Here is a 144,179-nt window from a genome sequence, read left to right as displayed (position 1 = left end):
ATCTGGCGAATATGCTGTTTTATTTAACATACAATTCTTTTAGAAAATCCTACTAGCATTCTAGCAATATGGAATAAAACATTAGGTTGCCAGAATATCAAAGTACGCACTGCAAGTGTGTCACTGACAATTTTAATGAAAAGGCTTATAATTTTTTATGTAAATGATTCAACGAGTAAATTATAATCAATCATGAAATGGAAAAGATATAAACTTCCATTCTGCAGATTTTCATATATACCACTGCCCTTTCACCTCTTGATACATATTCAATATGAACAATTAACTGATTAAAATTAGATTTAAGACACTTGGTCCGAGAACACAATTATTTCGTAGTGCATTTCTTTTAGAACATAAATGAAAATAAAAAAAAATCTGTCCTGCGCTTTCTCAAAGAAACTTTTACAGTGTGTTGTACTACTTTTGGGACAAATTATATCAAAATTATAGAAAACTTCATCGCCTCTAACTCAAAATATGGACAATTTTATGTTTAGGGCGTCTTGAAATCTTTTGACAGCTTCCGAAGTGCTAATTTTCAACCTTTTTCAGCTGGACCAAATCACTACTTTCCTTTAAAATTCTGGACCCAAATTTTTTTACAGTGTAATTTCACCCCCATACTTGCAATTTGAGGCAATAAACATGGAGAAATAAATTTGGAAGGGGTAAAAAAATTAATGGCAAGTAACCCACTGTCAACACTAGGGACTATATTCGTGAACAACGAAAAACAAGGGACGACAATTGTGGTCTCGGACCACTTGCGGCTTTTTATTTAAAAACTGAACCGAAACACATTAAGTTTGAAAATAGCAAACTAAATAGATAGTTTGGATGTTCTATTTTTTCTGAAATAAGAACGTCTGCATATAATAATTATTATCTATCCTATTCACGTGCACATTTTGTCTTTTAATATGTGTATATAAGATATCCAGACATAAGATATTAAAACTGTTAGACAACTTTAACCTGAACCCAAATTACTGTCCATTAAATATAGCATTCGGAGATTGAAAATTCCTTTGGTATATATATATTGTCTTTCTATTAAGTATACAGATGTTTTTTTCTACTTACTAATGAGTAAAATGAACAATAAATATGTAAATATGTTTTTTTTAATGGTTTTTTTTTTTGGTGTTAAAGGGCCGATAAGAGCCCCATATGTGGAAATCTAAAAATATGTACACAAACACATATCGTCATCTAAGTTGAGATTTGTTTCTTTCTTCTTTTTCTCTCTGTCTCTTATATTTTTTCCCCGTTCAATGTACAAAGATATAGAAAAAATATACTAAGCGTATGTTTGGTTTTATTTATTGGATTGTAACATAGTTTAATGGAGACGATTAAATAAGTCTGTTTAACTGGTGTTCTATAGCCTATTTGTATTTGAAAAAAAATGTGTTTGAATTTAATTCAGAGCAAGTTGGTCATACCCCTCTTGTACAATTACACACTTAAGCTTATTATTGATAACTTACTTTGTACAAAATAAAGAAGATACTTAGCGATAAGAATTGCATTCCTTCTTTGATACTATTACGGGTAAATTTACACAAAAGTATAAACTATAGTTTAAGTTACATTAAATTTGGTACATTTACCAAAAGTTCATGACAATATATGCAATTTTTTAAAAAGGTTTCTGGATTTAACCTGAACAGTTGATATAGTTATACATTTTACCAGTGTTTTGCATTTGTAATTTTTCATATAAACACTTATGAACATTTACTGTGTTAATCGCTTTGGAATGATCTATAAATAAATACATTTTTACAGTTATAGGGGTTAAACCTTAAGCAGTTGAACATCGAAAATAATAATAAAAAGAAAGAGAATTAAAATGCAGCTTTAAAATAAAATTAAACGTCTTCTATTTTTTTTTATATATCTTAGTATATGGTTTACTTAATGCATACACCCGTTGAGTATGTCTTATAATAGTATTATGTATGTCTATGTGTTTCTGTATACCATTGTATCAACATAGGTTCTTCAGAATAATATATATATATATATATATATATATATATAGTATATAACAATCATCGGTTTTGTTTCAAATTTTTAAATCTAAATATTTACTTAAAGAACTTGTTTATATTCTGTCATATTTTGTTATCGATACTGTCAGATTAGCATTACCTTCATTTTATTTTATTTATGCATATTTTATTCAAATTTATATATCAAATACAAAAATTACTTAAAACAAATTTAAAATGTCTTCTTGAAGTATTGAACCATGAAAGTGTCAGCTCATACCTCCCACCTGCCTTTGTGAATTAATAAACACCTTTATCGATTGACACTGACAATACACGTGTACTATGTATGAATTTACCGTTATGTTTATAAATTGTTAAAGATATCCCAGAGGGCACTTGTACTTCACATTATTTTATAACACCATTGGGAAAAAATAGTACTTATATGCTGTGATACTGTTTGTTAAAAAAAAAGGCAATTGTATTGTGTATAGAGAAAATTAGCTGTATATATGATTTTTTTTATTAGAAACTGTTACTGATATTTGATAATAAACGGATACTTGTACTCCACATTATTAAAACACAATTGTGTATAAATGGTACTTATACTTTGATAATCCATTTGTATTTGTAAACAAAGTCATTTGTTTTGTGTATTAAAAAAAATTGGCTGTATATGGTATATATTGTGTACTATGTATGAATTTACCGTTATGCTCATAAATTGTTATAGATCTCCCCGAGGGCACTTGTACTCCACATTATTATAACACCATTGAGAATAAATGGTACTTATACTTTGATAATACATTTGTATTTGTAAACAAATTCATTTGTATTGTGTTTAAGGAAAATTGGTTGCATATGGTATCTCGTGTACTAGGTATGAATTTACCGTTATATTTATAAATTGTTAAAGATATGTTAGAGGGCACTTGTACTCAAGATTATTATAACACTATTGGGAATAGATAGTACTTATGATGTGATACTCTGAGGTGATACTTTTTGTAAACAAAGTGATTTGTATTGTGTATAAAGAAAATTGTCTGTACATGGTATATTTTGAGATATTGTTATTAATATCTGATAATCAACTAGTTATAGATACCAGGATTGAAATTTTGTATTTGATTTTGCCCGAAATCATAGCAACCATTTATCTTTTGTTAAGAAATTGATCGTAGATCATCTCTTTAAACTTTAAACATATCTAAATTGGCCATTAAAATGCGTACCAAAGCCGAATTTTAATATTATATGTTCAGATATTTTTATGTAACTATGTTTATTTTGAAATGAAATAATATATTTTTTTTCACGAGAATATTAATTTTCATCACAACAATGTTAATGTAGATAAATAGTCAGACGCAAGGAGAAAAAAATGTTTGATATATTACATGCAAGATATATAATCTTTAATGTTTATATATATATTTGTTAGTCGTCTTTTTTAACTAAAAAGTTCTTATTTCAAATCATAGTAGTCAGACTAAAGGGATTTTCATATAACAAAGTTGCAAGTTGTTGAAGCACCTAAACTACACAAGGAGTACAGCTTGAGAGGAATACAACTAAACAGATATGTTTTGTTTACGCAGTGTGTAGATATAATTAAAAGAGAGGTGTTGCATTCCGATTTACACATTGGTTAACAATAACATTAGTAATCTCTATAAAACGACGAAACCTTGTGGAATGTTGGGCCTAGAATGCACTTTAAATCTAACTTTAGTAAACCGTTTTTTTTTATTTTTGGATTCACTGATTACACAGTCTTTTGTAGACGAAACGCGCGTCTGGCGTACACAATTTAAATCTTTCTGGTATATATATGATAAGCTTATTTACATTTCATCACCACCTATGATTTAAAAAGAAAAAAAATCCAATGGATGCAATTGTTATGTGTCGTTTCATTTAGGTTTGTGTGTTTATTTGTTTGTCTGTTTATTTGGATGTGAATATACTAAGTACTTTCCTAATCTGTTTTTGGTCAGAATTTTACCATACAAATCAAATTAAAAGGCACCAGAATGATATGAAATTTTCTTTATCAGATACAAACTTATTTTAAATATCAAATGTATACGGACTGACAATATTTTAAATATTAAATGTATACGGACTGACAATTTTGTCAAATGTGGCATCAACATAAAATCACCGTCTTTTTTAATTGAGAAAGCATCGGAATAAATGTTTTAAAAAGTAAAACCCTATATTATAGGAGATGAGCTACAGGAGGTTGTTCTTTATGTAAATATGATCTTACGGTAGCTTTTCGTCTTTTTTCTCCTGTCTTAGCACCTGTCTGATGAAGCAACCCCTCTTCCACTTTCTGCGAATTGTACATTTTAAACTTGAAAAACGTTTGACTGGAAACATTTATGATGAAATGCTGATGGTGTATCGTTTGACCCTTTGGTATCATTCGCACAGTGATGCATTTGTTTAAACTTTTAATCCTTCAAACAGAGTTAGTTGTGAATGCTCGTCAAAATCTTTTCACTTGTTACTCTCTATTTGTGTAATCTTATCTATTTGATTTCCCAAACATATCGTTTCCAGCCTTTTCTGTGATGCTTTAATAGAAAACGGAGATTGGAAACCTTATAAAAACTAGACATTTGTTTATACAGGTAAACAGTGGAATTAATTTGTTTTTAAACTTAAACAAGTATTTCCTTGATCTTAGTATCATATCACGCGCGTCATTGTAAATATAACGGATTTGATGACACTGTCGTACAAAATGAGAGGTTTAGCGCTATAAAACCAGGTTTAATCAACCATTTTCTTCCTTTGAAAATGCCCGTACCAAGTCAGGAATATGTCAGTTGTTGTCCATTCGTTTTGTCATTTGCTTTTGCCATGATTAGAGACTTTCTGACTTGATGTTCCTCTCAGTTCCGTATTTTTGGGATTTTACTTTTTCCAACTGTTTTCTTATAACGTTTTTGATGACTCTTATGTTGACGAAACGTGTCTTTTCTTCTTAATTGTAAGCGGGAAATCTTTCTGAATTTTTAGTTGAGCGTAGACAATTGTTGATTGTATATAATTATTTAAACTTTTAGCTTTTTTTGCACTTTTGAAACCTTTACATTTTCGTCTTGAATGAACGAAGCTGTGTGCGTCGAAAAGGCAATGTTATCCTTGAAACTTTTATATCTTTAATACGACTATTGTTTTAATAAAGATAAGACTTATATTTCATTGAATTGGTAATGATGAAATAGATAACACTATAATTACCATTAAGCGATTGAAACTATGGATACATTTAATTGCATTTAATGATATCTTACTCTTAATTTTTATTTTTGTTTATTAAGAGTATAATTTGATAGTATTTCAAAGCTTTTATGCTTATTCCAATTTAATAGTTTCCTTGGGTATTTATTGGTTTGATAAGCTTTTCAGAGTTTGTATAAAGTTGTGATTTTCAAATATTACACAATACTGTCTGTGACATCGCTGAATAGACGTTCATTGTCAAATTATGCTACAATAAAATTGGTACCGTTTACTTTAATATCAATCGGAGTTAGGAGACAACAAACTGATAAAAAAAGTACAAACACCAAGAAGACTTATTTTTGTCATCTTCATAAATATGACGATTCCCTCACACTCTTTGTGGACAATACAAAAACAAGATTGATAGCTAACACTTTGTATACCTTCTTGAAAAAGGATTATATAATCTTGTCTTATATTGATCATTTACAGATTAAACAAAATTTGTCATGTTCATTTACCTTAACCAAAAACGTGCGAACAAAAAATATATTTCACACTGAACTCTTTATTTTTTGGTGCAGCTATATACTATTTTCTCTAAAAGGTATGCTCAGTAAAATGAGAAATAAAAAGAATACATGTGGCAACATAAAGTCAAAATTGAATTTCCGTTCTTAAGATTTATGTTTACATTATTATCTGATTGTCTGCAATGTAAATTGTTTTCATAAGAACAAACGACTTTTTGAAATAAAAAAAAATAAAAATGTAATAATAGTGAATGTCATTTCACAAACTTATTAGAAATGTGGTTCCAATTGTTTTCCTCTAAGATGGTAAATTTATTTTAGTTCCTCAGATCAATATAGGAACAAAGTATCACCCACAAATTTTAAAGCAAAGGAAATGTATTCAATTTGAGAAAGATCATTTAAGAAAGGAGATGGTACATTAGTAGGCGTATTTAACCTGTAAATACATCAAAATATATTTTTTTAAATGATACTATTTCGTATAATAAGTTTTCCCATTTTATTTAGATAGGGCTTATTCTGTAACAGTATTGGTTACCATACAAGTATACAGTAGCACATGCAATTCTCAAAAAACTTTTTTCCAGTGATCAGACAAACATGAAACACACTTCCGTATGTGTCTTTGCATGACCGTTTACATTGTGCTGTCCATAAAGAATATCCAATAACGTTTTTTTTCAATAACGTAATCGACACTTTAATTTGATAATGTCTTAATCGTAATATAGTTTATTGTAATAAAAGATATTTTTTATTGGTGAAACTTTTTTTCACCTATTGTTTATTATGCATATTGTTTATATTGTTTGTAATATGCCATATGTATACACTGTACATGTACTTGATTTTACTGATGAGCCGTATGCCTCAAAGTTAATAAAGAATTTAAATTTGAATTTATCAACATGAGATTAATATACCAATACAAGTATTTATGGTATTTTTTGTCACAAAATTCACTAAAATTAGTTCCTTAAAGTCTGTTCAAGAGGGCCACAACACGATGCGTATAATATCGACCGAAATGAAGGAAATGTATTGTATATAGATGTAACTCCTGTAATATACGTTTGAATTTGATTATTTATTTGCTGTTCTATGATGAAAACGAAGGAATTGTTCATTTTGGTAGTAAGTGAATATGTGCATAAACCAAATATCATGCCAATTAGAACATTGTTTGGTTGGGTATACAAGCAAATTGTGTTCATTCATTCAAGGAATTAATACAATGTTTACTTAGTCCCTCCATATAAATTTGCATTGTAAATCTTTCAAAGGTTTTTAGCTACATGTAATTGTGTATTGTCATACTCAATCTGTTTTTCTCAAGTTTGTTATAAATGTATAAAGTAAAATAGCAAAAATTCCGAACACCAATGAAAATTCAAAAACGGAAAGTCCTTCATCAAGTCCTCAAGAGGAAAATGTTGGATTTAACCTAATGTAATGTCACAATAATATAATACTATCGAAATTATCACACACATTTGTACCTTTATTGACATTGTGTGTTACTCTGTAAACGTGTCAACTTATTTTTATTTTTTCAAATGTATATAACTATGATGTTTTTTGTTTTGTTTTTTTAATTGATATGTTACCATGCTCGGTATGTATTTGAAACCTAAACTGCATTTTTTAAAGTACACAAATTTAAAAGAGGGACGAAAGATACCAAAGGGACAGTCAAACTCATAAATCTAAAACAAACTGACAACGACATGGCTAAAAAGGAAAAAGACAAACAAACAACAGCACACACGACACAATATAGAAAACTAAAGAATAAACAATACGAACCCCATGAAAAAACTAGGGGTGATATATGAACGTGTTAATTGTAGTAGGAATAGTTTAAAACATACACTTACATACATGTATAGGTCTATGTTGTTGGTTTGCTTTAATATAATGCATGCATGTCATTGATATTAAATGATTAAAGATCGTGTGTTGCTCTATCTTTTGTTGCATGTAATTATTTTTAGGATTGTTGTTTATCTTTTCATCGGTTTCCTTTTGGGATTGCTGATGTATGTTTTTTGATATTTTGTTTTTGATTGACCTTGTATATCTTTTGTCTATCCTTTTTAAAACAAATTCTGAAATTCAGATAATTCAATGTTGTTTTTGTTTTAATATATATGTTTTAAGGTAATATATTACGTTGTTATTAGTATTCATAAAAGTACTAGTTGGTTACAACTGGTTTGAATTTTTATTAAAAAAAAAGGCCATTACCTATATTATATGATATCCCTGATAATAAACTAGATAATATAAATTTGTAAAGACATACGTATCTTTTATATGTATGATGGTCCTTTGAAAAAAAGATAAAGTACTTAAATTAAATTTTGAAACACCTTTCGGGATTTTTGGTTCTCATCGCTCTTCAGTGCTGTTCTTTATTTTACATTTCAACGTTTTGTTTGTAAACGTGCGTCAGTGATGAATCATTTGCTCACGAATTTATATAATTATGAGCATTGCTTAATATCACTGGTATCGCTAATTTGTTTCCTTTCCTTTAGGGAGAGGAGGGGTTCTTGAAAACAAAATTTCACAATTTCGATAAACATTTTAAATCTTAACCGGAACCTTTCGTGTGTGGTAGATTGATCCAAGGAAAAAAACAGAGATTCTCGACAACTACAATAACTGAAATAAATATTTTCATTGTAATGAAATTATCGAAGAGATATTTTTATTTTTATCATTTCTTTAAAACCGTAAATCTACTAAATGAATCTATGTGTTACAAATTCCCTGCATATTATGTGGAAGCAAAAATAACACTTTATACATTTAGCACTTTTCTGGATTAACCATCATCATGAGGGCGCTATAAATGAAACATTTTGAAAGCTTTGGGTATATACTAGTCAATACCAAAAAATAAACATTAAGAGTTGTGTTATCTAAAATGACGTTAAAATATTGTCAATTTAATCTTAGTTAATCTTTGTCTGAGGCAATTTAAACGGAAGTTTATAAGTAATTTCTAACAATTTCTAAACCATTGGAATACATAGATGCCTTATATGGATATGTGTATTTACATTTGATATTCAAACGTCATGTTTTATACATGTATACTGACCAAAATTAAGGGTACTTGTCATTTAGTTTTAAGATCATTTTAAATCTCAAACAACTCTTATCTCGATAATAATAATGTATATTATTTCTTTTTTGTTTAGCAGGACTTGCAATTTTGCATTATCAATTTCATCATGTTAAGATGCATATTTATCCTATAAGGGTTAAGTTGTGGATTTTATCAAGACGTGTTGTTGTCATATTGATTTAACCCTCGTCTTGGTTTATTCATTAGTACATTCGGCTGGCGCCTTGCATAATATATTTATCAAAACTCCATGATTATCAATAATACAACTTAAATCTCAATTTTTAACAAGTTGGATATTTAGTTATGGTCCCGTGGACTAATATGACTTTAATGTGATTCAAAATCGATTGCTGTTTATTCTTTTAATTTACATAATCGTATAATGATATGAACACTTTGCTGATTTTCTTGCTAATACTTGCAATCGATATAAGTAGTTATTCTGAAATAAAATAAATTAGTAATCAATTAATTAAAAAATAAGTACTGAGAATTTTTAAAAATTTTAAACAAGTAAATTGAAAAATTGTTAATATCTCATATTTGAACACAAAAAAAAGATTATATTTACATTTACATGTATGAGAGTTTTATTCGTCTTGAAAATTTTTAAACTTTTAAACTGTAACTTCCGAATTCTTAAATGTTTAACTTAAAAACGAAGGTAAAATTTTTATATTTGTAAATATCAAAATTAATAAAAATGAATTATGCAAAGCCTGTTTTTACCAGTAAAACCTTTAAAGAGTGCAGCTGAAATTAAGTAAAGGATATTTTTAATAATTTTTATGTTGGCACTAGTCTTAGTATAATTAATATGTTATATTTAATTAACCATAAAAGTGTCAGATTTTAAATCCACCTGCATTTCACTAATTGAAGAATACCCTTATTGATTGACACGAGTAAATAATGTGTATCGGGTGTGTGCTTTACCGTTATATTACACACCAGTGACAATAGTTAACGGTCAATTTACTGTCGTATAAACATCTGGCCGATTCATGTCAGCGAGATGTCAATTTCATTTGATATGTAAATTTGCCCTGGTGACACGATATAATGTGGCACGCGACAAGTTACCTATAACCTTTTAAGGAGAGGTTTATCGATCGATAAACACTTCAATACATTGGCACGCTTACAAATACAACGCCTCGATGATTCTCCATTCATGGATATTATTGAAATATAAAACGCACCTGCCTTTATGTGACGTCACCTGTACAAAAATATAGCATGTCACAAAATGTCAGTACACAAACGCGAAGTGTCACAGGTAATGGGAGGATGGATTCAAGTCAGTGTCTTAAGATATGAATGGCGGATTTTGATAAATTTTTAATATTTTTCTTGTTTTGGCAAGTGACATTTTATGGTGTTTCAATCAGTCTTCAACACAAAAGATCATAAAAGGAAAAGAGCATCTGCTATTTAATTATGTATTGTTGACTTGTACGCGAAATATGTGAAGCGATTTATATTTATATTTAGAGACATTGCAATATGGCGATAGCAATAATTTTAAAATTAACAATTAAATTTTATTAAAATAATAAAACAAAAATTGGACCAGTCTCAAAAAGCTGTCTTCGGACTAAGACATGTCTAACGCAGATCAAGTTATGATAGCTTCGTTAAACCGGCTCCTGTTCCGTTAAACTTAAACTTAAATGTTTTGATGGTACATGGAGTTTAATGGTATATAATTAGATTTTGACTTTTAATACAGACTAGTTTTATAAACAGATTCTCATTCGAAATTTTGCATGTATTTCGCTCTACAAAACTAAAAAAACAAATTTATTGGGATCTATTTTTTATTCGTTTTTTTTAAATTATATTCATGATTCAGACACATATTGGTCCGTCTGTTTACATTTTAAATGGTGTTAATACTGTGGTGCTCGACGCAGGAGACTACATGCATGAACTTGCTTCACAACTATCATAATAACACATTTATTATTGAGGATAGAATTTGATAATTTTATTATAATATTTATTGTATTTATAATATTATTCAACACTAATTTATATATCTACATAGGTTTTTTTTTATGAAGTTTTATGTGTGATAAGTACGTGTATATGTTTTGAATATCAACTTTATTTATCTATTCAATGGGTCATTCGTCGCAAAATGAAAATGGCCAAACTATTTGAAAATAAAATAATTATACATTAAGACTTTTTAAAATAAATCGTATAACTTGATACCACGTATGCATACGCCTAATTGCTTTCATTCACTCTTTTCAATGACTATTCATTCATTGTTGTATAATACTCACATAAAGAACTCACATAAAGTACTCACATAAAGTTTAATGTATTTATCGTAAATTGATTATCATCCAATTGCTGTTTAAAGTGACATTAGCTTCGATTTTGACAGAATACAGTGCACTTTTTGCAACAACAAAACCCCGACATATTTAACAATTAATTGCTGTTATATTGTCTACTTTGCATAGTAGGTAAGTCATTTAATACAGCGACATGTCTAGATATGTACAAATTGTCATGATATTATATAAAGAGGTAAGAATACATCTTCCCATATGGACACTTGTGTAAATATGTCTTTTGATTGAGTTAAGCCATTTCAATTGATATTTTATAGTGTTTCTTTCTATGTTGTGATGTAACACTATAGGATGAAGGTTTGGTATCTTTAAAACATTTAAACCCGCTGCAATTGTTTGCACCTGTACATGTCCTAAGTCAGGAATATTATGTTCAGTAGTTGTCGTTGGGTTAGCGCTATAAAACCAGGTTTAATCCACCATTTTCTATATTTAAAAATGCCTGTACCAAGTCAGGAATATGACAGTTCTTGTCCATTCGTTTTTGATGCGTTTTGTTATTTGATTTTGCCATGTGATTATGGACTTTCCGAATTGATTTTCCTCTAAGTTCAGTATTTTTGTGATTTTACTTTTTGTTGATGTGGTTCATATGTGTTTCTCGTTTCTCGTTTTTTTATATAGATTTGACCGTTTATTTTCCCGTTTGAATGGTTTTACATGAACACTAGTAATTGTGTGGGCCCTTTATAGCTTGCTGTTCAGTGTGAGTCAAGACTCCATGATATAGACCGTACTTAGACCTATAATTGTTTACTTTTATAAATTATAACTTGGATGGAGAGTTGTCGCGTTGGCACTCATACCACTTCTTCTTAAATATATAAGTCACTTAAAATCTAAACATATTCACTCTTTTGCCAATAACAAATTATGATTGATGAACGTATGTTCAATACTGTTAAATAAAATTAATTCCAGTTGTGTATTTAGATATACACCTGGCAAAAAGTATTGCAACACTTCCATTGAAAATAATGTAAAATGGCATGATTGTAGAATGTGTATAATTCGTTTATGGTTTAAATTGAATTTGTATTATTAACTTACATTCAAAAAGTTCTGAATGAGTTTAATGCATAAAAGTCTGTATTTGTTGCAGCACCAATGTTTTGGAAAAAATGAGTTCTGCAAAATTTACATTTTTTGTGAAAAGCGCGAAAACTATTTCAGTGCAGCTGTTATGTCATAACCATGTAGCATTAGTATTAGATGAAAATTCAATATTAAACCATAAACAAATCAAAAGTATTTAGCAGAACCCAAATTATACTCATACTACAATCATGTCATTTTACATTTTTTCAATGGAAGTGATGCAATACTTTTTTTTTAGGTATATATATATTTGTAATAAAATGACGTCTTTTGGAGTATGAATGGACAATGCATTCGGCCAACTTTTGGGTTTGATTTGCCATTACAGTCGATTGCATGCATTGAGTGTGTAGATACAGGTAATATCTTTGGTTAGTTTACTTGTTAGCTGAACCGTGAAGTCATTATTAGGTTAAGCAAACTACCCTCTTTAAAGAGTAAACTCATCCGAAAACTAACCAATCTATCTGTCTGTAGAACAAGGCTACTTCGAAAGAAGGGTAGTATACATGACCTAATAATGATTTAACGGTTCAGCTAGCAAGCAAGCTAACCAAAGATATTACATTAAGCTACATGTCAATTCCACTGTACATAATTGCTTTGCAAAACAATACAGTTTTACTTTATTTTGGATATATATGAAATCCGGGCCACATACCCATCGGCAACCTTCGGAGTTCATGTCGATGGTCGAGTTCCTGCGTCCAGTCCATAAAACTGATCATAGTTTATACACGATTCTATACATAGTTTGTTGTTCCGTTCGCCGGAACTTTTGTTATTATGAAGTTACGTTTAAGTATCAAGTTTATTTGATCACTTGGGTCAATTATCGGTGAACATCTACGTAGGGTCATTTGATAGCTGAGTATGATATACGGTATTTTTTGCATTATATATGCATAATATATCAGTGACCGCCGTGGATAGTAAACTTGGAACTGATAGTAAATAGAAATACGCTTAAGGTGGTATGGGTGTCTTCCTCCATCTTGGATTGTTAAAAAAAAGAGAATCAAAGGTCCAGATTTTCCATCAAGTTAGCAAAATTTGATGCAGGAATGCAGACGTTTAATGTACATTTTCATTTAAAAGTACCAATTTATAAGAATTTAACTTCTAAATATTGATTTTTTTGCGATTGTTAATTATTTTTGGTCGTTTTTATTTTTTTTTTTAAATTGGCATTTTAAGGGGAGGTAACTCTAAAAAAGTGCATTTTCTGAAGGATTCTGTATGGAATTTTCCTATTTTATATTTTAGCCGAAAAAAACGTACGGTGACCCTATCTTTTCTTTTGATATTCTCAAAGCAGTGTCTGAAAGCTATCTTTTCCTGAAGTATTTAACAATTCTATCATTTTGTTTAGTTTCTAATCACAAAATGGTGTTTTTTCCTGTATAATCCATACAAAATGTGTCATTTTGTCCCGTCCTGTAGCTTGAGAAAATGCGCGGTGACCTATCATTTTTATTATATTTTTCAACATGTATCAATAGATACAACGTTTTGGCAAAGTATGAACAAATTCTATCATTTTTATTTTAGACTCCCATACCACCTTAATGTTTAGTAAATGCATGTTCATTGTGTACAGAAAAGGGCGAAAATAATTGAAATTATATAGTAGAAAACAAAAAAACGAACGTTTTGGAAAAAGGTTTTAAGAGGGTTAAAAATAATTGATGTCAGATGTCCCCAAATCTTTTTTTTTTTTAATGATTTTGGCTGCTAATGCTGTCTTCACACAACTACAAATTTTGAAATAAAATGCAAAGAAAATTTATGTTCTTTCTTTTTTGATAGGTTTTTATCATATGCATGACTGAACTTTATCATATGCATGACTAAACATTCAATTTGATATCCACTTTCTTTTTTATAGTCTTACTGAAATGAAATTATTTTAACAGGTGTATGTATTAAAATAGTTTTATATAGAATTTATTTTACAGTCTGTCATAATTCTTAATAGAATGGTACTTGTTTATTCTGGAAAGCCAACGGGGTCAAAAATTTTAATTCGTAACTTGTAATTGTGTAATTTCAAAATTCTTAATGCGTCAATTGCCAGTTTGTAACTTGTATATTTGTAATTTCAAAATTGTTAATTCGTAAATTGTCAATTTGTAACTTGTAACTGTGTAATTTCAAAATTCTTTAGTATTTGTAAATTATCTGTTTTATATTGTGTTAATACTCTGTACGTACTGTATATTTATTTATTGCAAGTAGTGAGACTATAATAAAATATTGAATCTGAATCTCTTATAAAAAACAAATTGATAATGAGCAATTAAAAACATTGAAACCGTCTATTGATTGATTGATCGATCGATTGAGTGTTAAGATGATTACTTAATTGATTGATTGTTTTAATTAACTAATTAATTAATTTATCTATTTATCTATTTGTACTAATGTATTTATTTTTCTACTTTTATTTATTTATTTTTCTACTTTTATTTATTTATTTTTCTACTTTTATTTATTTATTTCTATTTATTTATTTCTATTTATTTATTTCTATTTATCTTTATCTATTTATTTATTTATTTATTTCAACGTGTTTTATCTTCTATTTCAATGGCAGTGATTTTGTTCGTTGTTCCCACAAAAAAGATTGATATTTATTTAAGATTTAACATTTCTCGATTGACGAGTCAATAAAGCTATAAATAATTAAAATGCATTAGTAAGATGTTGCAATTTCACATTGTTCGCACGTTTAATATTCATAATACCAGTTTATCATGTTCTTACAATTTCCTTAAATTGTAAAGGTCAGCTTCTGATATGTGTCAAAGAAATTGATAAAATGACCTTAAAGATCAATCCGCACAGCTAGGATTGTATGGGAAACCTTGTACTACCAACTTTCACATAATTAACTTCAAGCCGATTGTCAATAAAATAGATTAAGTCAATTCAATTGCCCAAAATTTATATAACAAATGGATGCCGTCCATGATATCTAATTTCTTAATGATTTCTTGACATGCTTAAACTTTGCATTGACAACATAATTTGTTTAATAAAAAAACGATACTGTTTTTTTTTTTATATATATATATCACATGTTTTAACCATGTATTATACTTAAAGTAAAGTACTTATTACAATTATGATTTAAATATGACAATTTTTTAACAACTATGGTTAATATTTATGAGGGACTCGACGGGTGATCCTTCATTTCTGTAATCTTTTAAGGTTATTTTCTCAATTCTTTATATATTTTGCCCATTGTTCTCTATTCTTTATATTTTATCATTCTAGTACTTGTTTTGGTCTATCTTTATCTATTCTGTATGCATTGTTATCCACTATTCTCAGTAACCTCAACCAGACCCTCGTGACTGGTATCATTTATAAGTTGTTGTTTTATATTAAATAAAATAAATAAAAATAAATAATTATTTTATTATAGTGTCACATATTTGATCAGACAATATATATATACAACAATTCATAATACAAATAGAGATCAAATATCCAGCCTTAGAATAGACTTATGAGACACTTTAAAACACATATATTTTATATTTCATCTACTTCTGAATTCGATAATCAGATCAATTATGTTCTTTAATATGACACACTTGGTGGTTTTGAGGTAGAATGCTTACCTGAATTGCCAGAGGTCGAACATGGATTTGATCTCCGGTCGTGTAGAATCAAAGACTTGAAAATTAATATTTCGTCGTTTGAGTATTGTACATTTTTGCAGTAGGGGTAGTTTGGAATTTGAACACAAAGTAAGATCATAAATATTTGACAGAGGTATAAAAAGTAATGTAGGAATTGAACCTGCACAAAAAGTTACTCTGGGCTCAAATGTCTTTTGAATAGACCAACACCTTAAATATATAAAGCACATCCTTTTTCTAGAGATAGAACACTTTACGACAAACGCTGTTTTTTTTAGAAATTAATCCTTTAAGTTATATATTTATTTGCCATTGTTCATGGATTTTTCAGTTGTGTAATATCCACTCATTCATCAATTCTCTTGGAGCTATTTCATTGGGACTTATCGAGGAACTATCAAAATCAGGACTTTAAAAATAAAGAGATAATTGTATAGTCCATGCGTTGCAATAATAAGAGACAATAACTAATAAAAAAGAAACAGATATAAAAGAATAAAACGTATGTCTATGGCTTCAGTGCTTATCACATGAGATAGATTATAACAATATACTGGTTAAAATCTTCAAAATGTAGTGTAAACCTATAAAATATTAATTTGCCTCTCAACTGCGCGTTTTTCTGAACGAGTCGGTAAGCCTTGTCGCACCAAGTGGGGTTTAGACTCTCCCAAAATATCATCATTTGACTACAACAGTTGTGCCTTTAAAAATAATAATGTTTCCCCTGAAGTATCCTTTTAATACTTCCAGGGACTTTTATATTATCGCATTTGATCTAGAAATACAGGTATCGTTCCTCGATAGTCCCTAGTGTGGGTAGTGTGTTACTTGTCCCTTTTTATACCATTTCAACATTTTAATTTTATTTTTTCATGTTTTATGCCTCAAAGAGCAAGTTGGGAGATGAAACTACACTATAAAAAAAATCTAAAAGAAATGAACTACGAAAATTAAATAACTACATGTACTCGGGCCATTTGACCAATTATCGGTTTCTACCACATGCACATGTTAATGCGACGGGTGCATGCCGTTTGGAAAATCATATCAAGCTCATCCCGATGAAGCCTCTGATATATTTGCGGTTTCCATAAATTAAGGTTAGTATAGCCATGCATTCGATCGCTTTGAAACTATTTTCTGTTGGTACGCTTTCTTCTTGTTTGTCTATTAGCCTCTGATCTTCTGTAACAGAAGTCAATAAACGAAATTTTACAAAAAAATAGGGAATGCATTTCTGTATTCATTTAAGGAGGCTTGAGGCTACAAAAATTTCAATTGAAACATTATTTTTTTCATTACAAATTTTATTTATTACACTTATTAGTTGTTACTTTATGATATGGTACAAACATCTATCAAAAGAACCAATTTGTTTGGCCCTAGATGTCTTATAAAATGTTTATATCATTGAAAAAGCCCAAAAGTATCTCCCTTTGATGAGAAAAATGCTATATTTTTGCATTAAATTGAAATAATTTTTTTAACTCATATGTGACCTATATTTTTTTATTATATTTTTCAATTAAACTGTACTTAAACTAAACTTTTGTAAAATTTAAGCGATTTCTGTTATTTAGTTCTTTTTTTATTTCCATATTACCTTTTTTCTCCTATTATTTTAACAGGAAAAAAAAAACTTATACCGGCTTCATACCTCAGTGTATAGATCTGACGTACGCTGGGCGTGTTGAAAAATCATGTACGCTGCCAGTACGCTAGTAATTTTGGATGCATTCAACCTGTCAATCATATCTGTAACCTGTGCACAACGAGTTTTAAACATGTATTGGGCGTACGAGAAGCGCACCTAAGCGTTTATCGGGCGTTCAAGAAACGTACAGTTGCGTATGCCTGGCGTTTGTCTAACGTAGATAAAATGCACGCTACGAAGGAAAAAAGTTTCTTGAACGTATTTGAGACGCGTCCTGGTCGTATTTTGGACGTTCTATAATGGTGTGTGTGTATCGGCATACGTTTTAGTTAAAGTCGAACGATCTCGAAGCGTATACAACGTGCACTAAACGTGTCTCAAGCTTATCTGTAGCGAGTTAAACGCGCTTGTAGCGTATGTATAACGTGCGTGTAGCGTACAGGTATACGCTAGACACACGCTTGAGCTGGATGAAAATGTTTATGCTGCATAAAAATTTCCTCGAGTTGTAGCGTTCACCAAGCGTATATCTTTGTATTTCGACGTACTTCAAACTTATGCGCGCGTTTAACGATTGCTTAGCGTTCCTCTGGCGTGCAACTAACGTATACCGACTTTGTCAATTTTCTCTGTACGTTTGGTGCACGCCGGTCTATGCGTCAATGTGTGACGCCGGCATTAACAAAAATGCATGCTTCCTGCGAAGGCAGATTAAATTGACAGCTTAAATGTACGGTGACCCCATATTTTCATTTAATTTTTCCATTTAGTATAGGATAAAGTTTATTTATAGAATTTTTTTTTAGCGAAATCCTATATCTAAAAAAAAAAGATTTATACCCTTAAACTTGATACGCCGGGCCGTAGTGATAGTCCGACGCTTCGATAGTCCGACAGTTCGATGGTCCGACGGTTCGATGGTCCGACGGTTCGATGATCCGACAGTTCAATAGTCCGACAGTTCGATAGTCCGACAGTATAGTGGTATTTCTACTTCATATGTATGTGAGTCAAAAGTCATGTACCTGATTTGAGTAATGCGTATATATTAGAACGAAAAATCTGTCGTCACAAAAGCACCAACCAAAAAATAAAAGTTCAGTTTAGACGAGATTATTCGGTCTACGTATATATATATATGATGAAAGTACCATGAACTGATTTAAAAGTAAAAAGATCCTGCCTACCAACTGGAGGAAAAGATAAACATGACTTTTGGTCACTTGTGTAGTTTTTTTAGGCCTCCATAAGTCAGTTCTGGTCACACATGACTGTTTTAACGTATTCACAGTACTCATTTGACTGACTAGTGCTCCCCCTGGCTTAAAAATGCTGCACTATTTCATTTTTAAGATGGTTGTTTCTTAGATGTTCAAGACATCATTTGTAAGCCAGAGTTAAAATTGGCTCTTTGGTTTCAGACGACAAAATGTCTAAGTTAATTCCTAAAGGGTCCAATATGACTAAGTTCACTGTGGCAGCCATCATGCATGATCGGCGGTCCGGATCATTGGACTAATTACTGAAACAGGACCACCCAAGGACCATTGCTGCCAAGTATGGTTCCATTTTGCTAAAATGTTTCAGACAATAAAATAAGTAAGTGAATTTCTCATAGGATCCTATGTTAAACTATGTTTGATTGTGGTGGCTATCTTGTTCGCAGATTGAGGATGTTGGTAATATATTTGGAAGGGGACCATCTAATGACCATTCGACCAAAGTTTCGTCCCAAATGGCCCACTGGTTCCAGACAAGAAGATCTTTATGTGAATTTTCCATAGGGTCCTATGTTTAGCTAAGTTCAGCTGTGGTGGACATCTTGGTCGGTTATGTCGGACATAGTTTTCGGAAGGGGACCGCCCAAGGACCAGTCTACTTAAGTTTGGTTCCAATTAACTCAGTGGTTTCAGACAAAAAGATCTTTAATTGACGTTCCCATGTGGTCCTATGTTTAACTAAGTTTGGCTGTGGCGGCCATCTTGGTTGGAGTTTGGAGACGCTGAACATAACTTCTGAAGGGGATCACCCAAAGACCATTGCTGCAAAGTTTGGTTCAAATTGGTTTAATGGTTTCAGACTAGATGATTTTGAAGTAAACTTTCCATAGGACCCTTATCATGCTTATGTTTTAACTATGTTCAGGTATGGCAGCTATCTTGTACTACGGATCCGGGCATAGGACAGAATTCTGAAAGAGGACCACATAAGGACCATTGCTGCCAATTTTGATTCAAATTGGACCAGGGGGGGGGGGGGGTTAATGTATTTAGTTCTTTTATTCAGTGGTATACGTACATTGTGTGACAATGGATAATCCGTTTGTATTTTTTCTTAGTTTGTTTTTGGCAATGCATTAATTTGTCATACAAAACATTATGATCAAATTTAGAATTATTTATCTATGAAAAATATCGCAGATTGACATGCAGCCAAAATTCAAACTCACCAGTATTGGTCGAAATTTCTTGTTCCATTATTATATTCCGCTTTCAATCTCAGCAACCGTGATTCCAAATTTCGCCATTTTCTTTTTCTTTTCGGCACTGAATCGCCCCTATCGAGTCGACTGCCTGTAGAGAGTTTTACAATGATGCTTGTTGGTCTTTATGAAAGATATCGAACGCATTTTGGTGCAAGCATGCAGTTTAAAACCGATCGAAAGCCAGGTAGAACGTCTTGTGTCTGTGATTAGTCTAGATCATATCTGGTTGTACATGTCGGACTATCGGACCGTCGGACTATAGAACTGTCGGAATATTAAACCGTCGGACCATTGAACCGTCGGACTATAGAACTGTCGGCGTCGGACTATAGAACTGTCGGACTGTCGAGCGGACCCCGATACGCCACACCAAGCAACAACAGTTACTGCAAAATAAGTTTTAAATTTAATGAAGTGAAAGTTTAAATCACAAGTAGCTGATTTAAAAAATCTGATTGTTTATGTTCTTCAAATTTTAAGACTGGTATTGCAACTTAATATTTCAAACAAGTTGTCTGACATGGTCTCATTACAATATCTAATTTGTTTGCAGACGTTTGAATATACTATTTACCTCGTCAAAATTGGGAGCCGAATTTTGTTATCATTTTCCGCAAAATGAATTCGATCACTTTGTCACAAAAACACCATATCTTTTTATTACCGATTTGGTCAGATTTTAAGGATCAAGATTTAGTACTCGTTTTGCAAATTAACATTTTTTATTGGTTTGCTTAACAATTTTCCCTACTTATCTTATTTAATGAAAACTTCCAGTTCAAACTTCAGTATTGTTTCTCTTGTGAACAATAATGAGTAAACATGTTTTTCTTATAAGAACAAATCCAAATCGGTCGTTTTAACGTTAAATATAATATTGTCTAATGTCTTCCGAATTTTCACATCCCGTTCTAAATAATTGAGTTTATTCGGTATTTTTCTACGTCCAGCGGCAAATGGGCCATTCCAATTAATGTCTGCTAAAGGGGGATGGATGGTCCTTTCTGAGGGGTGTAAAATGTATACATCTTAGGGGTGTAATTTTTTTTTTCATCTGACACGTACAATTATATATACGCAAAAAACTTCAAAAGGTCTTGCAGCAGTAAAGTTTTCAAGGTCAACGTAATTACATTTTGGGAAACTATATATATATATGTCGTGTACAAGTTGCGATTTTGTACAGGTTATAACATGTACAATATTTTTGTACATGTTATAATTTGTACAATGCAAAAATACAAGTTATAACATGTACGAAAGTACGTCATACATGTTATAACATGTACAAAATATTGCTTAAAAATGGTTTTAACTTGTACAAAATTTTAAAATAAAAGTATGTTTCTATCATTAAAACACATGCCATTAACCTCATTTATATTTTCTTCATTTGTTTTGTTATTGTCCATTCATGTTAGTGTGATACCTTTTTGATACAGTTAATGAACATATAAATAGTTTTTATAATTACTTAATATCTTAAAGACTTTTAAAATACACATGTTGTCAATAAACATTATTTGGTATTCTTACCTGGTATTCAAACAGAAGACTTAGAAGCAATACTTGAAGCAAGTTCTGAATCCAATAATACTGACAGTGAATAGATATAGAAAGATGTGATATGAGTGCCAATGAGACAACTCTCCATCAAAGTCAAAATTATAAAAGTAAACCATTAAAGGTCAAGGTACGGTCTTCAACACGGAGAATACCCTTTTACTGACAAAAGAATGTCAGAGATGGACATTATTACTGACACAAACACTAAAACTGATGGTAAATTGAATGGTCATGATTCAGCAGAAAACAATGAACAAACTATTGAGTTAGAAACAGAAACAATGATAATTGAATGAAGTAATGCTAACACTTGTTGTTTATGAATTATTAGCATGCATGACATCTACTGGTATACTTCCCCGAAAGAGGGCGCTTTCTGGTGCTGATATTCCTGCTGTCAATACCACTGAGATTTTGTCTGAAATTACAAATACTGGCATCAAGCGTGCACGAAAGAGGGCCATTTCTGACCAGCAGGTACAAGCTGATGCTTTGACAAAAACTAAAAAACTAGAATAACTGTTCTCTCCCAAGGTGATAAAGTTATCATTCCTATTCCGTCCATTGATATGGGCCCTGCCGATGAGAAAAACACAACAGGCGTGGTGATGAATGTGAATGAACATGCCGGCTATAAAATTGGAACTAAAGACTGAATTGGACAAATAAAGGGATACCTGATTAGAAACCAGGTTCAATTTCTTGCAAATGCAACTTCGAATGAGTCTGTAGTCTCAATGAGTGACATGAATGTGAGAGAGATGGTGCGTTATAAGATGTCATAAAGTGGAGGGCAAAGTATTGTGCATTGCCAGTGTTTGAAAGGCAGTTGCAAGTAAACAAAAATGTTTCTAAAATGTAGGAAAATGTATTATTTAATGCATGCTGTAATTAATTCCCCTTCTTTTGCATTTAACTTATTGTTTTTTTTTATTATTTGATAAATTTGTATCGTGAATGTATATTCTGCTTTATTATTATTTTTTAAATTTGTACAGGTTAAAACCATTTTTAAGCAATATTTTGTACATGTTATAACATGTACGAGGTACTTTTGTACATGTTATAACTTGTATTTTGGCATTGTACAAATTATAACGTGTACAATATTTTTGTACATGTTATAACCTGTACAAAATTGCAACTTGTACACGACATATATATATATATATATATATATAAGAAAATTATTAAAAGATAATAACGGTTTCAATGCATCACTTTTTTACTAGTACTTTCACTGCTTCCGCAGATCTTCAGGTAATGTGACTTGTATATAAATAAAACAATTGATTGACGTTTTATTTATATACAAGTCACATTACCTGAAGATCTGCGGAAGCAGTGAAAGTACTAGTAAAAAAGTGATGCATTGAAACCGTTATTATCTTTTAATAATTTTCTTATATGTTACCAGCATACGGACTTTACTTAACTTTTTCTTATATATGTAGGACTCAAATCTATGGCGGGTTCCAAATCTATGGCAGATTTCTAATCTATGGTAAACGTGACGTTACAAACGCCAAACAACTCAAATCTATGGCAGGTTTTTGTTTTCTCCAAATCTATGGCAGATCTGCAGAGAGTAACATATAACGTCACAATAGAATAACGCCATATTACATCTTCGCCGCCGCTAACGATGGTGGAACCCATAGATTTGAACACCATTCAAGATGAAGTTATTTTCTTGACAAAAATTTGCTGGTGGTTTAAAGGAAGATGTGACCTACTATTCCGAAGAGGGACAAGATGTGCTGTACCGGTCAATGCCCGTGATTAGGTCACCGCTATTTTCAGTATCGCATATTTTTGAAAATGATTTTGGTAGTAGTCGTCTACGGTTTACGACTGGAAAAGTTTTTAAATTGAAAGATCAAATTACCGGATACAAATTTGATTTAAATCCACATCAAATAAAAAAGATGAATTAACGATATCGCTGAAATAAATCTTATTTTCCTGACAAAAATTTGCTGGTGGTTTAAAGTGGTTTAAAGGAAAATATGACCTACTTTTCCGAAGAGGGACAAGATGTGCTGTACCGGTCAATGCCTGCGTTGTGGACAGTTGTCTCATTGGCAATCATACCCCATCTTCTTTTTTATATGAATAAGTGCACCGCTATTTTTAGTATCGCATATTTTTAAAAGGAGTTCTGGTAGCATTCTACGGTCTACGGCTGGCAAAGTTTATTATGTGAAAGATCAAATTACCGGATACAAATTTGATTTAAATCCACATCAAATAAAAAAGATGAATTAACGATATCGCTGAAATAAATATTATTTCAAAATTCAAACTGTACTTTATTTTTATTTGTTAATTTTTTATTATTTGTTTTATACAAAAAGCGGTCTTCTTGTTTGTTAAACGACTTATTAGTTGGTTTAATGAATGGATTAAACAGATATCATTCACAGATTAAAAAAATTGTTTATTTTTTACAGAGCACATCATTTCATCTTGAAGTCTGTATTAAGGTTTATGACTTTTTTTTTGGTTGACCATTACGGAATGTTTATTTCACAAATGTTTATAGACATGTTCCCGTTGTCGTATATTTCCTCTTTCTTAAGACAATGCATTGGTCGACAATGTACTGCATTAATTGTTTTCCATTTGCAAAAAAATGCCATAGATTTTGAAACAATAAAAATCTGCCATAAATTAGGAAACTACAAAACTTGCCATAGATTATGATTGTAAAAAATCTGCCATAGATTTGGGATGGCATGACGTCACATTTACCATAGATTAGGAATCTGCCATAGATTTGGAACCCACCATAGATTTGAGTCCTACATATATACATATACATCTGATAGGTCTTAATTAAAAGATGTGATAGGTAGTTTTTTCACAAAAAAATTCTGTTACGCATACAAAAAATTCTTCCCATCCACCCCCACCTATCAGAAATTAACTGGAATGGCCCAATGTTTTATGCACGTTTAAGTAATCATAAATAATAAACACAATGAAAGTAATCTAAGATGGACATAGTCTGATGCTTAACGTGCTGTTACCTATAATTGATGAAAAATTTATTGACCGATACCACTTTCAATCTCTGCTCCGAAATAAGCTTCTCTAATTCCAGAGTCTCGGGAGCGCCCCATGCCAAGATCAACTCCTCGATACGCGACTGGATAATGAGACAAAACTCTCTTCAATATAGTTAACAGTTAAAAATTGAAATTTAGTACTGGTTTTAAAAATAAAATGATATATCTACATGTTATTTCTCATTCCTAACAATATTATAGAAAAAGGTTAAACATATTCTTCGTCCGTAAGAAACTGACATCTAACAAAAGAGTTTGAACACGTGGGCTCGTATATTAAACGCTCGTTAGTTCTGAGGACAGGCGAGTCGTAATTTAAATCTTGTCAATAAACTATTTTGTAGTCTTTTGTGTGATGTTGTTATCGCTTGTGTTCATATCTGGTTTTCTGTTTGCCACAAACTCTCAAGTATTATTTGACAAAACGTATTTGATTTGATATAAATAAATACACAAACACAAAAAGAACAACAATAGGGCACCACCGCAATATTATATTCATATAGATTTAAAGACAAAAGCAACTGTATGTATTTTACAAGGATTGTTATTTCAGAGAAATTTCATGCAAACTACAAAAATCCATTAAACAATACAAATAAAAAATATAAAAATGTTAGTTTATATAATTAATAAAAACCCAACTAATTAAGCACACAAAAAAGACCAAAAGATAGGCTCACTTAAAACAGACTGTGCACCAGGTTACATACAGCAATTTCTGGACAGTAAAAATTAACAATTTTTCTAATTAGATGAACTGGAAATAAAGAGACAAAAAATATTATACGGCTTTTCAATATCACACCGGTAGCAATTGCAATCCAAGGAATGTTATATTTTGAGGTTATCAGGTTCATCTATCAGATATAGGGTTAACAAAGCCTTTTAGACCGGTACCATGACTGATATCAATGTCAAAATGGATGACTAATACAGAACGATTTCCTTAGACTAATTTTGTATGTTATATTAGTCTTTCATACAATCTACTCTTACATAATACATCTTATTCTATTAAATGATTTTATAAATACACATTTGCATCCACTAAATTGTTCGATCCCCCGTTTTATACAACATGTTGCAGACACAACAAATCACAGTGTTTCGTTAGAATTGAAATTCAAACGTCAACGAAAGAGCAAGCACACGAATAAAAATAAACAAAAAGAGGGCAAAATGAGATCAGAGTGTACCTGGCTTGTGTACTATAATTATTTTTCGGAATTGGATACAAAAATAAATAAAGCAAGGTAGTAGTTTTAATATGATGCATTAAATGTATTAAGAGAGAAAAAAAATCGCATTTCAATGAATTAAACATATTTAAGCAATAGATCTATGTAAAAATCTTAATCTTATAAGTTTTTGGCTATCAAATAACGGTAATGAAAGACATCAAGGGATAGAATGCCGATGTCAGTGCGCATGACACATATTTGTTGAATAACTTGCAGATGGTTGGCTAGCGTAAAAGTTAGACCACCACACTTCAGCGTAACCACAAACGCACGTCAGGCTATCAACAATTTTGCGTCTCATTGTTTCCAACGCATTTCAGCGCGGACCCATCACACTTCAGCGTGACGCTCGTTGTTAATCGGAGTACCATCGCGGTTCAGAGCCCAACATGTATGCAACGAATAATAATAACTCAGGAAGCACCGACACCAAAAAAGTGTGACCTAATAAAAAACAGGCTGTCTGAAACTAAAATGATAGTCTATTAGGGATTAACAGAAAAGAGAATAATCCATTTCGAACATAACAAGAGATTAATTGGCAAAAATAGGAAAAAAAGAAAGTTAGAACTGAAAATATAAATGATGTGCTCAAATATATTCAAAACGGCTTACAATTAAGATGGTACCAAACACCATGACTAAAAATAATTTGGCTCGTTTCATTTTCATAACATTTGTCAGAATATTTAGTTTGACACTTTGAAAAACTTGACCCACACACTTTATCGGAAAAATGTCTATGGATGTATACCAGTTTGACAAACACTAATTATGATCATTAAGACGCTTAATATTTCCCTAACAATAAAACGTGATTAAAACTTTCAGCTGATGTTTATAGAGCTACCTCCCTGTTTTATACACCACCTTATTACGAAACTGGCCAAACAAATCAAAGAATACTGAAAATCAGGACAATCTAACCCATATCGGAATCATATGAATAATCCAATAAATCACCAACGGATGATTGGAGAATATTCATGTGGTCATCTGCAAGGGTTTATCCCGATCGGCGGTCAAATCTTGCAAAATTGGAACATATGCTGCCACATCCAGTTAGAATGGGAACGTTCGATGTTTAATGTACAGGCGGTGCCACGCTCTGTTCGCGCAATATAAGTTTCAACCCTTGCAACAACATCTAAAGGGGTAACTAAATGATTTATTGCATGGCTACATTTTTTACCCCTATTCAACTTATTTAAAACATTGTGGACTTGGTGTGTCTCCTATTCTAATGTTTTCATCATTCTCCATAGTATCTTTGTGGAATGAAATTGCGTTGCCGTACTTGCACTTGTTTCCACAAGACAATGCCCCTATTTCCATCGATTCATTTTACAAATATTAGCATGACTTTGAATACAGGATAATCCTTAGGTTTTAAAAAGAATTGAATGTTTAATTACTGCGTATTGTGTTGTTTACAACTGTATGATAAATTTTCCTTTGTTTGTGAAGTTTTTATGCCTTATTTGATAATAAAAATGACAGTCAAAAATATTTGAACTGAACCTTCAGATCGATCTCTTTAGACGAACTTCGAATTTGTTTCTAGAAACATAAAAATGAACTCATTGTGATGATTAAATCCTAATTACGACTGTCCTCTTGTTTATATTGACTAGTATCCATTTCAACTGTTTAACATGTTTAAAACCATTAGCTATAACGGGTGATGTAACTTTCTCAGTTTTGAAGGGCAGCTGCCGAGTAATATTCTATCATCTTTACAAACGTTTAAAAGATGAAGAATTCTAAGACTAAAATTATTGTCATTAAAAACACATCATTACGAAATTAAAAATTTAAATGTTTTTACATTGAGACTTATAATTCTGATTAAAGACAGAATGGGTACTTTGAAAAAAGATGTGGCCCAAGTAACTGATTCGAAAGTAATTATACCTCAATGTCGCCTAGATACTTCAATAATATGGTTCACCTATTAAAGAAAACACCCTAAAAGTGTCATTTGCGACTTTCGTGCATACTATCTCCTTAAACTTGCAACACTTAATTACTATTATTTGTTACGAGCTATTATGCACAGTTGTTGGCAATTTAAAAAAAATAAGGCCTCAAGTCAAAGGTTAAAAATTCTATTGTAAAGAAAACAACCAGGAATTATATTTTTCTTTCATAAAAGAAAATATATTGAAGTTATAATTTATCTTGAACAAAAGTGTTTAATTTGCTGTTTTAAACTGCTAGTTATGTGAGTTATTGCAACACTTTGTCTGCTATGAATTTCAGGTGTTTTTTATGTTTTAGTTTTAACCTTTATTTCATAAGACGCAGAATTTAATCATTAGGTACTGCAAATGTACACAAAAGCAGAAAAAAATTGTAACAAATTGCATAGACCTTACACCAAAAGTTAATTACAGCTATAGAGAAGAATCGTTTAAAAAGTATTCAATGATTTTTTTTCTTTATTGAAAGCGTCTTAACAAATACCAGAGTCCAAATAAACGTAATACTGCAGTCAATTATAATTAGTTTTTCCCCCTCTGATATTTGATGCTAATATTGTATTATGAAGAATTAACAATCTTGTTTAATTAAGAAAGGAATTAAGACCACCAGCTAAACCAAATTCACGTAACGTTTACTAGCATACAACATTGTTTTGTTTTGAACATTAGTACCGGTATCAGTTATCGCGGTAACGTGATAAAAATGTATGATTTTATTACTTTACACAATTAAAACGATTATCGGGTAAGTGAAATAACTTTGATCTTGGCATATATTATTATAAAAAGATACGTCTCATTTTTCTGCTGTACGTATATACGTACCATCGCAAATTTTATCAAGAAAACCAAGAAAGGAACAGTTAAAAGTTTCCCTTATCAAAAAAATGCAATAGGTTTTCGACGGAAGCGTTTTAGCGCCACACATTTTTTTAAATTGTTCTTCCTATGTTTGCGTTACAACGCAAACCTTTGCGTTATAACGCAAACCTTTGCGATATAACGCAAACATTTGCGTTAAACGCAAATATCTTGATTTCAATTATTCATTAAGTTTTATATATATGTCCGTCTGTCATTCATTTCGGATGTGATTTACTAGTAGATAAAAAAAGAAACATACATACAAGGCCAAATCATTATAATAAATATGCATAGGAATAATGGAATAATTGAAGTGCAATTATACATAAATTAAGACTGATTTGTGCATCAGAAAAGTATATAATTTAACAAGAAAATAGATATAGTTTAGTATATAGTCATATTAAAATTGAAAGATAAAAAATAATGTCATACAATTGTGAAACCAACCTCCAAGTCAAATAGACAAAATGATCTTTCTGCTATTTAAAATGAATTATTAATAAGAAAACATTTTTTTTAAATCTCAGAATATCAGTGTATATAAAGTGCGAATCCAGCTTGTTCATTTTTACTGTTATATGCGGGTATGTCTATTGTAGAATAAAGGATCATGGGAAAACTGTATTTGTTTACGTTTTGAAAATATCAAGTTAAGTGATTTGAACATAAGTTTTAACATATTTTCATTGTGATATGTCTTTATAATATACAAACATATTAGCATTAAAGTTCAAATAAGTGTTATAAAAGCATCATAATATAGCATATCGATTATTGAAAGCGATCCATTTTAACTATAGATGCCATGAATTATCACTATTAGTGCAGTCATTATTAATGTAGAATTTCCAAAGATGCGAGGAATTTTTATTGTAGAATTATGTGATAAATGCGCTTGCAACAAATGAAAAAACTTAGTTGATGACTTTAGGATTCATGATACATGTATTTTCAAATTGAAATACAAACTCCTCATTCATTCTACGGTTTCTACGGAAGCGTTTTAGCGCCACACATTTTTTTTTAATTTTTCTTCCTATGTTTGCGTTACAACGCAAACCTTTGCGTTGTAACGCAAACCTTTGCGATATAACGCAATATATAGCTTTTCAAACTTGTAACAAAAGCTATTCTCAAAATGTCATATTGTATTCTTCAGATTACGTTTCTCCTTGATTTTAACCAAAATTTAGAAAATATTTTTATATTTTTTTGCAGTTAAAGATTGATATGGCGGAGTTTAAGTGCAGTCTGTGTAAAATTGAGACGAGTACATTTGGGGACGTTATCTTCCACGCAATGCAAAAAATCGGCAATCCGGCGTCACGCTTATACCCAAATGCGATCCACTATTTTACTCTATTCTGACTCATATTAGGCCTATTATGAATATATTAAAAAAGTAGCGTGGATTTTTTTTATCCCTTTTTATCCCTTCTCGTTTCGTTTTTGAGCCATATATAGATGTCGTATGTGACAATGAGACAACTCTCCATCCGAGTCACAATTTTCAAAAGTAGACCATTATACGTCAAAATACGGTCTTCAACATGGAGTCTTGGCTCACACCGAACAGCAAGTTACAAAGGGCTCCAGTGTAAAACCTTTTAAACGGGAAAACAAAGGTTCAATCTATAGTAAGATGTACGTAATTAGTGGTGAAGTGTCATGGAAATGGATTGAAAAAAATAAGGATAAAGATCCCTATACGCTTTATAAGAAACTAAATGGAATACATTTGAAATAAATGTTATTTCTATTTAACTTATCAGAGTGTTTTAAAACCAAACTTTCCTCCGTAAGTTAAATTTTATCAAATCTTTCTCTTACTTTATCTATTGTTTGAGCAAGTCGGCTAAATTAAGGCGTTACAGCTAATTTCCTAATGCATGTAAAGCAAAACTTTGGTTGGCTTGCTTGCTTTGTTTGCATTATTGTTTATACAAACTTTGTAAATAAGATTGACATTTTTAAACAAAATGAATAGGCATAGTTTAACCTGTATTTTTAATATTTGAATTAAATTGGGTGTTATCATAACGATTATCCAATAAAAAAAAGCAAGCAAGTCAACTAAAGTCTTGCTCTACATGCTTAAAGAAATGAGCTGTAATAGATAAAAAAAAATATACAGTGAAAATGTACCGCATATATATACAATACTAATGATTCGCTCCTCAGTGAAAATGAAAGAATAGTATCATTATTCGACAGTAAACATGACTAGCATTACGAAATCATCATAGTGGAATTTAGTTAAATATGAAGAAACTGAATGACAAAACATATTCTACGTTATACAACTTTAATAATTGTATTAAAATGAATATTTTTTACTGCAACAACATCTTACCTGTTAGTTATAAAGCACCTGCACGATCTGTTCGTGAAATGTCCTAAATATTCACCTATTTTGGTATATATTTCACAGCTGGAGGGCTTTAGGCGCGATAAAACCCCGCTCGCATCTCTTACTTTGTTTTATTAGTATACTGTATTTCTGAACATATACATTTTAACTAATTTTCTTCATTTTCTTAAAAAATTCAAAAAAAGTTCGTCTGTTTATTTATCATTCTACATTAGACATTTATGGCATATACAGTAAAAATGATATTTTAGGATCCGCACTTTACATACATGATCTAATTATTCAAGCATTTTACTTTGCAATTACTACAAAGGTGATAAATTCAATATATACAGCCTCCTCCATTAATAACTACGGTTTCCTTTGGATCTTAAATAAGAAATAAGATAAAACAAATGTTTGCGTTACAACGCAAATGTTTGCGTTACAACGGAAATTTTTGCGTTAAACGCAAAAGGTTTGCGTTAAACGCAAAGGTTTGCGTTAATTATATCGTAAAGGTTTGCGTTATATCGCAAAGGTTTGCGTAATAACGCAAAGGTTTGCGTTAAACGCAAAAGTTTGCGTTATAACGCAAAGGTTTGCGTTATATCGCAAAGGTTTGCGTTATGTAACGCAACTTGAAGATTTGCCTTACAACGCAAACATAGGAAGAAAAATAAAAAAAAAATGTGTGGCGCTAATACGCTTCCGTAGTGTACAGTGGTCGTTTTAAAATAAATATAATTGCGTCGTCAAGGGCCATCAAGGGACTATATCCAAGACGTAGATAACAACCTGTCAAGACCTGTATAAATGACCGAAAACTTTCGAGACGTTCCGAGAATTTTATTCTGACTTCCGGCCGAGAGATATCGAGTGGCCCATAGCTACATCCAAAACTCGCCAATATATAAGCATGAACCCCTCAGGAGGTTCATGCAAAAACTGTCCTCAACGCCATTTAGTATTATGATCATATGAAAAATTATAGCAGAATATTAAAAATCCACGAGGTTGCGCGAACATTTTGCTACCCTGTGAGTGATCGAAACTATAAGATTAGAGAATTGACCAGAGCTCCGGAGATAATACAATATACTCCCCTTTTTATTAAAATTATATATCTAAAATACATGCACCGACAATATGGATAGTTGGAAAGGTGTGTGTTAACCTTGAAATAATGCGAAGCATGTATTTTTCTATACTATTTATCTTTAAACCTGAGTTTTTGTTGAAGTTCATATAGCTAAAACAAAATATAGAAATTCGGTACATTACTGACAACAAAAATAATTTGTATACGAACTTTAGAAACAAGGCGAAAAGCGAGGGGTGATTCTCTGATAATTTTTACCTATATTTTTAACGCTGTCCGCGAAGACTTAGGTCCCGAAATGAACGTTTACGCAAAAATAAATATTCACATAATCACTTGCTCAACACGGAGTCAGTGTAATAAGAGACTCTATTTGTTCAAGTACATGTTACATAAAAATGTTTTCATATAAAATAATTGAACAGATAAATATTTCTGTGTGTGGTATTTTCTATACTGTTTTGTGTCTGTTCGTCATTTTTTCTGTTGATCATTGTTTAGGGAGCTACCATTAATTTTTATCGGGGGTTAAACATTTTAAATTTAAAAGTTAAAATAAAAGTCAGGATAAACTAAAAAAAAAATGCAAGACAGAGATTACAAAAAAAAAAATGCAGGACAGAATTTTTCATCCTAGCCCCCCCCCCCTTTTTCTCCATAAAAATCAAACGGTAGCTCCCTTAGCCTGTCTTTCCTCTCCATAGTCTTTTATTGCATATGTCCCCTTGGTAAATATACTGTTTTCCATTTTTAATCAGTCACAAGTTTCTTGGCAAACTATAAACTAAGTCATATCCTATACTTGTATTCAGTAATAATTACCTTAGATGTATGTTTCATTATAATACGTTATTCTGATTGGCTACACGGCTACATGTATCTCGCGTTATTTCTTAATCAACTTCATTACACAATAAAATTTATCATTCATGATGAAACGAGGTCCCTAAATAAAGTGCACAAGTAACTTGATAAAAATCGTGTTTTCATGATCTTAGCTAAGAAATGTAATTATATAATTATATAAGTATCGAATGCTTCTTTTTGTAACTTCATAGGGTTGTAAAAGCTTCCGCGTTTCATATACAAAATGTACTTCGGTCAACGCGTTTACACCCCAAGGAAGTTACAAAAAGAAGCATTCAATTCTGAAATACAGGTTTAAACTTCCAATTATGAACGATTCCATAGTATACACCTAAAAAAATATACAGAAAACAATGGACGTATATTAGTAAACTGTTGTTAGTTTTACGGCCTTGCAGAAAATATAGTTAACGCCCGACCATATTAAAATTATCCGTTAAACTCGGGAAATAATTTTAAAATAACTATAAACTATAGTTGTTATTTCAGAAAACCCTGTACATGCCTTCCCCTCCAATATACTCCCTTTAAACATATCGCAGTGCTAAAACAATCTGTGCAAACAAGTTTTATCAGGAATCAGCTGGAACAACTATATTTAATAAAAATTTCGCAGCGCATTTATTTCACTCAGAATAATGAGCAAACTTGAATTAGTTTATGATTTTATTATAATATTAATACATCTAATAACATATCAGTGGACACGTGTCACATGATCGAGTTCAATATTGCACATTATCAGATCATTAACACGTGCTATCGTCTGCAATTATACCTCATCGTCCGCGAATTATTTCCTCGGTGTATATTAACGGAATGGCTATCGCGATCAAGTTAAATATTTAAAGATTATAATCAATTATTAATATAGCAAAAAAAGTGTTGTCTTCGAGGAATTTGTTTACATTATAGATGTGTGTATCTACCACCGCAAAGCTATATATGTTTTTCTTTCTGAAAATCCATTAATTATTGAGTCTTTAAGGATCATTAGAAAATGATTGCCCGTTCATTTGTCCAATAATTAAATACAAGTGCATCGAGTTTACACCATGGGTCAGCTAAAGGAGAAAATTGCACATAACTAATTCAATTATATTTTTATTAAGACCTGTTCATTAGGATAGGACTAGTTTTCCCACAAGTTCCGCTGTGAAATATTGTCATAATTGACTTATTATTTACAATTATTATTCATATAATGCTATCAGAGACATGAACTTCATTTGATTTGGTGCAACCCTTATTTCATAGCAAGTAATAAGACCAGAAAGGTCATCTCGGAACTTGCAAATTAGCAGAAATCAATATTTTAATAAGACTGGTCTGTTGCGGTGTTACCAATTATCAGGACAAACTACACTAAGAGTAGCATATAGAAGCAGGTTGACAAATACATTGAATGCTAAAAAAAAAAGGAACCCTTAGATAGGTTATCAAGGTACTATAAGTGATAATTGGGAATAAATATATAATATCTGTACACGAAAACAACATATTGACATCTTAATTTACCGAAGTGGGGCATTTAAGTCTCAATCCAAGTATTTTTTTTCGTCTGTTTTTTTTTTTGCTATGTAGATTACTGCAAGGCAACTTGTTATCTGTCTTATTGTATTAATTGAAAATCTAGTCTCGTCCTGAATATGCATTAAATACTCGCCACTGGACGATGAACACGCACCATCAAGCAATCATTATTTCAGTACTCATTGTTTATGTCGCACACATACCTAGAGCTAAACGGTACTACATGTACATCATGTCACAAAATCCCAACAAGAACTTGATTAAAACCAAAGCAAGGAGCAATCGGGTTTATTACTGTGCTAGCTCAAATTCACTGTGATACAATCATTAAACACATCCGTTAGATGATTTTTTTTTTAAATCTAAATTCCGAGACGTTGCACACAAGTGTTCAAGTTATTCATGAACTAGTAGATAAACTCACCATAGATACCAGGACTAAATTTAGTAGATACGCCAGACGCGCGTTTCGTCTACAAAAGACTCATCAGTGACGCTCGAATCCAAAAAAGTTAAAAAGGCCAAATAAAGTACGAAGTTGAAGAGCATTGAGGACCAAAATTGTAGGACATTTGACGTATTCAGTGATACAGATTATGTGACGTCTGTTCTTCTCAGTTTTGTTCAGATATGAAATGACAAATATGTCTTAAAACACTTGTTTTTGTAAAATTTATTATACACAATTTAATAAAATGCAAATAACTTTAATAAATGTTATATACTATAATTGTATGTATTGTTTGTCTCCAAGCTGTAAAATACATATATATTGTAACACATGTACACCTACAATACCATTTCGACTTTTCGAGGGTGAGAAAATCTTCATATCTCCCGAGGCCAAGGGAAATGAATGTTTTATTCCACTGCCTATACTTTTTTTATTTCTAAACTTTTTATATAAAATTACATAATTGTTTCCTTATCCATTTTTTTTATTATAACTTAACACAACATACACAATGGTAATAAAAACAGATTAAAAGTTAATTATTCATTTATTTCTGTTTTTAGATTTGAAATATTTTTTTAAAAACGAAATTACTTTACTATCTTTATAAAAAAAGTGATCAAAAGTTTTAAAACATCAACTGTAAGTGTCGTCACTCAGGGCAATCCCGACGTTCAGAGGGGAATATGATACTCAGAAGGTAATATGAAGTTTTGTCCACGTCACGTGAAATAGTTTCAACCATTGTACAATCAGATGTTGATTTCGCTATCAGTGGAATAATACCGTTTAGACCATTCGTGCGTACATCGCACAATTTTTCTAAAAGATGGAGGCCAACAATTTTGTCCCCCAGAATTTAGCAAATTTTTAAGGGCCGATACCATTTTGGTGTTTTTCAGTAGGACCAACAGAGAAAAAAAGACATTTTTTGAGAACTAAAGTATGATTCAGGAACACGTGTGCTATCATTAATGAAGGCAGCAGTAGTATACCCCTGTTTAAAAGTCATAAGTCGACCGAGAAAACAAATCCGGGCTACAAACAAAAAGAAATGTTGCGATTCAAGCGTTTAGACCGCATGTAATGTAAAAAGTTTGGTGTCTATAGATATGTACATGTATGTACACAAACGATTATCTTGTCTATAGTCTGATACATTAACAGGTATCACATGAGTTGTAGTCCAGCTGATTCGTGCATATTTTCAGACGAAATGTGGGTATGATGATAAAAGCATGAAACTTTGCACAATGATAGATCTATATATGGTAGTCAATTTAAGCTATGGACCCATCCTGAAAATTCCAATATATTGGTACTTTTTGTCTTTTGCATTTTAGTTATATAATGAGTCGAGTCATTTTCAATTCTTTTTTACAATGTGTTCTTCTATTGTAATGTTAAAGTCAAGTGGTTGAGCGCTGAGGCAGCAACCATTTGATTTTCTGGAAAAAAAAGTTTGTTTCCATTTTTTGGAGAAAAAAGTTTGTTTCCATTTTTTGGAGAAAAAAATAATTTGTTTTTGATTCTGAAAAAAAATTTGTTTGTTTCACCCTCAGCTGCCACTATATGTAATGCTAAAATTGAAAGAAAAAACAATTGTTTTCAACTTGTCGCGAAAAAAAAATTTGTCCAGAAAAAAAACCCATAGCCACCACCCCCCCCCCCCCGAAAATCAAATGGTTGCTGCCTTACAATGATAAATTCTCTTTTTCCTAGTCCGAAGTCATGAGCCTGTGATTAAGTAGAAATTGAGTCGCAGGTTGCTGTCTCACATATTTGTTTTTCGTTTTGAAAACTGTTTTGTCATAAATAAGGCACTTATTTTTCTCGAACTCGGTTATTGCTGTGGTCTTCCTAATTTGCACTTTTCGGCTGGTATTCACTTTTGTCACTGTTCACAGCGGATCCAAATTTTTTTTTTTTGGGGGGGGGGGGGGGGGCGCTGACTGACTTCAAACGGGGCGTTCCGGTCACGCTTCAGTGATTCCTTATATAATCAACAATTTTTTCCCATGTAAAATTTACGGGGAGGCTGGACCTCATGGACCATGGATCCGCCTATGATACATGATAAGGACAAACATAACCCATCCCCGTCCAGCGTTACATTAAAGGCTGCATGAAAAACGGACAGACAGAAGGGAGAATCACTTTTCATAATTGTTTGAAATTTAACAAAATCCTTTTTTTTTTTTTTTATTCGAATGCTCTTTTATATTTAAACTTAGTTTGTTTATATCTTCGATTTTTTTTTCTATATTTAGATTATTTCATTCGAACTTGATTTAGGTATGATGATAGAAAGAGAATTTATTTTAAAAAGATCACTGTCAATAAGATCCATATTTGTCCTTATCTGATGTTTTTACTATGCACGTGCATACTCTATCAAACAAACCACGCGGTGTCAAATATCTTACAGAGACCAATCACTGTTTATGGTACGTTTATTCTCCAGCAGAAATCTACAATCTTATGCACGTGTATTGCACGCGCCATACACCTGGACAAATATTTTTGAAATTTTCACAACGATCATTGTTTGAACATTACTGTTACATTGAATACAAGCCTTTGTTTGGTATTGTAGATTTATAGAAACTATCAAATTCAAATTTTTTATTCTTAATTTTCAAAATTGATGTTAATTTTTTAATCTTCTAAATGCCAAAGTTTTGTGATTCATCAGTTTATTTAATATATATCGAGTTTTGGGACAAATTATAATCTATTGATAAATTATACAACATAGATGTGCTTTTATTTTGTGACAACATGTTGCCTGCTTTGCCAAGCTTCCTTAAAACACTGCATTACTGCTTTTTTTTAAACCATGAGTGTGTAGTATCTCACATACTGTTATGTAAGGTGTATTGTTTTGTCTTCAATTACAAAAAAAAAACCGTGAATAATAGCCGTCTTTAACTAAATAGAAATGCGATTTTTGTTGGCTCTGTGTTGTAGGCGTTACTGTGACTTTGAGAGGAAAACAAAAATAGAAGCGCTGTTCCCTTGACTTTGTTTGCTGTGCATTCACTAATTTCGTGTTATGGATGGATACCATGGATTTTGTTTCTTTTTTTTTTGGTGGTATTTTGTTCTTTTTTTTAAATGGAAATTTTAGTGACATTTTGTCATTTGTGATTCATGATAATCTTTTCCAGCTCACTCGATAATGCATATACTGGTTTAGCTGAAATTGAGAAGTCCCTTTTCAATAATATTTTGAATGTGCAATTGTGTGATACTTGTGTGCAATACCTTTATCTTAATTTGAAATTTCTTTTCATAATACTACAATAACTACGCATTTGAAGCAAACCATATATATATTGATCACTTAATAGCAATTATATTTTATAAATACGAAAACAATGTTATTTTTAAAATCTTGAATTCTCAATTTGTTCATCGGTCGGTATCATTTTAACAAAAAAATATTGAAGATTATTTTGATGATATTCTAAATGAAGGTTAAGGGAATCGAAGTTTGATAAAACTGATTAAAGATTTTTATTTAGAATATATATACTAAAATTTGACAATAAATTGTGGCTTAAAAATACATGTTTTATTTTGGTGCAAACCGGGATATATCTTCCTGCTAAATATATTTGATCTATTTGAAAAGAGACACAGAAAAAAAATCTAATTGTAAAAAATAAACCATTTAAACGAATGAATCTACAACTTGAAAAAATGTATGTACTATCTAACCATATTTGAAGATAATATATAAATATTGCATTCCATATTCAAGTCAAGCCATCGGATACTGAATTTCTGTAACAATCGAATTCTTAAAAATCCACCCGGCAAGTTGTCCTTTTCTTTTTCGCCATTTCTATCATTCAAATATAGACACTATTCAAGTTGCACTCTTTGTTTTTATTTTTTAATATTCACTTGTTATTTGCCGTTTTGAATGTCAGTGAAAATAAACAAACCAGTCTAACCCAATACTGATAAAAATAATTTAAAATCCCAGGTGTCCCCATCAACAATGAAACAGCAAAATAACGTTTTATGAAATAGGTTGATGAACAGCACAAAGAAAGAACTAATTGTCCCGTTAGAAGGCAATTGTCGGACGACGTGACGTCAGTCGCGTGCAAGTCGCGTGGCAAAAGAAACGTCCGCATTAACAGTATTACTAATTATAATTTTCTGTGAATTTAACGTTATTAATTGTTTCTGATTCCTAGATTTCGAAAGAAAATTTAAATGTCTTTTTTTAGAATGATTGTCTGTGCCTTCTTAATGTAGAACGCGGGGTATGATGACGAAAAGGCGCGTGCATGTCATGAAGGTGCACGTGCGTCGTCTGATCTTTCTCTCTGCGACTCGGAAACTAAATAATGGACAAATATTAGTTAACATAATTGATATCTACCAAGATTGAAAGCATAGAAGTTAAAGAGCTGTCTATGATTTTTATAACAAACGGACAATACGAAATTAGAAATTGGAACTTCTAACGCGCGCGTGCATGGACGTCGTCTGCACATCTGCTTTCTAGTTCAAGCACAATAAACGGAAATAAAAAAGAGCTATATTAATATTGAAGCATACATATGATACCTGGATTATTAATACGGGTATGTATTTATTATTTAGTGAAATTTATGTAAATTTTCTTGGAAAATGATTAATAGACCACCGAAGAACATTCGCGTTGCTCAGGATATACACATCGATTTTTTTGTAGTTGAAAACAGATCTATAAATTATGGAATAATTAATTTTTAAAAGGACAACGATAATAAAAATTGAAATGATCTATAATATCTTACAGAATTTATGTTTATTGCAATTTTAGTCTGATTTTGTTTGCTATTTCATTTAAAATCATAAATTTCCATAAATAACATATTAAACCGTCAATTAGTATTAATTAAGATTATTATAATAGTAATCTAATTTTTAATGAAATATCAAAATCTTAAGAAGACAAATTCGAAATGATATTTTTCGTATGTTATTAATACAGATGTAAACAATCAAAATATTAATAATAAGAGATACTAATAGATTAGAGTGAGAACGCGATATCTTTTATCGTTAAAAGAAGACAATTTTATACATTTCCAACATACCAAGCATTGTCCCAAAGCGATCATAAATGTGTTTATCGTATTTGTGTATCTTTGATTTTGATAAATAAGAGACGAAGAGTTATACGAAATCGTAAAATTAAACTCTTATCTTTTTTACATTGTTGACATACACCACAAGGCGATTCAGTCAAAGGGAAACAACCGTGTTTTTTTCATGTAAGATCAGTTAAAGTGAACAGAGTTATGCCGCTTTGCATTTCATTATAGATCAAATCAAATCTTGAGTATTTTTTTCTTTTGTTTCCCTCAAGAACGAATATTTAGATATAGGAAGATGTGATGTGAGTGCCAATGAGACAACTCTCCATCCAAATAACAATTTTAAAAAAAGTAGAAATTTGCATGTTTACCTCTTTTAAAATATTATTAAGATATGCAAACCAGGGATATCAACCTGATTCATTCCATCTTTTGAAAAGTAAAAAGGACTCATATAATAATGGATTAGGCCAAAATTAAAAATATTTTGGTTTGCCCAAACCCTACCCAAGGTTGAGACAGTCGGTAGGTAGGTAGGCATTTTCTTTCTTTTTAAAGAAATTAACGTATCGAATGTTTATTAGTCTTCATGCATATCTGATAAAAAATCTTCTTCAAATCAGGACAATAAAAGAATTTGAGTAGGCAGCTTTTTTCTGGATAGGTAGGGTTTGGGCAAACAAACCTATTCTTTTTTATGGGCTTATTTCAGAATTGAGTAATCTTGTTAATATAAGCATACTCTTTGAGTTTTGATATGCATGTCTAGTGGATACATCCCTAGCTCTGTTCAGTCACAACTATATGTTTGATGAAGATTTTCCTGTTCCGACGATATACTTGGGGAAAGACAAATGAAACTTTTCTAATTATGATTTATCGGCAGTAAAAGTAGGGAGGTCTATTAGGTTTGGGGATATTTACACTTTTTTCTGCTCTAAATTATGAAACAAAAGTATCGAAGTCCCTATAGTAATTTCTGAATTGTTCGTGGCTATCAGTTTAGGTTTCAAAACTGGTAGATTATTTTAGAACCAGTAAACGTTTTAATGGCAAAACCACTTTCCTTGCTTTATTTACAAACTTGAAACTAAGTACACATGTTCTGTATGATATGATATTTCTAATTTTTATGCCAAATTATAATAGTTTTTACCCTGAATTTCATCTGTACATAGAAAATGATAGTGCCCGCTTCGGGTTAAAGTTTTTGGTCAAGAGAGATTTTGTTAAACGATTGAAGCCAAAATTACTGTCCAATCGGCTTAAAACTTAGTACACATGTTTCTTGATATATTATCTTCTTAATTCTAATGCCTTATTCGAGTTTTGACCCCCAATTTCAAAGCCCACTTACCATAGAAAATGATGATGCCCGCAACAAGGTTAAATTTTTTGGTCAAGGTAGTTTTTGATGAAAATGAAGTCCATTCATTTTAAATTAAGTACACATGTTCCTTGTGATCTTTTTAATTTGAAAGCCAAGATTGAGTTTTTACCCCATTTTCACGGTCCATTGAACATACTAGAAATGAGAGTGCGAGTTGGGTATCCGTGTATAATGGTCGCATTCTTGTTTTGTGTTTGTTTACTATCTGTTATTTGTCGTTTGGTCTTTTTCTTTTTATTTCTGGGTGCTGTCAGTTTGTTTACGACTAATTTAATTGAATATCAATTTGGCATCTTTCGCCTCTCTTTAAGTTCGTTTTGCATCGACCTACCATTTAAAAAGTCAGAACCAAAATCTAAAATTATACCATAAATATATATTTTAACGAATTTCATTTTTTACAAAGACCTCCAAAAAAAGAAGAACAAATAAAGGAAAAAAAAAGATTTAGCATGCATCAAACTAAAAATCATCATCTTCATTGCTATGCCCTTTATTCGGTCCATTATACTCCGCATTCTGCAGAACAGACCTTGAACTTCTTCCATCCTTTAAAGAACTAGATCTTATAGTGTAAAGATGACAGAAAACTGTTGATTCATTGCTGATTGCCTAGTATCCAGTTGAAAATATTAATTTCATGCACGCTCATGACGACAGGACGAGAACAAATTAACAAAAATTTCAACAAGAATTTGTCAGGACATATATAATGACAATGTAAGCACCGACTTATAACTTGTCCTAGCTAACACATCGAAGCTACGTTTAGTATTCTCATGATTATCGTAGAGGCTCCTCATGGGGGTACCCAAGTAATCGCATAATAACAAGTTTTTTGGCAAAAATAATCACATAATCATTAATTATTTTTTTAACACGATAATCAAATAATAAAAAATACAGTTCTAGATTATTATATAATCAAAGGGGCCTCGGTGGCCGAGTGGTTTAAGTAGTTACTACTATAATCACCAGCCAGTCAACACTGAGGTTGTGAGTTCGAACCCCGCTCGTGCGGGTGCACTCGACTCCAATCTTAATTGACTAAGATTGTCAGTTTTCTATCGTAGGTCGGTGGTTTTCTCCGGGCACTCCAGCTTCCTCTACCAATAAAAACTGACCGTCTCGAAATGGCATAAATTTCTGGTATCAAATAGTCATAATAAACTATAATAACCAAAACCACATGAGAAGGCTCATCTTACAGCTAGTATGACCTAACTGATGTCATAAGAGTTGGCGTAAAAGAATATAGAAATGTAGAAATTGAACATTTATAAACATACCGAACGAACTTAAAGTATAAACACAATTTTCTTAACTTGATGATGGAAGTTTTTAACGACCTTGACTAGCTATACAGCCCTCGCACGGTCGGACAAAACATTTCGAAATATTTACTTGTATCAGTATTTAATAAAAGAAAATGTTTGTTTGATATTATACCTGTACGTGTAAACTATGTGAACCAAAACAAACAAGATGGTACATTTTTGATAAACCCATGGCCACTAAGGAAAAAAACAATTGTCCAAAGATGGTCTAAAGTCATGTCATTATCCTAAGACTGCTTCGATAAACATGTCCCAAGTATAATCTCTTTATTTTCACGAGTATACATGTACTAGTAAATGTAATACCAATTTAAAGATAAAGAAGATAAGGAAACAACAATTTTAAATAATGTTACGATTGTTTCTTATAGCTTTTGTTTGGTATTTTATTGGAAATTTAGGTATGTAAAATTAGCATTGTTGTCACGAAATTATTTATTTTTCATATACAAAATACGTTTCTAGAATGTTTGTAAGCTTAAATCTTAAATTCGATATTTTCATGCTCTGTTTCATAATTTTGTTAGTGTGTACAACTGCTGATCGAAGCATATTTTGTATGAAGCGCGGAAGCTGTTTATATTCGAAAAACGCATCGATCAACCTTTTTTCCAGCACTATATAATTCTAAAAAGCAGCATCACGTAATTTAAAGGAGGTTTACTCCTATTATTTGGGATTTTTTTGCTAGATATTCTGAATTATCTGGCTTTATCCATGCTTAGTCCGAGATTACTCTGACGTCCAACGGCTGTTTTGCCAGACAAGCTGAGGCCGTGGTACTAGTCCGAGATTACTCAGAGGTCGTCCCATATCAAAAAGTGAATATTTGCCCACCCAAAATAGATGCGCTGCTTCGTCGCTTCTGGTACCGATTGAGTGCCTTGGAATTATATAAATAGGGCATCAATCTGTTCATTTTTCATTTATCTCTTCATTTATGTAAGTTTCACCTAGCTGCCAACCTTTATTTTTCCGTATTTAAACAGTTTTCACAGAGACCCATCGATTTCTGCATTTTGACTTTCATTTTCAAAGATTATCACGTTACCACGAGAAAACAGTGCAAATGACCATAATGTAACACCTCGTTCATTTACGATGCAAGTTATCTACATGTCCGAGAGCTTCCGATTGTTATCGTGGTCGCACCTAAATGCTTATTACCGGTCTCCTGTAAAGGAGGTGAAAAATCGTGGTTGGATTCTAAATGTTAAACATCGATCTCCTATAAAAGAGGTGAAAAAATATAAATATTTGCATATTTGAGTCTCGAAGCCACGAACTCTATCGTAACTTGACGTCCATTTGAAAGTGAAAGTCAAAATACAGAAATCGATGCGTTTCTGGGAAAACTTTTAAAATATGGAAAAATAAAAGTTGGCAGGTAGGTGAAACTTACATAAATGAAAAGATAAATGAAAAATGAACAGAATGATGCCTGATTTATATAATCCCAAGGCCCTCAATCGGCACCAGAAGCGACGAAGCAGCATATCTATTTTGGGTGGGCAAATATCCACTTTTTTATATGGGACGAGCTCTGACGTCCCACGGCCCCAGCTTGTCTGGCAAAACAGCCGTTGGACGTCAGAGTAATCTCGGACTAGTCCATGCTATGCTATCCTTGGTATTTAATGCTATCCTTGGTATTTTTCATATTTTGTTTCAAAGAAAAAGTATGTTTAATATATGTATGAAAAGTCTATAGAAGGAATTATTAACGGCCTAATTTTCAATGACTTACATTTTTGTATATCTCGAAACTGATTTTTTTTTTGGTTTCTTTATTTATATATTACTAGTATCAATTTATAACAACTTATAGAGTACAGAAACAGAAACAGAAACAGAGTAGCGAACAACCTTAATAAAAATTACAATTATACTGCACCTAGAACATTTTCTGTATTTTTATGCACCAAGTTTTTAGTAGATAACAAAGTGGCACTTCATTCAATGCTGATTTCATGTCGTTTCACTTTTTTCACAACCTTGGGTCGCTTTAGAGATGTCGTAAATACGTCTGTTTATTTGTGTGTTAACATGTTCATGTCTACAATTTATATATATTTATTTTTAACTGCGGTACAAAAACAACTACAGTTCAATGTCAGAAAAATTACAAATTTTTCTTACTTGGCACACACATGTTGAATGCTATTACACGCTTTGTTATTTTTTTATGCGGTTTTTCTCTTTTTCTTTTTCTTTCTATCCATTATAATCTATTTAATCTATAACTCTTTATTCTCACTGTTTGCTTATACATGTATTTGTTTATTCTGTATGAAGCTACATTGTACCACTTGATTTTAAAAAAGGGGGATGGTGGTAGGGTTTAGGATAAGAGTAAAGGTCAATTTCCATACTGGCTGTCCTGTGTAATATTTTTAGCATCAGGTATTTCCAGGACAAGAAGTTTTTCGACCTCATAATATCACATGGTTGTTACTAGTACATGTAAATTAGAAATTTCAAAATTCAGAAACAGTTACTATTCGTGCGTGTTCGAGTTTCAGTCTAGATACCATATAGTATTCTTCTCTGTGTTATTATGTTTCAATTGACTGGATATATTTGCTTTGTACGTATAGATCTGGCGCACTCGACTACGATCTTTTAACTGCCTTGGATTTCCTATCGAAGTTCAATGGTTTTCTTCGTGCACTCCGGCTCCCTTCACCCTTAAAAACTGACCAAATGGCTAAATAGTGGCGTTAAAACACCAACAATCAATCCATATATATGTGGATCATGTTTTTCTCTGACTGTTTATGATGTCTTTACTCTAAATCCATTGGATGTTGGATGTGTACGGATTGATGATCTTAGATGTTGTTATTGGCTTTGAACTAGCTGTCACATTTGTTCCTATTGTCTTCTGGTTGTTGGGATGGACAAGTACCCGGCCACGTGCATTTGAAATTTTGTCCAACTGACGAGTTAAGCCTTTTTAACTGATTTTTATAGTTCGTTCTTATATTGTACTGTCATACCACTGTTCCAGGTTAAAAGGGGTTGGGATACCCCTAATATGTTTAACCCCGCCATATTATGTATGAATGTGCCTGTCCCAAGTCAGGAGCCTGTAATTCGGTGGTTGTCGTTTGTTTATATGTGTTACATATTTGTTTTCCATTTATTTTATTTTAATATAGATAAGGCTTTAGTTTTATCGTTTGAATTGCTTTGCAATGTCATTTCGGGGCCTTTTAAAGCTGACTATGCGGTATGGCTTTGTTCATTGTTGAAGGCCGTACGTTGACCTAAAGTTGTTAATTTCTGTGTCATTTTGGTCTCTTGTGGAGAGTTGTCTAATTGGAAATCATACCACAGTTTCTTATTTATATTAGCCATAGATTAATATTCATGAATTGGCTTTGATCTTTAATTGCAGGAATCGTATCGTGGGAGTGTCATGATAATGTTTCATTTGCCAGCGTTTGATCTGGTTTTTGTCCAAGGTAATATAAAATTATCACATTATTTTGTAAAACTCATAACTTTAATTGCAGGAATTGTGTTGTCAGATTGTCCATTCGGATGGCAGCATTACAATAGTTCATGCTACTTTTTCAGTTCCGAGAAATTAGATTGGTATTATGCGGAGGTAATTTAGTTATAGACTCAATTAGAAGCTCGGGGTGGGGGTGTGGAACTTCGATACTTTTTTCATACGGAGTGTCGCTGGTGTACTTTTATCCAACTCTTGTCATATAATTTAGAATTTAAAATGTATACCGTTTCATATATTGTGTTAGTAGGGTGCTCAATCAAAGAATATTATCGATTTGCCTTAACGGAATAACACACGGCTATATTTTATATCATTGGAAAGAGGAGAACAATCCTTATCGAAATAGCGTTGTCGTCGTTGTCTGCCGTGGTCACGTTTTTTTTTTTTAAATCGAGGTCAAAGGTCAAAGCCAAAATTCAAGGAATATGCACAGTCACTTTTAGATAGCTTGTTTCTTCTACGTGTATGCGTTTGAAGCAAATTAAAAACGGCTAATTTATATAAAAATATCTTTTGTATCAAGATTTAGAACTTATTTTATATTTTTATCGCCAAAAATGACTTTAGATTGACTTTTTTTCATATAGGGTGCAAATGTGAAATTTTCAAACAGCTGTTAATTAACAGTGACCTTGACCTATTTCAATTTCAAAATTTCAAATTTTTGTATTCAATTCGATACAAGTAAGATCTAAAGATGTTTTTTTAGATCTTAACTTTAATAATTTGTCGAAAACAAAATTTGTTTTTTACGTCTTTAAATAGTAAGGTGTTCGTCAATTTCTAGGTAAATATCATATTTCTGTTATTGGGTATGAAAGAGTATATATTATCATTTGTTTCGAAATTTGTGTAACATAAACTTTAAACTTGGTTGAATATAAAGCTCTGTGCATAGCTTTGCTTTACAGAAGTAAAAATAACTGCAAACGGAGAAAAGTGGGGGGAGGTTAAAGTTATAAAAACAAAACGTCTATTAGAAACAGGTAAAACACCCCATCCTGCATATACAGATGATTAAATAAGCAACAATTGGCTATAATGTTTACAATATTCCAAACATATAATAAGGGAGAGGGTTATGTACAGCACCGATGTAGATAGACATGAACAAGTCATTCTTCTTTACCCATCCGAACTGAAGAGGAGAATGTTAAGGTTTTGTAGTTTTGCTATATGCATGGAAGACATCAAATTGATGTCTGGAGTGAAGCTCTTATTACATATTGTTTAAAAGTAGATTCACAAAGACGTTTGACCAGGAGAAATTTTAAATTCTAATAGCCAATTTTATGCTGATTTTGTTTAGGTCACAATGATCTATTTTGAGTTTTGACTTGAGATCGTTCAACCTAAAAACAAGATCTCGAGCTGCATTTATAGATCCATCGATGTCACAGTTAGATAGGTTTGACAAATCGGTGAAAACCACAGCTTTACAAAAAAAATATCAACATGTTTTATTCACTGTAACCACTTTTTAGATATTCATTCGGATGTTACCATATTGATATTTTTTTTCATATTTTACTGTAAATTTGTCAAATGTTTTGATATTTTTTTAAATGTTACCTTAAATCGGTCATTTGATCAAGAAGAAAACATGAACCAACCACAGCTTTATAAAAAAATATCAACATTTTTCATTCACTGTAACCACTTTTTAGATATTCTGGGTTGTCCTTCGAGACTAAAAAACAGAGCGCTTACTGATCTTAAACAGGGATGACGTTGTATCGCATCATGCTACATCATGTGAGGCTGGTAGAATGTCACAGATGGCAAACCCGAGACTTTTACATATTTCGTGGAGAGGCATATACAGGGGCGTGTCCAGGATATTTGAAAGGGGGGCGTAGAATAAAATATTTCGCCGAGCGAAGCGAGGTGAAAATCTTTTTGGACCTTTTTTGGCTTAAAAACATAAAATAATAGAGAATTGCACTAATGTAACGGTTCCTGACTTGGAGCATGTATATTTTATAGTTAAAGTGTCAGGGTGTGACATTTTTTATGCCGAGTTTTCTTCATTAATTGTCTATGGTATATTAAAATGATTGGATGGATCTTAACAGCAGTAGACCAATAACGAGAAATTCTAAACTCAAGGGTATAAGGAGTAACTTAACATTTCAATACCTAGGCCAGGATTTTATGAACGAGAGGCGTGATTACGGTTGAGGGTCCATGGGGAAGCTCAGAAGCTCCTGAATTTCAACAATTTAGCATCAAATTATGAAGTAATCCCTCTATTTTTGATTAAGTTCGGGTTTTAAATTCATGTATTATACTGATTTACTTACCGTTTTGGTTGTTTAAAAAAGGTGTCCAAGACACCTTGATACGATTTTAAGGTCTTGTGACGTTTTGTTTTTGACATCGACATCTTTGCGAATTCTTTATCACATCAACAACAATGGATACTAATCGCAGAGTCGAACACGCCGGACTCCGAGAAACGAAATTTTACGGTTGATGATGACCCATCAAATTGGGTAAATATAAAAAGAAATCAGAGTATGTGTTTAATTAATGAATATGATAAATTGCCATCATTCAATACAATACTAGCAGATTATAACGATTAAAACCTGAATACTCCTTCTGAGCAAACTTATGGTCCTTGAAGTGCTAGCTAGATAAATGTCTTCCTTATGTATCATAGTAGCTGTTGATCTTCCATGATGCTGAACAATCGATTTGCCAAGAAATCTGTGTAGTGTTTGCTATGTACGTTTTATATCAGTATAGTAAGAGAGATAACTCTGTTATGTGTTGGAACAATGTATGTGAACTGCTTGTCTCCCTTTGTACTGTTATATATACAAGATGCTGAGTTTCCGATTACGTATAAATGATGTACCTTCAATGGTGTTTGTTTGTATGCCAGTATCAGGTTTAATCCGTGTGTTCCATGCCACAAACAATATATTTAAATTGGCGACGAGGATAATCAAAGGTTGTATTACAAAATGGGATCAGTTTTACTACCAGATGTTAGCGGTATACAGAATTTCGACATTTCTGACTCGACAGGACTGTCTGCACGTTGGAAACGATGGCTTCGGGCGTTTCAACTATTTGCCGCAGGAAAAGGGGTTACAGACGTAGATCAAAAATATGCATTGTTATTGCACACAGCCGGAATGAATGTTCAGGACATTTTCTTCACATTGCCGGAAGGTGCGGGAGAAGGTGCATATGAGAAGGCGGTGAGTGCGCTAGATGCTTATTTCACACCACTTTCAAATGCCTCTTATGAACGATCAATTTTTCGATCTATGGTTCAGTCTTCTTCAGAGACAATTGAACAATATATAACGCGTCTTCGACAGAGAGCTGATACATGTGATTTTGGCAATCAAAATGCAATTGATGAAAGAATACGAGATCAAATTATTGATAAATGTTTAAGTCACCATCTCAGACGTAAATTACTTGAGAAAGGTAGGACACTAACTTTAGCAAATGTTAGAAGTATTGCAAAAGCTATGGAAGACTCAGAACGACAAGCTAAATCAATAGAAGGTCAAGGTCAAGTCAACATGATGTAGTTACAGTCAAAAGGTAAACAGTATGGAAAGAACAGTTTTAATTCTGGTAACAAAAGTTTTAATTCAGGTAACAAGTCTACATGTACAGCAACTTGCTACAGTTGTGGACGTGAAGATCACATTAGGACTGACCCTAGCTGTCCGGCTCGGGGGAAGAAATGCAGGAAGTGTAAAATTGTTGGTCATTTTGATAAAGTTTGTAAAACTAAGGATAAGTCAAAACACGGAAAGATTCGTCAAGTTGTTGAACAACCACAGAATAACACGGATGATGAGGAATATGTATTTAGCATGATCGGTGTAAATCAGATAAATTCTGTGTGTGAAAATATTGTTGTCAATATAGGGAATGTGAATTTGAAAATGATAATTGATTCTGGAGCATCATGTAACATCATGGGAATAAATTTATGGAATTATTTAAAGGAGAATCGTGTGAAATGTGTTTCGTCCAAGTCTACAAAGAGTTTATTCGCATATGGTAGTGAGGAACCATTGCAAATCGCTGGAATATTTACAGCTACTGTACAATGTAACAACAGAATTTTAAATGATATTGAATTTGTTGTTATTGAAGGCAAAGGTCAGGCTTTGTTAAGTCGTAACACAGCAGAACAGTTAGGTGTGCTGCAGCTTGTTCACAGTGTTAGGGAACCTGGAACAATTAAGGACAAGTATCCAGAATGTTTTACAGGAGTTGGTAAATTGAAATCATTTCAGTTACAGATACCTATCGACCCAGTTCTTGAACCCGTTATTCAGCCTATGAGGAGGGTACCGTTTAATCTGCGCGATAAACTTGGCAAGAAGTTAGATGAACTTTTAGATTTAGATATAATTGAACATGTCAATGAACCTAGTCAATGGGTTTCTCCAGTAGTAGTCGTGCCAAAACGTTCCATCAGACTATGTGTTGACATGCGCCAGGCTAATACAGCTGTGAAACGAGTACGACATCCGATTCCAACAATAGATGATCTATTGCAAGATATGAACTCTAGTAAAGTGTTTAGTAAGCTTGATGTAACTTGGGCCTATCACCAAATTGAGTTAAAACCAGAGTCTAGGAAAATAACTACTTTTGTAACTCATAAAAGGTTGTTTTAATAGGTATAAGCGCCTTATGTTTGGTATTAGTTGTGCCCCTGAATTATATCAAAATATCATGCAACAAGTCCTTCAGGGCTGTGAGGGTGTTCATAACATTATGGATGATATTATTGTACATGCTAGTAACCAGGTTGAACATGATAAATGTCTTGAAAATGTTGTTAGGGTACTGCGAGACAAAGGTATTACTTTAAACAATGATAAATGTGAATTTAATATGTCCAAAGTAGTGTTCATGGGTCATGTTTTGTCTGGTCGGGGTATTGGGCCAGCAGATGTCAAAGTCAAAGCTGTCGTTGAAGCACGTGAGCCAAGAACTTCAGCAGAAGTTCGTAGTTTCTTAGGTCTTGTTAATTATAGTGCTAGATTTATTTCTGACTTAGCTACTATTTCAGCTCCGCTGCGTGCACTTACTCGTAAAGATGCAACGATCACATGGGGTAAAGATGAACAAAGGTCGTTCGATGAGCTAAAACGTCGTCTTGCCAATGCGGAAACTATAGGTTATTATGACAAGTCGACACTGACTAAGGTAATCGCAGATGCTAGTCCAGTTGGACTCGGAGCCGTGCTCATACAAGAACAAAACGGTGAGATGCGCATTATTTCTTACGCGAGTAGGAGTTTAAGCGATACGGAACACAGATATTCGCAGACCGAAAAAGAGGCTCTAGCCTTGGTATGGGCGTGCGAAAGGTTTCATGTTTATATCTATGGAAGCCAGTTCGAGCTCTTAACGGATCATAAACCGCTTGAGTGTATTTACTCTACAAAGTCGAAAGTATGTGCTCGAATTGAGCGCTGGGTTCTCCGTATGCAACCATATACATATACTGTATGGTATATTCCCGGACAAAAAAATATAGCCGACTCGCTATCACGTTTGATCAAAGAAGGAACAACACGTGACAATCGGGAAAATATAACTGAGGAATACGTTAAATTTGTAGCTCAAGAATCAACACCGGTTGCGATGACAACACGCGAAATCGAAAGAGCGTCCGAGAATGATCCTGAATTAAAGGCTGTCCGAGAATGTCTTGTTCACAGTCAGTGGCACCGTATCGAGTTCAAAGAATATCTACCGATTCGAAGTGAACTAGGCCAAAAATAAATAATAGTTTGTTTCCCCAAACCCGACCCTAACAAGTCAGGTATGGGTAGGTAGGTAGGTAAAATATTTTATTTTTTTGGTAATTTTAAAAAAAAAATTGGTACTTCAATCTAAATAAGAAATTAAAAACCATCATTATACTGGTAGTTTTTTTCTAATTCAAGAGTTTATCATTGAAGCTATCAGTTTCCTCATGTAACATATATTGAATAAAACTCTATGTATAATTTGAAATAATTTATTTTATTGGGTTTCTCTTGGGTGGTAGCTTTCCAATAACGACACAGTCTCTGCAAACTGGTAGAACAATACGATGTGTTTTAATGGCATCTTGGTTCTTTGTTGCCCCCACAGCTGCACAGAAGGCACAGATATCGGGCTGTGCCAGGGTAGAGGCATAATATGGAAATTCCACATGTGTATTACAGTCTATCTGTAGGCGCACATTCACCACTCCTTCAAGAGCATCACCTGAAAAAAGAACAAAAGAGATCTTTGATAAATAAAAAATAATATCCTAGATTACTTTGTACATATATATTGGGAATTTTCAATGAATAAAATACTGAGCCTTCTGTTTATTATATTATAAAATCTATCCAGGTTCAATGTCAGAGTGTGTACTACTAGAATGAAGTTTATTCGGTTCATTCAATTATACAATTTTCCACTGAAAGGAGGACTTAAACATTAAAATCATATCAACCACTGAATAACACAATAAACAGTGAATCATATTGCTAACCCCGGGCAGCATGAATTCAATGGATATATGTAGCCGATGGACATGAAGTGTATGTGTGAAATGACCATGGAAAGAAGCCTGCTTTTTACTAGTCAGACACGTTGACCCAGATCTTTTATGTGCACGCACACATATAAGACAGCAGTCTGCAGGAAGATGTGTTGCCCTAATCTGTCAGGCACATTATTCTGATTCCGGGCAACCAGTCTTTGTTTTAACTCTAGTACTGCATGCTTTGCGGAAAAGCAGCAAATACCAATTTAAAGTCTTTGGTTCAGTGACTTTGTTCGACAGGGAGCGAATACACTGCACGCTACCATTGTGGCAGCCTTCGTTTTAGAAAAGTATGCAGGGCTTAGTGTCAAGATCTGCTTTTACGAGACTAGTGTCGGGTGGTCTGCTTTTAGTAGGGATCAAATGATTAATTTAAATCAATTGATTTTAGACCTCGGGTCAAATAAGTAAGGACATAAGGAATCATTAAATAAGGAATTTAGGTTAAGGGTTTGAAAATTTGCAAGAAAACAACAAAAAAAATGCAAACAAAGGGGAGGGGGGAGACTCTCCTTATCCTAAAAAAGTCTACCTTTGCTTGCGAGAAATATATGTTTTGGCGTTCATTCATTATGCATACCTGTAAAATTGTTAATGGCTTCTTTTCGCCTTGGAAGTTTGTTCACAGCCTGACTGGCCCTCATTATTTTGTCAAAGGTATTGACAACATTTGAGGAGGAGGCTTCTGTTTCTGTAGAAGTCTCATCAATGTCAATGCAAAATTTCAAAAACTTAAAGTTTTTATTAAAGTCTAGTGCCAGTTTCATGTCATCACCGTAGTGTGGACTAAATATTTCTGTGGAACCACTTTTTTCAGAAATGGATACACGGATGTGTTTTCTGTCAAGAGCATCCTCCTCCTCTTCAGTCAATTCTAAATCGTCTATTACGTCCTCACATATGTCTTCAAATATTTCCTTCGTCGAAAATCTCCGCAATACATTTGATACCAAGTCTTCTTGAAGTTTCCAGTTGAATAAACGGCAACACTGACATAACGGCGTCCATTTTCTGACATTTAAAATATGAACAATCTAGAGAATATGGTAAAGACCCGAGACCACGTGGAAGAAGAAAGCCAAGTCGCGTCATCAAGGCGTTTTCAACTAAGCCGATTTGAAAGGCGTCACCTTCTTTTGTCTTATGTATTATACTCCTCCATTTTATAGGAGCACCGCACCACCACATGAATTTTGAGAAAAAAAAATTTCTACACAAAATCGGCAATAAAATTATTCCGGTCGCGGCGATTTTTCCGGGTCGGTCGGGATTGGGGAAACAAACAATATTTTATTTTAGGCCCTATGTGCTATTGGTCAATTAGTACTTCGGGGTACTCGTATCGTGATACCTATTAGTTTACGGGAACAGGTACTTCAGCTTGCTCATGAAGGTCACCCTGGCATTGTTGTCATGAAAACGCGTTTACGAAGTAAGGTCTGGTGGCCAGGGATAGACAAAAGTATTGAGAAGTTTTGTCGAAGCTGTTACGGTTGTCAATTGGTTAGTCAGCCTAGTAAACCCGAACCGTTAAAGCGTACCGAGTTTCCCTCTGCACCGTGGCAACACTTAGCTGCTGATCTGTTAGGACCGTTACCGAGCAATCATTATATGTTTGTATTAGTTGATTATTATAGCCGCTATTTTGAAGTCGCTGTTACTAAGAATATTTCGTCGGAAAATATTACGTCGTTGATTTCAAAATTTTGCTTGACTCATGGATTGCCGTTATCAATTCACACCGATAATGGACCCCAGTTTGTTAGTCAACATTTTAAGAACTTTATGTCCGAACATGGTATAGTCCATCATAGAACAACTCCGTTATGGCCACAGGCTAATGGCGAAGTAGAGCGCCAAAATCGTTCGATAATGAAGCGTGTCAAAATTGCGCAAGCCGAAGGTCGCGACTGGAAATTAGAATTGAGTAAATTTCTAATCATGTACCGTAGTACTGCTCATTCTACAACAGGAGTAAGTCCGTCCGAATTACTTTTTGGTCGAAAACCCGAGTTGATTGATTATAATATTAATGATTTTGAAGTACGCGACCGAGACGCCGAACAAAAGGAAAAAGGAAAAATATATGCTGATAAACGTCGTGGTGCGTGCGAGAGTGATATTCGTGTCGACGATCAAGTTCTAGTCAGGCAAGACCGTGGAAATAAAATGTCTACACCTTTTGTTCCATCCCCTTTTAAAGTGGTTGAGAAAATTGGTAATAGTGTATTGGTTGAATCTGACCAAGGTGTTCAATACAGGAGAAATGTGACACATTTAAAGAAATTTATTGAGAGAGAAAATAATGATTTATCTTGCTCACAATCTGATGCAAACAAAAATGTAGTTAATACAGAGTCTGACATTATTACTAGTCACAAAGATGATTTTGAGAATTTAAATGAATCTAGCAATTTTGATGAAAATAAGTGTTTAAGTTCTAGTCAAGATGAAACTTGTAGTATGAAAGATAGACCAGTCAGATTGAAAAGGTTACCGTCAAAGTTTGACGATTTTGTTTTGAAATAATATGTGTACCATTATGAACAATTACAAGTTACATGATTTATGTTATAAAGGTATTAATAACAAATGTTTTTGTTGTTGTTGACATATTATTGACAATGTTGTTTATTTGAATTTTATGTTTAAACAAAATTGACATAGGGTAGTTCAATTTTTATTTGTAAAACAAAAATGTCAAGATGTTTTCAAATCTAAAAAAAGAAGGAAGAGATGTAGTGTTTGCTATGTATGTTTTATATCAGTATAGTAAGAGAGATAACTCTGTTATGTGTTGGAACAATGTATGTGAACTGCTTGTCTCCCTTTGTACTGTTATATATATACAAGATGCTGAGTTTCCGGTTACGTATAAATGATGTACCTTCAATGGTGTTTGTTTGTATGCCAGTATCAGGTTTAATCCGTGTGTTCCATGCCACAAACAATATAATCTGAGTAAGGCCTGCTAGTTCTCACTGACTCAAAGAAATATTATCCAGTAAGGAATTTGACGACCTTCTATTTATGACCTAAAACACTTTTACAGACGAACAAGAACTTGATTTAGCTTTAAAATAACTGCAGTTGTGTCTGCTCGTGTAAGATTTAAAGCAAGAATGATGGTACACTATTTAGTAATCATCACTTCGTAGATGGTCTAGGTCTGAAGCATCATGCAATATACTAAAATATACATGATCTTTCCGTGCTCCCATAGCCTCGATAAAGCTTTTGTTTGTGCGAATTCTTCGCATATTAATAGGCAAGAACCTGACATACAGCACACTTATCCCATTGTATTTCATTCCTACTTCATAGTTTAAGGTTTATGTACCCTTCTGTAGCCATTTTTGTACGAATTTTTCAAACCTCAATTGTATCAAAACTAAAGATATAATAAATAATAGAGATAGACCATTTAGTACATGTTCCAAGGGGAAACTTGATGCAAAGCATTATTTTTTACTGTTTCATTGCATTTGATAGAAAAAGAGGACTTTGTGGCAAATAAATCAAGATTTTTATAGAAAATCCACAGCCTTTAATACAGAGATTTTTGTTATAAAATTTGAAACATAAATTACTCACTTGATTTTCTATGATGTGCTAGTGTTTATTTTTTACAAAAAGTTCTAAGTAACCTGTAAATTCCAAAACACCTCGTGCTGAGTCACTAAAGTCGAGCGCACCCTAAAAGGTGTACTTGATTTTTGCCATATTTATACTTGTCTTAACCAATAACTACATTTATAAACTTGTTTTAAGGAAATCAATGCTAGCACTGCATGCAATAATCCTATATCTATCAGTCATCAAATTGCCAAATATGAGAGTACAAGGATAAAGGCTGTGGATTTTCTATAAAAATCTTGATTTATTTGCCACAAAGTCCTCTTTTTCTATTAAATGCAATGGAACAGTAAAAAATAATGCTTTGCATCAAGTTTCCCCTTGGAATATGTACAAAATGGCCTATCTCTATTATTCATTATATCTGTAGTTTTGATACAATTGAAGTTTGAAAAGTTCGTACAAAAATGACTACAGAAGGGTACATAAACCTTTATTAACAAGACTGTGAATGTGTGCCATATTCCGGGTTGAAACGTGACCGAAGGATTTAATTTGTTTATAATAATTATATCAAAACTATCAATTAAAAAACCAATTAAAGATATAAAAACCAACAAAAAATATATTTCATAAAACAAGACAACGATCTTCAAACTAACTGGACTATACATACAAATCGACCATACCACAAGCAAAAGTGAGAAATGAAGTTAGTGACAATTGTCCTAGTTAATGACCTGATATTGTAAGCTACAAAATGATTAACGGCACGAGAAAAGGCGTGTTTGAATCAAGACAGAATTATCAGTAAATTTGTGTTTTGAATTGCTATTTTCTTCTCACCGATTAACATTACACGAAAGATGTTTGGCACACATATGGACCTTGTATTATTGATGTAATTAAAGTAAAGATCCCGCGAAAGTTACACGCAATAAATTTTCTTTCGTTCAAAATTAGGAAAATTTTAGCTAAACAAATAGTCTTACTAAAATTCTAAAAAAAACTTATACTTAAACGTTATAAATCTTTTCAGCTTTCGTAATATGATAAGTTTAATTTTTAGCCTAAATGATGAGTTTCATTTGAACAAATAACACAGAAAGCAATAATTTTATTTTTCGTGTTGAAGATGACCTGTATGATTAGGTATCTTTGGTTACCCTAAGAAACCACAAAATTTTGTAAACGTGACCACGGGAGCTTACGACGACATTCATGATTGGAAAATATAATGATTTTTCAAAAGTTTGCATATAAATATAGCCGTGTGTTAGCCGTTAACTTAAACTCGTTAACTAGACGTCTTTTTCGACACTGGGCACCCTACTATAGGTAAACCCGTAACTTGTTCCAATATTTCAACTTTGAGTCCAGGAACGGACGATAATTTCATTCTATCATAATTGAGAATAATATCACCTTGCTCAAAGCTCAAATATGAGGCTCAAATGCATTATGTAAATTAAATGTTTATTTACGACAAGACTTTAGGCTTTGAAAAAGTTACAGGGTTTTTAATATAACATGTCATGGGTAATTTTATTGATCTTATCATATATATTTCGGACAGTTTTCCTACATATTCCTTTATTTTCAAGATGGAAAATGTAACCTTTTCCAGCAGCACTTCATATTACCACTAGTATATAGAGTGGACTCCAAGATCAGAAATAACTGTACCAGGTTAGAAGGAGGGTTGGCATCCCGCTTTCGTGTTCAACCCCGCCGCAGTCTGCAGGGGCGGATCCAGCCGTTTTAAAAAGGGGGTTTCTAACCCAGGACAAAGGGGGGGGGGGGGTTCCAATCACATGTTTCCATTCAAATACATTGAGCGTCCAAAAAAAAAGGGGGGGGGGGGGGTTCCAACCGCCAGACTTTTTTTTCCTAGTTAATAAAGTCCGTGTCCATGATTTTACTAGGAATATACGTCCTAGGACAAATGTTCCTAGGAAAATAAGTCCATAGCTAGTAAAATATGTCTGGCACTTATTTTCCTAGGAAAAAATGTCCCAAAACTTGTTTAATTTGTAAATTTCCTTACTTTTTCCAATTTTAAACAAACGACATTTTCTTTATAACCTTATTAAAACATGAATATTGAGTTTCCATTGCTTATAACATTTTCCTTTTACATGTTTTATATAATAAAAGGAATGAACATTTTAACCTAGGAATACTAATGTTATGGACATGATTTCCTAGGAAAATTAGTCTGGGGACATAAATTTTATTTTAAAAATTGATACCCAACTCTTTAACAATATTAAAACATAACATTTATATTCACCTTTAAAAATTAAAGCCATGGACATTTTAACCTAGAACTACCAATAACATAGACATGATTTCCTAGGAAAATTAGTCTGGATACAAATTTTATTAAAAAATATTGATACACAACTCTTGCATTTTGTCTTTAACATTATTAAAACATATTGCAATCATATTCACCTTTTAGAATTAAGGGCATGGACATTTTAACCTAGGACTATTAATGACATGGACATGATTTCCTAGGAAAATTAGTCTAGGGACATCAATTTTATCAAAAATAATATAACTGCAACTCTTAAACATTACCAAAACATAACTTTTAAATTTCCATGGTTTAAACGTAATTGAATTTATTACAGGATTGTACAGGACATGATTACCTAGGAACATTAGTCTGGGGACATGTATTACTAACATCGGACTAAATATACTAGTAAATTCTGTAACCATGGACTTTTTATCCTAGTAATATTAGTCCGCCCAGACATATTTTACCAGGACAAATTTATCACTTACATATGTGCCTATCCGAAGTCAGGAGCCTATAATTCAGTGGTTTTCGTTTGTTTCTGTGTAACATATTTTTGTGTTTCGTTCATTTTCTGTACATAAATTAGTCCGTTAGTTTTCTCGATTGAATTGTTTTACATTGTCATTTCGGGGACTTTTATAGCTGTCTATGCGGTATAGGCTTTGCTCATTGTTGAAAGCCGTTCGGTGACCTTTAGTCGTTCCTTTCCGTGTAATTTTGTCTTTTTTTGAGATTTTTCTCATCGGCAATCGTACCACATCTTCTATTTTATACTGACATAGATAGAATCATTTCTATAACAGCGTTGATAACAGCAAGATGTTGTTAATAATACTAAATCATTTACCTTTAACTTATTTGTCATTAGCTATCAATAACAGTGATTTTACGCTTACTCAGTCTATTGCAGGACTTCAGTGGTCATTTGAATAAAATAAAAGAGTTCATGGAGCACGAGAAGAAAAAAAAAAGAAAATTTGAATATTCAATATTTTAAAAGCAAAACGCACTGTTATGTCCTCTGTTAGTAATTCGTATTATTTGATCTGGCAAGTAGGCATAACAGATGAACGTTAACCTTATTTGACCCGGTAAATTGATAACCCGAGCGCGACCTGCAGACTAGGTCGAGTATGGATAAGAATAGGTAGCACTTGGTCCAGACTAGTTCGAGCAAGGTTCAGACGAGATCGAACATGGTTAAGACTAGGTAGGTTAAACATGATTCAGAATCGTATTAAAATTGTTTAGTACTAGTCGATTAAAGGTAGAATACAAGTTCAGTATGGTTCAAGCAGCCGAGTTATATCAATTAAATTCTAGACCAATTCAGACTGGTAGAGTAAAAATCAGTACAGTCGAGCACAGATATAGATCATTTCAGATTTTTATTGGTTTGCAGTGTATATTACCACTCGACCCTGCGGTTCACACAAGGAAATAACATTTTTAATTCATTATTTGTTGTAGTTTGCCTGCCGAGCACATGATGCAAGGCTCGTTGAAATCGAAACAAAGGACCGGCAAGACTTTATTGCAGATATAGCTAAACACCATCCTCACGCCCGTAAGTATTCGTGTACAACAACCACCCATTCTTCCTAAAAGATACTACAATTAAGATTGGGCGGTAAATGCTGCCGCTAGTATTTATCAGTTGAATTAACCCATTGAGTCTGAAATAAAAAAATAATGAAATTTTCCCAATTTTACAAGCTTCACTACAAATATAAGCTCGCTTACGGGATAAGTAATATTGTGTCAGAAATCGAGACTACTGTCCAAACAGATGTCATCAATCTTTTTTGTACACATAACAGGTGACTTTTAAATGAAACTAAATTTGACAAACATACATTGTAATCTTTTCATTTCAAACATGTGATTGATTTACATGTACTTGTATTTACTAGGTAATAATTGAATGCTTCTTTTTGTAACTGCATTGGGATGTAAAAGCGTTGACCGAAGTACAATTTGTATAAAGCGGTTCTTTCTAAAAATATCTATTTTATTGTGTAATGAAGTTGATTTTAAGGAATAACGCGATTGTAGTGTACCCAATCGGAAAAACATATTATAATGAAACGAACATCTAATGTAATAATTAGTAATGTAAACGCTTAAATATTTATTCACATACCTTAGAGGTACACCTTACTGTTTGTTCACGTATGCGGAATAACCTATATACCCTATGCACAATGAACTCGTCTACTGACATTCAATAGAGGTACACCTTACTGTTTGTTCATGTATGCAGAATAACCTTTATACCCTATGCACAATGAACTCGTCTGCTGTGTTCAATTATGCGGCAGAACCGTTATACCTTGTGCACAATGAACTCATCTGCCGGAGAATACTGTTTAGTCCTGGTATCTATAATGAATTTATTGATAAATTAAAGCAGGCTTATTTACAATTTGCGGTAACTAGTTGCTGCAAGAACAAACAATAACGTGTACCTCCAGCCTACATCGACAAACTGGAATCTTATCTATTATACATCTCTAGGAATACGATTGGTTAAAATGAACCGCGTGGAGACTGTGTATTTTCTTTACTAGTATTAGGTCTGTATGGTTCCCTATTATATTAGAAGGCGGGGTTTATTTCACGGTTAGTAGTGATGTTACATCACTTTATAAAATCAACACGGTACTGAGGCAAGTTGTTAATATTGGCATTTGTTTTTTGTATAGAACAATGGAAGTAAGTTATCAAAATTAACTGTATTGAAGACCTGATCACTTGAATAGGTTACTTGATTGAATACAACATGTTCGCCCGAAAGGCCCTTCATCGGACACCATATTAAGCCTGTGTCTAAAAGAGGGACGAAAGATACCAGAGGGACAGTCAAACTCATAAATCGAAAATAAACTGACAACGCCATGGCTAAAAATGAAAATGACAAATAGACAAACAATAGTACACATGACACAACATAGAAAACTAAAGAACAAACAACACGAACCCCATCAAAAACTAGGGGTGACCTCAGGTGCTCCGGAAGGGTAAGCAGATCATGCTCCACACCCGTCGTGTTGCTTATCAGATAACAAAGCCTAATTCGGTAGGTCACATTTATAAAAGGGAAGGGGATTGTAGTGACGACGTAAGGAACATATCCGATTTCATTTGTGAAACGGTTATTCCATAACAGTCAACCAACTCGTTATGTCGTCCGTAAAATTTACGAAGAGATGATTTTAACTTCACCATTTGGAACTCTTAATTAAATAGCTTCCTTATGAGCAACAACCCTATATCAAGAAAATCATGATAGGAAATGAAAGCACGGGAATGACGTATCAATTCGGAAATATATACACCGTATGCAGTGCTGCTGGAATGTTGCTACTAAGAAATGGAAAGTTCACAATTGGAAAGCTGAAATCATCTCTTTTTTCGTAAAGTTTTGTTTTTAATCTACCATCATTGTCAATTTCTAGATGTAAGTCAAGATATGAGGCCGACTTAAATGTATCTGTTGTATCCTTTATCTCTAATTCAATGGGATAGATGCGTTCTACATATTCATCAAATTTTGAATTCACTAACTTGCATTTACTATGCGAGTAACGAAAGCATTAACTGTCAGGCTCGACACGCTTCTTTTACATTTAGTCTTTTTTGGTTTTAAGCAACAATTATAAAGTATGTATGGGACAACTTTTCTAAAATAAACATCGTTAACTGCAATTATTAGGTGAAAGTTGTGGATATCCAGTTCTTTTTTGGAACACCTATGTTAATGATTTGACTTTGAATTTTAGGCAATTATTGGACAGGAGGACGAGATGATGTTACTGAAGGTAGATGGATATGGTCATCTACAGACCAGCCAATAACCTTTACGAACTGGGGTCCACATGAACCAAGTAATAGAACAGACCAGAACTGCATCGCTATACACGCTGCTACTAACTGGAAGTGGGTTGATGGGACATGCTCGGAAACAACATGGTTTATCTGTGAGAAAAAGTAAATAGGCTTTTCTGATTGGTTTTATTTTTGAAATACTTGTAATTAAAACTAACAGTGAAATGAGATAAAGACATACGGAAATAGTGTTTACCTGGCTACAGACAAAAGTAAAATTACAAAAATACTAAACTCCAAGGAAAATTCAAAACGAAAAGTCCCTTATCAATGGCAAAATCAAATGATAAAACACATCAAACGAATGGATAACAACTGTCATATTCACTGACTTGGTACAGGCATTTTCTTATGTAGAACATGATGGATTGAACCTGGTTTTATAGCAAGCTAAACCTCTCACTTGTATGACTGTCGTAACAGAATCGCCTGGAAGAAGCTCCAACTCGGAAATATAAACATACGGGAACATATTCACAAGCATACGAAAGAAGGTCTTCATGCTGTAGATCTTTGAATATATTTTACATTGCCACAAACATCGATTTTGTCATCAGCAAATAAAAACATACAACTATATTTAAAATTAAGAATGGAACTGGGGAATGTGTCAAAGAGACAACAACCTGACCAAACAGCCGAAGGCACCAATAAATCTTGAATGCAGCGAGAAATTCCAGCACACGGGAGCGTGCTTCAGCTGGCCCATAAACACAACTGTATACAACTAAATCTGTATTCTTTTCAAACGTTTTTTTGGTTTGATCAATACAAATCCATGTTCATTTTCCATGTGATACAGATGACTCTATCTATGTATGAAATTATACTAATTCAATAAAAGGTTAACTCCTTATTATCCTACTGACTGTCGTTTCTTAACGTTTGGCATTGCACTAGTTATGTTTTGTTTGACTGTTCATAACGTTAAAATACTAAACCCCTGCGATGTGTTTGAGTTCATATTAGGCTCTGATTCATGATATTTTATTATTCCTTGCTTTTGGCTTTTAACTAGCTTTCAATAACCGTGGGTACTCTCAAGTCGTACTTTCGTGTTAATTTGACTTGTTGATACAATTTGTAATGGTTTTTTTTTGTTATTTAATGATTACTTATTTAGCGTTATATCGCGTCTCTCTATCTTTTTATATACAAGCCATATGACAAAATTTGGTAAACTTTGCTGATTTGCAAAGCGGCCATTTTGCCTTATAATGACGCCAGCCATTGCAATAGGATTATATATGCCCCTTCAATAAAATTGCAAATATGCCAAATCCTATGCTGTATCAATCATTTGTCCGCATACAGGTGAATTGTACATGTGTTTAAGGTTCTGTTCGTGTACAAATGAACATTGTCTTTGAAAACTTTCGGCCTTTTAAGTTTGAAAATAGGAAGCGTAACCGTAGTATAATTGCTATATAAAATAGCGAAAAATCGTGAAAAATCGAAGGAAAGCAATCATTTGTCCGCATATAGGTGAATTGTACATGTGTTTAAGGTTCTGTTCGTGTACAAATGAACATTGTCTTCTTTGAAAACTTTCGGACTTTTAAGTTTGAAAATAGGAAGCGTAACCGTAGTATAATTGCTATATAAAACAGAAATCAAGATACAAGGAGATATTGTTCATGATTAATTTTGTCCGCATATAGGGAAACACCTTGTAGGTTGAATTTATAGTTAAATAACTTTAAACTTACATGCTTTGTTAAGTTTTCGGCCAAATTCTTTTAAAAACAAGATGATTTCAACCTTACGATTTCGTAAAAAGTCAAAATTTGCAGCATTTTCACTCAGAATTACACATTTTTGTAAATATCCGCCAAAGAAAGTTTCCAAAGACACATTAGTTTTAGATTTATGACGGAAAAGGACTTAACAATCCGCAAATTTGATAAAAATTATATTTTCAATCTTATACTAAGGGAAGTAATTTAATAAAAAACAAGAATGTGTCCCCAGTACACGGATGCCCCACTCGCACTATCATTTTCTATGTTCAGTGGACCGTGAAATTGGGGTCAGAACTCTAATTTGACATTAAAATTAGAAAGATCATATAATAAGGAACATATATACTAAGTTTCAAGTTGATTGGACTTCAACTTCATCAAAAACTACCTCGACCAAAAACTTTAACCTGAAGCGGGACGAACGAACGAACGGACGGACGGACGGACGGACGAACGAACGAACGAACGGACGAACGGAGCCACAGACCAGAAAACATAATGCCCCTCTACTATCGTAGGTGGGGCATAAAAACACTGCACCACAAGCGTATGATACGCCCGACATCTTGTGTGGAAGTTTTATGCAATAATCATAAATAGTTTCTGAGATAGTTTTAAGCAATAACCATATATTGTTTTTGAGACACGGTGGAACATGTGAACCCCCCCAACCTGTTTTTTTTTGTTTTTTTTTACAAAAACCTAAATTTCACAAAAATAAAATTTTGAATCGAAACCAAAAAGTATACAGATCTTTAGATTAATATAACAAACAAGTGTGTAAAGTTTAAAGTAATAATCATAAATTGTTTTTGAGATACGGCACAACATTTAAATCAAAGAGCTGAATAGCTCTGAGGGGGAAAGACGGTCCTTGTTTCTTTTCTTTTTTTTGGGGGGGGGGGGAGGGGGGGTATCTTTTGATAGTCTTATTATAAAGAATAAAAAAAGAACAGCTAGAACATGTAGAAAGGTTGGCAATATTGAAATCAATTGTTGTTTAATGTAATTTTGTTTCCTTAGTTTAGGATTGAATTTGGACCAAGAGATCATCTAATCATTCGATTAAAGTTGATAGTTAATTATGTAAAATTCAACTGAATTCTGTCATTAAACAACAACTACAAAATATTCTGAAATCTTAATTGTGTACCACTGAACTGCAGGCTAGGCCATTTTCCATTTTTTTGTGACAGTACGTACTCTAAGATTTTAATTTTTTTTAAAACAATATGATTGATGTAAACTGTGTGAAGCTTGTTTCCAGATCCTACATTTTGAAATATTTGTAAATTTCATGAATAAATAGGTTTAAACTATAAAATGCAACAGGTGTTTTTTTTTACCATTACAATGATTTATTTGTTTATTTGTTGGTACACACAATTTAATTTTAATGGAAGACTACTAATCATTTACTAAATGTCACATTTAGGTTTTATTTAAGTGGATAATTACTCATCAATTGAGGTGCTCCTGAATTGGAGGAAGATTCACGAAACAGAATTTTACAGAAAAAAATGAAAAAATCGTTTCTCTCCCAAATCTCATGTATCTCCACGGACTTTGTTTACTTTGAAAGTTGTTGACCTACACATTAGAGTCTTGCATGTTGATGTTTGAATAATCTACAGCAAACATAATTATGTTTAAATTTAACAAATACCAATTTATAATTAGTGCACAAACTCTAAGAATGATTCAAACAACCAGTGAAGGATATCCCTGCTTCTGCGTAGTGTGGCATTCCCACTATGACATCACTATAAAATATAATGTAGGTTGGATATATTTAGAATATCTCTTCATACTGATTTTTTCGGATTGTAAAAGAAACGTAAATAGTGTAAAGGAGAGTTTAAAATACGATAATTTTGCTAGAAACAGAAGGGACATGTGTTAAAAAGTGTTTAAAGTCAATCTATTCATTTATGTGTCTCCTTTTCATCAATCTCAGTAAGATTTGTTGGGGGGGGGGGGGGGGGTTCCACACTATAAAAACAAAATGAATGATGTGAGGGGATGTCACTCTGGTCAACCCCATAGGGGATTGACGGCTTGAAGCCGTCTTTCCCCCAAAAAAACCTACCTCTTTTTTACAAGTAACTCAATAACTCAAAAATGAAATTTTGAATCATCACCAAAAAGTATAGAGATATTAAGATTAATATAACTATGAAGTGTTTAAGGTTTTAAGCCATAATCAAGAATCGTTTTTGAGATACGGTGCGACATGTGAAAAAACACCCCCCTGTTTTAGTTACAAAGTGCCGTAACTCAAAAAGTTTTATCTTATTTTCACCAAAAAGTATACAGATCATTTGACCATCATAAGAAACAACTATATTAAGTTTCATGAAATTTGGATAAGTCATTCTCAAGTTACGGTGCGACATGTTTACGCCGGACAGACAGACAGACAGACGGACAGACAGACAGACAGACGGACAGACGGACGGACATCGGACATTTGTATACCAAAATACGTCCGGTCAAAATTTTGACGGGCGTATAAAAAGGGACAAAGTCACGTGATGCAAATCATATGAATAAAGTACCCTTGGTTTTGCCATATGCTTTGATAAGTGTTTGGTATGAATATAAATTTTGACTTCCGTTTTCGTACTTTAAACATACTGAACCTGATGTTCAGTGGTTGTTGTTTGTTGATGTGGGCAAAGGTGTCTCGTTTCTGGTCTTTTTAATATAGATTATACCGTTGGTTTTCCGTTTTGAATGGTTATACAGTAGTAATTTTCGGGGCCCTTTATAGCTTGCTGTTCGGTGTGAGCAACTGCACCGTGTTGATGACCGTTCTTTGATCTAAAATGGTTTACTTTTACAAATTGTGACTTGGATGAAGAGATGTCTCATTAGCCCTCATCTTCTTATGTTTACTAAAAGACGTATAACACGCTGTTTCTACTTAGCTGTGAATAAATGTACCATTTTGGAATTATAACAAAGCTTGAGTAAAAAGAGTGTTGAAATATTTTATTTTTAGTAAAATGTGTGTTGAAACTAATTTTATTTTTGAATAAAATGAAAAATGTTATGTGGTTAGCATTACTATTACTAAGTAACGTGCATTAAGGGTTCACATACATGTATGATGCAATTCGGTTTAACGGAGGTGGGGGTGTAAATGAATACATATTTTGAAGTTGACAATTAAACTTGTACAGTACTACTGCTCATATTCAAGTACACGTTGTCTTATAAATATCCATTTATAAGTCATTAATGATTGTAATGCAACATTTTGAACACAGTCTTGTGTACAACTTTCATTAAAAAATTAATTCAAACCATTATTTTCGTCATCACTTTTTCTTTATTATTTCAGATACCACAACAGTGGAGAAATCGTGGGCTAGGATTAGCTACATTTTGTACCAAGAGATAAAAATAAATCAGACATGATTTCAAAAGTGTTTTTTTTTTTTTTTTATAAAAGTAAGAAGATGTATAGGTAACCGCAAGGCCTTCAACAATTGACAAAACTCATGAAGAAAGTTATTATAAGTTTCCGGAATGACAAAATAATCAACAATTCTAAAGAAACATTCATCGGCCTGATTAATCCTGAAACAATAAATGAAATAAATACATCAAACTACAACCAACGAACTATAGGTTCCTGGCTTCACACAATCACACGAACAACGTGTGGCTTTAAAGATTAAAATAAACTTCTGTAACCTGAGACAGTGATGTAGTAGAACTCCGTCAAAGGAAACTGGAAAAAGGGAATGTACATACATGTACCATTCCATATTGGCAACTTTAGAAAAACCCACTAATGAAAAAAAAAACCAACACACACACGCTTTGAAAAGGGATGAACGTAAAATATCATGATATGTCAGACTAAAATCACACGAAGGTATCACATGGATTAAGTGCCAAGAGGTTTTGACCAGTCTGAAAATGTTATTATGTATCATCAGCTCAAAACTATTGCATGACCTGCTTGACTATGAAACTTACTCCCAAAGCAGATAGTGTCGGACGAAACAAAATGGCGTTATGTTTTTAAACTTCACGTAGACATTTGCACACGTATCATGAAAAACAAACACAATGAGGGGTTGTAGATCAAGTTGTAAGTATAACTATCCGGAGATGCGTTCTGTGAAGTAATAAAACATGATAAGAGCTCACCTGAAATACATTGCATGTGCTTATATAAAAAAGAAGATGTAGTATGATTGCCAATGAGACAACTATCCACAAAAGACCAAAATGACACAGACATTAACAACTATAGGTCACCGAACGGCCTTCAACAATGAGCAAAGCCCATACCACATAGTCAGCTATAATAGGTATGTAAAGCCTAGATTTTGTTGTCCCTTCTAGAGTACAGGAGTTTATGCCTGGTGCAGCTTATGTCGCTTTATCTGTATTTTTCTATGAAATGTTTGTTTCATTTTGTTCCTTATTGATAATGGAGTTATTTTAATTCAATAGACTTACATTTTCATGTTCTATTCTCTGTTCAATAAATCACTTATTATACATAAATAAATAAATAATCCGATTGAACAAAAACACTGGGGAAAAATGTTTCAAGATTGAGAAATAAGTGTGATTTTAGTAAAACATTGTATAGAAACATTGTTAATCATTGCTTAGAAAAACAAATTAATGTGTTTGAATAAAATGTGAGTCGCTATTCTTATCGTATTTGGAATAAGAAAAAATCGCAGCTCTATGTTCTGCAAATTGCCCTAAAAATCACAAAGATCATTCAATGAGCTCCAGTTCCGCATACAATGAGCAACCATATAACAAGATAATGGTCAAAACCGATGATCCGAAAAGTATAATAATGTTTTTTTTTAATTCAAATTGTTAATTTTTAATGTGAGCTTATTTGAAAAGAAAGGCGAGAAATTATATACTTTTTTGTAAATATAAAATCATAGGTTTTTACAATATTGATGGTAACAAGATGGTTTAAAAATTGATTTTGATATTTTTTTATTTACAAACACTGAAGTTTTCTTTTTACCTGTTTCCAAGACATGCTATGCTCTTTTTCAATTGCATCATATTTATAAAATTGAAAATTTAAAAATGGGGAATGTGTCAAAAAGACAACAACCCGAACACAGAAAAGACAACAGCAGAAGGTCATCAACAGGTCTTTAATGTAGCGAGAAATTCCCGCATGACTTCTTGTAATATTTTTTGGCAACATCAGATCTTGAACTGAACTACTGAATAATAATTTCAACTGATTTAAATCATCTCTATTGCATTGTTGTAGATATCTTTCTTCCTTCACCCGACATGACTTATAACTAGAAACACGGCGGGTGTCTTGCAAGAAGCAGGAAATGTTCATCCTTTAGGACCACCTCAGTTTATCCCCAGTTTCTAGGGGTTTGTGCATTTCGTTGATATTTGTACTTTATAGTTGTTGGTTATCGGTCTCGGTCGTTTTTGGTTTTCTCATTTTTGTTCGTTGTCATTTTGGATTTTTGTATATTAATAAGATGTGGTATCAGTGCTAATGTCAATGACTGAATAAAACAACTCTCCATCCAAGTTAGAATGTTTTAGCTGGTTGGGACTTCACAATATGGGATATCCCTAAAATTACTCTCCCTAAGACAGGGGTCATGTTGCTGTTGTAGAAAGGACAAAAAAGAAAATCTTGTTTTTTTTTAAACAAAGTGGAAATTTTTTTTTTTTTTTTGGAACAACGTTTCAGATAGAGGGTGTCCATTTTTTTTGATAATAAAGAGGATATACATGCAAGACCAGGAATATTATTAAAATTGTTTTGAACATGTAATACTAATACTGGATAGTTTATTCAAACATTATAAATCAGTGCCATTTTGGACAAAGCAGTGGTTTTTACAAGGAAGCATGTGTTATCTCTTAAAATTATCCCTCATATAAGGAATAGTCGTTACATTGAGGGTTAACTCCTCATTCGAGGGATTGTTCTCAACCTGATGAAAGTTATCACTTATAGAAATCAACACAGAGTTTGACTCAAAATGAACTGCAAGCAATAAAGGGCTCAAAATGACTAATGTAAATCAATACAAACAGGAAAATCAACGATGTAATCTATACACAAAACGAGAAACACGTAGATTAGGAACCACACTTACAAACGTAAACTACCGTCAGTACTGAACAACATGCTACTGAATTGTGACAGCTGCATAAACTATTTGAAGAGCTCAGCAAACGTCTTCCGGCACACGATAGTGCAAACGAAGGCTACACTTCTCCTCCTGCGTCCTTTAGTATGACAACTTAAATCTGCATGATTTTTGAAACGAATCGTCCTTGCATTGACTTTGATAAGAAATATGTGTTATTCCTCGAAACGTTAACTAAAACGCTCTGACGATGACTTTCTAATGTTTACAATGGTTAGACGCTTGAAATAGACAAGATTCGTTTTCCGGATGCGAGAAGTTTTAGAAATATTGTCCGTCGAACAAGGAATTAAATTAGCATGGCCTTATGAGTTAGAAAAAAGTACATTGCAGACTAATAAGGTATTTGTCTTAATAACAACTTGATTATGATATTATTAAGAGAAAGAGTATTCACAATTCAATGTTATGTTGATCTTCATCCAAATACTGCACTTTATGGTATTTCCTAAAAAAAAAAAAACGGCTGGGGCGAAAGATACCAGACTGTAAAAACTAAGATCGAAAAATAAACCGACAACACCATGGCCACACACGAAAAAGACAAACATAACTACACATGGCACTACATAGAAAACAAGACTAAGCAACACGAACACTTACTTGGTGTTTGTTCTACAGTTGTTTTGGTATTGGTAATGCAGCTTGTTTAGAATTGTTAAAAAGAGCTTGAATGTCAATAATAAATTTATTCATTCATGTGCTTGAAATTTTGGGGAAATGATAGACCTCAGATAGGTTCAGTTCGCCTTTTATTGTTTTCACTTGAACGTACTGGGATTCTCTATTGCTGAAAATTTGTTGAGTATGTGTGGTTTCAAGATAATAAATCAAGAAATATTTTGGGAAATTGAATAAAATATCATTCGGATGTTTTGGACCTCTAACAAAATCTTGATCTTTCATTTGCTGCAATTCGGCGTTTCCCTGACCACTTGATAATCTCTATCGGAGAAATTTGTTGTCATGGTGAGATTGATTTTTTAAGGATAGAGGTTTGTATATTTATATATATGATATATGGAACTTAATATGAATGAACATATAGCTTGGTATAGTCTTATCTGTTATTAACATAAGACAAGTTGTACATGTTGTAATATACTAACCAATATAATGTCACTGCAAATATTATATAGATAAGAAATCCCCAATCTTAAAATGATGTTTCGCCTGTGCCAAATAGCTTTTGCTTTGACTGTATCTGATTTCAAATCTAGGTATGTAAAATTGAATAATAGTCACATAGGTTAATTCATTATCTAGAAACATTAAACTATTTTTAACTGCATTAGAACTAACAGTTTTTGTTATTCATGGACACTATGTTGTACACATTCAAATTGACTTATATGTCGAGATGTTCTTTGTATGTTGTCGTAATCAAACTTGGTCGAACCAATCAATATGTATGAAGTTGGCAGATGCTGATTGTCTTCCATGCTTATGTTGTTGGTTTTTTTTGTTGCTCGACAAATAATTTTGCAAGGAGCAAATAAGCTTCACGTTGTATCTTTGCTTATAATGTTTGTTCAGGAATCAAAGCTGTGACATGTGAATGTGACACGAGCAATAGAGTCAGCAGTGTGAAAAAGGCGAATGAAAGCATGGTTATTTATACTACTGTGGATTCATTATCATTCCTGGCCTTGCGGTCATAAAACTTTCGAGTCTCTTTTTTGTACTCGTACTCGAAAATCAACCAATCAAAATGGTGGATTTCATGTTTCGAGCATTAATTTTGTGCTCTGAGGACAGAGCAAAGTTTAATGACTTCAACCCCTGGGATATCAATGTTCGTTGAGTTTGTCAGTAAGGTCGACCCCGATTTTCAATGGTCTACGAATTTCAAATTGTTAATGGGCTTATATGCAGACTTAAACAAAACAACATAATTCAACATCTTCGAAAACATAAGTTTTCTCAAATCCACGAAAATTGATACCAACGAAAAAAAGTAAAGAATACATGACGTAAGGCAGATAAAATCTGTCATTTAGTTTAAAATTATCCACAACAGTAGTTAAGAAAGTCGTGCTCATGACACTACAATCGAGCTTCTATTGTTCTTTATTGAATTTGTTATCCAGCCACTTTAACAATATATTGAATACATATATGTACTCTATGCCGTTTTCATATTGCAAAAACTCTTTTAAAAAACCTCAGCCAGTCATTTATTGTAATGAGCACTCCACATGTCATGATATATTGCTGGTATTACCGTACAGATACATAGTGACAAAAGTCCAAACAATGCTGCTACATAAACATTACATGTATTCTGAGTTGCTATTTTTGTCTGCAAATAATTAGAAAATCATATGCCTGAACGAATTTTAGTATAGGAATCATCACAATACGCATTGGTGCACAAAATGGCCTCGTGATGAATATTCATAAAATTTCGGACTTATGACTTAGGGAATATATTTTTAATACAACTGTTTTGTTTACCTATTATATTAGTGTAAACTTAAATTGCAGGATTTGTATTAATGGAGACTGAGTGTTCTTTGGGATGGCAGCATTATAATAGTTCGTGCTACTTTTTCAGTTTCGAGAGTTTGAATTGGTATTTGGCTCAGGTACATTAATTAAAGATGTACACAGAAAAGGTGTTGCTCTAAGGAAACTTAATTACAGTTATCGTAAAGGAACTGAAAATGATAATCTGGCAACAATTGAAGCTGAACTTTGAAAATGATTCATTTCATATCCTAATAGACAGGTTCTTTCGTTTATAATTAACATAATTAATCTTCATTGAAACGGTATTTGATTACATGTAATGTTGAAAAAATTACTGAGCGCCGGCTAGAATGCAGTTCAACTGAGTTTTTTAGGGGGGGGGGGGACGCTGCATTCGTATCATTTCATTTTCATTTACAGTCGAACCAAGTTGTCTGAAGAAACACATTGCTTTTAGCACATTGCTTTTAGGAAATATCAAAACATACAATTGATACTTTAAAACGTAGTACAGTCTTAAATATAGAGCTATAACGTTTTGAATTGTTTCAATGGTCTTATAGAAAAAAGTGAAATTCAATGTCCGGGAACAACCTTTTTGAGTTAATTCTGTTTACAATAGTCTGTAAAATTGGAGATGATGCTATCATACATCTCATTTTTTATTAATAATGTTGACAGTAAAACTTAATGATATTTATTTTTACTGTCTTTTGATGAGGTAAATATGCGGTTTTATTTCATATCAGTTGAGAATAAGCTTTTCTTATTTGATAAAAAGGGGCCACATGACATTCATTATTCTTCAATAATAAATTCCATCGGTCATTTACAGAACCAAACGCAACAGAAAACCGGTCGTTAACGGACATTTACATGATAGTGACCGCTAGGGCGTGGTTTCCATTTGTTCATGACCGTTAGCGCGTGGTTTCTCTGTTAATGACCGATGGGGCGTGGTTACTCTGTTTAGAGAAATGTCCCTTTAATAAAACATTAACCTGTTTTCAATATGATATTTAAGTTGTTGAATTGTTAACCATATGTTTTCGTAAATTATGAAATTATAGAGAACTTGATTTAGTATTCATATACTGAAAAATTGCACTAAAATGAATGGCAGTATTACTACGACTGGTCTTCACTCTTTGCCATAGAAATCGTTCAACTATTTGAGTTTGCTTTGGCCATTTTGAATTTTTGAGAATTTTCAAACACATAGTTCCTCAATGAAATAAACATAATAGTTATTAAAGAACTGGCTTCGGCTCAGTCATTATCACTATCTTAGTCAATACCACTGTCCTGTGGGCAGTCTATATATCACGATAATGACCAGTTGTTCAAGAGAACTATTATGTAATGGTTGAATTTTGAAAAACTGATATTCACTGAAGCCGAGGGCTGAAGTGAATATCAGTTTTTCAAAAGTAAATTAAACCATATATTTACGGAAACAAAAGACAGTAATTGTTTTATTCCATATCTAAAGAAAAAAAAATGTATTCAATGACAAATATTTATCTAAACCAATTGTACATCAAACATTTTACCATAACCCTACATGTAAAAGCGTGTGACGTTTAGCGCGGTGAATAACACTTTTCTCCAGGTGAATATTATACAATAACTGTCTTTTGATGAGGTAAATATGTAGTTTTATTGCCTTTGAAAAAACTGATATTCACTAATGCCAACGTCCGAAGTGAATATCAGTTTTTCAAAAGTCAATTAAACCACATATTTACTGAAAAAAAGACAGTAATTGTTTTATTCCATGTTCCGAGCGAAATGTACATGTATGTAATGGCAATTATTTACCAAAACCAATTGTACATCAAACGTTTTTTGAATATGCTTATTTTTTCAAAATCTCATTCATATAGAAAAACCTACAAAAATACTACTAATATGGAATAAAAATAAATATTTAGATTTAAATAAATATTTAAATATAAATTAATATTTAAATATAAATTAATATCTAAATATAAATATATATTTAATTATAAATATATATTTAAATATAAATATATATTTTATTGGAGCATTTATACAAAGTCAAAAGAAAGACTTTATTATAATAACGTACATTGTAGAGTGCCTGTCGAGGACATGATGCAAGTCTTGTAGAAATTGAAACCAAAGATCGGCAAGACTATATTTCAGATCTGGCAAAACGCTTCCATGGCAGTACGTATTTTTGCATTAAAGCCTGCACCCTTTAAAAATTGTCCTATATGAATAAATCAACTCTTTATATCTGAAGCTGACAAGAAAATTTGCTAAAAGAAATTTAGTCAACCTGTTGTAAAAATGGACTATAATAAATTGAACATATACATGTTACTAATCATTTTAAGCCATTGATGTCCCCCTCAAAGACACAGTACTTATAGTTTACATTCATAAACAGGAAGTATATTTATAGACAACCGAAATACGAGCGACAAAACAAGTCATTCTTTTTTCATTTTTTAAATAAGACCATTTCTTCTTTTTTGTATAAGGTCCTTTTATCTCTCTTCATCTTTTATCAGATACGAAATAACACCTTGAACTGCATGTTTGAAAATTGACAATGTCCATCAAAAACAAGTGTGGTGTAAACGTCAATGATTCGCAACCTAGCGACAAATATAACCAAAAAACACATGCGCAAGTTTGACGTTAAAAAGAGATGTGAGTTTCCCTCAATAAGACAGCATCCCAGCGACAAAATATATGTATGAATGAACTAATCACTTGACTCATTCTACACATATTTGTTTTCTCTCTCAATTGTTTGGTATTTTCCAATAATAAAATTACTGTTCGCATACAATAGTTAATACTGATGAAAAGTGGCATTAAACACTTCAAATCGATAAATCCATCATTGTTTATTTCAGACGTGTTCTACACCGATCATTGGTTTGGTAAACAAGAATCTATTAACTGGAATTGTTATTTCACTAGAGCAATGTTTTGCATCACATACTTTTTACTATATCTTTTGCATTCTGACTGTAATATTTGCAGCTGGTCATGAAGCAGTTTCATGGAAATTAATGATTTCTTGTATATTTCTAACAAAAGATACTTTTAAACCCGGAGTATGATGAACACGTCAATCAACTTTATGGAAAGAAAAAAAAAACGGTATATGAAAAAGTAGTATAAAGGGTTGGAAGAATAAAACAATATAGGTAGGACCTGTTTTTAAGGTCTTTGTTTCCATCACAAATAATGTGTGGTGACCTTTTGTTTGTAAGTCTATACTATGTTAAACTTTTTTTTAAGTTATAGTAAACTTGTCATACAACTTCAGGTCGACACCATTATATATAGAATTTTTATTTTCAAAATGGCAGGGTATTTTATGTGTCAAAGAATTTCCAAAATTCTGTGAATGTATCGCGCAGTCTCTATTTCAATGCATCATTCTGTAGTTAAGAAGACATGTCGTCGTGTAGCACAACTGTTTTACACTAACTGTTTCTGTAAAGTTAATATGGGCAAAATTGACCAAAACTAGCATTAGAGTTAAGTCCCTGCTAAACTGAAGTCTTCATGTTTCAGCTCTGGAGTTCCCAGTGAAGACATTTTTTTTGGCTTCATACATTTGAGGCATACAGTTACTGAATGATGAAAAAGGTGAAAATCTCTGGAACATATTGACATATACTCGACTGTTAACATATTTGAAATGCTTAAATATTTAAACGGCGTCAATAGACACATTGGAAAAGTCGCAAATTTTTAACCTACGATGTTCTATTTCATTTGTTAAATAGACAGATTTGCCATCCTTACAAATCTGACACTTAAATCCACAATGCCATCTGAAAAAAACCTAATGTTTAAATGTGGGGGTAATCTTCCCTATAAAAGAAATAGTATAACTAATCATTTTAAGCCATTGATGTCCCCCTAAAAGACACAGTACTTATAGTTTACATTCATAAACATGACAGGAACTATATTTATAGACAACCGAAATACGAGCGACAAAACAAGTCATTTTTTTTTTCATTTTTTAAATAAGACCATTTCTTCTTTTTTGTATAAGGTCCTTTTATCTCTCTTCATCTTTTATCAGATACGAAATAACACCTTGAACTGCATGTTTGAAAATTGACAATGTCCATCAAAACCAAGTGTGTTGTAAACGTCAATGAGCCGCAACCTAGCGACAAATATAACCAAAAGACACATGTGCAAGTTTGACGTTAAAAAGAGATGTGAGTTTCCCTCAATAAGACAGCATCCGAGCGACATAATATATGTATAAATGAACCAATCACTTGACTCATTCTACACATATTTGTTTTCTCTCTCAATTGTTTGGTATTTTCCAATAATAAAATTACTGTTCGCATGCAATAGTTAATACTGATGAAAAGTGGCATTAAACACTTCAAATCGATAAATCCATCATTGTTTATTTCAGACGTGTTCTACACCGATCATTGGTTTGGTAAACAAGAATCTATTAACTGGAATTATTATTTCACTAGAGCAATGTTTTGCATCACATACTTTTTACTATATCTTTTGCATTATGACTGTAATATTTGCCGCTGGTCATGAAGCAGTTTCATGGAAATTAATGATTTCTTGTATATTTCTAACAAAAGATACTTTTAAACCCGGAGTATGATGAACACGTCAATCAACTTTATGGAAAGAAAAAAAACGGTATATAAAAAAGTAGTATAAAGGGTTGGAAGAATAAAACAATATAGGTAGGACCTGTTTTTTAAGGTCTTTGTTTCCATGACAAATAATGTGTGGTGACCTTTTGTTTGTAAGTCTATACTATGTTAAACTTTTTTTTAAGTTATAGTAAACTTGTCATACAACTTCAGGTCGACACCATTATATATAGAATTTTTATTTTGAAAATGACAGGATATTTTATGTGTCAAAGAATTTCCAAAATTCTGTGAGTGTATCGCGCAGTCTCTATTTCAATGCATCATTCTGTAGTTAAGAAGACATGTCGTCGTGTAGCACAACTGTTTTACACTAACTGTTTCTGTAAAGTTAATATGGGCAAAATTGACCAAAACTAGCATTAGAGTTAAGTCCCTGGTAAACTGAAGTCTTCATGTTTCAGCTCTGGAGTTCCCAGTGAAGACATTTTTTTGGCTTCATACATTTGAGGTATACAGTTACTGAATGATTAAAAAGATGAAAATCTCTGGAACATATTGACATATACTCGACTGTTAACATAATTGAACTGCTTAAATATTTAAATGGCGTCAATAGACACATTGGAAAAGTCGCAAATTTTTAACCTACAATGTTCTGTTTCATTTGTTAAATAGACAGATTTGCCATCCATACAAATCTGATACTTAAATCCACAAAACCTAATTTTTAAATGTGGGGGTAATCTTCCCTATAAAAGAAATAGTATAATTAATCATTTTAAGCCATTGATGTCCCCTAAAAGACACAGTACTTATAGTTTACATTCATAAACATGACAGGAACTATATTTATAGACAACCGAAATACAAGCGACAAAACAAGTCATTCTTTTTTCATTTTTTAAATAAGACCATTTCTTCTTTTTTGTATAAGGTCCTTTTATCTTCTCTTCATCTTTTATCAGATACGAAATAACACCTTGAACTGCATGTTTGAAAATTGACAATGTCCATCAAAAACAAGTGTGGTGTAAACGTCAATGAGCCGCAACCTAGCGACAAATATAACCAAAAGACACATGTGCAAGTTTGACGTTAAAAAGAGATGTGAGTTTCCCTCAATAAGACAGCATCCCAGCGACAAAATATATGTATGAATGAACTAATCACTTGACTCATTCTACACATATTTGTTTTCTCTCTCAATTGTTTGGTATTTTCCAATAATAAAATTACTGTTCGCATACAATAGTTAATACTGATGAAAAGTGGCATTAAACACTTTAAATCGATGAAACCATCATTGTTTATTTCAGACGTGTTCTACACCGATCATTGGTTTGGTAAACAAGAATCTATTAACTGGAATTGTTATTTCACTAGAGCAATGTTTTGCATCACATACTTTTTACTATATCTTTTGCATTATGACTGTAATATTTGCCGCTGGTCATGAAGCAGTTTCATGGAAATTAATGATTTCTTGTATATTTCTAACAAAAGATACTTTTAAACCCGGAGTATGATGAACACGTCAATCAACTTTATGGAAAGAAAAAAAACGGTATATGAAAAAGTAGTATAAAGGGTTGGAAGAATAAAACAATATAGGTAGGACCTGTTTTTTAAGGTCTTTGTTTCCATGACAAATAATGTGTGGTGACCTTTTGTTTGTAAGTCTATACTATGTTAAACTTTTTTTTAAGTTATAGTAAACTTGTCATACAACTTCAGGTCGACACCATTATATATAGAATTTTTATTTTCAAAATGACAGGGTATTTTATGTGTCAAAGAATTTCCAAAATTCTGTGAATGTATCGCGCAGTCTCTATTTCAATGCATCATTCTGTAGTTAAGAAGACATGTCGTCGTGTAGCACAACTGTTTTACACTAACTGTTTCTGTAAAGTTAATATGGGCAAAATTGACCAAAACTAGCATTAGAGATAAGTCCCTGCTAAACTGAAGTCTTCATGTTTCAGCTCTGGAGTTCCCAGTGAAGACATTTTTTTGGCTTCATACATTTGAGGTATACAGTTACTGAATGATGAAAAAGATGAAAATCTCTGGAACATATTGACATATACTCGACTGTTAACATATTTGAACTGCTTAAATATTTAAATGGCGTCAATAGACACATTGGAAAAGTCGCAAATTTTAAACCTACGATGTTCTATTTCATTTGTTAAATAGACAGATTTGCCATCCATACAAATCTGACACTTAAATCCACAATGCCATCTGAAAAAAACCTAATATTTAAATGTGGGGGTAATCTTCCCTATAAAAGAAATAGTATAACTAATCATTTTAAGCCAATGATGTCCGCCTAAAAGACACAGTACTTATAGTTTACATTCATAAACATGACAGGAACTATATTTATAGACAACCGAAATACGAGCGACAAAACAAGTCATTCTTTTTTCATTTTTTAAATAAGACCATTTCTTCTTTTTTGTATAAGGTCCTTTTATCTTCTCTTCATCTTTTATCAGATACGAAATAACACCTTGAACTGCATGTTTGAAAATTGACAATGTCCATCAAAAACAAGTGTGGTGTAAACGTCAATGAGCCGCAACCTAGCGACAAGTATAACCAAAAGACACATGTGCAAGTTTGACGTTAAAAAGAGATGAAGGTTTCTCTCAATAAGACAGCATCCCAGCGACAAAATATATGTATGAATGAACTAATCACTTGACTCATTCTACACATATTTGTTTTCTCTCTGAATTGTTTGGTATTTTCCAATAATAAAATTACTGTTCGCATACAATAGTTAATACTAATGAAAAGTGGCATTACACACTTCAAATCGATAAATCCATCATTGTTTATTTCAGACGTGTTCTACACCGATCATTGGTTTGGTAAACAAGAATCTATTAACTGGAATTGTTATTTCACTAGAGCAATGTTTTGCATCACATACATTTTACTATATCTTTTGCATTATGACTGTAATATTTGCCGGTGGTCATGAAGCAGTTTCATGGAAATTAATGATTTCTTGTATATTTCTAACAAAAGATACTTTTAAACCCGGAGTATGATGAACACGTCAATCAACTTTATGGAAAGAAAAAAAACGGTATATGAAAAAGTAGTATAAAGGGTTGGAAGAATAAAACAATATAGGTAGGACCTGTTTTTTAAGGTCTTTGTTTCCATGACAAATAATGTGTGGTGACCTTTTGTTTGTAAGTCTATACTATGTTAAACTTTTTTTTAAGTTATAGTAAACTTGTCATACAACTTCAGGTCGACACCATTATATATAGAATTTTTATTTTCAAAATGACGGTATTTTATGTGTCAAAGAATTTCCAAAATTCTGTGAATGTATCGCGCAGTCTCTATTTCAATGCATCATTCTGTAGTTAAGAAGACACGTCGTCGTGTAGCACAACTGTTTTATACTAACTGTTTCTGTAAAATTAATATGGGCAAAATTGACCAAAACTAGCATTAGAGTTAAGTCCCTGCTAAACTGAAGTCTTCATGTTTCAGCTCTGGAGTTCCCAGTGTAGACACTTTTTTGGCTTCATTCTATGGAAGCTTATAATAGTCACGAGTTGATCAGTTCTCAGCTCAACTTGTTGACATAAATAAGTGGTAAAGTTGCATTATATCCGACCTTGTGAACTTGATTGTGTGTACTTGTTTAGTTATTTTCTAAACTTTCCGACTTTCAGAAAGTGTACTTGTTAACTTCTTCTGAACAAGTTGACTTTGACAAAGTGAACAAAAAGTATAGACTCGCCTTGTGTACATGGTCTTTGTTCACTTGTAACATAAAACTTGTCTGATAGTAGCATTGCAACACATCTTGTATACTTTATTTTGTGTACTTGTTTAGTTGTTTTCTAAACTTTTCGACTTTCCGAAAGTGCACTTGTTAACTTCTTCTGAACAAGTTTATATCAACAAAGTAAACAAAATGTTTATTCTCATCTTGTGGTGTTGTTTTTGTTCACTTTCCTTGCTAAGAAGGTTTACTTGTCGAGTTGTTTCTCACCTTTCCCATTTACTGAAAGTATACTTGTATTGTTTGTATCTAAGTAAGTGAACTTTTTACAAATGCACTTGCTTTGGAAATGTTGCAAGTTTACTTGTTGAAAGTCAACTTGGTCTGAAATCTCACGGTCGGCAGGGCTTGATACTTTAACCACGTGGTATCAGTGGATATTTTGGGATCTCAGTCTGATCTCGACCAGACCAGATCGATCTGATCGTAAATGGGTCGTAGGGATAATCGGGAATTGTCGGGTATACACAATTTTAATATAAAAACTTCCGAAATTTTTATTCCCCGCAGCTTCGGAGTGGGCATTAATTGTTCCCCTTTTTCGTCCGTCCGTTCGTACGTACGTCCCAACATGACCCTTTACAATGTTAATTTTGCTAACTGGGGCAATATTAGTGTCCAATGGACACACTCTCTGTTTATTTGGTTATATTCAGTAGAAGATCCGAGTAAAATCATACATTTAAAATATCTACATAGAAATTATAGCAATTGGATTTGTGGGCAAAGTGGTAAGAACTGATCAGAGAGACAGGTTTTAAATAGATGTGACGGAGCTTGAAGAGTGCATAGAAGACGAACAAAAAGGTGTAGGCAGCAACTGGCGATGATAAATCTAGGTGAGATAGTGGCTAAAACGACGACCACTGTGTGGGAAGTATGAGAGACTTGCAATAACTCAACAAAGAGGAACCCAATGCTTATAAAAACTTCCTCATGGTGGACACTGATATGTAATGGTAGTTGTATTGCTCATTTTTGGAAATGACACCACAAAATGAAATCTGTCACTGGATAAGTACTTTTGTTAGGTAGCAATAGACATAAACTTTATCATCCCCATGTTCTTGCTTTCTTACAAATAAAGCGTACTGTTTGTCATATATGTGTATCAGTATTTTTCATAGATTTGATATTAAGTAGTTTTAAATGTTTAAAGACATTCATTTTCTTTTTGCTCTCAGCAACAACCTGCATGTATTTGCCAAAAAATATTGCAAAAAAGAGGGCAAAGATGTTACATATTACCCAAAATTTGACCCAAAGTAGAATTTCAATCCCCTGGATTGATATCTTTTCTGAAACTGTTTACAACTTAACATATATATATCAGGAGTGCATTTCTTTCTAACCAAAGTTTGGTAAACATTGTTTGCCGTTTGTTTTAGTTTGTTAAACGTTACAGAAGTAGAAACAAAATAATGCATATTAAAAATTATTTTTTTTTCTCCAAAAACTGGAAACAAACTTTTATTTTTCGAAAAAAAACATAGTCCCCTCCCTCCCCCCCCCCGAAAATCAAATGGTTGCTGCCTAAGACACGTTCTACTTCTACTTCTACCGGATAATGGCCACAATCAACTTAATGAATATTTTGCCATGACTTCGCTGCGCATACGGACCCCTCCACCTCCCCCTATATTGTTGAATTTAGTTCAACTTTTCATCTATAGTCGTTAAATAAAACTTATTGTACAGCCGCTTTGCAAGCAAGACGGTATATATGGTTCCCTTTCTAAATCCGTCCATATTCTAGTGCGGCTAACTTGTGAGAAAAATACGACTGTAACATTATTTGAATATAGCTGTCCTGCATATTGCAACGTAGATTTGTACATTCTGCTACTTGCAGATGAAAAATAAGAAAATGGTAACTGGATTTTCATGGAAAGTCGAGCTCAAAGCTGTAAAATGACCATAAGTTGCATGGACAACATGTACCAAAAATACTAAACACAGTATCAAACAGACATCTTTTTAATCATTACAAACTCAAACAACTTTCTGTTTAAACAATTATGTAGAATGATATTAGGATCCTTTTCATAACAGCGTGGACAAGACCAATTCTTTGCGCGCTCTGATTATCAATTTACTGGGTCGGATTAGGTGCACGTTCTTCTGTGACGCCCACTTGTCATATCGTTCGTATTATAAACATTTAAACTGTAGGGTCACCAAAGGTTCTAGCGCGTAAATGAAATAATGTGAATAACAAGAAGAGGACTAAACCTTTTGGGTAGATTTAAATGTTAAATACTTAAACTTTCCTTTTGTCTTCTCGCGCACCTGCATGTACTTTACTTTTTTTTTATTCTATTCAAATCCCCATTCGAAGTGTCGAACGACTCTGACAGACTGAGTAAGCGTAACATCACTGTTATCGATAGCCGATGAAAAACAAGTTAAAGGGTAATGAAGCAGTAGTATTACAAACATACGTATTAGATACACCCAGATTTACACCCCAAGATATATTTTCTATGTAAAATGATAGATTTCTACAATTCAGGAGGGGGTCTTCAAGCAATTTTATCTTAATTCATGGGAAAGCATGAGAAATGCAGGGTATCAAACTACATTTAACGACATTCTGGTGTAAGTATTGTTGTTGTCGAGCCACGCTGTTATTGAAATGATTATATAAGAGACAAATCCTCCAAAAGTACAAAACAACACAAGGCCATCAATGGGCCTTCAACACAGAGAGAAATTCCGCACCCAGAGACGGGATTGACAAGGCCCCGAAACACTAATAAATAAATACTAGATTGGTAATATGAACGCCAATCTACACTACGAAACATATAGATGAACTGAAATTAAAAAAAACATGCTATACAAGTCTAGCAAAGAATATAGGGTCCTCACTTACGACAGGCTAAAAATATCTGGTAGGGTTAGTCAGGAGCCTCTGGCCTTCGTTAGTCTTGTGTTATTTTTGATTTTAGTGTCTAGGGTATAATTTTGAGTTTAGCATGACGTTCATTATCACTGAACTATAGTATATATATATTTGTTAATGGGCCAGCTGAAGGACGCCTCCGGGTGCGAGAATTTCGCGCTGCATTGAAGACCTATTGGTGACCTTCTACTGTTGCCTGTTTTATGGTCGGGTTGTTGTTTCTTTGACACATTCCCCTTTTTCATTTTCAATTTTATTTGTTAGGTCCCACTTTGGTTAGGGAGTCGAAAGATACCAAAAGGACAATGAAACTCAAATGTGGGAACAAACTGACAAAGCCATGACAAGAAATGGCAAACGACGTAAAGACAAACAGCAACACAAAATATAAAAATGAAAACTGAGCAACACGAATCCCACAAAAAAAAAACGGGGTTATCTTGTGTTCTAAGGAAGGGTAAGGACATCCTGCTCCTCATGCGGAACCCGTCGTATTGCTGAACATACATATATTTTCGGTTAATAAAGGTATTATTAACACAAATGCCAAAATTGGTCGTTGAACACTGTAATCTTTTTGTATTCATGTTGAATAACATTGACTAAATCCTATTTTATGTGGTGTCCTATCACTGCAAGATTTCGGATTTCTGGAAAAATATACTAATATCTTTGTGGACTTTCTGTAATAATAGATTTATACTTATTTTCAGGTTGTTGTATCAGTATTGATTGTCCTACAAGGCGTTAGTGGGTATCCTTATCCAGGCGATGATGCATCAACCGAAGATTTAGTTAGATATTATTTCTGTTGTTTATATACAAGAGACATTTGTGGATTTCTCATGCTGTGTCATGGTATTTCTGTAAGTATGTCAACAATAGAAAGAATCAAAAGAAGATTGGGACTACGTAGACGCCAAAACCACAGTCCTAGATTTCTTGTTCAGGAGATGATATTAGAGCTCCGTTCAGAAGGTTATGTAAATCTTGGTTATATATCTATGTGGAGATTACTTAACAGGCATTACAATTTAACTGTCACACAAGAAACTGTCAGACTTTGTTTACGTGCTATTGACAATGTAGGTGTAGAGTCCAGGAGAAGGCATCGATTACACAGAAGGTATTTCAACAGTGGATCAAACTATCTAATACACATAAAGGGGTACGATAAGTTGAAGTCATATGGTATAGCAATTCATGGAGCTATTGACGGATATTCAAGACGAATCTTATGGTTAAAGGCAGGGCCATCTAATAACAATCCTAGATATATTGCTAAATTTTATTTAAATTTTGTTAAGGAATCCAGAAGAATACCTCGTGTCGTACGAGCGGATGCTGGTACCGATAATGTCATACTTAGAGACCTACAAATAGCTTTACGTTTTGATCATGGTGATGCAATGTCTGGATTAAGAAGTTTCTCAACTGGAAGGTCTACCAGAAATCAACGTATTGAAAGGTTGTGGAGAAATCTCTCTGAAAGCTTCACGTCTTTCTGGAGGAATAAATTCGCGTACTTGCGTGATGCTGAAATTTTTTGTACCGCTGAACACCTTCATATCGAGTGTATCAGATACTGTTTTCTTCCGCTAATACGTAGGCAACTTCAAGAATTCATGGAAACGTGGAATGAACATCGAGTAAGAAGACAGCGTCAAATTCAAGCTCACACAGGCATCCCTAACGTACTTTACTTCCAGCCTCAAATGTTTGGTACATTTGACTATTCATTTCCCTTACAATGTAGCGTAGAAACATTGGACGAATTGGCTGTCGAATATTCAGAAGAATGGCCCATAAGAGGATGTTCCGAAGAATTTTTAGAATTGATTAGATACTTTACAGGCGACGAACCAGCACTATCCCTCATCCCACACAACATGAACGAAGCGTTACAAAATTTCTGTGTATTGATATACATGTGTGATTCCATTTCAGGTCGCATTTAAGCGATATAAATTATTTCAGTACATATATGATGTATGACCTCTAATAACGTCCTGATATTATTTTAGTATTAAAACCACGTATTATATTATGGCTTTTTATATATACAAAAATAAAAGTCATATAAATATACTTCAAAAAGATCAATTAAAATAAGATCGGTCTTTTTAAAACCACCTCTAGGGGTGGTTTCATTTAATCCGATTGAATATAATTCTTTCTCGTTTACATTAGACTAAAGATCGATCGTTTTAAGATCGATCTGTTTTGCTTTTGTGTTATCGAGGTCTAATAAAGTTTGATCTATAACAAAATTTGTGTAAATAAGTTTCAGCAGATGTGGAAATTATAATGACAACGAGTTTTGAAAAACTATAACCTATATCACACTTGGTCAATTACTGCCTATTTATAAATTTCCTCAGTAAAATTTCACCCCATTGATATATTTGACGTATAAAAAAGGAGGCATTCCAGTGGCACATCTGTGCACATATTATACCTCATATCGGACCTCCCATGTGTTTCGATCAAATCATAAAATAAAACGCTCTACACTGTAATTGTTTTACTTATGTCTGTTAGTATGGCTCATTGATTATCTTCCCACACTAATAATAGAATAGAAAATGGAAACGGGGTCAACAAACCGACCAAAGAGCAGAAAAAAAGCCCAGACTGTCAATGGTCTTCAATGCAACGAGAAATCCCGAAACTAAAAGCGGACGTACGTGCTTGCTCCTCAACAATCATGTATTATATAGAAATCAACCAAAATTTATAAAGGTACAAGACTAACAAATAATAATAAGTTACACTCTCCCAAAACATTTTGTTGTCCCTCCCTAGGATTAACTTTTAAAAAAAATACTGAAACTTTATAGGCAAATTTTAAATTGCTATTTAGTCCTATAACATATGACCTCGGGGGCATTATTTACTATTTCTATTTGCTGTTCTGATATTTTTTTTTACTATCAATGTGCCACCCGAGTAGACAAAAAATAAAAAATGAAAATATCAGCATGAAAACGTTAAATAGTGAATATATAATGCGAAGGCATATATTATAGGACTAAATTGCTATTGTAATGCACCACTTATACGTTGTATCGCTTAATGTGTAAGATGAGTTTTAGGACAAAATATTTAGGATCTTGTACTCTATTGTTGCTAAGCCCAAGGGAATTTCAAACACAATATGATGTCACTGACTTTTGAAATTATCTGGTATCGGATCGTGAAGTCCGTGAATGTGTAAGTTTACTTCAACATCTATGAAACAATCTGCTGTAGTTCCAAATGGTGGAACAAAATAGAAAAAAAATAATGTTTGTCAAAAAGATCAACAAATTGTGCACTGAAAAAAGAAAAAAAAGGAGTATTTCACATTCAAATATATCTACATATTCAAAACTTCATCTTTATATGTCAGACCTATTACGTCCACAGATCAAGTTCGAAATTGGGGATTGCTACTTTTAACGTTCTCGAGTTATACCCTTTATGAACTTAAAATAACTCAATTTCTCGTTTCCGTTCTTTTAACTTTAGTTTGCTTCGACCAAAAATTAAGAAACTCATACACAATGCTTTTTACCATAAATCAAGTTTGAAATTGGGAAGAGTCACTTTTACCGTTCCTGGGTTATGCGACTTTATAATCATAAAATTTGCTAAATCGTTCTCTTATTTTAGTTTGCTTCAACCAAATATTATGAAACTTATTCACAATCTTTATCAAAATACAACAGTGCACACGCTGAAATGTCTCGCCTTCTTTACTAATCATTGATACTATGTTGATACTCCTAAATATAAAGCTTTATTACAACTGTCACATTAGCTTAACATTAACCAAGAAAATTAAACATTGACCAATGAAGCATGAAAATAAGGTCAAGGTCAGATGAACCATGCCAGACTGACAAGTACAGCTAACAATTCTTCCATACAACAAAATATAGTTGACTTATTGCTTATAAATTAAGAAAAACAGACCAAAACACAAATACTTAACACTTAGCAATGAACCGTGAAAATGAGGTCATGGTCAAATAAAACCTGTGCGACTGACATATAAATCATGAAATATTTCCATACACCAAATATAGTTGACCTATTGCATATAGTATAAGACAAATAGACCAAAACTCAAAAACTTAATTTTGACCACTGAACCGTGAAAAGAAAGTCAAGGTCAGATATAACCTGTCAGCTAGACATGTACACCTTACAATAATACTATACACCAAATACAGTAGACCTATTGCATATAGTATAAGAACAACAGACCAAAAACTCAAAAACTTAACTATAACCACAGACCCATGAAAATGAGGTCAAGGTCAGATGACACCAACTGGACATGTACACATAACAGTCCTTACATACACCGAATATAATACCTACTGCTGATAGTATCTGAGATATGGACTTGACCACCAAAATTTAACCTTGTTCACTGATCGATGAAATGAGGTCGAGGTCAAGTGAAAACTGTCTGACGGGCACCAGGACCTTGCTAGGTACACACATACAGAATATAGTTATCCTATTACTTATAAGAAGACAGAATTTAACATTATAAAAAATCTCCACTTTTTTTCAAGTAGTCACTGAACCATGAAAATGAGGTCAAGGACATTGGACATGTGACTGACGGAAAGTTCGTAGCATGAGGCATCTATATACAAAGTATGAAGCATCCAGGTCTTCCACCTTCTAAAATAGAAAGCTTTTAAGAAGTTAACTATTGCCGCAGCTGCCGCCGCCGGGTCACTATTTCTTTATTGAGCTGTCTGCAACAAAAGTTGCAGGCTCGAGAAAAACACAGATCAAGTTCGAAATTGTGGGCTCTCACTTTTATTGTATTGATTTATGTCCATTTGTATACATAATTGCTAAATATGTTGTTTCCGTTCTCTAACTTCAGTTTGCTTCAACCAAAACTTGTACACAATGCTTATTACTATGAAAAAATATCAAGTTCGAAATTGGGGAATGTCACTTTTACCGTTTCGGAGTTATGCCCCTTTATAAACATTAAACATTATTTAGACTGATTTTTTTCTAAACGCCTTCAGATATTGGACTGATCTTTGGTATGTTAGTCCACTATGATGGGTTTCAGATCGATTTAACGTGTCCTTCTGCTCTGGTGATTTTTGCCGAAATTAGCGAAAGAAAATTTACAGTTTGTAAGTATTAAACACACCATGATTAGATTAGATTAATCCAGAGTTGGTGTATCTAATTTATACCCAATTATTATGATCAATGTAAAAGGATAGATTTCTATAATTCATGAGGGGCCGGTCTTTCAGCAATTTTGTCCTCATTATATTGGACAACATGATAAATGCAGGGTATCCGATTACATTTAACGACATGCCTGTGTCAATAGTATAATAATGACATAAAAAATTCTGACATTATGATACATAATACAATACATTATTCAAAACACAATTACTAGTAGTTTCCTCGTCAAGTCGAGGAGCGTTTAGTACAGTGATTTTGTCATAGTCTGGTTGAGTTGAACATGACGGTGTTAAGTGTTTCTATGACAATCAATGCCAAAATGTAAACATTGGGATATTTTGTAAGAGGAACTTTTGACCATAAATTTAAGCTGGGAAATATCTTTGTATATAGGTACATGTAATATGTTAGTACATCAAAATTTGTATTTTATATAAGCTTGTGTATGTCAAACTTTAAAAGTTGCTGTTTGGTTTCTCGTGCATTAAAAACATTCTTTTCTTACTGTCTGTTACATCACATATATCTTTGTAATATAAAACGGCCGTTAATTATTCCAAAAAATACCTACTTTTGTACACAATTCAAAATTACTAAAAAAAACCTTTGTCATGGGTTGAATCATTCGTATCATGGTTTAGTTCATATTTGATTATGTTTGACATGGTTCAGTTATGTGATTCCTGTCGTGCATAATGCAGAGTAACGACCAAAATAAACAGTCATTGTACAAAAATCGTTTCCACAGTGTGGGAACGGAACTGTACGGTTTTCTAATATTTTGGTCATTCGAGAGACTGTCAAGCGGGGCTCCGACATTTGAAAAATAACAAGTTGCTTGATGCACTCTAATGCTACTATAACGTTTCTGCTTCAAGTTTTTGGTAGCTAAAACATTCTTTATGTAAATATGAACCAATTAAATAATAAAAAATATGTATGCATCCAAACTGATGGATTCCGTAGAATGAAGGAGCTCCGAGTAGAACGATCAAGACTGTCACAGAGAAGCGATAAAAATGTCAAATAACCATCGAAAACCCAATCGTTACTACCTAATTTTCACATGTACATTGTTTGATATTTAGTCTTGCTTGTATGCAAGTTTCAAAGCCATTGTCACAGTAGAAATCCAAATATGTTTATTTTCTCCTTGCCAGATATTTTTCTTGACTGTACAATTGCTTGCGAATTTACTGCACAATCGCTTGGAGCTTTCCTGTACAATCACCTGGAGCTTTCCTGTAAAATCGGTTGGCCAAGTAGACTACTACGAAAGGATGGTAGTATATCTCTACTTATAATGACTTCATGGTTCAACTAACAAGCAAGCTAGTCAAATATATTACCTTTACCTACACACTCAATGCATTTTGCTGTAATAGTTTCTAGTGTTTACGTTTTTTTTTGTGTTTTTTTTTAATTTATGATTATAACACTTAAGTAGGAAATTCTAACGCTTTTTTCTTTTACCACATTCGTGATCATTTTATATTTTCAATGAGACTTCTGTCATATAAATATTTAAAAATACTACTGCAATCAAATGCAACATATGTCAAAATGGCAGTTAAACACCTGTTCTGATATCGTCCATGATAGTATTAGAAGATGACCCGATCATCATTCAACTGATTTTTATAGTTTGGTCTTGTGGGTTGTGTTGTGCTGTTATACCAGTCCCAGTTTTGGGGAGGAATGAGCACACATAAACATGTTAAAGCTAGGTTCACACTGCCGATCAGATCAACACGATCAAGCCCGATCAAGACAAAAAACGTGATCGGGAGACTGGTCTGACTCAATCGACAAGAATGTTCGGGATAGTCTACCTTGCTCGTCATCGATCTGACTATTTACCCGAGAGTTTTTGACATGTCAAAAACATTTGAGTAAGGATCGAAAAGCAAGTCACTCGAGAAGAAATCGAGAAATCGTCGAGTAGCGGTCGAATTGATCGGGGAAGGATCGTGTAGAGATCGAGTTTGGTCGAAATACAAAATTTTTACCGATCAGGAATCGATCATTTTGACCTTTGCTCGACTAATTTCCGATCATGTCAAGATTAACTCGACCAATTCCCGATCATTTCCAAATCACCTCGACTTGTATATCTATTTTATCCCAGACTAACTCGACCTATACCCGATCCCTTCGCGACCACATTCGATCACTCTTCGATCTCTACTCGGCCATACACGAGAACACATGACTGTTACACGATTCTCTAAAAGTGTGTGCAGATCTGATTAACTCTCATAGGTCTGCTTCTGCAAAAATATATTGGCAGCATTATTTTTAACTGTACAAAAATTTCTCCATGTACAGTACCCGTCTGTACTTTTGCAAGGAGAGGTTACATTTTAAAAGAGAGGCAAAAGACAGCAAAGAAACAATCAAACTCAAGGGTCGAAAACAAACCGTCACAGCCAAAAACTAAAAACTGACTAGAAGACAAACAGCAATCTACACATAATGTAACATAGAAAACTAAAAACTTAGCAACACGTAACCCAACAAAACCTGGGATGATCACAGATGTTCCGGAAGGGAAGAAAGTCTTGCAATTTTGACACCGGCGGATTGTTCAAATATGAAAGTAATTGTGCAACAACCTTCATTCTTAGACTGCTGATGACAAAGATATCTTTCAAAGTTGGTTTATATTAGAACATCAAGATTATAATTTACCTGTTTTATGGGCTATTTTCTGTTTTGTCTGTCCGTATTTCCCGTTTGCCCCAGGAATTTTTGTGGCATAAAAAAAAAGAGGACGTGGTACAATTGCCAATAAGACAGCTCTTTACAGAACACCAAATGACACAGACAATATCAATAACAACTATAGGTCACCTTACAGTCTTTTTTTTTCATTCGAACTTTTTGACGTTATTTCACACAAAAATGAGATGAACTACAAATGTTTTTTTTTTATTTGGCGTGAATTTCTTTCTAACAGTAACGATACAAACTGTTCAGTGAGCACACGTTCTGATCATCTGTTTCTAACGTACTTTTGCAAGTTTGCATAAACTTTGACAAACTGTACACTAGCTGCAAAGACGTCTACAGTTTGTCGCTCGTCGTTCTTTAGTTCAAACCAAGCATTTCTTTCTAACTTTAACATTAACATTGTCTAAAAAAAAATTACTCAAAATTCCAATCCCCTTTAACCAAAATATGCATTATTTTGTTTCTACTTCTGTAACGTTTAACAAACTAAAACAAACGGCAAACAATGTTTACCAAACTTTGGTTAGAAAGAAATGCACTCCTGATATATATATGTTAAGTTGTAAACAGTTTCAGAAAGGATATCAATCCAGGGGATTGAAATTCTACTTTGGGTCAAATTTTGGGTAATATGTAACATCTTTGCCCTCTTTTTTGCAATATTTTTTGGCAAATACATGCAGGTTGTTGCTGACAGCAAAAAGAAAATGAATGTCTTTAAACATTTAAAACTACTCAATATCAAATCTATGAAAAATACTGATACACATATATGACAAACAGTACGCTTTATTTGTAAGAAAGCAAGAACATGGGGATGATAAAGTTTATGTCTATTGCTACCTAACAAAAGTACTTATCCAGTGACAGATTTCATTTTGTGGTGTCATTTCCAAAAATGAGCAATAAAACTACCATTACATATCAGTGTCCACCATGAGGAAGTTTGTATAAGCATTGGGTTCCTCTTTGTTGAGTTATTGCAAGTCTCTCATACTTCCCACACAGTGGTCGTCGTTTTAGCCACTATCTCACCTAGATTTATCATCGCCAGTTGCTGCCTACACCTTTTTGTTCGTCTTCTATGCACTCTTCAAGCTCCGTCACATCTATTTAAAACCTGTCTCTCTGAGTTCTTACCACTTTGCCCACAAATCCAATTGCTATAATTTCTATGTAGATATTTTAAATGTATGATTTTACTCGGATCTTCTACTGAATATAACCAAATAAACAGAGAGTGTGTCCATTGGACACTAATATTGCCCCAGTTAGCAAAATTAACATTGTAAAGGGTCATGTTGGGACGTACGTACGAACGGACGGACGAAAAAGGGGAACAATTAATGCCCACTCCGAAGCTGCGGGGAATAAAAATTTCGGAAGTTTTTATATTAAAATTGTGTATACCCTACAATTCACGATTATCCCTACGACCCATTTACGATCAGATCGATCTGGTCTGGTCGAGATCAGACTGAGATCCCAAAATATCCACTGAGTCCACGTGGTTAAAGTAGCAAGCGCTGCCGACAGATTTCAGACCAAGTTGACTTTCAACAAGTAAACTTGCAACATTTCCAAAGCAAGTGCATTTGTAAAAAGTTCACTTACTTAGATACAAACAATACAAGTATACTTTCAGTAAATGAAAAAGGTGAGAAACATCTCAACAAGTAAACCTTCTTAGCAAGGAAAGTGAACAAAAACAACACCACAAGATGAGAATAAACATTTTGTTCACTTTGTTGATGTAAACTTGTTCAGAAGAAGTAAACAAGCGCACTTTTTGAAAGTCGGAAAAATTAGAAAACAACTAATCAAGTACAGAAAATGAAGTATACAAGATGTGTTGCAATGCTACTATCAGACAAGTTTTTTGTTACAAGTGAACAAAGACCATGTACACAAGGCGAGTCTATATTTTTTGTTCACTTTGTCAAAGTCAACTTGTTCAGAAGAAGTTAACAAGTACACTTTCTGAAAGCCGGAAAGTTTAGAAAATAAATAAACAAGTACACACAATCAAGTTCACAAGGTTGAATATAATGCAACTTTACCACTTATTTATGTCAACAAGTTGAGCTGAAAACTGATCAACTCTGACTATTATAAGCTTCCATATCATTCATTTGAGGTATACAGTTACTGAATGATGAAAAAGATGAAAATCTCTGGAACATATTGACATATACTCGACTTTTAACATATTTGAACTGCTTAAATATTTAAATGGCGTCAATAGACACATTGGAAAAGTCGCAAATTTTTTACCTACGATGTTCTATTTCATTTGTTAAATAGACAGATTTGCCATCCATACAAATCTGACACTTAAATCAACAATGCCATCTGAAAAAAACCTAATGTTTAAATGTGGGGGTAATCTTCCCTATAAAAGAAATAGTATAACTAATTATTTTAAGCCATTGATGTCCGCCTAAAAGACACAGTACTTATAGTTTACATTCATAAACATGACAGGAACTATATTTATAGACAACCGAAATACGAGCGACAAAACAAGTCATTCTTTTTTCATTTTTTAAATAAGACCATTTCTTCTTTTTTGTATAAGGTCCTTTTATCTTCTCTTCATCTTTTATCAGATACGAAATAACACCTTGAACTGCATGTTTGAAAATTGACAATGTCCATCAAAAACAAGTGTGTTGTAAACGTCAATGAGCCGCAACCTAGCGACATATATAACCAAAAGCCACATGTGCAAGTTTGACGTTAAAAAGAGATGTGAGTTTCCCTCAATAAGACAGCATCCCAGCGACAAAATATATGTATGCATGAACTAATCACTTGACTCATTCTACACATATTTGTTTTCTCTCTCAATTGTTTGGTATTTTCCAATAATAAAATTACTGTTCGCATGCAATAGTTAATACTGACGAAAAGTGGCATTAAACACTTCAAATCGATAAATCCATCATTGTTTATTTCAGACGTGTTCTACACCGATCATTGGTTTGGTAAACAAGAATCTATTAACTGGAATTGTTATTTCACTAGAGCAATGTTTTGCATCACATACTTTTTACTATATCTTTTGCATTATGACTGTAATATTTGCCGATGGTCATGAAGCAGTTTCATGGAAATTAATGATTTCTTGTATATTTCTAACAAAAGATACTTTTAAACCCGGAGTATGATGAACACGTCAATCAACTTTATGGAAAGAAAAAAAAACGGTATATGAAAAAATAGTATAAAGGGTTGGTAGAATAAAACACTATAGGTAGGACCTGTTTTTTAAGGTCTTTGTTTCCATCACAAATAATGTGTGGTGACCTTTTGTTTGTAAGTCTATACTATGTTAAACTTTTTTTTAAGTTATAGTAAACTTGTCATACAACTTCAGGTCGACACCATTATATATAGAATTTTTATTTTCAAAATGACAGGATATTTTATGTGTCAAAGAATTTCCAAAATTCTGTGAATGTATCGCGCAGTCTCTATTTCAATGCATCATTCTGTAGTTAAGAAGACATGTCGTCGTGTAGCACAACTGTTTTACACTAACTGTTTCTGTAAAGTTAATATGGGCAAAATTGACCAAAACTAGCATTAGAGTTAAGTCCCTGCTAAAGTTTCAGCTCTGGAGTTCCCAGTGAAGACATTTTGTTGGCTTCATACATTTGAGGTATACATTTACTGAATGATGAAAAAGATGAAAATCTCTGGAACATATTGACATATACTCGACTGTTAACATATTTGAACTGCTTAAATATTTAAATGGCGTCAATAGACACATTGGAAAAGTCGCAAATTTGTAACCTACGATATTCTATTTCATTTGTTAAATAGACAGATTTGCCATCCATACAAATCGGACACTTAAATCCACAATGCCATCTGAAAAAAAAACTAATGTTTAAATGTGGGGGTAATCTTCCCTATAAAAGAAATAGTATAAATAATCATTTTAAGCCATTGATGTCCCCATAAAAGACACAGTACTTATAGTTTACATTCATAAACATGACAGGAACTATATTTATAGACAACCGAAATACGAGCGACAAAACAAGTCATTCTTTTTTCATTTTTTAAATAAGACCATTTCTTCTTTTTTGTATAAGGTCTTTTTATCTCTCTTCATCTTTTATCAGATACGAAATAACCCCTTGAACTGCATGTTTGAAAATTGACAATGTCCATCAAAAACAAGTGTGGTGTAAACGTCAATGAGCCGCAACCTAGCGACAAATATAACCAAAAGACACATGTGCAAGTTTGACGTTTAAAAGAGATGTGAGTTTCCCTCAATAAGACAGCATCCCAGCGACAAAATATATGTATGAATGAACTAATCACTTGACTCATTCTACACATATTTGTTTTCTCTCTCAATTGTTTGGTATTTTCCAATAATAAAATTACTGTTCGCATGCAATAGTTAATACTGATGAAAAGTGGCATTAAACACTTCAAATCGATAAATCCATCATTGTTTATTTCAGACGTGTTCTACACCGATCATTGGTTTGGTAAACAAGAATCTATTAACTGGAATTGTTATTTCACTAGAGCAATGTTTTGCATCACATACTTTTTACTATATCTTTTGCATTATGACTGTAATATTTGCCGCTGGTTATGAAGCAGTTTCATGGAAATTAATGATTTCTTGTATATTTCTAACAAAAGATACTTTTAAACCCGGAGTATGATGAACACGTCAATGAACTTTATGGAAAGAAAAAATAACGGTATATGAAAAAATAGTATAAAGGGTTGGAAGAATAAAACAATATAGGTAGGACCTGTTTTTTAAGGTCTTTGTTTCCATCACAAATAATGTGTGGTGACCTTTTGTTTGTAAGTCTATACTATGTTAAACTTTTTTTTAAGTTATAGTAAACTTGTCATACAACTTCAGGTCGACACCATTATATATAGAATTTTTATTTTCAAAATGACAGGGTATTTTATGTGTCAAAGAATTTCCAAAATTCTGTGAATGTATCGCGCAGTCTCTATTTCAATGCATCATTCTGTAGTTAAGAAGACATGTCGTCGTGTAGCACAACTGTTTTACACTAACTGTTTCTGTAAAGTTAATATGGGCAAAATTGACCAAAACTAGCATTAGAGTTAAGTCCCTGCTAAACTGAAGTCTTCATGTTTCAGCTCTGGAGTTCCCAGTGAAGACATTTTTTTGGCTTCATACATTTGAGGTATACAGTTACTGAATGATTAAAAAGATGAAAATCTCTGGAACATATTGACATATACTCGACTGTTAACATATTTGAACTGCTTAAATATTTAAATGGCGTCAATAGACACATTGGAAAAGTCGCAAATTTTTACCTACGATGTTCTATTTCATTTGTTAAATAGACAGATTTGCCATCCATACAAATCGGACACTTAAATCCACAATGCCATCTGAAAAAAACCTAATGTTTAAATGGGGGGGGGGGGGGGGGGGTAATCTTCCCTATAAAAGAAATAGTATAACTTATCATTTTAAGCCATTGATGTCCCCCTAAAGGACACAGTACTTATAGTTTACATTCATAAACATGACAGGAACTATATTTATAGACAACCGAAATACGAGCGACAAAACAAGTCATTCTTTTTTCATTTTTTAAATAAGACCATTTCTTCTTTTTTGTATAAGGTCCTTTTATCTCTCTTCATCTTTGATCAGATACGAAATAACACCTTGAACTGCATGTTTGAAAATTGACAATGTCCATCAAAAACAAGTGTGTTGTAAACGTCAATGAGCCGCAACCTAGCGACAAATATAACCAAAAGACACATTTGCAAGTTTGACGTTAAAAAGAGATGTGAGTTTCCCTCAATAAGACAGCATCCCAGCGACAAAATATATGTATGAATGAACTAATCACTTGACTCATTCTTCACATATTTGTTTTCTCTCTCAATTGTTTGGTATTTTCCAATAATAAAATTACTGTTCGCATGCAATAGTTAATACTGATGAAAAGTGGCATTAAACACTTCAAATCGATAAATCCATCATTGTTTATTTCAGACGTGTTTTACACCGATCATTGGTTTGGTAAACAAGAATCTATTAACTGGAATTGTTATTTCACTAGAGCAATGTTTTGCATCACATACTTTTTACTATATCTTTTGCATTATGACTGTAATATTTGCCGCTGGTTATGAAGCAGTTTCATGGAAATTAATGATTTCTTGTATATTTCTAACAAAAGATACTTTTAAACCCGGAGTATGATGAACACGTCAATGAACTTTATGGAAAAAAAAACGGTATATGAAAAAATAGTATAAAGGGTTGGAAGGATAAAACAATATAGGTAGGAACTGTTTTTAAGGTCTATGTTTCCATCACAAATAATGTGTGGTGACCTTTTGTTTGTAAGTCTATACTATGTTAAACTTTTTTTTAAGTTATAGTAAACTTGTCATACAACTTCAGGTCGACACCATTATATATAGAATTTTTATTTTCAAAATGACAGGGTATTTTATGTGTCAAAGAATTTCCAAAATTCTGTGAATGTATCGCGCAGTCTCTATTTCAATGCATCATTCTGTAGTTAAGAAGACATGTCGTCGTGTAGCACAACTGTTTTACACTAACTGTTTCTGTAAAGTTAATATGGGCAAAATTGACCAAAACTAGCATTAGAGTTAAGTCCCTGCTAAAGTTTCAGCTCTGGAGTTCCCAGTGAAGACATTTTGTTGACTTCATACATTTGAGGTATAAAGTTACTGAATGATGAAAAAGATGAAAATCTCTGGAACATATTGACATATACTCGACTGTTAACATATTTGAACTGCTTAAATATTTAAATGGCATCAATAGACACATTGGAAAAGTCGCAAATTTGTAACCTACGATATTCTATTTCATTTGTTAAATAGACAGATTTGCCATCCATACAAATCTGACACTTAAATCCACAATGCCATCTGAAAAAAAAACTAATGTTTAAATGTGGGGGTAATCTTCCCTATAAAAGAAATAGTATAACTAATCATTTTAAGCCATTGATGTCCCCCTAAAAGACACAGTACTTATAGTTTACATTCATAAACATGACAGGAACTATATTTATAGACAACCGAAATACGAGCGACAAAACAAGTCATTATTTTTTCATTTTTTAAATAAGACCATTTCTTCTTTTTTGTATAAGGTCTTTTTATCTCTCTTCATCTTTTATCAGATACGAAATAACACCTTGAACTGCATGTTTGAAAATTGACAATGTCCATCAAAAACAAGTGTGGTGTAAACGTCAATGAGCCGCAACCTAGCGACAAATATAACCAAAAGACACATGTGCAAGTTTGACGTTAAAAAGAGATGTGAGTTTCCCTCAATAAGACAGCATCCCAGCGACAAAATATATGTATGAATGAACTAATCACTTGACTCATTCTACACATATTTGTTTTCTCTCTGAATTGTTTGGTATTTTTCAATAATAAAATTACTGTTCGCATGCAATAGTTAATACTGATGAAAAGTGGCATTAAACACTTCAAATCGATAAATCCATCATTGTTTATTTCAGACGTGTTCTACACCGATCATTGGTTTGGTAAACAAGAATCTATTAACTGGAATTGTTATTTCACTAGAGCAATGTTTTGCATCACATACTTTTTACTATATCTTTTGCATTATGACTGTAATATTTGCCGCTGGTCATGAAGCAGTTTCATGGAAATTAATGATTTCTTGTATATTTCTAACAAAAGATACTTTTAAACCCGGAGTATGATGAACACGTCAATGAACTTTATGGAAAGAAAAAAAAACGGTATATGAAAAAATAGTATAAAGGGTTGGAAGAATAAAACAATATAGGTAGTACCTGTTTTTTAAGGTCTTTGTTTCCATCACAAATAATGTGTGGTGACCTTTTGTTTGTAAGTCTATAGAGTGGGGGGCCCATATTCGCCGGGGACACAATTTCGCCGTTTTATGATTTTGAGGTGTAAACACTTCAAAGGATGGCTGAAATGGAAGAAATATGCCAATAAATTATAATTTTATAACAAATATGATTATTTTTTAAACTTAAACAAAATTACGGCACTTAATGCAAAAGACCGAAAAACGGACAACGATTTTCGGTCAATTTCCTGAACGAAAAACAGGATTTTCATAGATTTTTTTCTTAGCATTTTTTTGACTGATTGGCCTAAATTTCTGTTTTTTACACCTTTGAAATGTCTGCTGTTCATCTATAATGAAATTTATTTGATAAATATTATATAAAGCTGCAGTTATTTGGTTTTAAATACATGTGTAAAAACGGCGAATATGTGTCCCCCATTGACAAAACTTCAGGAAATTTCAAACACCTTTTAATCAAACTTTACAGATGATTATTTTCAAACAAACATGTTTTCAAGCTTAGGAATGTTTTGCATTTGAAGTTATCTTCATATAGAAATATCAGTATACTTCAAAAACATATAGACCTGAACATAAACTGTAGAAAACATGGAAAGATATGGCGAAAATGAGCACCCCACTCTACTATGTTAAACTTTTTTTTAAGTTATAGTAAACTTGTCATACAACTTCAGGTCGACACCATTATATATAGAATTTTATTTTCAAAATAACAGGGTATTTTATGTGTCAAAGATTTTCCAAAATTCTGTGAATGTATCGCGCAGTCTCTATTTCAATGCATCATTCTGTAGTTAAGAAGACATGTCGGCGTGTAGCACAACTGTTTTACACTAACTGTTTCTGTATAGTTAATATGGGCAAAATTGACCAAAACTAGCATTAGAGTTAAGTCCCTGCTAAACTGAAGTCTTCATGTTTCAGCTCTGGAGTTCCCAGTGAAGACAATTTTTTGGCTTCATACATTTGAGGTATACAGTTACTGAATGATGAAAAAGATGAAAATCTCTGGAACATATTGACATATACTCGACTGTTAACATATTTGAACTGCTTAAATATTTAAATGGCGTCAATAGACACATTGGAAAAGTCGCAAATTTTTAACCTACGATGTTCTATTTCATTTGTTAAATAGACAGATTTGCCATCCATACAAATCTGACACTTAAATCCACAATGCCATCTGAAAAAAACCTAATGTTTAAATGTGGGGGTAATCTTCCCTATAAAAGAAATAGTATAACAGTTGAGTATTAAAATTCAGTTGTCCGATTTACTTCCTTCATTTGCTTGCAACAAGAACCATCTACCTTAATCATTTGCGAAGCTATAAGACAAGAAAAGGACTCACACAGAAAATCCAAAATTCACTTAACAAAAGCGTAAGAATAACTCGATGAATTTAAGTTGGAATCTTGTATACTTATAGTTTCTTAACGAAGATTCTTTACCGGCGTTACATTGTCAATAGTGCTTATATTTCTTTCTTCAAAATATGATTAATAAGCGGTACCAGATACCTTTAATCTAAAAAAAAAAGATGGATTTTAAACTGATAGAATAGAATAAAAAAAAACCTGCATAGTGATATTTGATACTCAATAGACCATTTATGGCACAGAATTTACATTTTAGGTTTCCGTACGTCCTTTTACAATGAGCAAATATTATATTGTATTGTCATCTATAAAATACCCCAAAATGTTAACAGTCAGTGGTTCGTAGAGTCAATTTGATTTTCATTTTATATTTAAATGTTTATGTGACCAAAGTATTTCTTTTTGTAGCTTTGAGTAAAATGAGTTGTTTTTGAATTTGAGACGTTTATTGGACAGGAGGACGTGATGATATTATTGGAGATAGATGGATGTGGTCATCAACAGATCAAATATTTACGTATTCAAATTGGGGCCCAAATGAACCAGATGGTGGCACAGGACAGAAATGCCTCGCTATTTATTCTCATTACTCATGGCAGTGGATTGACATGACATGCTCGGATTCACAACAGTTTATCTGTGAGAAAAAGTAAATACAATTTTTACTGACTCTACTTTATGAAATAATTGATGAAAAACTGTTTTAACAAAACTCGAATGATATAGAAAGACGCGAAACAAGTATACCATGGCATAAGTGCAGAAACCCCATTTGGAAATTTAAGCAAACAAACGTTAACTATATTAAGTCCCCCAAATAGTTATCAAAGGTACCAGGATTATAATTTAGTACGACAGACGCGTTTTTCGTCTACATAAGACTCATCAGTGACGCTCATATCGAAATATTTATAAAGCCAAACAAGAACAAAGTTGACGAGCATACAGATTTTCAAGAGAACGTGATTGAGTTGAACATGACAGTGAACGCTCAGTCCTAGCTAACCTATATTCGGACAGTGTTTTAAGAGGCCGGCAGAAGAAACTTTCAAAAAACATATTTGGAAAGGGTTTGCCCTAACAGATCAACGCAAAACACTAACATAACATATAGTCAATGTTAGTTAAGATAAAAAAGTGACACTCTTTTTTTTACTAAATTGTGCATTGATTAACCATTTTGGTAAATGTAATAAAACATGCATCATATAACAAGCTCTATGAAAAGTTTTAGGATAAACAAAAATTTGAAAAAAATAAATACTACATGGCATGTGAATAACAATTTTATTACTTTAGTTGTAGATAACATACGTAACTGTTTAGAATTAATATGATTGTATTAACGGGTAAAAGGTAACACTAAATACACGCTTGTTTAGATATTTTCAAATTGATAATGAAACAAGTACTGCTACTTTCATTTCACAAATGTTTTCATGAGAAAGTATAAACAAGGATAGGATAGTTGTGAATGCGATACATTGAATGGAATATTTGTCATCTCCGACATAAGCGTTTTGTTTTACTTCGGGAAGAATTCAAACAACTTATGACATAATAGCCTTTTTCGTTTATTTCAGATACCATGCAAGTGGTGAAATCATCGGCTAGGCCCAGTTCCCTAGAAAGTGAATACATGATTTGATTTCAAATGTGTTTTTTTATTGAAATAAGGAGATGTAGATCTATGTAACAATTATTAATATCTGCACGTCCTTGAGTAATTCACAAAACTCATTATAGATAGACAGGTATTGTAAACTTCAGATAAAGATTTTCAAGAGAACGTGATTGGGTTGAACATGACAGTGAACGCTCAGTTCTAGCTAACCTATATTTGGACAGTGTTTTAACAGGACATCAGCAGAAGAAAAAAAAACATATTTTGAAAGGGTTTGCCCTAACAGATCAGTTCAAAACACTAACATAACATACAGTCAATGTGAGTTAAGATAAAGAAAATACACTTTTCAAATGATGTTTGGTGTGTATTTTTGAAATAGTAAAATGTTGACCATATTGATAGATATTCCGTGTATAACTTCACAAATAATAGACGATGGTCTTGAAGTATAGATTCTTGGTTCTAAAGTTGTTTATCGTCTTAATGAAGTGTTATAGTATTCTGTTATTTGTCTTTATGCCTATTTCTTTTACTGTTTAGTCTGTTTTTGATGGTATCCATTTGACGTGGCTCTGTACTTATACAGCCCGTCATTGTGTTATTGTTATGATAATTTTCGTATTCTTCTCTTTTATTTTTGCTTATATGCCTTGTCTATGTGCCTTTTAGTGTTTCTGTTTCACAAAGACGTAGTACTGTGCATACACATCCCGTATTTGTTCTATCATAAATTTTGTATTCTTATCTTAATTTTTTCTTATATGCCTTGTCCATATCCCTTTTTGTGTTTCTGTGTAATATATGACGTGGCTGTGCACTTATTCGTCCGTCATTGTATTATAGGGCCATGATAAATGTATGTGTATGTATTTGTTTATTCTTTTATAGTGATAACGATAATAACACAATGGTGACTGCTGTTCCCTTATTTTTAACATTTATACCTATTATGTCTGTTTGTTTTGTTCACAAATCGTTGTCAATATAACGGAAGTGTAAGCGACGACTGTCACACAAGTGAGAGATTTAGCTAGCTATACAACCAGGTTTAATCCACCAATTTCTAGAACAAAATGCCTATACCAAGTCAGGAATGTTACAGTTGTTATACATTCGTTTGATGTGTTTGAGCTTTTGATTTTGCCATTTGTTTAGGGAATTTCCTGTTTGCATTTTTATCGGAGTTCATTACTTTTCTAATTTTACATTTGTATTAGATTTTCTGAATATGAAACTATTAAAATTGAATTAGTAATATCGATAATCATCACGATTTTTTGTCAGCTGCGGTTTGAAATAACACAACAACAACATAGCAAATGTTGAGCCTTTAAAAAATGTATATTGTCTCTTGAGTTGTGACTATAATGAATGCATCTATCCCAGCTAACTTGAGATATCGGGTTAGTAGTAACATGAGCAACACAACTGGTGCTACATGTGGGGACGAATCTGAATTACCCTTCCGGAGTACCTGAAATAACAATTATTTTTTTTCTTTTTGTGTTTTGTATACTATTGTCCCTGATAGCTTTTGCACCTCTCTTACGGCTAATGGAAAAAAAAACTATTTCTCAGATTAAAATATATCATTAGACTTTAGTGTGAAGATGTATATCTTTGTAAATAGTACAGACTTACGCACAACCTCTTTGACGTTCGGACTTACTCTCCGAAACAGTTATTGTCGCAAGGTTTATAGTGAAGTCTAGTTGAATAGCTTTGCACACTTCTTAAGATACAATCAATGCTAAGAAGCAAGTTCTCGACACATTTTGTTGAGATGGTCGGTATTGTCGCTTTGTACTATTTTCGTATCTTTGCATGACTTTGTTTGATTTTTTTTTTGTTTGACCAACTGTTCCCATGTCTAAGAAAATTTGCGTTTGGTTTTAATTCAAAGGACTTGTAAATGTATTCTGACTTGCAGATTATGGGAATAAGATACAAATGGTAATAATAATACTGATACTCATGACGATGACTAGTCAACAAATTTAAAATTAAAACTATAGTTAAAAACAGGAATTAAAATGTCCACACAAGCTAGGAAATATCGTTTCAAGAACTATTTACCTACATTTTTATTTGACCTTGGCATTGTATTTTTCTATTTTTGAAATTTGATTGCCACCTTAGTACAAAGTCGATCATTTTATGTCAGTAAAGGTTACTCTTATCTATATCATTGCATGTATAGTGCATAGTTACATAGGTTGTGATTTCGCATGAATAAGAACTAGATAAGGAAACAAGGGAGCAAAACAAATTGTTTAAAATGACATTACGACATTGCCGTATTGCTGTGGTTTTGTATCTTATTTCATATTTAGGTATGTATATATTTTTTAAAAAGATTTAAAAAATGCAAACCTATCTTAAAAAACTTGATGTTGAAGACAAAGACAAATCTTTGGTAATCCGTATTGAAATGTCAGAATAATTTCAAATATCTAGATAATTAGAGTAGGAAAAAAACTTTATCAATACAAATTGTTTCAAATGTTTACATATATCTAAATTTCAATCACAGTTGGTATTACATCGACAAGATTACGGGACTCCCATTTTGCCTTGCCACCATCATATACAAGACATTTATAAAAAATTGAGATAGTGAAAGCACAAAAAAACACGCGTAAAGAGCAAATTTTCAACATATTTCTTTAAAGTTAAATTGATTTGTGTGTATTGTTTTTGTGGGTACTGAGTTTTTCGACTATTAGTCGCTTTTTACATCGACTTTTCTATTGTTTGTTTTGCCTCCAGATATTAATTTCAATTGCAACAAATGCATATGCTCAATCGTTTGACGTAAGTTAAGGTTGTTCTTATTTATCTATCGTGCTATCTATAATAACCCCTTCCGACTGTCTGTTTGAAAAATTAAAGTTATCAGTATAATGGTAAAATCAGAAGTAACGATCTTCTAATTAAGTCTATTTTTTTGGAAAACATTGAAAATACAAGCATCATGATCAGAGTTTGAATTTATATTGAAAGCGTACTTTCCAACTTGTCCCTTATTGGAAAAACGAAACCAGAGCCGTGAATTGAATATCGTTTAAAATTTTCTGAAACGTCTAGGTCTTGTTAATCGAAAGCTTCATGTATTAAGGCAGTTGTAGACAATATAATCGATATGTTCTCTGCACGATCAAGATAACCGATCATCCCGGAATCTAACGACTTTTGAATTAAATAGGATCAGCTGAACTTTGCAGATGAAATTTCATTTTCTGACTTGCTTGGTCAATAGTTATGATAATTTATACAATTGATTATTTTCGACTTAAAGCAGACCATGTATTGACGAAGTGTCCATCAGGATGGCAGCACTATAACAGTTCATGCTACATTCTCAGTTCCGAAAGATTAACCTGGTATAATGCAGAGGTAAATAAATGTACAAATAAAAATACTATCATGATTGTCCATAGTTTATAGTTTGTTTAATTTGACTTGAACAACAACGCTATTGGCTTTTGAATGACAGTTTTCATTGGTTTAGAGGCGGAGAAAACAAACTTTGTCGATTCATATTGGAATTAAGCTCATCTGTCACGTGCAGGGTTTGAACTCACAACCAGTCTAGAATTGTAAGTACTTCAGAAGTTGTACTTACAAATGAAATAGACCACTCAACAACCGTCCATGAGACAATTATCAATCGCATGATACAGAGGTATTTGGCCAAAAAATAAAGGCAACAGTAGTATACCGCTGTTCAAAATTGACAACTCGATAGAGAAAAAACAAATCCGGGTTACAAACTAAAACTGAGGGAAACGTATGATATCAAATATAAGAGAACTACGACACAACAGAGACACCTAACGAAATGTAACACACATAGAAACGAACTATAATGTAACAATGACCATTTCCCTGACTTGGTACAGGGCTTTTTATGAAAAAAATTGGTGGGTTGAACCTGGTTTTGTGGCATGCCAAACCTCCCGCTTAAATGACAGTGTTAATCTTAACATTAAAATGACAACATTACACTATAGGGTAACAATAAATAAACAGATAAAGTTAGTGTAAGATCGAGCGTTTTTTGTAACCTTCATCCCGGTAACATTGTTTGTAACCCTGCATTTAAGTTTAGTTGTTGTTTGTTGATGTGTACTGGTATTTGTACTATTTGTCAATTATTTTGTCATAAATCAGACTTTTGGTTTTATTTTTGGTAGAATTGTGTTACATTATGTCATGCAGGGTCTTTTTACAGCTTGCTTTATCGTATTTTTTTTGCTGATGGTTATATAATATCTGTAACTACGAAAGTTAGAAAATTATCTTCGCAAACAAGTTTATGAACTGACAATCAATAAATAGATATACCTAACGTTTTAAACAATTGCTAGTGCCGACAAATTACTATACTAACGTGGATATTCATAGGGGACGGGGGTATAAATAAGCTGCATTTAAAACACTGTTACAATCATATTTATACATTGTAGATACATTTTGGAATTTTAACCATCAACTTAATTTAAATCAAAGTTTAAGAAAACCAATAATATCGAGTACTACATGTTGCCGGTTTGAATTCAAACACAGGACCTATTAGAGCAAGGACAAGAAAGTGAAAATGAAATAATTAATGAAATAATTTGTTTCAGAGTAACTGTCAGAGTAATGGTTCAAAGCTGGTTGAAATTGAAACAAAAGAGCAACAAGACTCCTTGACAGATTTGGCAAAACGTTTTTACAGCAGTATGTATTATTGCTGCCACTGTAACAAATGCTCCAAGCATAATAAACTAAATCTGCCACACGCATTTATCTTTCTAACATTTCAACGAAAGATACGAATGAACGAAAGTTAAAAAGCATGCATTGCATTCCCATATAACACTGAGAGTTTATGTTTTATTTGATAAAACGACATTCTTTTATAGAATGCAATGTTTCTTTAGAAATTGAAATATATATTTCATTAATATACGGCGACACACATTTGCTTGAGGATCTATTACCATGTATATATCATTTTTGTGTTTTTAGGAAAAGGATGATGTTGTTTTTATAATTCGTATGTCTTATTTTTTTTTCATTATTTAAATTTGATTTGGCAAAACCCCTTAAAATAATAAATTTCTGCATTCTGAGCAAAAAATAGTAAAAAAGGGATGATTCCGTTTCCTTGGTTAGTATTGATGTTGTAAATATTGAATTTTAATTTTAATTTAGATTATAATTTTTGGCTCGGTGGAAAAGATGAAATTAGTGAAAACAGATGGATATGGTCATCAACGAATCATTCATTAACGTACACAAACTGGGGCATGAGTGAACCAAATGGTGGAAAAGGAGAGAAATGTCTTGCTATGTACGGGTTTTGGACATACAAGTGGTATGACATGGGATGCTCATATTTACTACAGTTTGTCTGTGAGAAAAGGTAAATATTTGTTTCTTTCCGATTGACCTTATTCAGTGCATTATCCAAAATTAAAGCAATAACAGTTTTTAGAGAAACGGTAAAGGACATATAAACAAATTCGTAACGTTGATCAGGTGAGTCAATGTTCATAGTCAATAGAATGTTCACATGAGAAAACGAAGTATTGCTTAATACAAGGAAATGGCTAGACATAAACAATTCTTTGAAAGAAGTTCCCAAGATTTAAAACAAATAATAAGTCATTCACTAATTTGGTATATTTAAAAGTAAATGTATGTTGATAGAAAGATATTGATAACATATTAAGCATGCTATAACACATGTTTGGTTAAATCAGAATTTATAGAAAAAAAATGTTATGTGTATACATGTTACAGTGCCCTTGCACGGTATCGTGGTTGATTGAAATATACAGTTGTGTCACGGGCAACAGTTATACTGAATTAATAATTTGTATTTTTTACGCTTGCAATGAAATTAAATCTAATGCATCTCGTCCACTAGTGTCCTCCGACGATGTTGTAATTTCGATATCCAGCGATAAGTTATACACAAGGACAGCTAAGCATAATTGTGGACTCTTTTGGCATATATGAAAAACATTATTCTGTACTGCTGCCAATAAGAAAGAAACCCAAATGAAATATTACGACATACATTCGTTTTTTTTTTGGCATTTCAGTTACCAAGACGGAGAAGAAGTTATTGGATAAGTTCAGTTAAGAAAGAAAATAAAAGATAAATTTCCGATCATACCTTTCTGCGTTTACTTTATATGAAAATAGGAAGAGGTAGTATTCGTATGGTATTCATTGTATATAAGGGCTCCGACCTGACAAAATATGTGACATTTAAAAAAAAAATAAAAACAAAACAAACGGTCTAATTTATGATATGAAAAACTATGAAAGCAAACGATAACAATCAAATATCAAGTTTTTGGCTGAATAGGGACAGTCATATTAAAATATGGCGTTGTGATATATAACCACTAAAAAAATGGGAAAGTACCTAACAAATTAAATTTGCATTACCAAAAAGTAAAATCACAAAAATACTGAACTTAGAGGAAGATCAATTGGGAAAGTCCATAATCACATGGCAAAATCAAATAACAAAACGCATCAAAAACGAATGGACAAAAACTGTCATATTCCTGACTTTGTACAGGCATTTTCAAATGTAGAAAATGGTGGATTAAACCTGGTTCTATAGCGCTAACCCTCTCACTTTAATGACAGTCTCATCAATTTCCGATATTATTACATTGAGGCGTTAAATAAACAGACACAATAAATATAATAATCAAAATATGGGTACATCAGTCATCATCGTTTAACAATTTTAAAAGGAACAATTTAACAGAACACAAAAACATCTACTATCTACGAACACATTTATTGAGTGTCTGACGTCAGAAAATTTTATACGTCACATAAATTTGTCGTTCAATGTGCGTACAAACAATTTTAAAATTTTCATGGGAATGTTAGCATACAGGGTTAAAAATTCAAAAGTATGTAAGAATAAATTTAAGAAATAGACCGAGATTTAAACTAGTCCAAAAGTTATGTATAGAATTTATACGAATCCAAAAATAGTTAATACCACTACGCGATTGAATGATTTTGACGTTTGTGGTTCAACGTATATTGTAATTCATAATAGAAATATATCATAATGACATATAATAGAACAATATCATACTGACGGGATCTTTTAAAATACAGAGTCACGTTATAAGAACAAAAGAAATACAAAAAGTCGCAAATACAAAACAAACCACAAAAAAATGAAAGCCAATACAAACACATTGACGAGATGTATAAGTACCGAGCCACGTGAAACGGATATCACATGAAACCATTCAACAGTAAAAGTAATATTAATAATAGAACAAAGACAAATGAAAGAACTATAAAACACGTTGTTAAAATGATAAACAACATCAGTACGAAGAATCTATACATCAAGACCATCGTGTATTATTTGAGAAGTTGATACGGAATATTTATCAACAAGACCAATATACACAACTAATGCAAATTAAAAAAAATCAAAACATAAACTTAGGGTGACTGCTATTCAGAGTCTCAAGGAATTATCAATTGTAACTATAAAACATAAACTTAGGGTGACTGCTATTCAGAGTCTCAAGGAATTATCAATTGTAACTATCTAGGTGTTATTCTGATAATACATTGTTCTGGTAGTTGATATTTGTACGCTTTCCACATTTGAATAATCACTGCTGGTTTTATGTATTTTAGACTATCTGTTTTGATTATATTTGGCTTTCCACAGTTGTATATATTTCGGTGGATTTCATTGGTACAGGAAAATCACGAATTTAAATGATCGACGAATTACAAATTTTCTATAGACTTATATGCATAATTTAGTGAAACCACGAAATCAAATATGCACGAATGTGTAATTTTTCCTGAGTCCACGAACATTTGTACCCATGAAAATATATGAATCGGCAGTGAGTACGAGAATAATCAGCTCATTGTTTTCAATTGGGGATAGATATTATGTCGAAAACTCTATTTCAGATCACACACGAATCGAAACAGTTTGTATTTTGCACAAACAATTACACAAACGTCTTTGACTTATAAACTGTCAAAACTAATGCTGGAAAATTAACTATGTGTGTTTCAGTTCCGTTTAACGGTCAATATATATGTAACTCATGTTAGTATTATCATGCATATATTTCACACTGAAACTCAATATTGAATTATCATAATACGTGTTTATTTGCTTTGTTTTAATCTGCAATATTCACGATTTGTTTTGCTAAGCAATGATAAACAAGGTTTCTATACAATGTTTTACTAAAATGCATTATCTGTAATTTAAAACTTTTGTCAAACTAGAAATCCCTGTAGAGTCATGTATATCTGTGTATTAGATAAAATACAAAGGTAACAAAGAAACAGGCCGGTAACAACCGTTGCCGGTTAGTTTTTCTGCACGAGTAGTCAGGTCACCTCGGACCTTGACCTGACTACTCGTGCAGAAAAACTATTCGGCTGGTTGTAACCGGCCTGTTTCTTTTATTACTTTTGTTTTTTATCTGACTTGTACGACGTTTCAAAAAAGTAATGATAATACTTTAAGCAAGACTAAACATTTGATAAACTTACAAAGCTATAAAGCAGTAAATGTAAGTTATAGTATAAACACATTTTTTTTTCATTTCCCTTCAACCGAGATTTTTTTTCAAGTGGATAGTAAGATAATGTTTTGATTTTAATGAATGAAACGGAAAGCGGAGAGGGGGAGGGGGGCTAATTCATTTTAAAATAAACAGGCTGTGATCTTTATTTTTAATGAAAAAATGCAGGATGTGCCATTCCCCCTTAAAAAAACTCGTAAAAATAGCGGGTTTGTTGCCAATACATGAATTTTATATTAAGTTTTGGGGGTCCCGGGGGTTGGAATAACCCTTTTTTGACGATCAATGCATTTAAATAGGGACATAAAGTTGGACCCTCCTGTTTTTTCCTGTATTTTGACCTGGATCCGCCACTGATTAAAATCATATAACAATATAAAGGTATCAAAAGAATGAATTTCCTACTTCATTAGTGAATGAAATGTTTATGAAAAAATCGGTTTTGTCTTAATATTATATATATTAAGGCATATACTTTGATTTATTTTCTAAATTCATGCTCGTCACTAGATCTGCAAGTGTTGATCAGAATTTAACACGTGTTACTATATGATCAAATTGCAGCTTACCGTTGAATGATTTCTTCTAAATTTGCTGCTTATATTTGGACGTGTATACGTATTACATGAGCACTTTTTGTTTATAGGATTAATTAAAGTGCATTGGTGAGTTGATAGGGATTTTATCTTTTGATATAAGATTTGATTTTTATTTACATATTTCCTGTTTTATTTTTATTGAAATATACACGTCAGTATCATCTTTCTTTACTTTCAGCATTGTCTAAAATACCATTCATGTCCATGTATTGAAGAAAGCATTTATTGAACGAATATTTTGCTTCATGAAAGGGGCGGTATGTTCTTCTTTTAGTATATTAATTATTTACTAGTCAACGCCATAACCCAAATGTTATCTCTTTAAATTAGCACTATTAACGGTATTCGAAATATCAGGAATCATGCAAAAAAGTAATTTGTCATCTGTTTGACCATAATAATTTTTTTCTCATAAAATTTGGGATCAAACTATCTATTTGAGGAGAACACCCCCCCCCCCCTTTGAAGTTAAATGTATAATCCCTTAGTGTAGTGATATGAATAGTATTTAACTGGAAATGTTTGAAAAAAGATATTGATGCTGACGTAAATATTTTGTTCAATAAAAAGACAGGTAATAAGTCGGTAAACCAAAAAATTCAAATCTAATTGAAAATGTAAGTGCCTATGAACTCACTGATCATGCACGGGTGATTCTATTCATAAAACGTGTCCGTGTATTGTCTAAAAAGAGTATGTGTAACACCCGTTAATGTACTGTTTTTCTATAGCTCTGCGGGGTGCAAAGTCGTACAAAAATAATTAAATATTAGATGTAACGCGTCATCTGATATCAACTCATCGACATAATTTAGTCATATGATCATGACATCATCAACGTTTTCCATGGTTTACTCCGGTTTAAATTGGTATTTAGAATTTAATTATAAGATATAGCTGTAATATTTGTTCCTTCTATTCGAAATAAATTAAAAATGTGGTGCCCAATTTTGAAATAACTCGCGACACAGGTTAGTTAGTTTGGACCACATGTACATTTTTGATGTTATTTCTTCATAGACAGAACACGTATTACAAATGTTACAGTCATTCAAATGTTTTATCTTCAAAGAAAAAAGTGAACAAAATTTCAAAATTTCAAAAGTACAGGTACGAACACTTTTAAGGTAAATCCATTTTGTATCAATCAATATGTAAAAATCCCACATTTCCATCACTAAATCAACAACCACATATTATCTTAAAGTTGCATAGAGCGAAGCAGTCAAACAACGTTTCGGTTTGAATTTAATGGACCTGTTTTAACATTGATCGTGATTCACGAACATATCAAAGATAAATTCACCTCTACTTTTTTAAATTCTTGCCAGATTTTCGGAATCCTCTGATTTTATCCATGTATTAACATTAAAAAAAAATTGCCCACTAACCCCTACTTTTCTTTTCATATTTCTATTACATAGTATTTAAAAAGTCATATTTCAAAATCTTATAAAATCCTTGTTATTTTTTTTTTATAGTTTTTAAACAAAAAAGGTGCCAATGTTAAGTGAAAGAAAAATCTATAGAGAATTATTTATCTCCAAATTTTCAACGGCTTATATCTCGAAAACAAGAACACGGACCCTCCATTTTTCTGCTTTTTTAGTTTCTTTATTTATATACATTCAATTTTAAATAACGATCTTTTAAAAAAACTTGTTATTTTTAATCAGAGTAGCGAACATCCTTAAAAGAGGAACGAATGATACCAAAGGGACAGTCAAACTCATAAATCTAAAACAAACTGACAACCCCATGGCTAAAAATGAAAAAGACAAACAAAAAACAGCACACATGACACAACATAGAAAACTAAAGAATAAACAACACAAACCCCCCAAAAAACTAGGGGTGATGTCAGGTGCTCCGGAAGGGTAAGCAGATCCTGCTCCACATGTGGCACCCGTCGTGTTGCTTATGTGATAACAAATCCGGTAAATAGTCTAATTCGGTAGGTCCCATTCATGAAAGGGAAGGAGATTGTCGTTACGACATAAGGAATATATCCGATATCATTTGTGAAACGGTTATTCCATAACGGTCAACCAACTCGTGATGGCGTCCGTAAAATTTACAAAGGGATGATTTCAACTTCACCATTTGGAACTCTTGGTTTAATAGCTTCCTTGTAAGCAGCAACTCTCTATCAAGAAAGTTATGATAGGAAATGCAAGCACGGGAATATCGTATCAATTGGGAGATATATACCCCGTATACAGGTGCTGCTGGAATGTTGCTACTTAGAAATGGAAAGTTCACAATTGGAAAGCTGAAATCATCTAGATCTTTTGTCGTAAAGTTTTGTTTTCAACCGACCCTCATTGTCAATTTCTAGATGTAAGTCAAGATATGAGGCCGACTTAAATGTATCTGTGGTATCCTTTATCACTAGCTCGATTGGATAGATTCGTTCCATATAGTCACCAAATTTTGAATTATTTAGTGAAAGAACATCATCTATATAGCGGAAAGTAGAGTTAAAGGATATTGCTAACTTCTTATCTTTCTTCCTGAAAGTTCCTGCATGAAGTCAGCCTCATAATAATAAAGAAACAAGTCGGCAAGCAGAGGGGCACAGTTTGTTCCAATCGGAATGCCGACAGTCTGTTGAAAAACACGTCCTCCGAACGTAACAAATTTGTTGTCAATCAAGAAATCAAGCATCGTGATAATATCAGTTTCAGAGAATTAGAGTGGTCCTTTACAAAGTAGGATTTATCTCTTCCTTAGACAAGATACTTGTATCTACGTTGGCCATTCTTTTTTTATGAAGCAAAGCAATACGAACTCTTTCAATTTGTCTCTTAGTTTGGAATGTGGAAAATGAGTAAAAAAGTCAAATGTTTTAATACTGTTACAAGATGAAAAGAGAGGTAGGTTGTATGTACTCTAAAAGATCTTTGGAATTTTTAAGTATCCACATCTGATTCACGCCCCCTCTAGAATAGGCAGTTTCACAATAACTTTGAAGCCCGTCTTTGATTACTGATAAAATGGATGTTAATAATTTAGAAAGAGGTTTCGTGGAGCACGTGGAAGACCTAGCAATATACCGTTGTTTGTAAGGACACTTATGTAGTTTTGGTATCAAATACAGTGATGGAAGATCCAGTTCTTAATCTTTGGTTGAAATTCCAAAGGAACACAGAACAGACCTATGATTATCCAGGATTTCCTCTTTGATAAGTGTCGTGAGGGTATAGGTTGAGTTTCCAAGTGAATTGTCAATACATAATTCGTTTATCAAGCAGTTAATGTAATGAGTTTTACAAACAAATACGATGTCGTTTGGAGCTTTATCTGCGGGGACAACAACATATTTGTCATGGAGGTAGGAAAGGTGTTTTGCAACATTTGGGTCTTTAAAGATTGACCTAGCATGGGCATTGATAGACCCGTTCTGTTTCTTAATTCTGATTTGTATCAACGACCACACTGCCTTAATCCATTCGGAAAGAGTGTCTACGTCTATCTTTTCGCGCTTAGTCCATTGCCTGGCATAATCCTCAACTGAATCCATCAAACTTTTAAAGTTGTATTTCCAATTGATTGATTTAGGCTCACGATATTTCGAACCTTTCGATAACAGATTTCGTAGAGAAGTGTTATTAACAATGTTGAGGTCACCGGTAATAATGTGGCCAGCAGGATTATATGTGAATTGGGAACTAGCACAAGTTCAATCAGGAGGTTTATACTTGAAGTCGTCAATATCGAGATCCTGCAAAACGTGTTTGTTATTGAAAATTTTAGTTGCAATAGGTTTGGTATAGGTATAAGAAATGATCAGTACAGATTGGTCTTTGAAATAAGAGGTATGTTCGATTGAACTAATTTATGATGAAGGATATTGCCTAAGTTGACGCCATCGATAATTTTGTTGGCAAAGGAAAGATTAAGGAAAGATCTTTTCTCTTTTTCATCTTTGCGAATGCGGACTGGCTTGAAAAGTCTGTGACTTGCAATATCCTAAACTATAGCTGTAATTTTGTATTGGTTTGAATCAGAGTTTGTAACAGTGGATTCCAAACATAAATTGAATAGAGAATGAAGTTTTGAAAGGGGTAATAAATAAAGTATCGTGCGAATGTGATGAATACCTAACGGCTTTTGTATAAATTGCAGCAAATCATTAATAGATAAATCATGCAGAGAAGGTGATGTATAATGACGATGTCCATGACTGCGTCTACGTCGAGGAGTCGAGTTGAAAATATTCATCACATTCACTGAGTTACACGAAGGACTAGATAGGATACCTATACCATCAATTTTGTCATTGCAACCATAAGGTGTCGCAGTTCCCAATTGTCTAATCCAGTAGTCCTCTATTTGTCTACGGAGAGTCGTTGAAAGATTATATCGAAAATAATATGATAATGCCATGCCAACGCAGAAGACAAACAGAAAAATAATATTTCAACAGACACAATCTATAACACTAAAGACTAATTATATAAGCAACACGTACCCGTAACCGTAAACAAATAGAAATTAAGCTTGGAATAACTTGGTTGTTCGTTTTAAGCATCCTAATACTTTATCATGCTTAAAGTCGTCTCAACATATACAACGGTTTAGTTGAATTTCAAATTAATCAATAATGTAATTTTGTTCAAAATATTGATTAAGACAATATCTGATTGTCTATGATAGAGTATAATATTGTTTCATGTCTCTGTAAACAATGCTTAATGTCAAAGAATATCAACTGCAACCTCACAATTTTTCGAATAATGATTTTAGACAATATCTTAAATAACAGTCACGTGTAAAAGGATTTGCAAAACTGCTTCTTTAGAAATAAGCACCTTGAAAATTTCTCTTTCTACATGCACTAATTTAGATCACCCCTAGTTTTTGGTGGGGTTCATATTGCTTATTCTTTAGTTTTATATGTTGTGTCATGTGTGCTATTGTTTCTCTGTTTGGCAATGGAGGTGTTAGTTTATTGTCAATTTATGAGTTTGACTGTACCTCTTGTATCGTTGGTCCCTCTTTTAAAATATCATTGATTCGAGTCTTGTTTTTTTTACTAGAAAAAAATTACATTGAAGATTAATAGTACATCATAAGTCATGTCAAAAATAGGACTACTAGATTCCATGGGTCGATAGAATTGCATTAATTGAAAACATGAACAATAGCTGTAAAGTGGTATTCCAACTGTTTTGACTTAAGCTGCACTGAACAGTCGAAAAGCGCGAATAGTGTAGAACGTTAGAAGTATGTTGTTTTTTTGAAGAGTTTTGTAATCGTTTGGTTGCTGCCACGACAGTTTCACTAGAAACGGGGACATAGCATTTACAAATAGCGTACGTTCAGTAGTCAAATCTCCGGTGGTGCTATGCAATTGTATTGATGCATTTCTTTTGTTTTGAAAGTAATCGTGTTTGTTCATTAAACTTTAAATCAGATCAAATACTAAGGGTATGTCCCTTGGCAAAGTGGGATTTTATCGTATTGGCAAACAAAAAACAAAAAAACAGCAAGACTAATGCGTTATAAAAGTTTCTGTTTTCTGCTAAAGCCTGAACAAAAGACGCTAAATTAATAAAAACGGTGAATTCCTTTATTTCAAAACAATGAAAAGACATTTCTGTTACAAACCGTATATATATCTTGTCAATGCAACCTGAAATACACACGCTTTATCCTAGTTCCAGATTAAAAAAAAAGTTTTCGCTCAGACAAATGAGGTATATGAGATGTGTAGATACTGTAAATAAAATGAAATGAGGTAGTCATTGTAAACAAGTCAATAAACCAAGGTTCATTAAACAGAAAATTAAAGATAAAGCACTACAAACCTTCTTTATAATACCACTGTCCTAAGTAAGGGAGAGGGTTGGAATTCCGTTAACATGTTTAACCCAGCCACATTATGCATGTATGTGCCTGTCTCTATTCAGGAGCCTGTAATTCATTGGTTGTTGTTTGTTTATGTGTTACATATTTGTTGTTCGTTCATTTTTTTATATGTATAAAAACAAATATATAAATTAAGGCTGTTAGTTTTCTCGTTAAAATAGTTTTGCATTGCCATTTCGGGGCCTTTAATAGCTGACTATGCGGTATGGGTTTTGCTCATTGTTGAAGGCCGTACGGTGACCTATACTTGTTAATTTTTGTGTCATTATGGTCTCTTGTGCACAGTTGTCTCATTCGCAATTATATACCATATCTTCTTTTTTTATATATACGACAAGAACAACATTTCCACAACCGAAGAACTTCACAGGTCGCACAACTGGTAATACGTTTATTAAACGCTGCAATGATGTCTTAAACTAAGCAGGAAATAAAGGCAACAGCAGTATATCGCTGTTCAAATTCATAAATCGATTGAGAAAAAAAAAACAAATCCGGGTTACAAACTAAAACTGAGGGAAATATAAATATAAGAAAACCACGACACAACAGAGATACAACACCGAAACGTAACACACACAGAAACGAACTATAATGTAACAATAGCCATTTTCCTGACTTGGTACAGGGCATTTTATGAACATTTTTTAGGGTTAAACCTGGTTTTGTGGCATGCCAAACCTCCCGCTTTAATGTCAGTGTTAATTATAACATTAAAATGACAACATTACATGACGGGGTAACAATAAATAAACAGATAAATGGGAGAAAATATAGGGCAGAGAAACAAACGAATAATAGCCATCCAAAGGTAACAGGTTAAAAATATTTATATACACCGCGCTACGTCCACACAAAACTATGTTCAGATGTAAAAAATATGAAAGCCATTACAACTATGAAGATCGCCGAGGACCAAAAGTTCCAAAATATTGTGAGGCCAGGGTTATCCGCCTGGGACAAAAGCATCATTATTATCAAGAATAATACATAGTTTTGCAAACATTACATTTTTTGAAATGGTTATATGGTGTTAGAGGCTATCTTACGTTAATAACCATGCCATAAAGCTAAGTAAAGCCATGATGGTTTAACAGAAGACAATTGCGATGTTGACTGGAAGTCGGTAGGGCAACATTTAAATAACACAGGCAAAGCAAACGTCTGGCGGCATGAATTAAAAACCAACATGCTATAGAATAAATTAAAAAAAAATTCTTTAGTTTGTATCTGTAAATCTGGCATAACCTCTCAACTTTTAACGACGATTTTTCCAGATGGTGATAAATCATTAACTATCTGTATTTTAAAACTACGAGTTATAGTTACTATACTTGATACACAGGGACTTCCCTTTTCGCTCTTTTTTTTCACGTGCTCCTTCTAATTTAAATAAAATATGTTTTAAATACTGATATTTAATTTATAACATTCTAACACGTTTATCAAATTACAAGAAGTTGAAATGAACAATACACGATGCATATACTCGATAATGTTCTTTAGCATTGTGTGTGTACTTTAGTTAAGATGCCATCTAAATAACCACCAATATGACCTCCAAAAACAGCTGACTGTCACGGTACCAGATATCAACATACACTTGAATATAAATAGATAGCGACATCATCAATGGAACTTTTCTATGTCTGTTCAATTAAATGTTATAGGTTAAAACTTAAGTTAATCATTGTTTTAACCTGTATAAGCTTAAAATCCCTTCAGGCAAAGTTGACTTTAAATGAATTTGGCTATCCATTTAAGGTATTTTTGTCATACAGCTCTTCAGCGGTTTCGGTACTTATACATCCTCGGATTTCAAACTTGTGGCTTTGAGCGTTCCTGATGAAAAGCGCTTCGAATGCATTGAAACTATTAAACATGTTGTTTTAAATTTTTTAGAACTATTTGATTTTGATCGAATCAGTCAACAAAATGGTTCACATTTAATTTGTTTCACTTCAATGTTACCATTCATTTCATTGTAATGGCCGAACACGACCAATACACGTGTAACCAGTCTCTAGTGGGTTGAATGAAGGACACGTGAATTCAATGATGTGGAATTATTCACTTACAAGTGACATTTTTATCAGCGATTTTTCTTGGCTTATCTTGACAAAATTGAAATAAACTGGCAAATAACAAGGTAGTAATTTTCATAAACAATCCTTTTTAAAGTTTTTCCATGAACTTTGTGTTCATCAATAGAAGTCAATACAGTTGTACGATTTAACTCTTTAAGCGAAACACACTTTATGGTATACTTTCGACTATTTTTAATTATCATATGCATAAAAGTGTTTTCTAACATATTTGCTATCACATGGTTCATTCAAAAGAAAAAATACTAAACACATTTAAGTTTTTGTAGTAATGATTTTAGCCATAATAATTTGTAATAGAGAGGATAAAGACCTCAAAAGGACATTCAAACTAATAACTCGAATATTAACTGACAACACCATGGCTAAGAAATAAAAGACGAACGGACACACACCAGCTAACAAAACACAACATAGAAAATTAAAGACTGAGCAACTCAAATCCCATCAAAAACTGTAGAGGGTAAATATTTTTCTGATGTTCCATGTACATTTCCCGGGCTGTTTTTGCTTCATTGTATACTTTATATATGGAATTTAATGGTAAACACATATAGCTAAATTGATTTTATGCTGTTAAAAAATTATTGCATGCAATTAATGTGACTTTGACCCATTTTAGGCGAGAATCATGTAACACGTTGAACTATTTTCTAAGTTTTATATATATTTATTCCATGTATAAATATGTATATTTAAGCAAGTTGGTTAAAATCATTATACAATTCTATAATAGTTCACATATAAAATATTCATAATATGAATTTTGTTATTTTTTATGTAAAAATACGTTGAATAAATACGGATGAATATATTACCGTCGAAAATTAATCGAATCGAGAATCTAGTATTACCTACGTTGTGCTATATCATGATGTACAGGACTAAATGATAATGTCGCTAATAGACGTTACCACTGAAACCGGTAGGATACTATAGAGTATACTATAGAGAACATTATGAACATTTTTGATATTGTAATAGACAAATGGAAATATTCATATTGAATATGAATATTTGGTGCATTTTCAGCCTCATTTGTTTTCCCTATATATATATATATAGAGAGAGACAAAAAAAACTACGGATATCTGGTAAAAAAATATACACACATATATATATATATATATAGACATAAAAAAAACTGCGCATATCTTGTAGAAACATATATAATAGTCAAGTTATCTGTGCTGACATGAATTCATCTTTGATATAGTCATATTTTTGATTTAACTGTTTACAAAACTTTTGAATTTTTGAGATACTAAGGCTTTTCTACCTTGGGAATATATTAACTTAGCTTTATTTGGCAAAATTTTTAGGAATGTTGGTCCTCAATGCTCTTCAAGTTCGTACTTTATTAGGCCTTTTTACCTTTTTGGGATTCGAGTGTCACTGATGAGTCTTTAGTAGACAAAACGCGTCTTGCGTAAATATAAAATTTTAACCTCGCATATATGATGAGTTTATTTGCATCACTCCGTTCTTGTATAGTTATATGAAGATGAGGTATAATTGCCAGTGCGACATTTCTTTATCCAAGCAATAATCTTCAAAATTCAGTCATTGTAGTTCATGTAACGGTCTTCTATTAATAAAGCCTTGGATCACACCGAACAACAAGATGTACAGGGTCCCCCAAAATGACTTGTGTGCGTAGAACCATCAAAACAGGAAAGGGAACGGTCTAATATATACAATACTTTTAACGAGAAAGATTTATGAACCACATCAGCAAACGACAACCAAGGAACAATAGGTTCCTGACTTAGGACAGGTGCATACAAATCCAGCCGGTTTCACCATTTTATTACGTAACCAAATTTACCCTTACCTGAAACAATAATGTTACATTACAATACAGAAAGACGCATTATAACATATCCCTTGATATGAGTTTACTCAATAAAAAACCATATGGAAACAAGCAAGTGAATATACGCTGAACGAATAAATGTGATTATAACACATTTTAAATAAAAAAACATAACATAAGGGGTGAAATAATAAACATTTTCAGAAAGTCAACCATATGTGTTTTACATTCGTATAGTTGTGCATATTTTAAGACTGAGAAATATCATGAATTTCAAAAATACAGTTATAATGTACGAAAGGAGGCGGATACGATCAATATATAAAAAGCACACAATTAATTAATAAGATAAAAATGATATTAACAATTAACAGCTGTGCCACGAGCGCATGATACGCCCGTTGTCGTGTGTAAAAAGTTTATGCAATACGGCGATACTGAGCTACATTAAAAACCTTACTCCTTTTATTACAAAAAAAACCCTCAATAATTCTAAAATAAAATTTTGAATCATCACCACAGAGTACAATATATACAATAAAACCAAGAAGTGTGTAAAGTTTAAAGCAATAATAATTAATTGTTTTGCGATACGGAGCGACATGTACCCCCCCTTTTTTTAACAAAAAACTCAATAGCTCTTTTATGAACTTTTAAAGCATCACCATGATCACCACAAAATATTACAATCTTACTGAGAAGTGTGTAACGTTTAAAGCAATAATCATAAATTCGTTTTAGATACGGCGCGACATCTGATCGTTTTACTATTATAAGAAACATTTATGTTAAATTTCATGAAATTTCGATAAGTTGTTCTCAAAATACGGTGAGAACATGTTGACGCCGGACAGACAGATGGACAGACTGATAGAAATACAGACAGACACCGGATTTTTGTATACAATGATATCTCCCGTAAAAATTTTGACGCACCTATAAAAAGTCAACGACACATCTGTTTTCAGGCGTCATTCCCTAAAACATGCAAATCACACAAGTAACAGGCAACACAAAACAAACATACAAAAAACATACAAGAAACAACACTAAAAACCGTTTATTTAAATGTAATTGTTTGATCAAATTTAGACGAAAGAGGCATTTTACTAGCTTACACTTTTTTTTATTGGGGCAACATGGTTGTGCCAATATAGGTTTTGACTTCTTAAAATTAAATATCGCATTTGATATGAAATCTTTGAATACTTTTAAAGAATAAAAAATTGGACACCAAATAACCAATCCCTCATTATTAGCTTCATTTTGCGGTTCAGGCGTACAATTTGTATATTCTTTAAGAAAATCTGTTTCGATTTCATCTGCATTAAACTTTAACGTTTCCTCTATGTTGAAAGGAGAACAAAATTTCTCTAAAAGCGCTGGAATTGCAGCAGTGAGAATAATTGGTAGTAGTGAAGATGATATTTTATCATTATCCCCAAGATTAATAGTATCAAATGTAACATATAGAAATAAGGTTGTAAGTGTGATTTTCAAAAAGAATAACAAAAGTTGATGTCGGAGTGGAAGATATTTTTCAGCAATTTTATCAAAGTTTTGAACAAATATTCTTTCAGCATCTTTAGAATGCTCAACTCCATTTACCATGTTAACATTGTTTTGTTTACTTTTCTGATCAAATTCCCTTTTGATCTGTAACAACTTATCCAAAAGCCTCTTATAATTCTTGTGAAATGCGGATGTATATTTTACTGCATAAATTAAGATTGACAACACACAAATCAAAAACAGGGACGCAGTTTCGGAAATATTGACGAAAAGAGGACAGGCTACAAAAAATACGTATATAATAGATCTAAATATAAACTGTACGACAAAAAGAAAATAGGGACGAACACAAAATATTGCATATACCACAAATAATATATAAGAAAAAGAATACATTGTCAAATTCCTACAGTTGTTCTCTTTTTTTGAGTCATTTTTATGCATGAACATTATGAAACGGAATGGAAATACAACAAAACAATCTAGTAAGAAATAATTAATAGGAATTAACAGGAAAACAACGTATAAACAAAAATTTCCTATAAACACAAAAATAGATATGAGTATATTGCATAATTGCGAATACATGTACCATGGTAAATCTTTTTCATATTTGTATACAAAATTAAATGATGTTGCCCATAAATTAAAGGAAAAAAATAAATCTATTCGGTGGAGAAATTTCAAAGCAAATTTTGTATAGCCAACATACATGTTCTCTTCTTCTTCGATGCTGGTCAAAACATCTTTAACATGTATACGTCCAAACGGATTAAGGGATACGTATATGCTATTCGATTGAGAAAAAAATGACATTGCAATGATGAACAACGGAATGTTTACAAAAAAAGAAATTGTAAATAAAAGTGTGTCCCAGTACAGATTTATATCTGAATTCCAAGACTTAAAAAATTCTGGAAAGTAATTGTAATCTGGAATTAATATCTTGATGTATTGATTACCAAAGGAATACGTGCTTAAAGTGATAATATACAATAAAGAAAATACATGAATTTCAGGTTTAAACTGATGTATGTCAAACTGTTCAAACCATTCTTCGACAGAATTGATTTCTTTTATTTTCTGTTTTGAGACATCGTGTAGCCGTAATGTGAGTCTCGCAAGGCTATTCGGATATTCTCCCTTTCTGTAAAACTGAACGTCTTCCAAACAAGTGTTATAACGATAGGGCAGTAACAAGTAAAGGAGTGGTAAGTATAAACAAAGTATCATAATAAAGATGTTGATGGCAACGTTGACAGTTCCTTTCTTTATATACGTTGCACTGTCTTGTGTAAGGTGAAAGGAGTCAAAGCAAATAAAATCATAACCAAGCCACGATCCAGTTAATTCATAAAGCACATTTTTATAATATTGTCCATCGAAATATCTATTACAAAACAACCAGTTTGTTTTATTTGCATGCAATATATTTTCCAAAATAGCGTCATAAAGGGATTCTATGCACATGAAATATAAATCGTCTAGTTTACTATCTTTCAATAAAAACGAAGCATTCGCATTAACAGAAATGTTTTTTACAACGTTTTGAGATAATTGAAATGTTACAACATCTAAATCCAAAGGATACGACAAGATATATGAATGTTTCCTTGGAACCCATATCCACCTTTGTATACCATTTTTTTGTTTGTTGTCGAACCCTGTTGTAGTAATAAATGTTTCAGGTAATATCGTAATATCGAAATTTATAAGCCACACGTTGTCAAGTTTGGTCAAATATTCGAATGTTCGCTTTACGTCATCTCTATTAACAATTTCAAATTCACATAGACTATCCTTTACCGAATGTTCATCTTGTTTAGACAAACCACAAAAAGTGAAGATGAACACCAATTGAGTAAGTATCTGGTAGCTGATTTGAAACTCCATTGATGAAAACTACAACAAAAAGCACATCAAATAAGGTAGAATACATATTATCGTTGATATCGTTTCTCTTTTTATTGTCTGTATTATATAAAAAAAAATCTAATTTATTCTATTTTGATTTAGAGTTTCGCCTTTGCAATTGTCGTTACGGCGCGGAATTTTGAAGTTGTATACAAATTTATATCAAACATGCATTTTTTGTTTGTTTGGAACATTGCATAAGTATTTATAGTATTTTCCAGTAAAAAAATATCTATCAAATTATAAATGCAGGTATTTGAACCTTTTCAACTGCACAAACAAAGTATTTTAACATAATTATATACAATATGTGAATATTAATACTTATACGACTTATTATATTCTTAGTGGCCATACTTGTGACTAAGGCTATTTTAACAAACTATCCTTTTTTAAATCATTGAATGTTTTAAAAAATTGAAAAAAAAACAAATAATGTCAACTTGCAGTCCCCGAGGGTATCATCAGCTCACTTGCTGTATTTCAGTACTGACATGGTCTAACAAACTTTACTAAAATTGTCCGTTGATAAATTTAGAAATTATTATGGCAAAGTTGGCTTTTGAAGAATTTGGCTTTTAATTTAAGTATTTTTGACATATAGCTCTTGAACGTTCTCGGTAGTTATACATCTTTGAATTTCAAATGTTTGGCTTTGAGCGTTCCTGATGAAGATTAATCCAGAAAAGCGCTTCGGACTCAATGAATTATTAAACGTGTTTTTTTCAGTTTTTTACATCACTGGGTCGATACCTCTACTGGTGGAGTATCAGTACCCGGTTGTATCATCAGCTCTGTAGTCAGTATTTCGGTACTGACACGATTTAACAAACTTTTTTTAAATTGTCCGTTTATAAATTTTGAAATTATTAAGAAACTAAGGTTTCAACTCCATCAGGCAAAGTTGACTTGAGATTAATGTAACTATTACTTTTAGGTATTTTTGATTTATAGCTCTTCAACGGTTTCGGTACTTAAACATCTTCGGATTTCAAATGTTTGGCTTGGATTGTTCCTGATGAAGGTAAATCCAGAAAAGCACTTCGGACCCAAGAAATTATGAAACGTGTTGTTTTCAATTTTTGCAATTGAATAAGCTCATGCATTTCCATAAGAACTAAAGGTACATATTTTTCTATTTACATATCCCCTTAATAACACATCATTTTGAACCAAAGTTAAAACTCTTAAAGCAGAAAAAATAACATTGATGTATGTAGAATTTTTTGCTTTTTACAATTACTTCATCGTACAAACAAAAAAATAACATTTAGTTCTTGTATTGCCATTGATTAAAATTGTTACTTAGTTTATCTTAAAGTCATATGAAACCTCAAATTGAAACTAACGATACACCTAAATTTTACAACTAAATGGATAGTTTTTATTATAAAACGTATGTACATATAATTTATTTTTTTATTTTTAGAAGAACTTTATTGAATGTGTCCACATTTAGACAAAGTTTAATTGTTTGAAAGGCTTGCCTCCAGGGAGCAATTCGCCGATATGTTTTCCGTATGCAAGACTTTGTTTTTGGCATACATTAAACAATTAAGTTTTTACAACGTAAACCTATTTCAGCTGGTTTACAGAAATCACCTCTTACATGTTACACATTGTGGGTATCTAGATAAGATTAAAACTTAGATCCCTAATTTTGTTATTGGATCAGGTGGGTAAACCGTGTTTTTAAGTAGTACGATATATGCTAATTATAGTACATGAAAATATGTCACATTATCTATTTTATCTATGTTCATACCTTGAACGTGTATGATATTCTTACAATTAACAAGGCCAAGACTATTGTTTTTTTTTGTTTGGTTTATTAGTATTCATTTTGTTTGTTAACGCCAACATGAGGCATTCAGATAATAATTATCAACTCATATTTTTTTTCATTTAACAAACCCGTTTTTTCAGTTAGCTTGTTAATTTTAGTGATTGATTTGTAGAGTACATGCATTATATGGCTTTGTTTAACTAAATATTATCAAAAATAAATAAAAATAACGCAGGTAACATTTTTCTAAAATATACATAAATATAAGTCAACTTTCTTTGCCATATACTTTTTAATAGTCCACAAAAGAAACATGCGATTAACGGTTCCTTTGTGTTTACACGAAAATCAATCCTGCAGTTTGTACGATGGTATTTGCTCATTTTTCCAAACGTTAGTGATCGAAGTAACAACTATCCATTAGATGCCATGACCAACATCTTCTGAATCAATACACTACGTGGCGTGACACCTGAAGCATACAACGTGAAACAAGGTATGAAATTAATTAGTTAGTTTTTTCAGCTAAATTCCGTAGTGTAGTTATACATAGTTTAAAAGTCTATTCTTTAGCTACACCTTAAAATTCTGGTTGTAATTCGAAAAACAGAAAGTCAGTATTGATTTTAATTGACACAAGAAAACTACCTACGCATATCACGAGGGACTGAATTTCACGAGGGCTGATATTGGTCGAGTGGTGATACAGCATGTGATACGGATTTTGCCATGAATTGACCTGTTTATGATATATTGGACATAAAAAATGATATTCATGATTTTGAGGTGGGGACCTAGTGGATTTTATAATATGCTGATCCAAATTTAGGTGGAAATATCACACATGAAAAAAATATTCTTGGTCCATTTTCCTATTCATTATCATGTACAAAGGTGTCCACTATTAACAGAAAATCCACTAAAAGGTATTGTCTGGTTTTCTTCAAGGATACGCAGTAAACGTCCCCCTCCTTTTGACCTGTGTAGGTTCAAAATTATTTTGTTTATGAAATCTTCCAAAATGAAAAAATGACTCGCTTCCATTTTGGACCATAACATCCGATTTTGACGCAATTGATATAATATTTTCTAATTAGTAGCAAAGAAAGGCAGATTTTGAGTCAATTTGGGGATGAAGAAAAATATAAATCATGTCCTTGTCTGAGTGAACATCAGTAATTTTGCAGCTGTTATATAAATTCTAACCTCAATCATCAAATGTGTCAGCCTCCCCTCTTCCCCTTCATAACTAGTTGGTCGTTTCCTAACATACTGCTGCTGTGTTTACATGTTGTAGTATGTCAGACAATAAGGTATCTGGACGTCACGTGACCAACTTCGACGTCATTCGATATACGAAGTCACGACCCGATTTGTGAACGTTACATTGGAGACCTATTGAAGCTTCAGAAAACAGTTTGAATCATAAAATCTTTAAAAAAAATTGTTTGATAGAGATGCCGTAATGCATGATCGATAACTGATATCAAATATATAGGTTCCTGTGTCAATCCGGTAGCATAAAGATTATCAACATAATAGTGTTTTTTTGAAACTGAGGAGGTTTAGAAACAATTTCGAGATGTTCAAAAGGGGCTTAATACGTGGTATGCAATACGGGTTTATCTTTGCGATACGGGGAAGATGATACAGACTGGAGAAAAGAACATACATAAGATATACAATGATTTTGTATTCAGTACTAAATATATAAATAAATCTTGAAATCGAACTTTAATGTGAGCTGCCTTATATATTTTGGTAGAAATAGCATATACAAGAAAGCGAGAGAGAGAGAGAGAGAGAGAGTGACAGTCTTATATATCTCGACAATTATTTATCTTATTATTTGAATATTAGTACAACATGTTTAATGACAAATTTGTTTTAAAATTAAATATGTAATGACAATTGTCCAATACAGTTAACGATAGAACTGCTCATAAGTACTGTTGATATGATTATAATATAATATTAATATTTCCAACACAAATTGTTTGATACAAGTAATGTATTTGGTTAAAGGTAATTGGCGGTTACGCTTAAAGAAACACATAAACAAATTCAAAAGAATAAAAATATCTCTGACTATTTATAACGTCTTTACACCAAATTAGTTGAATGAGGGATTTGTATGATCAATAAAAGAGGGTCGAAATATACTTTGTACCACAGAGTCATTCTCATTCATAGATCGAACATAAACTGACAACGCCATGGAACCTCCAATACCATATACGAAACTAATATTTGATAATGGTCAAACAATTCGTAAGTGCGTCTGTAAAATTTACGAAGGAATGATTTTAAATTTTGGAACTGTTGGTTGTCTTGTTTGTTATATAGTCTCCTGAGAGTTGTCTTTGTTTGCATTCATACCCAGTCAAATTTTTTGTGATTACGTTTGAATTTGTATGTTCTGTTTTAAAGATTTCACAGGGGTGTGGAAATATTTGTTGTGAGTACTTGTCCCTGGGCAAGTAAAACAGTAAATTTCACTTGTCCGGAAAAAAAGTTACTTGCCCTGATGGTCCCAATAAATATTGAAGTATTTAATTGTTAGCTAATATCATGAATATATGATTCTTAGCACTTTTTTGCATCACAAACAAATGAAATCCTTTTGTTTATATTGTGTAAACCTTTAGGAAAGTAGGAAATGGGTTAACATCAATGGGACAGAAACCTAACAGCAAACCAACCAATGAGATAACATAATGCAGAGGACGATTTTACAGCAGTTTTTTGTTTAAAAATTGTAGCCAGTAGGTACATATACTAAATTAAGAGGACAGTTAGTGAACATGGTGAAGTTTTTGGTGTTTCTCTCTAGTGACACACGTTTTGTTTCTTTCGTAATTGTATCGAGGGGCAATTCAATCATCTCTTCTATCTACTACTTTGACAACAAATGATGCTGACCTGTCTTCTATAGATGAGACAACAAATTATGTATTTTACGAATTTCCATCCAAGATAGCCAGGGCAATCTGATATACACGATGTCTGAAATTCTCGCTTCCGAATCTTTTTTAAAATACGTGTTCTTCTCCATCTGCGTTTTAGGTTTTCTACTCGACTCATAACTCTTTTTGTCTTGCTTGACCAGTGTCTTTAATATTTAATATTTATCAATCTGACTGTCGATACAAAAACTAAAGAAATGATACTTCCGGTGAATAATGGATAAAACCTAATCGACGATCCCGGGTCAATGGAAAAAATCAATGCAATGTTACGCAACTCGGGTTCGCATACCTATTTTTTTTTTATCAATTTCCTTATCGATCTATTTCGGTATTATGTAATATTTTTCGTCATGGACATTGATGTTTATTGGTTTCTTTACATAAATTAATCATCTTTAGATGTTTTGGAATTAATTCTAAATTTTTATTGGATTTGAACTTTGTGTTGTATATTTTTTTTACTTGTCCACGGGCAACCGAGAGAAAAATAATTACTTGTCCGGTTGTTCAAATGTACGAGTCGGGCGAGTCGGGCATAGCATTTTCACACCCCTGTTTCAAAATTTATTTGCACCCTTATTTCTATCTATGTACCGTTAACATGGTGTGGGTAACTGTTTATAATCAGAAAAAAAGTCACTTACGTGCTATCAGAAACGTCTGTAGTAAATTTTTCATGAACTACCTAGTGTCAAAATGTGTTCAACTAATCATGTATGTATAGTATCAGAAAGAAGATAAAGAGGGGCAAAAGTCATGAGAATTCAACGAACACAAGTTTATTTTAGATTAATCTATGTAGGATAATTATGTTTGTATCTCGACGTATTACCTTGATAAATTAAAACACGCGAAAGCCTACGGACCATACTATAATATTGAATACGTTTTTGTGTACAGAATATCTACATTCTGTTTGAATTTTGAAGTTAAATTAATTAGCTGAGTTGTTTTATACATGATTATATAATGCTTACACCTGGTATTAATATCTGCAAATAGTTATCAAAGGTACCAGGATTATAATTTAGTACGCCAGACGCGCGTTTCGTCTACATTAGACTCACCAGTGACGCTCATATCAACATATTTATAAAGCCAAACAAGTACAAAGTTGAAGAGCATTGGGGATCCAAAATTCCAAAAAGTCGTGCCAAATACGGCTAAGGTGATCCATGCCTGGGATAACAAAATACTTATTTTTTCGAAAAATTCAAAGTATGGTAAACAGGAAATTTATAAAACTGACTTAATTATTGATATTTATGTCAACACTGAAGTGTGGACTACTGGGCTGGTGATACCCTCGGGGACGAAACGTCCATCAGCAGTGGCATCGACCCAGTGGTGAAAATAGTTATCAAAGGTTATAATTTAGTACGCCTGACACGCGTATCGTCAAGCTCGAACTTTTACCAATTCAGAACCGGTCACTCAGGGTAGACATGAGATGGTCTCAGAACTTCCTGCGGTACCGCAGGAAAATAAAAACCTTATATGATCCGACGTACAATTACGGGAAACGATCATTCCAGGCGAAGAACTAATAGCAGGTATTGATAATTCCATTTTCACACTGCTGGTGTCATGAAAATGAGCATTGACATCTATAGTTCTTGAGCGTAGGATTCAGCTTGCCAATCTATCGGCTTGATCGTCTCCTCTTTTTTGTCCAAAAAAATTATAGATCTGGCCTGTGCTGGTCATTCCAAAAAGATAGATAAAACAACAGACACAAAAATTGTTTTTAGATGGAAGATTGCATGGGGAGGTGGGTGGATTTTTGAAACTTTAACATATCTACAAGAGTGGCTAGTGCAATGTTAAGCTGACGAGTCATGTGCCGTTGATTGGCGGGAAACGAGAACCGGATACGAATAATGCAGTAATCATTTCTTTTTAATTAAATTGGCTTATCTTCTAAATGAGATAAACCGTATTAATCAAAGAATCAAGTTTCAGACAAAAATATAACAAACAAATAACTAATATGGAAATTCACTTAGAATGACGAGGTCTGACATGATTACAGAATGCCGACATAATTAATTTAACTGAAAAATCTGTGTACCATTGGTAGCAATGGATGCTCAAGTTCCTCAAGGTTCAGCCTAACGACAACGAGGGTTATGATCCCCAAACACGTCGGGTCTTATATGCATCACCCCCTGGTTTGAGGGGAGTAAAGATTAACAGTTTCTGTATCATAAAACTCTATATATACGCTGAATACATAGGCCATACTATGTATAATAAAACAGTCAAGCTCGAACTGGTACCAATCCAGAACCGGTGTCCTATAGCCATTCTTCCCCCATGCCAATTTTCCGGGGGGAAAAACTGGATCGATCCAATATTTCCCCCCGGAAAAAATGGCATGATCCAACTTTCCCCCCTCAACGTTATAGGGGGAAAACGAGGATCAGGCCAATTTTTCCCCTTTGCGGCATGATAAGCTAGTTTTTCCCCTTTATAAATTTATAACGTCGGCGACGTCAGTTAGAAATTTTTATCCTAAAAAAAGAATATTAACTTTTTGATTAGTTTAGCGGTTCCAAAGCTTCATCGTATTAATATAAATTGATATGTATTTATATATACCATGTATACATACAAGTTATATTTATACACACGAAGCACATTCTGATGCAGTGATCACATCCATTCTCATTCGTGAACCCTTGGTATCATTGACCTAATGAATACAACTACTTAAACCACGATTTTGACTTTATATGATAAATCATTTTTGTACCACAAGGTAAAAGTACCCATCAAAGGCATGGATAGAGAAAAATATTCATCGCCTTAAAGCTTTCATTCAGGAGAAGAAGTCCGATAAGGGTGAAACTTCATCAAATCTAGGGGAGATATGTACCCCCTCTCCAACCAGCGTGGGAGACGTGCAGTGGAAACGTGGAATTACAGGAACTACCTCCATTATTGTGACTCGCTGTACAAGATCTACAAAAATATTCCACCTGCCCTAAAGGTGTATATATAGGGTTGACCACGATCCAGCACTTATTATACAAATATCCACCGGAGTTACACGGACCCGGTAGCAAGTAATAAAAGGCCACCGTACGGTATCCAAAAATGAAAAAAAAAAAACATATATAGTCGGCTATAAAATGCTCCGACCATACAAATTAGGGAACAAAACAAACAAAACTAACAGGCTTATTCATTACAAAATACTTTACAAAAAAAAACATACTCAAACGACATGAACCAACAACAACCACTGTACCCGGTACTACATGTTCCTGGCTTTGGAATGGGCATTGGTACATAAACAATGTGGTGGCCATAAACTCAACCCTCCCCAATGAACCAAACCTAAGACAGCACACCGCAAGAAAAAAAGTATCAGTTGCCATTGGCTTCACTAAAAATGTTGATACGTTGCACAAAAATCACTTACATAAAAACAATAGAAACAAAGCACCGAAATAAAAGTACTCGCAGTTACTGAAAGTTATTTCAAAGCTAGTGAAAATATAGACGGACTAGTGAGCATAGACAGACTGGTAAACATGTGAACAGACGGGTGAATATGTAGACAGACTGGTAAGCATGTGAGCAGCGGGTGAATATGTAGACAGACTTGTCGACATATAGACAGACATGCAGTTGAGAATGTAGAAAGACTAGGGGACACAAAGCAAGACAGATTAGTTGAAACATAGACAGACTGATAAACCTATAGACAGACTTTTGTTAATGTAAAAGAACTAAAAATTTGTATCTATAAACCTATTTCTAACACTGTTCGGTTTAATTTTCAGACGTGTATATATATACAGTGATATCTATAGTATAGGGGGAAAGATTGGCATGGGGGAAAAGTGACTATATGTATACGTATTGTCAAATTTCCGAGGGGGGGAAGAATGGCAATGATCCAAAATTTCCACGGGGGAAATATTGGCTCATGCCAGTCTTTCCCCCGGGGGAAAAAACTGGCATGGGGGAAGAATGGTTATATAACACCGGCCACTCAGGGTAGACATAAGATAGTCTCAACTGAACTTCCTGCGGTACCGCAGGCAAGTAAAAACTTATATGATTCGAAGTACAATTACGGGGAACGATCATATCACCTTAATCTTGCCAAATCCCGACATCCTTTTTGATTGTGATGAATGATTTTATTACAAAGTAATGAACAATTAGAATCAAGTAATCAAGATAAATGCTAAATGATCTTTTCAAATAAAGTCAAAAGTTAAATGCATTCCAGGCGAAGAACTAATAGCAGTATTGATAATTCCATTTTCACACTGCTGGTGTCTGAATATTTAGATAAAGGTGGTAGCCATTCATGAAAATGAGCATTTACATATATAGTTCTCAAGAGTATGATTCAGCTAGCAAACCTATCGGCTTGATTGTCTCCTCTTTTTGTCCAAAAAGTTATAGATCCGGCCTGTTCTAGTCATTCTGAAAAGATAAATAAAACAACAGCAGACACAATAATTGTTATTAGATGGAAGATTGCAAGGGGAGGTGGGTGGGTTTTAGAAACTTTTACATATCTACAAGAGTGGCTAGTGCAATGTAATGCTGACGAGTCATGTGACGTTGATTGGTGGGAAACGAGAACCGGATACGAATAATGCAGTAATCATTTCTCTTTAATGAAATTGGTTTATCTTCTAAATGAGATAAATCGTATTAATCAAAGAATCAAGTTTCAGGCAAAAACATAACAAACAAATAACTAATGTGGAAATAACGGCCACAGTTCACTTAGAATGACGAGGTCTGACATGATTACATAATGTCGACATGATTAATTTAACTGTCAAATATGTGCACCACTGGTAGCAATGGATGATCAAGATCCTCAAAGTTCAGCCTAAAGGGAACGAGGGTTATGATCCCCAAACACGTCGGGTCTTATATGCATCACCCCCTGGTTTCAGGGGGAGTAAGGATTAACAGTTTCTATATCATAAAACTCTATATGCACGCTGAATACATAGGCCATACTAATGTCTACCCTGAGTGGCCGGTTCTCAATTCGTACCAGTATATATTTTGTCACTGCGTCGATTTTATTTTTAATTCAGATGATCAATTTTCAAAAAGATCCTTATATGAGCATTTATACAAATCACAACATGCACAATGAACAGTATACTAATTGTTTGAAACATGACAGCAATCAACTTAAATATGTAGTTTATCGATAAATAGATTATTCACAATGCACAATGAATTACAATGCATTTAATCTTCTTTTATCAAATATGGTATATTTAAACAATCTTTTTTAGGGTAGTTAAAGTCTTTATATTTCGTTTTTTTTTATTTGATTTGAACATGTTTATGAAACCTTTTTGTATAAGATCCATTTCAATTGTCTACACATGTTTTTCTTAGTGAGTATTGAAAGTGAAAATAATTTCATAATATGCACTATAAAGGAGTAGGTCCGGTAAGGACCGATTTTGGCCTCAAATTTCAGGTTCATCTGACGAAAGATTTTGACCACTTTTTAAACACTAAAGTGTCTATTTTATTTGAATTAATTAGTTTATGTGAAAGATTTTAACAGATATAGTCATTAAAAACGATCCGATTCAAGCTCAAATATGGAAAATCTACCTAATATGCCGAAAATGTCACTTTTCAGATAGTTTTTGGTAAAAATGAAAGTGACCGCATCCGTGTTCATCCTCAGCCTTTATATATTTTATGTATTATCATCAAATACAACTGACTTCTCAATATTAAGGATGAACACGAATGCGGCCACTTTCGTTTTACACGAAAACCGTCTAAAATTTAACTAAAATGCTAGAATTATGAGGATTTCAGTAATTTAGCATGACTTAATGGTGCTAGTACCGGATATATGTGCATTGTATTGTAAAAAACAGCCCATATTTATGTAGCAGAAGCATTCTACTGTCCAATAAATAACTAAAGTTTTACATTTTAACAATTTTGTAAAACTGCTATATTTTGGGGCCAAAAAGGGGTCTTACTGAACCTACTCCTTTGTAATTCATACAATATTAACTTTTCTAATTCTATGTTTTTTTATGGTTTTTTATTTCCATGATGAGAACATCTCTGTCAAAGAAACAAATAATCCATCAACAATACATCATTTAGACGTCAATTTACATCATAGTTTTGCAAATCAGGTATTGAAACTTTCTGGTTCATCTAAATGTGGAGATGCGAAACATTCTGTTGACAAATCTGAATCCTGAAATATGGAAATGGAATCAAAAAGCTACAAAAAAGATGAAGCAGATAGACGATACAATATGAAGGGACATATGTCTACTGTTCCTTCTTTTCTTGGGTAGAACACATGCTCTATGGTAGAACTGCCAGGATCTGTTTTAGGTAAAACTGTCTAAATCTGACATTTTCTGACAAATTTGATGAGAGGTTAGAAGTGATCTCCCATGTAAGTTGTAAAAAAAAATTCTAGCAAACATCAACATTTTTTCGTTGTTTTTGTTTTGTAACTAATACATTTTTGTCGTCTCCAATACTTTTATCAGTAAGTGAAACTATTTATAGACGAATGAATATGTATGTCCAGTAACAAACAAACAAGCACTATGACTATGGTTTATCGTACGAAAAGCTTTGTGTTATATGTTTGACATCTCGTAATCTACTATGTCACGGTGAACTAAAGATATCATTTTAATGCGAAAATGGTAAATGATAGGTCAATACTTAGATCACTCAACCCGATCAAACTAGTATCAGCACTTTATAACCATCAGTTGTCGTATGTTGTCCATGTACGTTAACTTTTATTAAACTCTTCTTCTTTGAAACGTCTATGTCAATATAAACTAAATTTAGCAACATTCATCGTTGAGGTAATATGCAGATTAAATAGTCAACATGGCTAAATCTAAGACAGAGGGATCGGATCGTCTTACAAAAGTGGAACTACTGATCAGCTAGTGATAAACAAATGGCATCAATACGATAGTTGTTATTTATTGTAATCACCCGACTTGTTCCGTTCAATACTTTACTTGATTATAATACAATAGTATTAATGAATGATAAAATTGAGAATGGAAATGGGGAATGTGTCAAAGAGACAACAACCCGACCAAAATAAAAAAACACAACAGCAGAAGGTCACCAACAGGTCTTCAATGTAGCGAGAAATTCCCGCACCCGGAGGCGTCCTTCAGCTGGCCCCTAAACAAATATCTACTAGTTCAGTGATAATGAACGCCATACTAATTTCCAAATTGTACACAAGAAACTAAAATTTAAATAATACAAGACTAACAAAGGCCAGAGGCTCCTGACTTGGGACAGGCGCAAAAAAATGCGGCGGGGTTAAACATGTTTGTGAGATCTCAACCCTCCCCCTATACCTCTAACCAGTGTAGAAAAGTAAAAGCATAACAATACGCACATTAAAATTCAGTTCAAGAGAAGTCCGAGTCTGATGTCAGAAGATGTAACCAAAGAAAATAAACAAAATGACAATAATACATAAATAACAACAGACTACTAGCAGTTAACTGACATGCCAGTTCCAGACTTCAATTAAATTGACTGAAAGATTATGATTTCATCATATGAACATCAGGCACAATCCTTCCCGTAAGGGGTTTAGTATCATACCATCATAACATATATGAGAAGAACATAACCCGTGTCATGCCAACAACTGTTTTTAGAATAAATGTGTTTAGTTCCGACGCAAAGACCTTATCAGTGACTCAATATTAACGCCAAAATATGCAATCTTTAATGACTTGACAACAGTATCGTAATTATATCCCTTCTTAATAAGTCTATTCAAAGGTTTTGTAAGTTTATGAGGAGAATACTGACACCTTTGTGCTTTATAAAGAATATTTCCATAAAAAATTGGATGTGAAATACCTGAACGTATAAAAAGTCTGCATGTTGAGCTATATTTACGAATGATGTCTTTATAACGATGATAAAATTTAGTAAATGTTTTGACTAGTTTGTGATATCGAAAACCCTAGTGTAATAATTTTTCAGTAATACATAAATTTCTCTCGATAAAATCTAAAACATTGTTACATACACGAGCGAATCGTACAAGTTGAGATATATAAACACCGTAAGATGGTGACAATGGAACGTCACCATCTAAAAACGGATAATTAACGATAGGAAATGAAAAATCATCCCTTTTATCATAAATTTTAGTATTCAGCTTTCCGTTAGTGATATAGATATCAAGATCGAGGAACGGGCAGTGGTCATTGTTAGTATTAGCTTTATTTAAAGTAAGTTCACCAGGATAAATTTCATTAATATACATACTGAAGTCGTCATTATTGAGAGCCAAAATAACATCCAAATATCTAAAAGTATTATTAAATTTGTTTATCAGATGTTGTTTTGATGGGTCTTTGCTTATTTTTGTCATAAATTGTAACTCGTAACAATACAAAAAGAGGTCCGCAATAAGTGGTGCACAGTTAGTCCCCATTGGAATTCCGATAATCTGACGATATACGGAATCCCCAAAGCGAACAAAAATGTTATCTAGTAAAATTCAAGGGCATATATAGTATCAAATCATGTCCAATTAACATAGTTTTTTTTGTTTATTGCTACTAAAAAATGACCTAAAAGAGTTTGAACATATATATTCACATTCTGATTTTTTGAATGCCCATTTAATTAGGTGTGTGAATTTTTTCTTACTGAGAATGTGAGGCAATGTGGTATACAGGGTAGAAAAATCAAAACTTTGAACAGATTCAAAATCACCAATATAAGCATGCAATTTATCAAGTACTTCCAACGAGTTCTTGACACTCCAAAAGTAATTTATTCCACTATTTTCGAAGGCCTTATTTGAACAATTTATTATAAGGTTTTTAATTGTACCAAGTGTGCTGGTAAGAATAATAGACAATTTAGTAGTTGAACAATGGCTTGAAGACGAAATAAATCTATATTTGTAAGGGGTTTTGTGTAGCTTCGGAAGCCAATACATAGTTGGGACTTTCATTGTATTTGGCACTGCTTGTAAAGCGGTGGCTAAAAGTTTATGTTTGTTACAGATTTCGTTTTCTGAAAATGGAGTCAGTTGGAATGTTGGTGAATTGGTGATTTCCTTTTTCAGAACCTCAATGTAAAATTTACGTCAAACAATAATAATATTAATTATTAGAGTCCAAAGATTTTTTGTCAGCTTTTTCCCGTTTTATCCATTTCATACAGTAAGTATGGAGTGAGTCGTGGATGATATTACGACACTCATTCCAATTAATAATTGACGGGGGACGATATTTAGGTCCTTTACTGAGAAATGATTTTAACTCTCGGTCTTGAACGATGTTAAGATCTCCTGTTATAACATGGGAAATGGGTCCATAAATATATTCGGAATTACTGCAATTACATGAAGTAGGTGTATTTTCACTGATATTAACATCTTTACACAATTGACTATAATTAAACACAAATTCCCGGGTAGATTTCTTGTAAATATAACAAATAAGAGGTAGCTCAGTATTGTCAAAATATCCAGGAATTTGTTCTTTAACAGAATGGTCGTTAAATATACCGGCAATATTTACGAAATCAAAGCCTTTATTGACATACTTAATTTTAATAAAATGTTTTTTATGATCTTCAGGGCGATCAATTTTGGGAAATAATTTAGAATAACAATATGCCATAATAATTTGAACAATTTCATACTTAGGACTGCTATATGAAATTGTGTTGCAATCCTCCAAAATTTTATTTAACTTATTAACCGGTAACGAACAGAGTTTTGTTAACAGATAATGTCTGCCGTTGTTTTTTGAAATAGAAATTAGGTCCGAAATATTGGTATGATTGGCCCGAAATTTTCTTTGATTGCGAGTATTTTTATAATGTCCCTGATATATGTCCAAGGTCTGTAATAATGGTCGAAGAAGTCTGTAATGGCCCGAAGCAACGCGAAGGGCCATTACAAACATCCGAGGGCATTATTACTGACCAAGGACAAATAACAGGGCCATTATAAAAACACCCATTTCTTAATACATTTATTAACCAACTGAAAAAAGTGAATGTGTTGCTGCCAACTTGATGTACTTTCTTACTCTTTTAATGACAGTTTAGTTTGAAAATAATAATTTGTACTTCACCATGATCAAGCTTTAAATATACCAAATATCCAAGATATTAAGTTGAAATAAGTTATGTGTTGAAAAACAGGATGAACAGTGATCCCTTTATATGGTTCCTTAATGTTTGTTGCTGGTTACTAAATTAAATAAAATACATAAAGGTATTATACTCTTTACAGCTTTATTTTATTAACTTTATTAAAAACCCTAACTGGGCTTAATACAGACAAGCTGGGCATTAATACAGGGCCATTACAGAAATAACAGGGCCATTACAGAAATAACTGGGCCATTACAGAAAAACAGGGCTATTACAGAAAAAAACAGGGCCATTACAGAAAATATGTAATTTTCAATAACCAGTCACTTTTGGCAATAATGTACTTCGTTGGTTAATAATATGATATTATTACGTAAGTATTTCTGTATTGGCCTTGTTATTGGTCCGAGGCTTGCTGTATTGGCCTGAGGCGAAGCCGAAGGCCAATACAGCTGGCCGAGGACCAATAACAAGGCCAATACAGAAATACACGTAATAATATCTTTATTAATTAACTACAGTGTTACAATATTTTTTTAATTTCATTTCAAAAGAGATAACTATTTTTACCTTGAAGTAGAACTATCCAAATCTCAGTTAATTTCTTTTTATCAGATGCATTACATAATCTGATAATGGTCTGGTGCTGTTTCCAGGTGTCTTCAGCATTTTCTCATCTGATGAATTTGTCTACCCTTTTCAGTCACTATAAAGTGTTACAACTTAAATTTAGACGCAACACATAAATAGTAATTGGAAAGGTACTGCCATTGCATGTGGTAGGGAGAAACTAATTTAAAATCGATGTGTACAATCTTGAAATTATGAGGTCGTCAAGAAATGAACTTTGTGATAATCTGCTCGTACCCCAAACCTGAAATAGTTCTATCGTCTGCTTTCAAAATACCTTTCAAATGAATGTGACCGTCTTTCGCCTGAAATGTATGCCATACTGACATTTTCAGCATGTTTAAGATATAACTAAATGACAACTGCGTCTTCAAAACAACTGTTTACTTTCAGTTTGTGAATATCGTGACTTTCGATGTAAAATCTAGAGACGTTCCGAAATCTTGCACTTGTGTCAACTCGGCCAATATAGAAAAACTCGGCCAATACAGAAAAAAATCTATATTGGCCTAGTTATTCTGTATTGGCCCAGTTTACACATTATATTGCATAGGCAGTTTTCATCATATTAAGTCCAATAACAGTGCAGTTAATTAATAAATACGAATATTCTTTAGTTTAACTAAATGAATAACAAGAGAACACTTTCATTTACGTACGATATTATACCCTTTAAACATGAAGGGGTATACTGCTACATTACCTATTCATTATTCAGAGAAACATTTGGTATTGTGAAATACAGACATTGTTAGTAAGATTATCATCTAGGATTAACTAAGTGGCAAATGTAAAGCAAAATGGCAAATATTTTTTTTTATTATTCTTAAGCAACATCGAATATTTCTATAAGAACAGATGATTATATGTTTGCCCGAACGGATGTTTTTGACACTAATTTGTAATACCTTTCTCGGCTTTGGCTATACTGTTTGCACTTTTTTGTTCTATAGCGCTTCATCTTTTAATAAGCTTTTGATTTTCAAATATTTTGGACTAAAAGAGACAATGGTAGAGTTGAATCATCAGCAAAAATGTCCCATTGTTTTTCTTTATGTATGTATAATACATGACATGTTGGTGTAACATGTAAGTCAACAGTGTATATGAATTATATTTTATACTGCAACTACCTGTGTTTATTTCCTAAATATAGAAACACAGCTTTATTTTGTGCAATGACAATTTCATCATTAATCACTTTTTCCACAATCTCCTTTAACAAAGAAATAACTTAAATAATTGGTTTAACAATTCAAATAGCTATCAATGTAATAATTTAAGTTTCAATATAAAACAAAATATTAGGTCAATGTTAGAAAATTATAATTCTTTTGTATTCAGCGCAAAACTGGGTGAATGCCCTGAAGAACGTCGCTCTTCTTCAGTTTCTCAGCCTGATACATTTAAAAAAAAAAATTCTGACATTGACCTAATATTATATATGTATTTCACTCATCAAACTGCATTGGAACAATCTTCATAACTATAGATAACTATAGAAATTAGATAAGGAACAATTCTTATGAAACTACATAATTATTCTTTATGAATATGCTTTGACTGTTTTTTTTTAAATGTTTGAATGACACACACAATTGCTAATCACACTTAATATTTTTCGACAATTCTTAAATTTTCACAATATGTTCATCTTTTAACCTCCTATCTTATGTGCTTACCTATGGTAATATTTAGATGTACAGCATGCAGACATTTGTAAAAAGTGAAATCACAAAAATACTGAACTTCGAGGAAAATCAATTCGGAAAGTCCATAATCACATGGCAAAATCAAATTTCAACGTGAAAGGCAATTTTGTTTGGCGTTCTTCCATGCATATACTCCCCCTTTACGCCCCTCAAGAATGTTAAAAACAAAACAAAATGCATTTTATCATATGAATGGACCAAAAGCTACCCTCAACTATCGCCCAGCCATAATACACGTGTAAATTTATTAATGAGGTCAGTCCTAAATGTATGCAAATATGGAAACCTTATTTCAAATTGTATCTCTGTAAACTGTATCAATGCTAAATGATTAAAAAGACTGATAAACCTCATGTTAGCATTTAAAGGGCTTTAAAAGTTAAGCAAAGACATGTTTTTTTCATTTGTTTGTTAATCATGTTAAAAGAAGTCCAGCGTTTTGATTTTGTTAATTATTGTAACTGTTGTCCTCTACCCTTCCTGTATATTAATGACTGGTCGGTATTTTTTTTAATGTTATTTTTTGTGACGCAAATTTTTTTTTATATTGTAAACACAAATATTATTGAAAGTTGCAAAATTAAAGTTATACATTCTAACATTTGAATTTCACATGCTTTGCAGCAATAGGCAATCACAGTAATCAACCGCTCAAATGAAAGGATTACACACCAAGTGCTTTGTACTTTTTTTTTTTTAATATTCCAATAAATCTGTTTTAACAGTAAGGTCTGACTTAAATCAGGCATATCACTTAACCGTACATGTATAAACCCATTATATTAATGATGGAATTCCCAAACAAGATTGTAAACAACTATGAGTAGTTACCAGAACACTTATTTCAAAATGACACCATCACTTAATATTTAAAATCACTTGACCAACTTAAATTCAATATAGGATACTGACAAGTAGGCGAACGCATTATTTG

The 144,179-nt window shown here is 32.7% G+C and overlaps 5 protein-coding genes across 6 annotated transcripts; 4 read left to right on the top strand and 1 right to left on the bottom strand.

The window, feature by feature from the left end:
* Positions 1-43,358: 43,358 nt before the first annotated feature.
* LOC139499535 (perlucin-like protein) lies at positions 43,359-68,102 on the top strand. Its single transcript, XM_071288256.1, has 5 exons — positions 43,359-43,458; positions 46,576-46,670; positions 60,512-60,608; positions 62,824-63,031; positions 68,018-68,102. Exons 1-5 carry the CDS (start codon positions 43,407-43,409, stop codon positions 68,046-68,048), a joined length of 483 nt encoding a protein of 160 aa, XP_071144357.1. The 5' UTR covers positions 43,359-43,406; the 3' UTR covers positions 68,049-68,102.
* On the bottom strand, positions 52,580-54,200 carry LOC139498286 (uncharacterized). The gene is made up of 2 exons (XM_071286648.1): positions 53,735-54,200; positions 52,580-52,826 (listed from the first exon to the last, which is right to left on the bottom strand). Exons 1-2 carry the CDS (start codon positions 53,919-53,921, stop codon positions 52,594-52,596), a joined length of 420 nt encoding a protein of 139 aa, XP_071142749.1. The 5' UTR covers positions 53,922-54,200; the 3' UTR covers positions 52,580-52,593.
* A 3,918-nt stretch (positions 68,103-72,020) lies between the features above and the next one.
* On the top strand, positions 72,021-103,863 carry LOC139499598 (galactose-specific lectin nattectin-like). The gene is made up of 5 exons (XM_071288350.1): positions 72,021-72,079; positions 73,347-73,447; positions 75,431-75,524; positions 102,382-102,589; positions 103,524-103,863. Exons 2-5 carry the CDS (start codon positions 73,358-73,360, stop codon positions 103,552-103,554), a joined length of 423 nt encoding a protein of 140 aa, XP_071144451.1. The 5' UTR covers positions 72,021-72,079; positions 73,347-73,357; the 3' UTR covers positions 103,555-103,863.
* LOC139499529 (uncharacterized) lies at positions 85,344-86,721 on the top strand. The gene has a single exon (XM_071288246.1). The coding sequence runs from the start codon at positions 85,542-85,544 to the stop codon at positions 86,652-86,654; it is 1,113 nt and encodes a 370-aa protein (XP_071144347.1). The 5' UTR covers positions 85,344-85,541; the 3' UTR covers positions 86,655-86,721.
* A 1,897-nt stretch (positions 103,864-105,760) lies between the features above and the next one.
* Positions 105,761-109,736, top strand: LOC139499528 (perlucin-like). Of its 2 annotated transcripts, none has more exons than XM_071288245.1 (5): positions 105,761-105,900; positions 106,869-106,963; positions 108,199-108,292; positions 108,770-108,980; positions 109,666-109,736. In XM_071288245.1, exons 1-5 carry the CDS (start codon positions 105,846-105,848, stop codon positions 109,694-109,696), a joined length of 486 nt encoding a protein of 161 aa, XP_071144346.1. In that variant the 5' UTR covers positions 105,761-105,845; the 3' UTR covers positions 109,697-109,736. The 2 variants fall into 2 exon arrangements, with proteins under 2 accessions (XP_071144346.1, XP_071144345.1); XM_071288244.1 differs by having other exon boundaries at positions 106,866-106,963.
* The last annotated feature ends 34,443 nt before the right edge of the window (positions 109,737-144,179 follow it).

This window comes from Mytilus edulis, chromosome 12 (genome assembly GCF_963676685.1).
Source record: "Mytilus edulis chromosome 12, xbMytEdul2.2, whole genome shotgun sequence".
Classification (NCBI taxonomy): domain Eukaryota; kingdom Metazoa; phylum Mollusca; class Bivalvia; order Mytilida; family Mytilidae; genus Mytilus; species Mytilus edulis.
Note: the sequence above shows the minus strand (reverse complement) of the source record. Positions and strands in the feature narration are given on the sequence as shown.

Excerpts from the sequence above, each read along its gene's own strand:
- LOC139499598 (XM_071288350.1), top strand. The coding sequence starts at position 73,358 with ATGGAGACTGAGTGTTCTTTGGGATGGCAGCATTATAATAGTTCGTGC. Across the intron at positions 73,448-75,430 it reads TGAATTGGTATTTGGCTCAG|AGTGCCTGTCGAGGACATGA; the intron begins GTACATTAATTA and ends CGTACATTGTAG. Across the intron at positions 75,525-102,381 it reads GGCAAAACGCTTCCATGGCA|ACGTTTATTGGACAGGAGGA; the intron begins GTACGTATTTTT and ends TTTGAATTTGAG.
- LOC139498286 (XM_071286648.1), bottom strand. The coding sequence starts at position 53,921 with ATGAAACTGGCACTAGACTTTAATAAAAACTTTAAGTTTTTGAAATTT. Across the intron at positions 52,827-53,734 it reads AGCCATTAACAATTTTACAG|GTGATGCTCTTGAAGGAGTG; the intron begins GTATGCATAATG and ends TTCTTTTTTCAG.
- LOC139499535 (XM_071288256.1), top strand. The coding sequence starts at position 43,407 with ATGTTACGATTGTTTCTTATAGCTTTTGTTTGGTATTTTATTGGAAAT. Across the intron at positions 60,609-62,823 it reads TAAACACCATCCTCACGCCC|GCAATTATTGGACAGGAGGA; the intron begins GTAAGTATTCGT and ends TTTGAATTTTAG. Across the intron at positions 63,032-68,017 it reads TGGTTTATCTGTGAGAAAAA|ATACCACAACAGTGGAGAAA; the intron begins GTAAATAGGCTT and ends TTATTATTTCAG.
- LOC139499529 (XM_071288246.1), top strand. The coding sequence starts at position 85,542 with ATGCTGTGTCATGGTATTTCTGTAAGTATGTCAACAATAGAAAGAATC.
- LOC139499528 (XM_071288244.1), top strand. The coding sequence starts at position 105,846 with ATGACATTACGACATTGCCGTATTGCTGTGGTTTTGTATCTTATTTCA. Across the intron at positions 108,293-108,769 it reads GGCAAAACGTTTTTACAGCA|ATTATAATTTTTGGCTCGGT; the intron begins GTATGTATTATT and ends ATTTTAATTTAG. Across the intron at positions 108,981-109,665 it reads CAGTTTGTCTGTGAGAAAAG|TTACCAAGACGGAGAAGAAG; the intron begins GTAAATATTTGT and ends TTGGCATTTCAG.